At 38.6% G+C, this 127,915-nt stretch overlaps 6 protein-coding genes across 6 annotated transcripts; all 6 read left to right on the top strand.

Annotated features, from left to right (window-relative positions):
• The first annotated feature begins 56,737 nt into the window (after positions 1-56,737).
• Positions 56,738-74,214, top strand: LOC140171077 (protein neuralized-like). The gene is made up of 6 exons (XM_072194249.1): positions 56,738-57,072; positions 58,789-59,292; positions 60,517-60,574; positions 72,212-72,696; positions 73,951-74,012; positions 74,173-74,214. The coding sequence occupies exons 2-6, from the start codon at positions 58,812-58,814 to the stop codon at positions 74,212-74,214; spliced, it is 1,128 nt and encodes a 375-aa protein (XP_072050350.1). The 5' UTR covers positions 56,738-57,072; positions 58,789-58,811.
• On the top strand, positions 60,795-64,633 carry LOC140171913 (uncharacterized). Its single transcript, XM_072195256.1, has 5 exons — positions 60,795-61,746; positions 61,911-62,183; positions 62,343-62,444; positions 63,150-63,353; positions 63,868-64,633. The coding sequence occupies exons 1-5, from the start codon at positions 60,804-60,806 to the stop codon at positions 64,185-64,187; spliced, it is 1,842 nt and encodes a 613-aa protein (XP_072051357.1). The 5' UTR covers positions 60,795-60,803; the 3' UTR covers positions 64,188-64,633.
• Positions 74,177-79,464, top strand: LOC140171912 (uncharacterized). Its single transcript, XM_072195255.1, has 5 exons — positions 74,177-75,131; positions 75,991-76,287; positions 77,100-77,201; positions 77,973-78,170; positions 78,757-79,464. The coding sequence occupies exons 1-5, from the start codon at positions 74,243-74,245 to the stop codon at positions 79,062-79,064; spliced, it is 1,794 nt and encodes a 597-aa protein (XP_072051356.1). The 5' UTR covers positions 74,177-74,242; the 3' UTR covers positions 79,065-79,464.
• Positions 79,465-83,038: 3,574 nt separating this feature from the next.
• LOC140170684 (uncharacterized) lies at positions 83,039-90,269 on the top strand. Its single transcript, XM_072193928.1, has 5 exons — positions 83,039-83,960; positions 84,374-84,661; positions 85,044-85,145; positions 86,328-86,531; positions 89,895-90,269. Exons 1-5 carry the CDS (start codon positions 83,174-83,176, stop codon positions 90,206-90,208), a joined length of 1,695 nt encoding a protein of 564 aa, XP_072050029.1. The 5' UTR covers positions 83,039-83,173; the 3' UTR covers positions 90,209-90,269.
• A 10,144-nt stretch (positions 90,270-100,413) lies between these two features.
• On the top strand, positions 100,414-101,998 carry LOC140171076 (craniofacial development protein 2-like). The gene is made up of 2 exons (XM_072194248.1): positions 100,414-101,335; positions 101,472-101,998. The coding sequence occupies exons 1-2, from the start codon at positions 100,414-100,416 to the stop codon at positions 101,996-101,998; spliced, it is 1,449 nt and encodes a 482-aa protein (XP_072050349.1).
• A 757-nt stretch (positions 101,999-102,755) lies between these two features.
• LOC140171075 (uncharacterized) lies at positions 102,756-103,463 on the top strand. The gene has a single exon (XM_072194247.1). The coding sequence runs from the start codon at positions 102,756-102,758 to the stop codon at positions 103,461-103,463; it is 708 nt and encodes a 235-aa protein (XP_072050348.1).
• The last annotated feature ends 24,452 nt before the right edge of the window (positions 103,464-127,915 follow it).

Genomic DNA, 127,915 nt, shown 5'->3' with positions numbered 1-127,915 from the left:
TTTCATAAGGATGGCTGAAAAGATGTCGGGGTTAACCAGAGAAGATAAAATACGACAGAGAGACAAGAATTCAGTAGACTGTTGTTGAACAGCATTGACAGAATCTATAATGAGAATATCAAGAAGCTTGCTGGATGTAGAAAGAAAAGCTTCATCAACCAGGTCAGAACAAAACCTACTTGTTGTATTGATGTGGCCTCTAATTGACAAACCTTTAGGGATGAGTTTGATGGATCTGAGGGTAGTAAGAAAATCATGATTAGAAGTGTGACGCAAGATTTTTTCTTGTGTTTTTCGAAGCTGATTGAAGACAAGACGGATTTGGGGATGTAGACGAGAGACAAACGAGAGGAGTCCTAGGTCCGGAACCATGACGGCTGCAGGGGATCACCAGCAAAATCAGAAAAAGTGGGTAATGGTGAATCCAACGGACGAGGACACAAAACACATCAAGGATCAATAAATGATACAAGAGGATACCGTGAATAAGAACAACAGGAAAGAAAAAAAGCAAGGTACACCAACTTGATGTGGGGAAACAAGTAAAATGTAGACTAGACAGTATGCAGGGGGACAAAAACAGCAAATGTACAATAGGCAGAAGAAGTAGGCAAAGTTCGATAGCCAAAAATTACCAGTTCCAAGGCCCACTAAGTAAGTGCTGAGCCTGCAAAAACAACAAGGATACAAAACTGCACTAGAATAAGTGATGAAAATCACTGTGCATATAAACAGACACGCTAAACCTCTATGGCCTGTCTTTTCATGGGCCGTCTTGAAGAACGTCTGCTCTCTTCAATCTCCAAGAAACCCCTCATGTGGATGAGATATATCGATGATATTTTCTTTCTGTGGACACATGGACCGGATGAACTTCAGCACTTTGTCAACTTTTGCAATTCATTCCATCCAACTATCAAGTTTACCTCTGAATCTTCAACCAAGGAAATACCCTTCCTAGATGTACTGGTATCCATCAGAGATGATACTCTCCACACGGACCTGTTCTCTAAACCCACTGATTCACATCAGTTTCTTCACTGGACTTCCTGTCATCCCAAGCATACCAAGTCAAGTCTTCCGTACAGCTTGGCTTTCCGGTTGAACCGCATCTGCTCCTCCCCTGAGACGCTTCAGAAGAGAAAAGTTGAACTTGAATGCTTTCTAAAGGCCAGAGGCTATCCTGGTTCTGTTATCAACAGACATATCAACAAAGCTCTAGAGATTCCTAGATCTGATGCTCTCGAGCCTAAGACGCCAGACTCTGATAATCCAGAACGCATTCCACTGGTCATCACTTACCATCCTTCACTTCCTAAACTTTCTCAGATACTTCACAAACACTTGCGTATCTTGCATTCTTCAGATAGATGTAAGAAGGCTATTCCTAACCTACCTATGGTAGCTTATCGGAGAAGTGCTAACATCAAGGACATGATTGTACGTTCATCCCTACCTCCAGCCCAACCTCCTCCTAGAGGCTCGATTGCATGTGGCTCATGTACTTTATGTACATGAGCTCTCGAACCAGTGCTCTCGAACCAGTGACCACATTTTAGTTCTCAAAACACTTATTAATAAATATATTCATCGTGCTGGTAAATCTTATTTGTATGTATGTTTTATTGATTTTTCTGCCGCCTTTGATACCATCTGGCGAAATGCTCTTTTATATAAATTAAGCCAAACGGGTATTATGGCGGCAACTTTTTTCAAATAATTAAGAACATGTATACATCTGTTTCTTTCGCTGTAAAATGTGACAACAAACTTACTGATGCGTTTAACACCACAGTCGGCGTGAAACAAGGCTGTGTCCTTAGCCCAATTTTCTTCAATATTTTTCTTAGCGATCTTCCAAAAATATTTGATGCTAATTGCGCTCCAGTGAGTCTTAACAACTCATCTCTCAGTTGTCTCATGTATGCTGATGATCTAATCATTTTATCTGAAAGTGCAAATGGCCTTCAACATGCCCTTGATAAATTGCACAATTATTGCAGAAAGTGGAAACTGTTGGTTAACATTGACAAATCAAATGTCATGATATTCAATAAAGGTGGTCATGTTTTGAAAGCTTGTAAATTTAATTATGGTAATTGTAACATCAACATAACTAATGAATATTGCTATTTGGGTATCATTTTTGTACCATCTGGTTCATTTACAAAAGCAATGATTAGACTTTTAAGTCTAATCATTGCTAGTCCAAATTTGGAATATTCCTTAAGTTCATGGCAATACTACCCACATATATTAGGGTAATATTAGGATAATATAGTGCATTTGGAGTGATCAACACTACATCGGTCCTTAACTTAAGCATAGGTAGTGATGTAAATTGCATTAGCACTGATCTAAAACACATAGGTGCTGATCGACATCAAAGTTTGGTAATGTTTAAAATTACCGATGTAATGTTGATCATATTCAATGCCATGACGATCACACCCGATGAACCCTAACCCTAACCCTAACCCTAACCCTAACCCTAACCCTAACCCTAACCCTAACCCTAACCCTAACCCTAACCCTAACCCTAACCCTAACCTTAACCCTAACCCTAACCCTAACCCTAACCCTAACCCCTAACCCCTAACCCCTAACCTTAACCCTAACCCTAACCCTAACCCTAACCCTAAATGTTAAAGATTAACATGCCAGTGTATCTTTAGGCCTATGGATCTTGTTGGCATTCATTACTGGACCTACATGTAGGCCTATATGTTTGATGTGTCAATTCACATTTGGCTTAAGTTGTAAGCCTCCTTGCTTGCTAATATTTCTCCAGCTTTTAGCAGTCCCTGTATCACTACCTATTTTGGCATATTTCATGTCAATTTGCAACAGTATTTCACTGTGCTTTGGTTTTAGTGATTTTTGGCTTTATCACTTTCATCCGCAGGCCTATATATGGATGCACTGAAAATTAAATTTTATCATGCATGGACCACATGCTTTCTTACTTTCTCTGTTTTCCTACTTCCCCTTCTTTTCAGTATGCATATTACACTTTAATATTTGAGACCTTCATTTGACTTGTGTTTTATCCAGCAATTTTTGGCTTATTTTTCACTTTTCTAGATACATGTATTGTGTAGGTCTATAAACATTATTTGTTCTTTATTTTATATGCATTACTTTTCTCATAATATTGAAGTTTGAGTGACATCAGTCCACTTATCCTTTCTATTCATTCTCTACAACCTCTATTGATTGCGACCCCACTTGACATGTACTTCCTGTCAATTAGGACAATACCCTATTGTCCTGTGGTGGTGCTTATTTACATATTGTTTCCCAGTCTAACTTTGTAGTGAATTTGCTCTCAATGAGAGAAGACACAACTTATTTTGCTCTGAGTTTGCTGTCTTGTTTGCTACTTATTTCAATTTGAACTTGCCTTCAATTTTTGACTTGAATTTGTTTTAAAACTACAGCATGTAGTTCTTGTTGTTTGCTTTGGTTGTTTTTTTTTTTTTTTTTTTTTGTTTTTTTTGTCTGTTTAGTGTTTGATTTTCATCACTTCCAGTGTACTGTTTTCCTGACACTTTTATGGGCTCTGGAATTGGCAATTTTTGGCCATCGAACTTTGTCTGTTTTGTGCCTACTCTGGATGTTTGGTTTAGCGTGTCTGTTTATATGCACAGTGATTTTCATCACTTATTCTAGTGCAGTTTTGTATCCTTGTTGTTTTTGCAGGCTCAGCACTTACTTAGTGGGCCTTGGAACTGGTAATTTTTGGCTATCGAACTTTGCCTACTTCTTCTGCGTACATGTACATTTGCTGTTTTTGTCCCCCTGCATACTGTCTAGTCTACATTTTACTTGTTTCCCCACATCAAGTTGGTGTACCTTGCTTTTTTTCTTTCCTACTCTTTATTTGTTATCAGTAGCCTTTTTTTACCCGCTATCTTACTAAGTTAACACTGTAGATGTGCAACACTATTCCTTTTTCTGATTCCTGTCAGCTCAGCAAACAATTTCCACCATTTCCCCCAAAATCAGAGCAATTTTGACAACGAAAAATGTGCAATTTGACCAAAAATTCAGTTTTGGAGATCGGACAAATACTTTGATGTATCAGTCAACAAAATTTTAAACATTTTATTTTTTAATTTGTTTGTGACCTCTAGCGGTCACTAGGGGTCAAATTCGCCACATCTTAAAATAAAACTTTGGACCTTGTACTTCATGTGTGCAAATTATGATGCTTATATCAAAAAGTGCACAATTATTTGGTTTAACAGCTTTACTAGGGGTTCAATTTGTGATCGTCTTGTATAATTCCGTAATTTTAGCATAATTCTAGAATATCCTTCAAACCCGAATAAATTTGTTACGGGCCAAATGCATGAACTAAATTTTAAAGTAATGCTTGTAATTTTTCCGAATACATATAGGCTAGGGGTCATAATTCCAAAGCTCACGTTGGTGTTGATAACGCTATATGATAACGCGATATGCTATTTATTAGGGATTTGCTTTATTATGGGTCATATCTGCATATCCATAGATTGTATTATTATCATCAGAGTTCGCTGTGCGCTCGGTATGTTACTGCGTCATCATTTGCACACAGAACCGCCATTTTGAATCAAAGTCTACCCAATTATCGAAGTCTCTTAATTATCGAATTTGTTTCACTAAAGCGTTGTGGTAAGTGTTTTAGAACAAAGTGTCTTTCTTTCATTAAAAGATATGTTTTAGCGAATAGTTTCAAAATGGTATGAGTTGATTACAAGCAATTGGCTAATAATTACATGATACCCGGGACGCTTAATTTTTTCTGCAACCATAAACGGGATGCAATATTATATCACTAACCGCATAGTCCGAGGCAAGGTTCATTATTGTTAGGGTCTTAGGGTTAGGGAGATTATTTATATACGTATATATTAGTACTATAATATACTAGTAATAGTATATTGTGTGTATGCAGTTTATTCCGCAATCAATAAGTATGATAAACAAACACTCTTCTGGCACAACGACTCATAGCAGAGTGTTGTAGGCAGTAAACTATGAATCCATAGATTGTGGGTTCGAACCCCAGCTAAACCGTTTAATTCCAGTAAAGTAATAATGGTAATAAATTCGTGTTATATTTAGCCGCATACTTACATCTTTGTAGACCAACTATGTGTTATCGTATTGCGTCCCGTTATGGTTGCAGAAAAAAATTATGCACCCGAAACATGAGGTCTTTCCAGATTGCAAGCAATATTGCAAGGCCATTCTTTCCGATATAAATACGCAGTTGGTACTTATTTTCTTCAAAGTGTTTGGGTCTAATTCGTAGTGAGTATCGATCCCAGCACCATGTTAGGCTATAAAACTTGTTGTGTTTTTTAAAGATTTTTTTAAAACAAAATTTTGAATTAAAATGTCATATTCGAGTGCACAGCATAAAATTGTGTTACACAATTGAAGTACAAATGTCAATTGGTTTATACCTAAACAATGCGAATATCGAATCAAGTAACTTTTCTTCTAAATTTGTCACCGAATTTCATGATTTAACGGCAAAACTAATAAAAAAAACCTTTAAAAGGGAGTGCTCAGGCATGATTGGAAAACATGGTTGTACAATGTAGGTCGGTGGTAATTCATGTAGGCCTACTAATAAACTTTTTGTTATAAAAAAGTATAGCTTTAATGTTATTCTATATATTTTATACTATGATCAGCTCTTAATAGGCGGGAATTATTCGTTTTTTGTTACTGCGCAAGTCAATAAAGTTCCAAATTACGCCGCGCGTAAATTCACAAAAGCATGTGTCATTCACGCAATATGCAAAGCGCAGTTCGCGTATGTGCTGCGCCCAGCTGTGTGTGTATGCCATTCTACATGTATATCAATCCACAATGTTATGAGTCCTGCCTATTATGAGCTGATCAGAGTATAACACAACATACATGAAGTAAGAAACAGGTTTCGATGGTGTACGTAGGCCTATTTTGTGTATAGGCCCACCCCATATTGGATTTTTTTAAACACTTCAACATGTACATGTAAGTAATATATACAAATGGTAATGAAAAGTAAACCCAAAGTTATACTAAAGTAATTTACAAACATGTATGTAATTTCAATGATGTGCACTAATTTGGATATCAATTCAACACAATTTGAAAGGGGCATTCCGTGATCCACACTTTGTACAGAAATATTCAGATTTTTATCATTTTTATACCACTGGAAAACTCTGGCAGAACTGTTTCTGTATAAAATAATTCTTGCCGATTAATTCGTTTAGCAAGCATATCGTCAAACTTGTTCGCCAAATTACAACACAGCAAGTGGCATATGGGGCATATAAATACACATAGAGGCTGTATCAAAATGATCAATTTTGATGTTGATTGATAAGCGTACATGCTTATTTTATTCTTGCAAACAAACAATCTGATCAACTGAAGTTGTGAGATTTAAGCTTTTGCTCCTGAATATCTACTGGCAAATGTCATAAAAAGTGGATGCTATAGGATTGTGAAATACTCCTTTAACATATTATGTCACATTTAGTGATGTAGGCCTATGCACTTGAATGTTACCCATGAAAATAAAAAGTAAAGTTTAAGTTGTACATGTTAACGATCTAAATAATACAATTTAAATATTACACACTTTATCACCAATGCATAATTTTTTTCAAAAAAAAAAAAACTTAAGCCCTTAGCTCCAATGTGCTCTGTTCTATCTCAGATGCCATTTTACCCAAAATGGTTTGAACTTGATAAATTTGTGTTTGTGGGATATTTCAATCTGTTGGCGTTGAAGATGCTGCTGGATATAAATTTGTATCTGCGGAATATTCCAATTTCTGTTGGTCTTGATTCTTGAAGATGGTGCTGTGGCAGGCTGTTGTGTAGAGTGTGAATGAGATGACTACTGTGTATATAGTGTGGATGAGATGACCACATGCACTGTGAACTTCTGGCAAATCCAGAACAATCAGAACACCTTACTTATCTCTCATTGCAAATTTAAGAAGTTCATGGACATTTGGTAACTTGGTATAATTGACCATGCAGGCTGACCTAGCTAGCTGACTTTGTCCATAAAACAAAATCTGTTCATGGACAGTTTGTAACTTGTTATTAAACTTCAACTTCAACTTCCAGACCACTACACTATCAATCTGTCAACACTCCTAATATTGAAACTGATTATCATTCCCAGGTAACAAAACCCTCCACTATGGGCTACAGAACACAGTCTTATAAATAATTTCATGTGGAATGAGGCTAATATCCTATCCCCACCTCAAACTAGAAATCTCACTGCTGCATATATTTATGAACTATGTCATGATGAGTGAGGTTATTTTAGGAGCTGGCAGTAGTCTGCATTTAGTGCATTTCTATTACTGAGATACCATGCATTATTCTACAAAATATTTTTAGTGATTACAAAGCAAGAGCATTTGCAAAAGAAGCTCGACTTAGAGCTACTTAGGTTCAAGGGTCAAATTTTATTTCAAGGTCTAAACTGAATGTATATATTCACTCAGGTGTACCTGAGCGAAAAAAAGGAAAATGAAAAATGAATTTGCCGTTTCAGCTGACATGAACGCGCTAAGAGAAACGAACGCGCTCACTAATGATTATAGTGGCAACATTTCAGGACATCCGTCGGACGAGCTGGTTAGGAAAATAGCACGCCAGAAGAGAAAATTAGTCCGTCTCGGACGTTCGGAAGGGCTCTATTTTAAACAATTATTTACTAATTTGTGTTTCGCATTGTCTTACGCCCTGCTAGAGTGAAGCATATAGGCCGCCTCCTTCTTCATTATTTAATATATAATTGGCCGCTGAGACACAATGAGAGAGTTATCATGGGGACTTAAGTTGAGATTGCCCGAGTACCGACTGTGAACTCAGGTAGTACAGTGGTAAAGCTCTGGACCAGTAATCCAGCGACCGGGGTTCAATCCCCGCTGAGTCCTGATTTTTTCTCTCTCAATATTTTCATATGCCAGTTTGCTCGAGCCCCAATCACGCCATTTAAATTATAATTTATCGGGCTTGCATCGTTTATTTCCGATCCTCGCATATACTAATTAATTTTGTGCTTCGCATTGTCTTACGCCCTGCTAGGGTGAAGCATATAGGCCGCCTCTTTCCAGTTAGGACCCGGGACTACGGATTGTTATTGTTCTGCAAGGCTCACTCAGTCATTTAATAAGGCAATACAAACGATCGAATTTGGTATTCAAATGAACAAAATTTTGAGTTACACCTTTTCAGTGTAAAAATTTTTTTCTCGGCCAAATGAAAAGCAATAATTTTCATTTTTTCAGTAAATGTCAGGAAAAACTGTATTTTTTTCAAATCTTAGTGTTAAACTTAGTCGTGAAATTCAGTCATTTAGTGTAAGATTTTCGATTTTGATAGGCTTCAACTCTGCCCGCGAGCCTTTTTTTTGGATCAATCTTTTAGCTTTTCAAAGTAATATAGTTCGCTAAAGAAAGATTTTTCCCAACTTTCTAACGCACATCACCATGATCACCGTGAGCGATATATCATAGTTTTGTCAGAATTTCCGTTTTGATTCCATAATTTTTGACTACCAGCTGGAAAATTTTCAAATCCACACGTGAAATCTTAGGCTAATACTAGCATTGTGGATCGATATCTCTGGGTGCCCGGCCTGGATACAGTGTTGCCAGAACTTCAATATAGCAAAGAAATTACCTAGTGTTTCAATTGTCATGAAGGTGACTGGGTATAGTGCCTTTTGTTTGTGTTTGTTTGAAATTGCTTAAACCCACCGAAAGTCATAATGAAGCAGCCAAAACAATACAAGGTTAAACATGGAAGTTTATAACAACCTATTATAATGACCTAAAGGAAAAATCATTTATGGCAACAATGAGCCTTGCATTGTAAGTAATGGTTAAAATGTGTTGAGTACCCACCCCACCCCCATAGGCCTACATAATATTACATACCGGTACCTTATAATATTTATATAGCACGGCTATAGCTATAGCCTACATTTAGAAAGTAGGTCCTATAGCGCTAAATTATGACAAATAGGCCTACACAAACCCGAACGCAAGTCTGAAGGGTGTAATGAAAATGCCAACCCGGAGATAGGAGGGAGAGAAAATTAAAATCCCCTCTAATAACACGCGAATTTTTCTAGGTTTGGACAGTGGATTTCCCCAAGGACCTCATCCTACTATAAACAAACAAACAGACAAAATGGTTTTCATTATCATGGAATCCATAGCCCCTATAAATTGAAATTGCAGGCTATCACGGGAGCAAATTTATTCACCTCATTTACCAGAATTGGGGATTTGGGCTAACAAATCGCTGGTCAGGCAATCCTGGTTTTCAATGGAAAAGGGACCTGGTTGACAACAATTGAAATATCGATTATTTCTGCTGGTTGTTCTCGAGATAAAGTACTGAGTTTGACATTTTCGTAGCATGAAGGGAAAAAGGGTAAAATAAAAACGGAAATTCTGACAAAACTATAATATATAGACCCACACGATGTGCTTTACAGAGGTGGGAAATATCTTTCTTTAGCAAACTATATTAGTTTGAGACGCTAAAAATGAATTCCGTAAAAAGCTCACGGGCGAACTAAAGGCCTATAAAAATCAAAAATATCACACTAAAAGACAAAATATGATGCTTGAATTTTAACACCAGGATTTAAAAAAAAATGTATATCCAAGCATTATGTCTTTAACTGACATTACTGAAGAAAAAAAAATATTGCTTTATATTTGACCGAGAAAATAAATTTCATAGCAAAAAGGTGTATCTCTGAATTCTCGCTATTCACAATAAGGGCGCCGCCAGCGGTTTGCGATGTAATCGTGATGTATCATGGGAAAAGGTCGACATCAAGTCCGCGCAATACGAATATTACCATGCTATTACATAGGAACACGTGACAATATTTTTTAGTTTGTCAAAATAAAGGTGTTACACGCGAATCGATACTCAATAATACTTAATAATGTGATTTGAAATGTGCACAATTAATTTTTTCTCTATCGATTTGCGTGTAATACCGTTATATTGACAAACTAAAAATATTGTCACGTGTTCCTATGTAATAGCATGGTAATATTCGTATTGCGCGGACTTGATGTCGACCTTTTCCCATGATACATCACGATTATGCTGGTTTCATACTACCCTGCCGCTTGCCGCTGAGCGGCGTGGCGCACGCGCATTGCAGACAAACGGACACAATAAAGGCAAGTCATTGGTTGAAACGCCCTGCCGCTTGCCGCAGCGGCAAGCGGCAGGAAAGTATGCTGGAGGCTTTACATCGCAAACCGCTAGCGGCGCCCTTATTGCGAATAGCGAGAATTGTGCTGATTTTAACATGTATCGATCGACTTTTAGCGCGACTATGCATTTCTAAAGAATTGGTAGTCCCGGGTCCTGACTGTTTCTTCATTATTCAATTATTAAAGGCATAGAACACGAAAACACCTCGACATGTGGTTTCTTTGCTTTCTGTGTTATAACATGAACCACAAACAAAATCATTTAATCAAATACATTGTATCCTTCTTTCAGTTTTCCATATCAGTCTGTCAATGGTAGAACACAATGAAGTTGAAAGTGCCTTCAGTTTACATGCCGATTGGATTGAAGTGTCTGGTGTTTTGCATATTTTGGGTTGTTTTGATTGTCGGCTACTCTTTGTTATTCTCTACCAATCTGATCTGGCAACCTGTTGACCGTAGTTCGGTAAGAGAGATTCAGCATCAACAACGCAATCCGCTACCAACCATCGCCAACAGACCCCTTCTAGTACTAGGCATATTGTCAGCAGAACATCACAGTGACTATAGGGACGCCCAACGATCCTCATGGCTATCTACTATACAGATTTTGGAAGATAAGCTTCCTTTCAGAATAATCTACAAATTCCTTCTCGATCAACCAACAAATGATACAATCGTAGAAAATGATAAATATAACGATATTTTATTCCTAAATGACACACACCATGGACGAGCCGTAAAATTTGGATATAAATTATACGTTTGGTGGAAGTACGTTTATGAAAAATATCCAGATACGTTACTTGCGGCTAAACTAGATGATGATGTTTTTCTATGTGTCCCACAGTTATTACAACGACTTAATGAACTCAAATCAACGAAATTATACTACGGTTGGGCACATGAAAAACACAAAGCAACACCTACACGTATCGATGAAATGTTTGTGGTTGTAGGTAAAGACTTGTTAGAAAGAATCGCAATACGTAAATATTGCGCGGAACGATGCAACACCACAATAGATTTGATTGATACTAATTATGGCGGTACATCTTTGGGATCTTGGCTGTCAATATACGATGACGTCGACTTTCAACCAGATAACAATAGGATTATTCATATTAATATAGGTAGTAGTTTGAATATCGAAAGAAGAGTCCTGAAAAATATAAAGCCAGATTTTTGTTCGAAATATGTCATTAACCATAAATCGTCTGTACATGTAATGAAACAACTTCATGAATATAGCAAACCTGTATCTGATGCCGTGACTGGGTCCATGTTTTCTGGTGATATCGTAAGGCAATTGCTCCCAATGCCATCATTAACAACACGTCACAAAGCTTTTGCAATCATGGACAAGATGCCAGGGTGCGATAATTGGGCTGTTGTAACGACGATTAACTATCTTTCAAACGCTGTAAAAAGCATGGCATCCCTTCCTAACTGGTGCTTAGTAATAGTAGCTGACTCCAAAACACCAGTAGAAAGTATATACCTTTCTGCAATTGGAATGACAAATAACTCTTCAAAAACAATAAAGTATCTTTCAGTGAAGGAACAAAATATCTTATACCCTTTAATATCGGACATTATACCTTTAAACAGCTTTGGAAGAAAAAATATAGGATACATGTATGCTATACATCACAAAGCTAAATTGATTTGGGATTTCGATGATGATAATGCTGGAACAGTAAATTTAAATGATTTCAGAGGACCATTCCCGTACGTCACTGTCTGCAACGTATCACATAATATACTTCTGAACCCTTACCCCTATTTCGGAGTTACAGAAACCCATACATGGCCAAGAGGTTTTCCTCTACAATACATTAAAAACAAAGGGACACTGCCAAAGCTATGCAACTCGACTGATGATGTTCAGCTTGGCATTGTGCAATCATTAGCTAATCATGAACCTGACGTAGATGCTGTTTATAGAATGACACGAGACGCACCTTTTAACTTTCGCGCAACACGAACATCTCATCGGCCACTCGTTTTGCCAAGAGATACATATGCACCATTCAATGCCCAGGCAACATTATGGTTTGCCCCGGCGTTTGCTTACATGGCATTACCAATGAGTGTAAATGGGCGTGTAAGTGATATTTGGAGAAGTTATATAGCGCAATATTTTCTAAACAGAAAAACATTCGCTTAGCCTTTGCGACGCCATATGTGATTCAAGACAGAAACGCTCATACTCTTTTAAGAGATTTCAATGCAGAATTAGATTTGTACCAAAAAAGTCAACAATTAGTTGATTTTCTTTCATCTGCAGAATATGTTAATTTAGATATTGTAGAGCTGTACAAACATTTATATACAAGACAATATATAGAACAATTAGATATTCAATTCGCTAAAGCATGGACAAAGACTTTGGCAAGCATCACCGAATCTCTCTAGTACTGTTATCCATTTAATTGACCTTGGCGAACCAGGGTAAAGTTTCGAACGTTCCAGTAGGGTTAAATTAATGGATTAATCACTTTAAAACGTTACCATGGTTACAGAGGAGTTCATAATTATTTCCAAATATATAAAATTTTAAAGTGGCAATTGGTAGTATAAAGTGCATTGGAGCGTGTGAGGAAAACCAGAGGATGATTTAAGCACTTCCCACCACGCCACTGTGCTGACTTGCGGTTAGCACAGCTGTGTGAGTGAACATGACACCACTGCTCGCACATTGCATTGACCGGCATGGCTAAATTTGAAAAGATGTTTTCGTGTTCTATGCCTTTAATAATTGAATAATGAAGAAAGATTCGTTTTTCTTAGCGCGTTCATGTCAGCTGAAACGGCAAATTCATTTTTCATTTTCCTTTTTTTTAGTTTTGCCGTTAAATCATGAAATTCGGTGACAAATTTGGAAGAAAAGTTACTTGATTCGATATTCGCATTGTTTAGGTATAAACCAATTGATATTTGTACTTCAATTGTGTAAATCAACCACGATTTTATGCTGTGCACTCGAAAATGACATCTTAATTCAAATTTAATTATAATTTTTTTTAAACATAACAAGTTTTATAGCCTAACATGGTGCTGGGATCGGTACTCACTACGAATTTTACCCAAAATAAGAAAGAAAATAAGTACCAACTGCGTATTTATATCGGGTGCGTAATTTTTTTCTGCAACCATAACGGGACGCAATACGATAACACATAGTTGGTCTAGATAGATGTAAGTATGAGGCTAAATATAACACGAATTTATTACCATTATTACTTTACTGGAATGAAACGGTTTAGCTGGGGTTCGAACCCACAATCTATGGACTCATAGTTTACAGCCTACAACACTGTGCTATGAGTCGTTGTGCCAGAAGAGTTTATCATACTTATTGATTGCGGAATAAAGTGCATACACACAATATACTATTACTAGTATATTATAGTACTAATATATACGTATATAAATAATCTCCTAATCCTAACCCTAAACCCTAACCCTTTCCAGTGTACTTCGGTTATATTTATAAATGCGCTTATAAATACGCACGTGACCACCTCCGCGCTGCCATAACAGCTTGTAAACAAAAGTCGCATTGAGAGTATTTTTGTGGGACATGACAGCACATCAGACATGTCGAATTCTGAATACGAAGAATGTTCTTCTGATATCAAATAATTTTGATTTTTTGAAATTTGCGATATAATACACATTTTATGGCAAATGATTAAAAATTGATATTTTGATATTTAACAATCCTGAAGTAAAACTTTATAAATCTAATGATATGTACTTACAGTGTATGTAGCTGGGATGAAAAGCCAATGATCAATTGAAAATTTTGACCTTTCGTATTGAAGATGCAGATTCCCCCCACCCCAAAAAAACACCCCCCCCCAGGTCTTTTTGGGAAAAAATGTACATCTTCAATATGAAAGGTCATTGTTTTCAATTGATCGTCGGCTTTTCATCCCAGCTATGTACATACATATCATTAGATTTATAAAGTTTATTTCGAGGACTTTTAAATATCAAACATTTGTAAAAATATCAAATTTTAATAATTTGTCATAAAATTTGTATTATATCGCGAATTAAAAAAAAGAAAGAAAATTATTTGATATCAGAAGGACATCCCTCGTATTCATATGATAATGTCTGGTGTACTCTCAGCTTCCACAAAAGTACTGTGCAAACGTTATTATCCGATTCCTTAACTTGGAAATGTAAAGACCAAGAGATGTTTCATAAATACCGAGGGCCACTGAAATAAAAATTCCTTGAAAGAAGGAATGGGGCGCCCAATGTGAGCTTGGATGTGATGTGAGGAAATGCAAGGGGTTTGATTTGTTTAAAGAATTTCATCAGCAACAAAGGGAAGAATATTAAATTTTAAAGGATATGTATTGGAGTAGGCGAGGTGTGAGGGAACGCATGAGATTCAACAAGATTGTACTGAAAAGTTTCATTTGTAGGATTGTTCGTAACAATTATTTTATTTTTGATAGACAAATCCAGAGAATAAAACTCACGTTTCTTAGCTTTCGATAGCAGGGTATGTCATCTTGATCACAGGTGCTTTTCAGGCTCACTGCATCTCCCGCGGGAACTGGTAGTCTTGTTCCTATGATGTGATGTATGCTTAATCAGTGAGTCATATACGTGGTCAAGAGAATACATTCAAATGTCTCTGTTCACGGTTTTGTTGTGGCGATATATTTTATATCCCGTGCCCTTCTATTTTCATTTATTATTTTATCAAAATTATGGCGTCGTTCACCCCGAGTGAGAAATCACTTTCCCGTATCATTTCGATTAGACCATCGGAAAAAGGCCACATGTCACAGGGGAAGTTGCCCAAAGTTGTCAAAATTCTCCAAAAATGCCTGAAATTTTGCAACATTTTTTTAATCAAAAGTGCGTAAGGTTGTCATGACCTATTTGTGCTGCATTGGAAAATTTTGGACAATTTGATGACATCCGCACTAACTTTACGCAGCTTGCGCGGAGGCTGAAGCAATTTTGAGTAATTTTGAAAACTTTTGAGCATCTTTTCAGCCACTTTAAGCAATTTTGAGAAAATGTTAAGCAATTTTGAATAACTTTACGCGATTTTGAGAAACCGCAATTTCGAGGAAGTTTTAAGCAAGTTTGTGAAACTTTGAATACCTTTATACTATTTTGACAATTCCTGACCACTTTGGGCAACTTCCCCTGTGACATAGGGCCTGGAAAACGTCACAATGGTCTTTTCTTAACAGAGGTTTTGTGGAAAACACGAAATATGAATTAGTTGTAGCTTGTAGCAGTCACTCAGAGAGATAACACATCTCTATAAAATCTCCGTGTTCGTCCAGATTTCGAAACAACCTCATAGTCTATAGCGAGAATAATTCTCGCTAATTATCTCTTTGATAATGGAGTTTGCTATACTCCCAGTTCACTTGTTAGTTTTATTTTAAAGTTACGAACGGAATGAAGAAGATGTAGTAAGGTAATAAATAACTTAAATATCAGTAATTGTGGTTTTGATTGTCTTGTTGTTTGAGTGCTTGGCTGAGTCTGAAAGCCTAAATAAGACCCTGGTCGAACCTCTAGTTCTCTGGAGAGCTTCTTATTAGCGCAAATACCAATGCCAAATCTATGATAAAGAGCCGGTGAACCGAGACGAGCGGGCCAAGACGCTTCTACCAAGCCATCTGATTTATCCTGGTACATACCTCGCCGCCTAAAATATTTAGCGAGTCCTATTCCCCAAAGCTCTTTATTAGAAATTTGTCACCCCCTCTGCGAATCTATATTGCTTGTATATGATGACGCTTTGAAGGTTAGGATCGAATTGACCAAAATGTAGAAAATGATCGGACCTTTTGCTTTCGGAATTCGTTAAGCAAGTTGATGCATTATGTTTATACCCACTGACGCATTTCGATACGCCCTTTACGCAAATTCGTTACGCAATGTAACGCACCTACGCGATTTTATGCATTTTCGTTACGCAATGATGCGCTTTTAGCTTATCGTTACACCAGAGGATGATTTAAGGAAGCCCCATCATGCACTGTAAAAGTGTTATCACTAGAGTTTCAACTGCCACTTTACTTTCCAAATCCCATTGAACTCTGTGCAAAAGATGTTGTTTTAGAATTGCCCGTGTGTCATTATTACTTGGTCGATTTCAGATCTAAAGTGATGTATGCAAGAAGGATAATTCACACCTTCTGTAGATAACATAAAATGTGAAATCGACCAACTTTTTGAAGGTGTTTTTATTGTAAATATATCTGTCCAAATTCAAATTTAACCATGCACGTGTGTATGCAGTGGGCGGGCAGACGTGTCATGTTCACTCACACAGCTGTGCTAACCGCAAGACTTGCTGGGAAGTGCTTAAATCATCCTCTGTCGTTACACAATCGATACAGTTTGACGCAATTCACGTTGTTGATGTATCGGATGGGGTGATGGTACAATATAACCGTTCTTATCCAGTTCTGTATTGCGTGTCTCAAAAAAGAAGACAGAGCATTCCCAGAACCTGTACTCAAACTGAGTTACGCGTGGATACTAAACTTTTCGTTTATTATTCATTGCGGAAAATATTAATAAAACTTTCCCAACATTTTCTATTAAAAGTAAAATTACTCACGTTTTCCGTTTTTTCCTCTCGATCTGAAACCTACTTTTTGGCAATGCATCGTGGGAAGGTATTAAATAATTGACCTTTTCGGTAAACACAAGCTGTTATCTATATGGTAAACACAGATTTGGATTTCAAGGTTATGTAGGGGTCAAATAGGGGTGATTACTGAAAATTTTGCTGCATATAAAGTGCTGTGATCATCAGAATAACGCCATATAGGGTCATAATCAGATTTGGCTTAAACATGAGGAGGGCTCTCTTTTGGGAGGAGAATGAATGTTATTAGGTGTACGTGACCTTTGACCCAGAAGTAAAATTTGACCCGCCCTGCATGACATTTGACCATTATGTGACCCTTACATGACCCGTGACCCCCACGTAACTTTTGACCGGGAAATGACTTTCATCCCTACATGGCCTCTGACCCGGCAGTGATCTTCGACTATGTGATCCTATGTGATCTTTGACCTTTAAGTGAGCTTTGACCAGGAAGTGAGCTTTGACCAGGAAGTGAGCTTCCTGATAAGAAGGTCACTTACGGGTCAGAGGTCATTTCCGGTTAAAAGGTCACTTCTGGGTCATTTAGTGGTCAAATGACATGTCATTAGAGAGTCAAAGTCACTTCCGGGTCAGAGGAAATGAAGCGGTCGGAGGTCATATAATGTCACTGTTACATATGGGCCAAATATCACAACCGGGTCAGCGGTTATATAGGGGTTAAAGGTCGCATCCAGATCAAAGGTCACGTAAGGGTCAACGGTCATGTAGGGGTCACACAGGGGTGAAATACCATATAGGAGGGTCAAAGGTCACTTCCGGATGAGAGGTCATTTCCGGTTCAAAGGTCACTTCTGGGTCAAAGGTCACGTAGTGTTCAAATGTCATGTATGGAGTAAAAATTCACTTCCGGGTCAGAGATCATATAGTGTCACTACCATAAAGGGGTCAAAGGTCACATAGGTTTCAATGATTACTTCTGGATTAGAGATCATATAGGGGTCAAAGAGCGCATCCAAATCTAAGGTCATATGGGGTCAAAAGTCATGTGCGGTCAAATAGGGGTCAAAGACCACGTGGGTCACGGTCAAATTAATGGCATATGGGGACGGCAAATATATCGTTAAAATGACTGAAAGTGGAACAAAAATTTAGCTTTTCCCCGCACACCAAAATTCTGGCCTCGCCTCTGGGTCAAAGGTCACTTCCGAATTAGCGGTCACGCCTATCTTATTAATATTCGCCTCGTGAATATTCAGGTGAGCCATGCTCACCTTATTAATATTCATGGGGAGCTCATGAATAATTCATAACTCGATTAAAGTCTCTCTCTCTCTAGGTGCCATATCCTAAGACGTTGGCGATCATGTCATGCCACAATTCTCTGTTATAAGCCATCTCCAGAAGCTCTGTCGCTTTATGTTCAGCTCCCCTTTCTTTTAGCCAGTCTTTCAGATTTGATAACCACATCACTCTCTTCCTGCCTCTGCTCCTTGTTCCTTCTATTCTTCCTGTCAATACTAGGTTCTCGAAACCATCCTTTCTGAGGATATGACTAAAACTCTGATTTCACGTAACAGCTTCCTGTTCACATTTGCTTTACTTAGGACATCGTCGTTAGACACTTTATCAGTCCACTTTATTAAAGTCTACTACTCGTATTAAAGCATTTGTTAATTAATTGAAACACCGGCATGTTTCTTTTTGCGGTCTACCTGGCTCAAGGGAACAAACCTGTGGGAACAAACTAAAAGGTTGACGAAGCCTTACGGAGGGAGGGAGAGAGGGTCTTATAATGCATCGCTATTACGACTAAGCTTTACTGAGGGGGGTCTTAAAATGCATCGTTATTACGGAGGGCTTAAATGGATCTCTATGCCTTACGGAGGGAAGGAGTGTCTTAAAATGCATCGCAATGCGCTATGACACTTCTCAAAACCTTACGAAACTCAAAACTCGTACAAAAGTGTTCTTTTGACCACATCTGCATGGCTCCGTTACATGGGTGGGGTGAAGCTTCGTAACTAGTTTTACGTTTGCATTGCTTAATTGGGCCTTTAGTTAACTTCACATGTAAGGGAACAAATCAAAAAGTACGATGAAGCCGAATTACCAAACTAGTTTCGTAGCTGACCCTTCCTCCGCCGCATCAGTGGGTCAAAATAACATTGTTGTTTGAGAAAGCGAATTATCAATAGAGGCCTACGAGAAATGTATGATCGACATCGGATTATTTTGATTAACCCCCTATTCGCAGTTGAAGTGACGTAACAATGGCAATAGATTAATACGAATTTTGAATATATCGCCCTGCACTACAAGAAGGTTGCACTCATTACATGTGTATAGCTGCAATCATATATTGAATACAATACCGCTCTTTTCAAAGATACTAATCTTGCAGGTGCGAGTGATTAGCATGATATGAATATTCTATATAATTACGATCCAGGTCTTTATCCCTGTTCTTTGACATCTATGGTTCAATGCAGAGGTCCCGCATGTACGTACTAGAGTGCAGTGCGATCTATTCAAAAATTGTTTGAACCTATTGCTATGGTAGTTAATCCTGTTACATCATCACTTCTACGGCGGCGAATAATCCAGCATCGGGGGCTTAACGTGCATCTCCGGAACTCTACCAAACCAACTTCTTTATAGGCTCCTTTTAAGCCACATCCAATTTAAATAAACAGACCCAACACATAATGGTTTCATTTTCATAGCTTTAATTCTGCGAAAATCTTAAATCTTTATTCATGGTTATTATAATTCGGGTATTATATAACCTTTTCCCCATCACCAGGGTGTATCTCAAAAATGTTACAATTTTAAGTTATTTTTGTCGACCATATAGAAGAAAAGGATTATCGAAAATATTTTTTTCACTGGTGGTGTGCAGCATGATGTGGGCACTAGTGGTGTGCAACATGAAGTCGGTCAAGTCAGGTGTTTTTCTGTGTGATTTAGAGTTTTTGTTTTAAAGTGACGGTCAATTGAACTGGACATGCCAAGTTCCTCTGGTACTTAATATAGGTCTACATTGAGATGGGCGTAAATGCTTTAAAATGTTAAATGAGATGGAACTAAAGCCGTTGAGTAATTATTTTGTTTTCTACTGATGACATATGAGTAAAGAGAGCCTTGTATTTTTACCATTTTTTCGTTGGATTAATATAACATTTTTGAGATACACGATTTACATCCCATACACACTGTCCGCAATACTAATATCACCAAAATAGAGGTTTCCTGATGAGGCTTTAACTGCACTATGGACCACAATGGCCTCATCCCAATGGCATAATTCAATAACCTCAATTAAACACTCATAGTGCAAAATTTGACCCGACGTTGCTGAGTAAGAGTTTTTGTACCCAAATTGTCAAAGGTCATTCAATGAGTGTACAAATGTATTGGTGTTGAGGAACTGTGCCCTGATAGATGAACATGTTGTGGATCCTAGTGCTGTCCACGACATGGTTAGTGTCGTTCCCCGGAAGTCTTTCGCGATAATCACATGACCTGAACATGGCAGTTTTAGATTTTCAGTTTTTTCAAATCTCGTAATCTTTGGAAATCCTTCATGGCTTTCTCCCCAGTGGTTTTCTTCCGGCCATCACTTCTAACTGAAAAGCTCTATTTTGAGGATGTTGCAATATTTACGGTAAGTCTGTGTTGAAGAATAATTATAATAATTGTACTACTTTAAGATTTAATATTTAAACGCTAGTGCGTTGTCGTTCCAGCTTAAGCTGTCCGTGGTTCCACCATGTCACTTCACCATGACCCTAAAATATAAATATAAATATAAATAATAATAATAATAATATAATAATAATAATAATAATAATAATAATAATAATAATAATACTAATAATAATAATAATGCTGAAAATTCCAGTTGATTCTGACATTTCACTTTGCTCCCAAATCCACCTCAATCCGGATTTTAAAAAAGTTGAAGTTGGAAAGTTAACTACATCCATGCACTCTAGCTCTATAATAGGTCTAATATTCAACCTTTTCGCATACGGCTACGATATATTATGCTGCTTTATGCATTTAAAATTATTCCGAGACAAAGACTCTCCTTTATGGATTTTACACCACTGACCCTCAATATGCAATACCGTAGAATTCCGTCTAGAAGCATATATGCCTCTAAACGAGGTTTTTTTTAACGAAAGATATGAAAGGCCAATACCCTTCTCAAAAACATTGCAATAGATTGGTCTTACAAATATACATGTTTGTACAGCAGCCTCTATCAGTAATATAGTTGTTCAAACTCCAAATAACGTTTTTGTTGAGAGTGTCTGCCTCTTGTCTCTTGTGTCAAAAAAAACCTCGTTTAGAGGCATATGCTTGTAGACGGAATTTTACGGTAGCTCCCAATGTTGAAAAGAAATCTACGCCACTTACAACCATGGTGTGGTGAGGGGTGGGGCGTCTGTCGTAGGGGTGGTATATTGCTCAGTCGTGGTGGTTTCTGACTGCTGCTGCTCAATGTCAATGTTGCTGCCGCTGCTGCTGCCGCTGCTGCCGCTGCTGCCGCTGCTGCCGCTGCTGCCGCTGCTGCCGCCGCTGCCCTTTCCCCTCCATCTGCTGCCGCTGACCTCGCATATGAAGACAAGCACAAGGCAAAGCAACACTGCATTGCGCACTTTGAAAGTATCCATCTATAAATGTAAAGAAATATAAATGGAAAATTATTCACACACTGATCACAGAAATTGCGAAATTTATGGGCTATAATGACAGAAATTTTTGTCTCGAAAAGATGGCATGAGGACGGGGGGGGGGAGCAAAATAATACTCGATAAAAATACAGTATATACCTGTTATGTTTGACGTCTTTGCCCAAAATGGTGGAATTGTTTTTTGTTGATCTGGAGGACCTCCCAAATTTAGGGGTGGGTTGAGGTGGAATAAATTAATACACTGCATGATTCTGATAAACTCTTGTCAACGGATAATTTTACAAACTAAGTATATATATGAAGTAATTCTTGTGGAAAATATTACCGTTTAGGCATAACAAAATATTGTTTAATCAGTGCCGGGAATCAGTGGCGTTACATGTGAACAGAATCAAGGGTGGCCGGCTTTTGTATTTGTTGTTGTTATTGTAAAACGGTCGCATTTCTAACGGAATTAATGTTTTGGTTGCGGTCTAACGGATTTATCACAAAATGCGCACAATTAGTAATAGGCCTATGTAATGACTACACAATTATAAAAATGCAAAGAAATACAAATAATAGCATAATCAGGATGATCAGTACTGAATTTTCAAAATAATACTGATTATAAATATCATGTTCCTGTTACGTCTGAAAAAACTTTCGGATTGAGGACACAATATATTATTTTTTGCTTTCTGGAAAAATAATAGAAAGGTGTGCGGGTTGGCGATTTTGGTTTGTTTTGTTTGTAAAGTAAGCCGGGTTTCGCCATTCAAACAATTTGTTTACCCCAAGCACTGAATCTTGATATGCCTAATCTACAAAGTACCTTACTAAACACTTTCGGATCTGCGCGTTCATTTGATTTGTGCGGGTGCCGACCAAGCCGATGCGATTATACTTGACGGCTCGGACAACTCAAATATTGAAGTTATTTTGTATATATTTAACACCGCACACTCACCCCACCCACACAAACCGAAAAGATACTAGTTTTTATTGTGATAAATAAAAGCAATATTGGATCACGAAATACGCATATAATATAATATAATATAATATAATATAATATAATATAATATAATATAATATAATATAATATAATAGAATAGAATAGAATAGAATTTTATCATATTACACTAATGCCATTTACAATCTTGATAATCAACGAAATGATCTTTCTAATAACATAACCAAAGAAGATAATAATTTACACCTTCTCTACTGCGGGTTTTAGTGCCACCCGCGCCGCTACAGTGGTGTTCGTGTATAACCCGAAGCTTTGTACAACTCAAATATGGCTACAAAGTTATTTTGTATGTAATACAACACCGCACAATAAACGGGACAAAAAAGAACCACAACAAAACAAAACAAAAACACAATAAAGAAACCACCACCAACAAGAAAGTCCACAATGCTTGGGTGAATAGTATCTTTCTTTGCAATAAAATAAATAAATAAATAAATAAATAAATAAATAAATAAATAAATAAATAAATAAATAAATAAATAAATAAATAAATAAATAAATAAATAAATAAATAAAATATGAACACGATATGAATGTATGGACAATTTTAATAGCTGCAGTTTAATACGTTACTTGTGCAAAACTAAATATGAAGTTTATATAAAATAATATAAACTGCGATTTGAAAAGTTGCAAAAGATAAAGCTACAATGTACGATTTCAGTCAAATTTGAATTTTGGTTATTCTTTACCTAAAATGCTGAAATATTATTAGTAATAATTGTCAGGAATTCTGTCCGTATTAAGCCGAAACAACAAGGTAAGGTGAAAGAAACCCCACTGGCTAATTTGGCCGTTTAAAATTGAGTTATGTTTGAAATTTAATGTCCAAATTGCTCTGTTGACTATATACAAACACAATGAACGTGACCGATTCTATTTAGTGTAAGTTTGGACACAATATAACAAAAAAATCAGATTAAAAAATAACAAAATTCATATTATAAGATCGTACATTATGACTGAAATAATTATAATACTTGTATCGTTAACGAGTTAAGGGGTTGTTTGGAATGACAGGTGAGTCAGGGGTCAAAAACAAAATTTTTACCTTTTTGACCTCAGCACATGTGTATGTATGATCTGCCATAAAAAAAAAAAAAAACAATACCTCAAAGTATCATTTTTAATGTTTTTGTCATAATCACGCTTTTCTACAAATTTCATCTGTTTGTACCGGGGGCGTGTCTGTTGCCAGGTAGGCCTACATGACAGCATAGACACACGTTACAACCTTGAATAATAATACAGAATTGTGACGTTATATTCTTCTTAACCTATCTTAGAACTGCCTATTATTTCAATTGTTATACTGTTCTGGTTGGTTTATTGCATATACTGTATAGAAATTATGCAATATGACGTCGAGCATGACAGAGTCATCTTCATTCAAATAAAATTCAGGTACCCGTAAGGTACCACGGAGCAATTCGCACGATAATACAATAAAACAGATGAAAGGTATGAATGGTTGTGGAATCGAATTGCAGACCTGTCCCTCTGTCACCTTAGAACTGCATCTCGTAGGCAATGGTAGGTAATAAACCAGCCGGAACGGTATAACAATTGAAATAACAGCATGTCTTGGTCTCAATTCAAGATGTGCAATTTGGACACACCTACTCGTTGGCTGATTTATACTTCAACAGTTCCTCAAAGCAATATCAGAAAAGCCACTATCTCATTGTTCATTGGCCCGCAGTATGCGCTCGCCCCGGGGCACTCAACTTTAGAATTGATGGGTATATGTGCCTACAAGCGTCGCGAAGTAGGCGCATATCAGTACAAAACGTTGGGTTTTTTAATAAAAAAAGGGTCATTATGTACAATCAAAATGAAAAAGGGGTCATTGGGTATAATATTTTGAAAACTGAAGGTGCCTGGTCATCGGGTATAGTCGGCTTCAAAAGAGAGGCATATATTGACAGGCACATACCGTCACCTCTAAAGTTGATGCCCCCGGGTGCTCGCATTATATTTTGTTCATGGCTCGGCTTTTAAAACTCCCACACATCACAATAAGGCTATTGAAAAGTGTATAGAATAGCTAATGATAGACCGGTCCCTGCGATTAGTCGCGGACCCGAGCGACAATATAGTAAACACATCGAGTTTATAACACAAGTGACAGTAGTCGTGAATTATGGAGGGTTTCATTGAACTTCTACCAGCAAAATATGGAATAATACTAACACAAGACACCAATCGAGATGATGATACCAGCCATAATGGAAGGCTTGTATTTGACCTTCTTATGAATCCAATTTCGTGGCGAGAAGTTAAAAAAGGTAATGTATATTTCAAGAAATTTGGGTTCAAAAATTCCGTATCAGCTCGTATCATCAATTCCGTAAATATGGCGTATAGAGGCACAACTTGACAATAAACTGAACTATTTAAACGTAAAGGACGCACTGGATACACATAAATTTGTGTTTCCTTGCTGGCGGAATAGTTGCAAAACTCTTTTTGTCAAAAAGTTGGACAATTTATGAATTATGATTGGCAAAATAGCGAAAGGAAATAGACTTTTCCAACCATGTAAAACTACACTGGGTTGTTGACATGGTCGACATACATTAAGGCATACGCATGTTCCTAAAGTAGGAGGTAAGTACTATAATTAATTGTTTAAAGTGCTCAACATACCAGCAAAAATTCATAGGGTCATCAGAGTACAGGGACTTTGTGAAATACTGGGTTCAAAATAAAAGTGCGTCAGCCGATATGCAACATCAAATATAAAAGCCGATTTACATAATTTCCCATGACCTTACAGAAGTGATCGTGCTCAAATATAAAACTATAGAGTTTGGTCCTTGATATGCACCATCAATTGTGTACTTGTGATCAATATTGCTAGGCAAACAATCACAGCAAACATGCCAAAATCCTCCCATTTCTCCTCCATTAACACACATATAAACCCATCCCTTAACAGTCGAGTAAAGGATCAAGAACCCGAATTAGAAGTAGGCATAAAAATTATAATACATGATACAATCCCGGAGTTCAATTTTCTTTTTTGCTTTTCTTGACCCACTGATATGCCCTAACAACGAATTGAGCTGATTGCACTTCGTCATTGACCAATTCAAAATACGACAAAACTGGTGAAAATTGTTATAAAATTGAGAAATGGTATAACGGGATTCTTGAACTGAGAGTCACACATCGTCTAAATGATAGATCAAAAGAGCCCTCAAATGTACAAATGTTAATATACTGATCAAATGTGATATCGCATATAGTTATACATGTAATATAGTAAGCCAATAAATTAAGGTACCAGTTGTGTTCACCCCTGTTTATCATAAATAAAGAAAATTGTGTCAAAATTAAAACAAACAGCTAATACCTGTACTCTTTAGCTCTGATTTAAGACCTCATTTGTTGAAATTGGTTAAAGAATTAAAGAAACGGTGGTCTGAAACCTAATAAAGAAACGAAATCAAAAGTTGCCCTTTTGTGCTCTAATCAATGAAAGCACGACGCTAATTTTAACGTGTTAATCAATGGAAGCACGGCGCTGGTTCTCTTGTTCGTGAACGCATTGTGTGCAAATCAATGGGGCACACAATGGAGCAAACTGCAACTTTTAAATTGGCATCTTCCTTGGGTTTTTGGATCTTATCTTTATTTCTTGAACAATTTCAACAATTATGACATATCTGTCTTTGTTTAGGATATACAAGGGGTGAACATAACTGGTACCTTAATTTTTTGGCTTACTGTATATAATATTGTATATTTTAATTGAAATTTATAGCAAGCTATGCGGGTGATAAAATACAGCATCAAACTTACTTACGATTTATCTATAAGATACAGTCTTCTATACAGAGGTAATGATACGATACGTCTGGCAAAGATTTCAAATTCAACTAAAGTCGCAATTATAAAACAAAAAAATCAAATAAATTGTAACACTTACCATCATGCTAATTACGTTCTAACTTGAACGTTGACTATAATGCGAAAAGTTCCGATTTACCGTTCTGTAGGCGAATACTTCAGAGCAGAGCTGCTTGCTAACGTGTTGTTTCTTGGACCGCAGATCAGGATTTGTAAAACATCGAGGGAACAAGTCCAGTTTATAACAGGGTTTGGCAGTATCCAGGGTCCAGAGCCCGGGAGGAGGCGGTACTTATCACTATACCAATGTTCCAAAGGAATATTTGATCATCTATAACTGGCGTTTAACCAAATTTGCATAATTACATACCCTGCAAAAATCTGCGATTTTAAACAAAAATTCCCGGGATGGAATTGATCAACAATCATATTATCTGACACGTGGCGATCTAGGGAGAGAGGAAAACCACCAGACCACCAATGGGTGCTTTGGTGAAAACCTCGAACTTTATGAACACAATAATAAGCTGGACACTTTGAAAAAATAAATGGCATGAAGGCTTTTAACCTTTTTTCAGTACAGTCCTTATATTAGGCATAAAAGTCTATCTCGAGTTAGGTCGTTTTACCAAATTAGAGCCGCAGGGGTGAGCATAGTCCGGGTAATCAGTCCCAGTACAAAATATTAATTTACTGACATGATCGAGTTCTGGGTCTGAACTGTTTGCATTCAAAATCATTCTTGAAGTATAGTGAATCCAGCCCTTTTGGCGACCTAATAAGTTCATGGTACAAATGCGCGCGAAGCGCGCGAAAAATTTTGCTATTTTGAAGCTAAACTGATGAAATATGGTGCAAAAGTGGAATAAATGAGCGCGAAACGCGCAAAAATTAGCACTTTTGGGGCTAAAATGGGCAAATATGAGGTTAATTTGGTCAGAAACCCATATTCAGGCGTCAACATTGGGGGATGATTGCATGGACCATCCCCCTGGCAAAATATTGTGGGGGGCTTATCCCCCCCCCCCCATCTCCCCGGGATCTACGCCTATGATGGCAAACTGGACAATAGAAGCACATGGTGCCATTTTCAAGCTTTTTGTTTGATCCCTGTTGCATGAATCACTCTACTGTGGACCTTCCTTCTGATACTTGAATGTTTGGACAACCGTAACAGTTTTGACAGGTCCTTTGTCGGTTCTCCAAGGCAAAAAAGTAGAAAGACACTGAAATGCTAATTGCACAAAAAGTGCATATATGAGCAGTAAATTGTAAATTGTGATGCGATCAAGCAAAATCAGTCGGAACTCGGAAATATTAAATTTTCAGTTTCTTATAGAATAGTAAAAAGCATTTACGAAGCTGGATTTTGCAGAAAACTCGATTGAAATTGAACAACCAGTTCCAACGATATGAGCAATTAAAGAGTTTACAAAACAATAGGGAACAAAAAGAAATAATTCCCTAATTTGGCTATATCTCAAAATCAATATTTCCGAGTTCCGACTGATTTTGCTTGATCGCATCACAAGTATAAAACAACAATAAAATGGCAAAACGTAAAGTCTAAAAATGAATAGGACTGAAGCTGTGTGCGACACGTTACTGGCATTGCGTGGCTAATAAAAACAATAAAATACAACAGCAATTGTACCCTTCTTTTACCAAAATCTCATTATCATTACTTCAAATGACAATTAATGAATTATCAATCAACCAAGTCGATGTGTTTTTGTCATCATTAGTACCACGAGTACGATCAGCACACGCAAATGCAAGCCTAATGAGACAGATGTCTATAACTAATAAGCGAGATTTGACTAAAATAATAGTGCAATTGCTTTTGTATTCTATTGTTTTCAGCAAAATGAAAACTATCATAAATTTTTGGGAACCATATGTCCAAATTTGATGGGTATTTCAGCATATTATCATCAAACCAAGAAAAGTAAATACTTGATAATATAACAAATAATCACCGTTTGCAAGATAGAAAATAAGTGTATGAAATATTTAGAATGAAATGCATTATTTTTGTAATTTAGGTCCATTTTTGATCAAACAAGTTAATTTCACATATTAATTGTTTAGAAATTTGAAATAAAAGTATAGCAAGGTATTGCAACCAAAAATTGTCGGTATCACCATGAAATAAAGTCATTAATTAAATAAAATTAAATAATTAAATAAAATTAGTCATTAATTTACCGTGCTGTTTCCAACGTGCAGTATCAAACCTGTTTTGGGATAATTATTAGTCCTACTCCTATCAAAGTGAAGTAGCACTCTTTCTTTACTTAAAAATATTAAATGATGTTCGCATTTTCACCATAAAAATTATTCATATAAATAATACGCCAAGTCTATCGCGGTGTCTGTCTGTCTGTGTGTGTGTCTGGGAGATTATTCGCATGTTCCTCAAACTTGGTGGGTAGGAGCGACTTGGTCCGAGCCAGACCAAGGTTGCATTTGTTAGTGGATTACTACCCCGGGGACCCCGTTCTGGGGTTTTCTTTTTACTCCCCATAGGTTGCTAAAGCCAGTCTCTCTTATTAACACAATTGACCAGGTAACTAACACATGAAATTTGGTGGGAACGACCAACGATGCAAGACCAAAAATGTCAGGGTCATTTTGGGGCTATTAGGGGTCATCGGGGTCAAATCGCCACAGATTGTCGCAGGTTCATGAAATTTGGTGTGATGGACCGCCGATGCGAGACCAAAAATGCCAATGTCATTTTGGGGTCATTCGAGTTTATCCGAAGTCAAATCGCTATATATTAAGGCAGGTTCATGAAATTTGGTGAGAACGATCAACGATGCAAGACCAAAAATATCAAGGTCATTTTGGGGTCATCCGAGGTCAAATCGCCATAGATTGTCGCAGGTTCATGTAATTCGGTGGCATTGACCACTGATGCGAGACCAAAAATGCCAAGGTCATTTTGGGGTCATTCGGGGTCAAATCGCCATAGATTATTGCAGGTTCGTTAAATTTAGTGGCATTGACCACTAATGTGAGACTAAAAATGCCAAGGTCATATTGGGGTCATCCGGGGTCAAATTGCCATAGATTGTCGCAAGTTCATGAAATTTGGTGCGATCGACCACAGATACAAGACCAAAAATGCCAAGGTCATTTTCAGGTCATTCGGGGTCATAGTGCCATAGATTGTCGCAGGTTCATGAAATGCGAGACCAAAGTGCCAAGGTCATTTAGGGGTAATTCGGGGTCATATCGCCATGGATTGTCGCAGGTTCATGAAATTTCGTGAAAACGACCAACGATGCAAGAAAACAATGTCAAGGTCATTTTGGGGTCATTCGGGGTCATAGCGCCATAGATTGTCACAGGTTCATGAAAATTTCTTGAGAACGACCAATAATGCAAGATAAAAAAAATGTCAAGGTCATTTTGGGGTCATTAGGGGTCATATCGCCATAGATTGTGGCAGGTTTATGAAATTTGGTGGCATTGACCACTTTTACGAGACCAAAAATGCCAATGTCATTTTGGGGGCAATTCGGGGTCAAATCGCCATAGATTATTGCAGGTTCATTACATTTAGTGGCATTGACCACTAATGCGAGACCAAAAATGCCAAGGTCATATTGAATCATCCGGGGTCAAATTGCAATAGATTGTCGCAGGTTCATGAAATTTAGAGCGATCGACCACAAATACAAGACATAAAATATCAAGGTCATTTTGGGGCCATTCGGGGTCATCCGGGATCAAATCGCCAGATTGTCGCTGGCTCATGAAATTTGGTGGGATGTATCGCACATGCGGGACCAAAATGCCAAGGTTATTTAGGGGTGATTCGAGGTTATATCGCCATAGATTGTCGCAGGTAAATGAAATTTATTGAGAACGACCAACGATGCAAGACAAAAAGTCGAAGTCATTTTGAGGTCATTGGGTTTATCCGAAGTCAAATCGCCATTATTGTCGCAGGTTCATGAAATTTGGTGAGAACGACCAACGATGTAAGACAAAAATGTCAAGGTCATTTCGGAGTCATCCGGGGTCAAATCGCCATAGGTTGTTTTAGGTTCATGAAATTTGGGGTCATTTGGATGTATCCGAGGTCAAATCGCCATATATTGTCGCAGGTTCATGAAATTGAGTGAGAACGACCAACGATGCAAGTCAAACAATATCAAGGTCATTTTGGGGCCATTCGGGGTCATCCGGGATTGACCACTAATGCGAGACTAAAAATGCCAAGGTCATATTGGGGTCAGCCAGGTTCAAATTGCCATAGATTGTCGCAGGTTCATGAAATTTGGAGCAATAGACCACAAATACAAGACCAAAAATGTTAAGGTCATTTTGGGGTCATTCGGGGTCATCGCGCCATAGATTGTCGCAGATCATGCAATTTAGTAATAACGACAAACGATGCAAGTCAAAAAATATCAAGGTCATTTTGGGGCCATTCGGGGTCGTCCAGGATCAAATCGCCAGATTGTCGCTGGCTCATGAAATTTGGTGGGATGGATCGCACATGCGGGACCAAAATGCCAAGGGTATTTAGGGGTGATTCGAGATTATATCGCCATAGATTGTCGCAGGTAAATGAAATTTATTGAGAACGACCAACGATGCAAGACAAAAATGTCGAAGTCATTTTGAGGCCATTCGGGGTAATCCGAGGTCAAATCACCATAAATTGTTGCAGGTTCATGTAATTTGGTAAGATGGACCGCCGTTGCAAGACCAAAAATGCCAAGGTTATTTTGAGGTCATTTGGGTTTATCTTAAGTCAAATCGCCATTATTGTCGCAGGTTCATGAAATTTGGTGAGAACGACCAACGATGTAAGACAAAAATGTCAAGGTCATTTCGGAGTCATCCGGGGTGAAATCGCCATAGGTTGTTTTAGGTTCATGAAATTTGGGGTCATTTGGATGTGTCCGAGGTCAAATCGCCATATATCGTCGCAGGTTCATGAAATTGAGTGAGAACGACCAACGATGCAAGTCAAAAAATATCAAGGTCATTTTGGGGCCATTCGGGGTCATCCGGGATTGACCACTAATGCGAGACTAAAAATGCCAAGGTCATATTGGGGTCAGCCGGGTTCAAATTGCCATAGATTGTCGCAGGTTCATGAAATTTGGAGCAATAGACCACAAATACAAGACCAAAAATGTTAAGGTCATTTTGGGGTCATTCGGGGACATCGCGCCAGAGATTGTCGCAGGTTCATGCAATTTAGTAATAACGACCAACGATGCGAGTCAAAAAATATTAAGGTCATTTTGGGGCCATTCGGGGTCGTCCAGGATCAAATTGCCAGATTGTCGCTGGATCATGAAATTTGGTGGGATGGATCGCACATGCGGGACCAAAATGCCAAGGTTATTTAGGGATGATTCGAGGTTATATCGCCATAGATTGTCGCAGGTAAATGAAATTTATTGAGAACGACCAACGATGCAAGACAACAATGTCACGGTCGTTTTGTGGTCATTCGGGGTAATATCGCCATAGGTTGTCGCAGGTTCATGAACATTTGTGAGAACGACCAACGATACAAGATTAAAAAAAATGTCAAGGTCATTTTAGGGTCATTAGGGGTCATATCGCCATAGATTGTGGCAGGTTCATGAAATTTGGTGGCATTGACCACTTATGCGAGACCAAAAATGCCAATGTCATTTTGGGGGCAATTCGGGGTCAAATCGCCATAGATTATTGCAGGTTCGATAAATTTAGCGGCATTGACCACTAATGTGAGACTAAAAATGCCAAGGTCATTTCGGAGTCATCCGGGGTCAAATCGCCATATGTTGTTTTAGGTTCATGAAATTTGGGGTCATTTGGATGTATCCGAGGTCAAATCGCCATATATTGTCGCAGGTTCATGAAATTGAGTGAGAACGACCAACGATGCAAGTCAAAAAATATCAAGGTCATTTTGGGGCCATTCGGGGTCATCCGGGATTGACCACTAATGCGAGACTAAAGATGCCAAGGTCATATTGGGGTCAGCCAGGTTCAAATTGCCATAGATTGTCGCAGGTTCATGAAATTTGGAGCAATAGACCACAAATACAAGACCAAAAATGTTAAGGTCATTTTGGGGTCATTCGGGGTCATCGCGCCATAGATTGTCGCAGGTTCATGCAATTTAGTAATAACGACCAACGATGCAAGTAAAAAAATATCAAGGTCATTTTGGGGCCATTCGGGGTCGTCCAGGATCAAATCGCCAGATTGTCGCTGGCTCATGAAATTTGGTGGGATGGATCGCACATGCGGGACCAAAATGCCAAGGGTATTTAGGGGTGATTCGAGATTATATCGCCATAGATTGTCGCAGGTAAATGAAATTTATTGAGAACGACCAACGATGCAAGACAAAAATGTCGAAGTCATTTTGAGGCCATTCGGGGTAATCCGAGGTCAAATCACCATAAATTGTTGCAGGTTCATGTAATTTGGTAAGATGGACCGCCGTTGCAAGACCAAAAATGCCAAGGTTATTTTGAGGTCATTTGGGTTTATCTGAAGTCAAATCGCCATTATTGTCGCAGGTTCATGAAATTTGGTGAGAACGACCAACGATGTAAGACAAAAATGTCAAGGTCATTTCGGAGTCATCCGGGGTCAAATCGCCATAGGTTGTTTTAGGTTCATGAAATTTGGGGTCATTTGGATGTATCCGAGGTCAAATCGCCATATATTGTCGCAGGTTCATGAAATTGAGTGAGAACGACCAACGATACAAGTCAAAAAATATCAAGGTCATTTTGGGGCCATTCGGGGTCATCCGGGATTGACCACTAATGCGAGACTAAAAATGCCAAGGTCATATTGGGGTCAGCCGGGTTCAAATTGCCATAGATTGTCGCAGGTTCATGAAATTTGGAGCAATAGACCACAAATACAAGACCAAAAATGTTAAGGTCATTTTGGGGTCATTCGGGGTCATCGCGCCATAGATTGTCGCAGGTTCATGCAATTTAGTAATAACGACCAACGATGCGAGTCAAAAAATATTAAGGTCATTTTGGGGCCATTCGGGGTCGTCCAGGATCAAATTGCCAGATTGTCGCTGGATCATGAAATTTGGTGGGATGGATCGCACATGCGGGACCAAAATGCCAAGGTTATTTAGGGGTGATTCGAGGTTATATCGCCATAGATTGTCGCAGGTAAATGAAATTTATTGAGAACGACCAACGATGCAAGACAACAATGTCACGGTCGTTTTGTGGTCATTCGGGGTAATATCGCCATAGGTTGTCGCAGGTTCATGAAATTTCGTGAAAACGACCAACGATGCAAGACAACAATGTCAAGGTCATTTTGGGGTCATTAGGGGTCATAGCGCCATAGATTGTCGCAGATTCATGAAAATTTCGTGAGAACGACCAATAATGCAAGTCAAAAAATATCAAGGTCATTTTGCGGCCATTTGGGGTCATCCGGGATCAGATCGCCATAGATTTATTTATTTTATTTATTTATTTATTCTTTCTTTATTGAGGGTAATACTGCTTCAGTGACAAACACTGCTTTTCAAGCAGGCCCTCATTGTATACATGTTATAGCAACAAAATATATTACGATACACACTATTTACAAAAATAGCATACAGTATTAACAATGTATTTACAATATACTAGTATTACAAATAAGTATAATGGTATCATCAACTACAAGATAATTATAAAAACCATGATTCAAAATACAGAAATACAATAATTATATTTATACAAAAATCAAGCAAGCAAATGAACAAAATGTAGATAAAGACAGGCCTAAATTGCTTTAATTTTTGACTGAAATTGGCCTAAAGTCATATTTTCCATCTGAGCTCTTACTGTCGGTGGCAAAGAATTCCATGCATAGGCTGCCCTGACGTGAAAAGTACGTTGACCAGAATTTGATTTAAATTTTGGTACAATCAATGTATTAGAAGTATGATTTCTAGTTATATGATTATGGTTATCATGAACAAAATCAAATTGAGAAGATAAGTATGATGGATATTCATTCTTTAAACATTTGAAAACAGTCATTAATAGAGTATTATGCCATCTTTGATCAAGTTTAACCCACTGCAATGTATTCATTAAATCATTCGTTGGTGTCCTTATATCTGCTGAGAGAATTATTCTAGCTAAGAATTATTATGAAGTACCTGAAGCCTATTATGGTACTCTACACCAAAATTTGACCAGACCATGCTTCCATAATCAAAGTGGGGAATAACAAGAGCATTGGATAACATTACAGTGGTTTTGTATGGAAGGAAATACTTGATACGTTTTATTATTCCAGTTCTTTGGGAAATTGTTTTACTAACATTATCAACATGAGCTGACCGCAGGTTGTCGCAGGTTCATGAAATTTGGTGGGATGGATCGCCGATGCGAGACCAAAGTGCCAAGGTCATTTAGGGGTAATTCGGGGTCATTCGAGGTTATATCGCCATAGATTGTCGCAGGTAAATGAAATTTATTGAGAACGACCAACGATGCAAGACAAAAAGTCGAAGTCATTTTGAGGTCATTGGGTTTATCCGAAGTCAAATCGCCATTATTGTCGCAGGTTCATGAAATTTGGTGAGAACGACCAACGATGTAAGACAAAAATGTCAAGGTCATTTCGGAGTCATCCGGGGTCAAATCGCCATAGGTTGTTTTAGGTTCATGAAATTTGGGGTCATTTGGATGTATCCGAGGTCAAATCGCCATATATTGTCGCAGGTTCATGAAATTGAGTGAGAACGACCAACGATACAAGTCAAAAAATATCAAGGTCATTTTGGGGCCATTCGGGGTCATCCGGGATTGACCACTAATGCGAGACTAAAAATGCCAAGGTCATATTGGGGTCAGCCGGGTTCAAATTGCCATAGATTGTCGCAGGTTCATGAAATTTGGAGCAATAGACCACAAATACAAGACCAAAAATGTTAAGGTCATTTTGGGGTCATTCGGGGTCATCGCGCCATAGATTGTCGCAGGTTCATGCAATTTAGTAATAACGACCAACGATGCGAGTCAAAAAATATTAAGGTCATTTTGGGGCCATTCGGGGTCGTCCAGGATCAAATTGCCAGATTGTCGCTGGATCATGAAATTTGGTGGGATGGATCGCACATGCGGGACCAAAATGCCAAGGTTATTTAGGGGTGATTCGAGGTTATATCGCCATAGATTGTCGCAGGTAAATGAAATTTATTGAGAACGACCAACGATGCAAGACAACAATGTCACGGTCGTTTTGTGGTCATTCGGGGGTAATATCGCCATAGGTTGTCGCAGGTTCGTGAACTTTTGTGAGAACGACCAACGATACAAGATTAAAAAAATGTCAAGGTCATTTTAGGGTCATTAGGGGTAATATCGCCATAGATTGTGGCAGGTTCTTGAAATTTGGTGGCATTGACCACTTATGCGAGACCAAAAATGCCAATGTCATTTTGGGAGCAATTCGGGGTCAAATCACCATAGATTATTGCAGGTTCATTAAATTTAGTGGCATTGACCACTAATGCGAGACCAAAAATGCCAAGGTCATATTGAATCATCCGGGGTCAAATTGCAATAGATTGTCGCAGGTTCATGAAATTTAGAGCGATCGACCACAAATACAAGACATAAAATATCAAGGTAATTTTGGGGCCATTCGGGGTCATCCGGGATCAAATCGCCAGATTGTCGCTGGCTCATGAAATTTGGTGGGATGTATCGCACATGCGGGACTAAAATGCCAAGGTTATTTAGGGGTGATTCGAGGTTATATCGCCATAGATTGTCGCAGGTAAATGAAATTTATTGAGAACGACCAACGATGCAAGACAAAAAGTCGAAGTCATTTTGAGGTCATTGGGTTTATCCGAAGTCAAATCGCCATTATTGTCGCAGGTTCATGAAATTTGGTGAGAACGACCAACGATGTAAGACAAAAATGTCAAGGTCATTTCGGAGTCATCCGGGGTCAAATCGCCATAGGTTGTTTTAGGTTCATGAAATTTGGGGTCATTTGGATGTATCCGAGGTCAAATCGCCATATATCGTCGCAGGTTCATGAAATTGAGTGAGAACGACCAACGATGCAAGTCAAAAAATATCAAGGTCATTTTGGGGCCATTCGGGGTCATCCGGGATTGACCACTAATGCGAGACTAAAAATGCCAAGGTCATATTGGGGTCAGCCGGGTTCAAATTGCCATAGATTGTCGCAGGTTCATGAAATTTGGAGCAATAGACCACAAATACAAGACCAAAAATTTTAAGGTCATTTCGGGGTCATCCGGGGTCAAATCGCCATAGGTTGTTTTAAGTTCATGAAATTTGGGGTCATTTGGATGTATCCGAGGTCAAATCGCCATATGTTGTCGCAGGTTCATGAAATTTGGTGAGAACGACCAATGATGCAAGACAAAAATGTCACGGTCATTTTGGGGTCATTCGGGGTCATATCACTATAGGTTGTCGTAGGTTCGTGATTTTTTTTTGTGAACGACCAACGTTGCAAGATTAAAAAAATGTCAAGGTCATTTTGGGGTCATTCGGGGTCAAATCGCCATAGATTGTTGCAGGTAATTGACATTGGTGAGAACGACCAACGATGCAAGACAAAAATGTCGAAGTCATTTTGAGGCCATTCGGGGTAATCCGAGGTCAAATCACCATAAATTGTTGCAGGTTCATGTAATTTGGTAAGATGGTCCGCCGTTGCAAGACCAAAAATGCCAAGGTCATTTTGAGGTCATTTGGGTTTATCCGAAGTCAAATCGCCATTATTGTCGCAGGTTCATGAAATTTGGTGAGAACGACCAACGATGTAAGACAAAAATGTCAAGGTCATTTCGGGGTCATCCGGGGTCAAATCGCCATAGGTTATTTTAAGTTCATGAAATTTTGGGTCATTTGGATGTATCCGAGGTCAAATCGCCATATATTGTCGCAGGTTCATGAAATTTGGTGAGAACGACCAATGATGCAAGACAAAAAATGTCACGGTCATTTTGGGGTCATTCGGGGTCATATCGCTATAGGTTGTCGTAGGTTCATGATTTTTTTGTGAACGACCAACGTTGCAAGATAAAAAAAAATGTCAAGGTCATTTTGGGGTCATTCGGGGTCAAATCGCCATAGATTGTTGCAGGTAATTGACATTGGTGAGAACGACCAACGATGCAAGACAAAAATGTCGAAGTCATTTTGAGGCCATTCAGGGTAATCCGAGGTCAAATCACCATAAATTGTTGCAGGTTCATGTAATTTGGTAAGATGGTCCGCCGTTGCAAGACCAAAAATGCCAAGGTCATTTTGAGGTCATTTGGGTTTATCCGAAGTCAAATCGTCATTATTGTCGAAGGTTCATAAAATTTGGTGAGAACGACCAACGATGCAAGACAAAAAATGTCAAGGTCATTTTGGGGTCATCCGGGGTCAAATCGCCATAGTTTGTTCCAGGTTCATGGAATTTGGTGACATTGACCAACGATGCAAGACAAAAATGTCAAGGTCATTTTTGGGCCATTCAGGGTCATCAGGGGTCAAATCGCCATAGATCGCCCAGGTTCATGAAATTTGTTGGGATGGACCGCCGAAATTTGGTGAGAACAACCAATGATGCAAGACAAAAAATGTCAAGGTCATTTTGGGGTCATGCGGGGGCAAATCGCCATAGATTGTTGAAGGTATATGAACATTGGTGGGAAGGACCACTGCAGCAAGAATCTAATTTAAACTGACTGAAAACTTCCACAAACACCCAAACCAAGAATTCTTCTGTTTTTACAAATAGTGAAAGACGGGTGACCGCCTAGTTTTCATTAATTGCAAAAATTAATTCAAATTTTTTTTGCGCCCTTCACGCGCTTTTCAAATGAAATTATGGGAACCAATTTAGCAACAAAAAAAGTAAGAAAAGTGCAAATCTTTCTCTCGGAACACACAATTTCTTTGAAAGTCAAGTCAAGTCTAATCAAGTCAAGTCAAAAATAAGAGTAAGAAGTATTGAAAGAGTAATAAGTATTATAAGGAGAGGTCGGTTGGATGACTCATTTTGCCATTTCCACTCTTGGGCCACTGTGTTGCTAGCATGGGTTTAACAAAATGGCAACCAAACATGCCAAATGACTCCTTCACCCCTGGAGTATCAGAGTTGAAATTTAGACAAAGAGGTCCGTAGGCAGGATTTTTGTTGAGTTGACAGTGAGAAATTCCCCAAATGTGGACCTTGTTTACCATAACTTTTGGAGGCATTTTGATGAACAGTTTAACACGTTTTAACACATAAAGTGGCCGTGATTATAATAATTATTATCATTTATATTTTTACACTGAAAAGCAATTTTTGTCAATGGGGTGCGTCGCGCCACCCACAACCACCTGGTTTTGGTGGATTTAGGCTCCCGTCCTATAGACGAATCCAACGAGCCAAGTCATGGTCAGGATTTGGTCGGCCATGACGGGTCCCCGCATGCACCAAACTGGTGTAGTGACTGCCCAATTGGGTGGATTAAAGCCGCTTAAAATTCGATGTTCGATTCTTTTGTGTTGTACACTATCATTATTCTTTTGTCTACGTATAACACAGGTGATAGAATGCAGTTTAAAATACCCTCCAAGGCCGAATCATTTCACATTTTAGGTGAGATGGAGCCGACGGGGACCCAACTTTGCCAGCCATTAAGGTGTAGGAATGCGTGAAATTGGATTCGTCTATACATGGCTTGCCGGCATAACTTCCGGCTACGTCACTGCGTCTCTGATATTTCTTCTATTGTCTCATCAAGTTGCATTTGGCTCAATCTGTATTTTAACTTTTTCTGTGAAACAATGTTGTTAATTCTTGCTTTCAGTTTCACTGTGGACCACAATGGCCTCATCCCAATGGGATAGTTCAATAAACAGTCATAATGCAAAATTTGAACACAAGTTGCAGGGTATGAGTTGTTGTACCCAAATATTCAGAGCTCATTGAATGAATATACAAATATATTGGGGTTGAAGAACTGTGCCCTGATTAGATGAGCATGTTGTGGATTCTAGTGTTTGGTTTAGACAGTTTTGCTCTCATCTTTGTAACCATCAAAATTGTCGCGATTAATTGATTCAATTGAATTATTGCAAATAATAAAAATCAAAAGAATAGGATGGTCCATATGGTTCATCGTAAATTGAAATATAAGTTATCACGCGCTAGCATTTTATGTGTCTGTTTTGTGCTTACGCTCGTGTATATATTTTTAGTGTTTTTACGCCAGTATCTAAATTTTCCCTCCAAATTGCAATTATTTAATTGCTTCTACTAATTTGTTTTTTATTCAACTTAATTGTTAAAAGATAATACAGAATCTAGGCAAAATTTATACAGAAATTTATATGCACAATTAATACAAACTTTTATACACAAGTTATTTTGTAATAACATTGTAAAATTGCACAATTGAGAGGTCTCAAAACATTTCTTGATGTACAAAGCTCTTATTCAGCATGTTCAGTCACAATTTGACTAATAAAGGGGTGAGACAATTTTGAATAATGAGGAAAAATGCAAGGAATCTGCCAAGTATATTACTTTTGTTGTTGTTAAGGTTTTGCCTAGAAATATTTATCACAGGTGCAAAATTTATGGTGGAAATTAAAGATTGAAGTCTTTAGATTAATATTTTAGCATGCTCGATTTTGTTAGCAGATAGGATATTCTTTAAATAGGCTTGTACACGTATAGCGATGCGTTTTAACAGAGGTATTAACAGAACCTTAAAATAAGAATAAAGTTCTGCTAGATATTTGCGACTTCAGAATGCCACGAAGGCATGTTCGAATATCGTTAATACAGACAATTCTACCTAATTTCACAGCCTCGTAGACTACTTTTTCTCATATGTTATTTTGTCACTCTAAATTAAACAAAGTTTCATTTTTTTAGCCGAAAATACTTCTAGAGATACTATCCTACATGTCCATATTCGATTTATGGTAATAAACCAATTTTAAAATATCTATATTTTTAGATTCATGGAAGCCATATTTTGTACATTTTCCACAGTAACGAATTAATGCCACTTGAAATTTGGTCCATATCAGTGGCGTAACTAGGGTTGGTAGCGCCCGTGACAAGAAACAGAATTGACGCCCCCCCCCCCCGGATATCTTAGACGCGGGGGTGTGGGAATGGCATCGGCATTATGATATTATAAAATAAATTGCAATCATGCACATTGGCGTAGATTCTTTTTGGCATGGGGTGGGGTGGGGGTTGTAAAAATTTCTTGAAGTTTATTGAATCCAGCATCTTTTGGTACCATCATAAGTTTATGTTAGAAATGCGAGCGAAGCGCGCGAAAAAAATACCATATTGAACATGTTGAAGCTAAACTGATGAAATATGGTGCAAAAGTAGAATAAAACTGGACAAAAACTGCATGTGTGTAATTTACAGCGCAAAGGCTTCATAAGACATTGCCGCTTATTGCCCAGCCGTACTTTGCAATATATAGGCCTATAGTGTAGAAATCATATATTTGTCATACGAAATACACTAAATTTGGCACAGATGTAGAGCTTAAAACACTGAATTTTGATATTGGATTAAGTGACATTTTGCTGAAAACATACATTTTTACCACAACTTTTTTTTTATCCCAAAAATGTAATTCTTATAGAAGATATAACTTGCTCAAGAAAACCTTGCTGCAAATTTAATCTTCACATTTCCTTAGCTGTGGGTTTGCCAATATAGACATAATTTTATTATAACAAGTCAATCTCTGCCTGCATTTCATTGAATATTATAATAATATTATTGTTTTTAAAACGGCCGCTAATGCAGGAATAGTATTAGATGACATGCAAGGATTGCTTCGTAACATCATCGATAGATAACAAAAATTCTGCAAAACTTTTCTAAATTACTTTGTGCTGAACGGTTATTAATTTTACATATTTTCAAAATAGGTTGTTCTGTCAAAACGTGGAAATACCACTTTTACGCAATATTCTGTAACTTCTTTTAAAAACATTCGATTTTTAAAATCTTAAATTTCCAAGAAAGCTAAATATATTAAATATTTAAAAATAAAAGCAATACGACTGATAACAATGCTATTCATACCTAACAAATTTCAATTTTCCCGGTATGGATCATTCTGGGACACCCTGCAGCTAGTGGCGTACATGCGTAGCCAGGATTTTTATATTGGGGGGGGGCAAGTTTTTGACACAAACCGACAAGTAATATTGACAATTCGAGCGTAGCGAGCGAGCGAGAGGAGCGAGCAACGGGTGGGGTCCAGGGGCAAAGCCCCTGGTAGTTTTAGTGTTGTAGAGGGCCATTTTTGATGCATGTTTTTACCTTTCTATATAGTATTTTGTTCAGTTAAAATTGAGTGAAAATCACTAGAGAAGGTAAGGAAATAATGTTTTAACCCCGGTTTTAACACGTTTTAAAGAGAAAGGTTGCTATTTAATATAGTGTTTGAAAGTTTGAAATAATTTTCGTAGGTTACACAGTGCGCCGGTGTGCCTAAATACCATACAAATAAGTAATGTTGAATCAAATTTTCACATTACTGACACTTTTAGTCGGACCCAAGTTCACATGACCGACGATGCAGTTGCATGATTTGCCGACCGGCCCTCCGGGCCGGCACTTAGTAGACCATTCAAAATGAACCGACGGTCCCGTCTGAACCGACGGAATGGCATATGGGGGGGGGCAATTGCCCCCCTTGCCCCCCTCTAGCTACGCCACTGACACCCTGTAGCTTAAGTTTCCACGGCCATTCATACTTATCTCTTGTTTTATTGTTACCTTATGGAGGCCAGACTTTTATCCCGGGGGGGGGGGCACTTCAATATGAAATGGATATAGGTGTAGGGCTGGCACTTTCGCACTAAGGGGCATTCGGTGAGAGCAAAATGTAAGAAATATGGGGTCATTGGGTGAGTGCACGATTTTTGGCATTCGGTGAGGGCAAAATTGAACAAATATGGGGTCATTGGGTGAGAACATGATCTTTTTTTTAAATGGAATCTTTGGGTGAGAGCCGAAAAAGCGCCACAGAAACCTCGAAAATCAAATTTCAAATTCTAAATGGCTTCAAATTTCCTTGTTTTTTCAAAATAAGTAACAAAATCAGCGATAAATGAAAGTTGCTGTTCAAATTGAACTTGTAAGGGTCTTTGGGTGACAGATCAAATGGAAAATAGGGGTCTTCGGGTGACAGAGCATGTGTTCGTAAAAAATATGGGGTCTTTGGGTGACAGCAATGCTGAAAAAGGGGGTCTTAACAGCCCTACATACGCGTCACCTCCAAAGTTGGAGTGCCCCCCACCCTTTTATTTGAATGATGATGGCTCTATCATGAGAGACGCCACGTCGTATAGATGAGTTGACCTCAATATTTATCAACAAAGGCAAGGGACTGGTATATCAATATGCTTGACTGAACCCAATGCAACCACTACACTATTCAATAGCCTTATTGTGAAGTGGCGGGAGTTTTAAAAACACGAGCCCTGACGTCAGAAGTCAACTCGTCTATTGAATACCCTCTGTACGGAATATTACGTCACAATTCTGTATAATTATTCAAGGTTGGTACGCGTGTCTGTCATCGACATGACAACAGGCACACCACGGTACAAACAATAATGTAACTTGTGGAAAATCGTGCTTATGACAAAATGATAAAAAAATTATACTTTTATTTTGTTAGTTTCTGTTTGGCAAATCATAAATACACATGTGTTTTGCTCAAAATGACAATAATTTTTTTACCCCTACCCACCTGAAGTAGTCTGACGAGTAGGACCTGTTTACCAACTATAATCTGACTCTGATCGCTCAAGAATGATTTTGAAACCACAAAAATCCACTAATCTGGCGGCGCCGTCACTGGACTTTGGCGATTCGTCTTTCTTCCGCCATGTGAGATAGTGATCATAGTCTGAACTGAGTATAGTCTGATAACTTATGTAATAGATAAAGGGTAAGCAACAGAAAATTACTATAGATAATCGGTGTCTTGTTGAGGTATGGTCTGTTTTGAACCGTTTATCTTACATATACGGCGAGCCAAAATAAACGAATTTGTTGTAATATAGTTTCCAAAAGACAAAATGGAAAAGCTGATGTATTATCTTGTAAAGTTTAGGTTTTTTCTCAAAATAAAAACACACCGAGACAGTGTAATATTCTTCCCATGTGTCCTGCGTTCGAGTCTATGAGTCTTATCTAGTAACAAATGCAAGTGATTTAATCAAATCAATACAGAATTGATTCAAATGATTTTACGGGAGATTCTATTCAATTCACTTGTGGTCATACATGATGCAGTCATGTCTACAGTAGAATTCATCTCGACCTTTGCAGGACTTAAACCCCATTAAAAGCTATTAAACCAAGATAACACTCATTGAAACAGCTCAACTGATTAAGTCGGATCTTCTCTGGTTGTGCACATGTGTCTGTTTTTGCATGTGCGATATCGCAATAAAGCTGGTATTATAGCTTCAGTTGGGTAACTGATTATAAAGGAAACGCAAGGACACAATGGTATGTGGACCTTTGTTTACGAAATGAGACAATGGCCTGCTTTTTGTTAACCAGCATTCTTGAAAATGAGCAACATAATGATTGTTGACTTAACACAGTTTGGAAATAATTTCTTCATATTTTTGGTGTTATTTGTCGTTTACATATCCTTCCTAAAACACAAAAGTGCGACCCTCTCCAACACCTATTAAAATTAGCTAAAAATTTAGGACATGTAACAAAACTATATTTTCTAGAATTTCATAGAATAATTTAAATGTAGCTTGTACCGTTTTTTTTGTGGCATCCTTCAGAAGTGAGCGGTCCGATACCAATATTTTCGGTCAAATCTCCATTCAATTAACACGGGGAGTTGGCTAGCTATGCCTTGCCCTCACTCATATTTTACAAAAGTGCGACCATTTCTGAACACATCTAACCTAGCTGTAATTTTAGGTCATGTTAGAGAAATATATTTGCTAGAAGTTTGGAGAATAAATTAAATATTGGCTGGTTATTTTTCACACAGTGATGTTAACTAGGCAAGTGTCCATTCTTCCAACATATATCTTTTGTAGAGGTCACGCGTCAATGGTGAGAGCACTGTGTATTGTGTATAGGAAAACGGACAGTAACTGCAGTATGATCCCAATCAAGAGCGTTATCAATTCATTATTAATTCATAATATTAATAATGAATATGTAAATAGTTCAAAGGTCAAATTACCAAAGTGTTTTACCTAGACATAAAGGTAACTCTTTTAAAGTTTTTAACACCATAGAATCTTTAATATACTTATAGAATAAATGTCCTGAACCAAATCAACCATATTCCTGGGTACCCTCCTCGACCTATTTTGGATGGGGTTCATATGGAAAGGTATCTATACAAAAACGATTCTCTTATATACCACCATGCACACAGGTTTCCACTTCGATACTCCTGAACACGCATTTTCGTCCCAAGAGCATTCAAGCTGAGAACAACAAGCAGCGAATGTCTCCACCACAGTCTTTGATTATACTATACGGTTGAGTGCATAGCAATGTAGGATCTGTGAAGCTTCTAGCTAAAAAATGGGCTTCTTTGATTGGTTTTGTCGAAACTTCAAGTGTTCCCTTCATCCAATCAGAATTTTTTTTAATATCAAACGAAAGCTAACACTTCCCCCTAAAAGCACTTTTAGTCACTAGGTCAACAGATAAGAATGTGGAAAATCTGTTAAACACTACCTTTCCAAGCACATTTTTTGACCAAAATGTAGGTTTAACAGTCAAAACCTCAACTTCCTCAAGTGTTCCTTACAATATTTTTCATATTTTATGTCATTAAATGAAAAAGCACACTTATATTGTCCATATATATACTAGAGTCACTAGAATGAGCAATGGTTAATTCTCTTTAAATTGCAAATCTTGTGTAAAAAGCTGTTTTGTCATACGGTTGTAAATTCAATGAACTATGAATTTTAAAAAAGAGCGCTTACAAATTGATACGAGGCCGCAGATTGTTGTAGGTTTCCTGCATCTAGTCTTGTGGCCTGTAATGTACATATACAGCATTTTAGGTGCTCAAAATATCCTTGGTTAACTGATGTAAGACCGCGTGGCTCTTGTTTTGTAACCTAATTTGTCGGAATCTGCGTTTTGTTGGGAGAGGGGACAAAGGTAGATTGACACCCTCGTCCTAATTATACAGGCTTAAGACATAATACAAACTAATTTACATTATTCAATAGAGGTGTTCTTGGTGTCATTCAATATACACATGTTGTTTACCATCTTCATTTAAAAATGATATGCATAAACTTCGTGTAAAATATATATATAAATTCAAAATTAGAGCCCTCTATAGTTTGATCACATCATAATGTACTTTGATGCAATTTAAGTTTGTTGAAATGTCCAAAAAGTCAAATAATGTGGCCAATGTTTCTAAATGTACTTCTCTTGTTCAAAATTTATTGATCTGACCAAGATTATCTTGACCTGACCAAGATTATCTTGACCTGACCACGATTATCTTGACCTGACCAAGATTATCTTGACCTGTCCACATTACTTGATATAATCAAGAGTTGACCAGGCTTTTAACAAAAGAAATACAATAGATAATGGAACCATAGAAGAGGGCTAGACGTATACGGTATATGAAGATATTAGAGACTTTGCGGAATGAAGTTACTTTAACTGGAACGGCAACTTCAGAAATATCGATTGGATTTCTTGCTCAAATTTATTCCAACGCGAACGTATGGTTGGTTACTGCAACAACAGCGTCTTGTCGCTTAAACTCGGGACATGTGTATCAATGTGCGTTCAAAAGAAGGACATGTGTAAGAGCTTGTTACCGACTACACCCAAATGTCTCTCTTTTGTTTAGTCAAGTGGTTATTAGTCCCACTTCAAGACAAAAGACTCTAACCTATTACTATTCTTACGATAGTTATAGGTCTATATATATATATATAATATTATTTAATAAAGGCTCGTCAGCTTTGTCAATTTCATATTCCAATTTACCATGTTTACTTCGCAAAGCCTAATGAAATACATATTCTTTATTTCTTTCCCCTCCTTCTGAATCTCTTTCCCCCTTCCCCTCCTGTTTCCCCTTCCCTACATTCTCCTTATTTTCCCCTCCTTCTCCCCTCTATCTGTACTCGCTCTCTCAAACTTGACCCTCCTATAATTACCCACTCGCACTCCTGTTTCCCCCTCCCCCGTGATTTTGTAAGGGTTTTTCTGTTAGGAGGGCGTGGGCCGATTCTCAAAGGGAAACGTTTTTACAAAAATGGGCTTAAAATGGCAGAAAAAGGCCTAAAAGCGTAAAATATCACGGCGGCCAAGGGGAGGGTCAAGAAGGAAGACAAGATGTCCCACGGGGGAGCCCCCCCCCCCCTTGGCTACCAGCAAAGCACCTCCCTGTCCACTTCCAATGCCCCCCTCCTCCTCCTACCTACCCCTCTCTTACCAGGCACAACCTATGACATGTTATATATAAAATGTTATGCACCTGCTTTACTCTTCCAGAAGTATCGTATACTGCTGGCTCAAGTAAAACCAGACCATTTTACGGGAACTTAATCCCCTTGGCGTTGAAGTCAAGCTAAAAACTTGGTTCCGCAAACTGATTTGGTGTACGCCATGAGCACACACAAAAGTATATAACAAGTGTGACGTTTGGAACAACAATTATTTTGATCTAATTCAATCAATAATTTTCAGCAACATGTAGCATGTTTTTACCCAACCAAATTAGATTTGAGTGGTTTTGAATACATAATCCTCTTGGTCTATTAACTGGATAATACATAAGTGATAATTATGTAGTCTATGAGGAATTGGCAAACTATTGTTCTAAATTATGACGTATTTCATCATAATTTACGGCACACTATAGATTCTCGCGTTAACTTTAACTTCAAGCGGCTTTAATGGCAGCGTGGTTTTGAATACATAATCCTCTATAATCCTCTAGACGTTAAAGTTTGTGGTTTCTAACTTCATTTCGCAAGGTCTCTAATATAGAGTCATGCGGTAGCTAAGATGTTCCGCGAGACTATATATTTACACGCAACATTAAGGGATCTTGAATGAGCGTTTATGGCGTTTCGACAGTATTTTTTTGTGGGACATGAGAGCACCTCAGACGTATCGAATTGCATTCTGAATACGAAGCATGTCTTTCTGATATCAAATAATTTTCATTGTTTGAAATTCACGATGTAATACAAATTTTATGACAAATTATTAAAATTTGATATTTTTCAAATTTTTGATATATAACAGTCCTCGAAATAAATTTTATAAATCTAATGATATATTCTTAAAGTGTATGTAGCTGGGAGGAAAAGCTGACGATCAATTGAAAATTTTGACCTTTTATATTGAAGATATGGATTTTTCCCCCAAAAGACCTATTTTTTTTGGTGTTTTGGGGAAAAAATCCATATCTTCAATACGAAAGGTCAAAATTTTCAATTGATCGTCGGCTTTTCATCCCACCTACATACACTTTAAGTATAAATCATCAGATTTATAAAGTTTACTTCAAGTACTGTTAAATATCAAAATATCAATTTTTAATGATTTGCCATAAAATGTGTATTACATTGCGAATTTCAAAAATCTAAATTATATGATATCAGAAGCACATTCTTCGTATTCAGAATGCAATTCGATATGTCTGATGTGCTCTAATGTCCCACAATAAATACTGTCCAAACGTTCATACCCCTTCCCTTAAAGAACTTCAGTTCTATTGTTCCATGATATTTTTTGCTGGGTACAAAACATATCTAAAACCATGATAAGTGTTATTTACTGTCCCAAATTTAATGAAAGAAATGGGGTTCTCCGAGCATGTGACTGACCTGATTTGCTCATTATATCACAACCAAGAAGCCACCGTTAGAACAGAGAGTGGAGACAGTGAGTGGTTCACTATTGGCCAAGGCGTTCGTCAAGGATGCATTCTTATCACCGTACCTTTTTAACATATATGCAGAGTACATCATGAGGAGAGCATTTGTTGGTGTTACAGGTCAGGTGTCAGTCGGAGGGACGAAAGATTAACAACCTCAGATACGCTGACGACACCACCCTTATTGCAAAGTCATCAGATGAGCTTCAGGACCTTATAGACAGAGTAAAAGCAAGTAGTGAGGAATTTGGGCTGCATCTCAATGTCAAGAAAACAAAGATAATGATCTGTGGAGGAGATACAAATCAGCAAGTGAAGGTGAATGGAGAAGATGTGGAACAAGTTGACACTTTCAACTTTCTGGGATCACTAATAGACAATGCAGGGGGCAGTTCACAGGAAATCAGGAGACGCCTAGCCATGGCAAGATCATCGGCAATAATTGCGTTGACAGATATATGGAAAGACAGAGGTATTTCTAAAGCTACCAAGATTCATATTATGGATGCTCTGGTTTTCCCGATTGCCTTGTATGGCTGTGAAACGTGGGCGGTTGGAATGACAGATAAGAAAAAGATCATGGCGTTTGAAATGTGGTGCTGGCGGAAGATGCTGAGAATATCATGGAAAGAACATAAGACCAACGAATTTGTAAGAAACCAAATTGGAGACCATGCTTCCGTGTCCCAAAAAATAGATCGTTTTAAACTGGCGTATTTTGGCCACATTTCTAGAAGAGATGGAGACAGCATTGAGAAGATAATTATGCAAGGTCACATAGAAGGCAGTCGTAGAAGAGGTAGACAGAAGCTTAGATGGACTGATGGAATTCAAACAGGCCTTTCTCTCGTCGCAGCCCACCGTCTGGCTCAAGACAGAAGCTGCTGGAATACCATCATCAACAGGGTCACAAAGGGTCAGTCATGACCCATAGGACCACGACGACGACGAATTTAATATTTTTTTAAATATTAAGTTTTTAAAAAAACTCATTAATTCCAAAAGTGACACCCAAATGCTACTGTCAATCAATCGTTTGTCAATAAACCAATCGTTCTCGTTTCACGACACCCCAAATTTCATTGCCAAAATTAGCGGAAAATAATACTATAGAACCAGAATGTTTGCAGACTGCTGCAGCTTTAGATTTGAATCGCACTATTTTTTAGTTCCCTTTCAAATATACCCCAACATATTCTAAGATACCCTGTATACAAATTCCGAACCCCATTTGCTCAAATATCAGGCTTTTCGTAATTCGTTTATTCTTTCTGGACTACACCACCCATTCATAGGCTATAGTAAATACAGTAAGCCAAAAAATGAAGGTACCAGTTACGTTCACCAGTGCATATCCTAACCAAAAGCAGATATGTCATAATTGGAACCAGCAGCCAATAGCCGCATCTTTTAGCTCGAGTTTAAGACCTCATTCGTTGAAATTGTTTAAGAAATAAAGACACGACGATCCAAAAAACCCAAAACCCAAGAAGATGCCAATTTAAAAGATGCAGTTTGCTCCATTGCATGCCCTATTGATTTGTACAGAGAGCGTTCACGAACAAGAGAACTGGCGTCGTGCTTCCATTGATTAGCACGCTAAAACTAGCGTCGTTCATTCATTGTTTAGAACACAAAAATGCAACTTTTTATTTCGTTTCTTAATTATGTTTTTGATCACCGTTTCTTTAATTCTTAACCAATTTCAACAAATAAAGTCTTAAATCAGAGCTGAGAGTACAGGCATTGTTTGTTTTAATTGGGACATATTTGTCTTTATTTAGGATATACAGGGGTGAACAAAACTGGTACTTTAATTCTTTGGCTTACTGTAATGTAGTTGGTTAGAGCGTCAGACTACTGATCCGCGCTTCTGATTTTGCCATAGTCGACTTTTGAGAAATTTAAAAATATGTTATTAATCTCGATATTATAATATAATAAATAGTCTCGATATTGTGTACTGTACAACAAATCTTCATGTAGGCATTTTAAGTGATTCGTGTCCTGCCCAACTTGCTTTAAACAGTTGTGTTTTTTCTTCTTTTTAGGAGGGCTCCCTTCATACCTCCCAGTGATTTACCAGGCAGTCTATTTTACCCGAGAGAAAGTTTACTATGAACATTGGATTGCGGTTTAAGTCATTTGACGCTATGATGAGAATAAAATTGGCTCCACCTCTTGACCAATCAGAAATAGCGAATAGTTTCAGTCTCGTTCATAATTGTACAGGGGTTCACGTACTTGGCAGAGGATAATATAATTTATTTAAAGAAAAAAACAATGGCGGTACAAATCGATCAAGATTATATTTAATATTTACTGTGATAAATATCGAATAACAACCCAACTAAATAAGAAATACCTTTATGGAAACATCAAATTATGCGATGCCAACTATTTGCCATCCCCGTGGGAAAGTGTAACATTTTATTCAGAGGCGTAGCAAGAGGGGACAGCAAATCATAAATACACATGTGTTTTGCTCAAAATGACAATAATTTTTTTACCCCTATCCACCTCAAGTAGTCCGACGAGTAGGACCTGTTTACCAACTATACTCTGACTCTGATCGCTCAAGAAAGATTAACCACAAAAATCCACTAATCGGGCGGCGCGGTCACTGGACTTTCGCGATTCGTCTTTCTTGTGCCATGTGAGATAGTGATCATAGTCTGGTAACTTAGAAAAAAGGTCCTACTCGTCGGACTAACCTGAAGTAGCTTTACACAGCCCTTATATGAAGCTATTATAGAATCACGCGGTAGCTGTGACCAGCACGTTTTAAAAATAAACGACTGATATTAAAAGAAGACTAAGATGTTCCGGGAGCCGCCTGGGGGCACTCAATTTGAAATGGATATAGGTGTAGGGCTGGCACTTTCGCACTAAGGGGCATTCGGTGAGAGCAAAATGTAAAAAATATGGGGTCATTGGGTGAGAGCATGATTTTTGGCATTCGGTGAGAGCAAAATGTAAAAAATATGGGGTCACTGGGTGAGAACATGACTTTTTTTTTAAAATGGAATCTTTGGGTGAGAGCCGAAACAGCGCAACAGAAACCTCGAAAATTGAATTTCTAGTTCTAAATGGATAAATGAAAGTTGCTGTTAAAATTGAACAAGTAAGGGTCTTTGGGTGACAGATCAAATGAAAGGGGGTCTTAACAGCCCTACATATGCGTCATCTCCAAAGTTGGAGTGCCCCCCCCTTGAGTTCTATTGTTCCATGATATTTTTCGCTGGGTACAAAATAACCATGATAAATGATATTTACTGTCCCAAATTTAATATTTTGAAAACTGATTAATTCCAAAAGTGACACCCAATGCTACTGTCAATCATGCTTTGTAAATAAACCAATCGTTTTCATTGCCAAAATTAGCGGAAAATAGTACTAGTATCCAGCATCTCAAGGCTGCAACAGCTTTAGCTTCGAATCGAACTATTTTTCGCAATTCGTTAATTCTTTCCGGACTACAGCACCCATTCATAGGCTATAGTAAATACAGTAAGCCAACAAATTAAGCTCCTGCTGAAACTAGCAGCTGATAGCCGCATCTTTTAGCTCGAGTTTAAGACCTCATTCGTTGAAATTTTTCAAGAAATAAAGACACGATGATCCAAAAACCCAAGAAGAAGCCAATTTAAAAGTTGCAGTTTGCTCCATTGCATGCCCTATTGATTTGTACAGAGAGCGTTCGCTGTAAAGAGTACAGGTATTGGTTGTTTGTTTTAATTTGGACATATTTGTCTTTATTTAGGATATACGGGGGGGGGGCACAACTAGTACCTTAATATTATGGGGCTTACTGTACTGTACTTTCACACATCGATCTATCGCAGTTTTTTGTGGTTAGAGCGTCAGACTACTGATCCGGGCTTTTGTAGACTATGCCATAGTCCGAGTATTTAATGGTATTATACCCTATAATATGGCTACTGCGGATGCACTTGCACATATCGTAATTCTCCACTGACGTAGAGAACATCATTCACAAACTTTCACACTTATCGGACCTAAAGATTACAAGGGATTATACACTTAAATGATGTTGTATTCATACTTGCATCTACCGGCATCCGCGGCATCTACCGCCGCGTCGCTCGGTGTTAGCCTTTCCAAAATGCTTCTAGCGTGGAGTGTTTAAATTAAATGTAAAGCGCTTTGGTACATGTTCACATGTGAAAGGCGCTGTATAAATACCAAAATTTAACATTCAACATTTTTTAGCATGCACGAAAGGTTATCATTGCTATACACTTCTGCAGATGCCCATAGGTGCTATAGTATGAACTTTCATTTGATATTCTAAATACCATTTTAAACCAAGCACATGCACCTCAAATCCAACCTCTTGGCAGGCAAACATAGTCCAAGGGTCCCTTAAACGTACTATAAGAAGAGAACAGGCTGTTTTGATTTTAAACCAGCACGTTAAAAGCAACTATTAGAACTCTGTTCTCAAAACTAATAATTAAAACTTAAACGACCTAAACGTACGTTGCTGCTAAATTTATCTGCCGCCCTCATATATCTAAAGATAATTATATTTGATACACAATAGAACTTTTGCCGTCAGTATAAACACAGTAGTTTTTATTTTGTTAATTTTTTTTCAACAATTTTTTTTATTCCCTGCACTTGGGTCTGGTGGGGGAGAAAAGTACATCGAGATGAACCACCATACCCCTGCTCTTAGATTACTTCACTTCAATACAATAGCAGTATCAATTTATTGTTCAATATTATCAACAATCTAACGCATGCTGTCAGTACTATGCATTTATATGTAGCTATAAAACATTAGAAACAATTGCCGGTGTTCATATAAAAGTTAAACAGATTTTATTTTAAAATGTTGTTTCATCACTTTGAATACCTCAAACACTAATTTTTTTTTTGTAGATTTGTATGGCGCTTTCAACTACTGTGGTTATTTGCGCCAGTACTCACTCCTTTGTCAAATTGCACCTGTATATCTTCATTCAGTCACAAAACGTTGTATGGTTCACTGCATCTTCATGATCTTAGTTATTTCCTTCTATATATATTCTTTGTGCCACGTTGTATGTCTCTTGCTGTATGTGTATACTCGTACGATGAATCCAAATTTGTTTCTTTGCAGACGTGGTAAAAAACCAAACGGTATCTCTTCAGAGCCACACCAGGCTGAGTCAGCCGAGGAAGGGCTAGAACGGGGTCAAAACTAAACATGATCCTCCGCACAGCGTCATCATCCCTATATCTTCGTGTCAAAAATTGCCGTGATAGTACGGCGAATCCTCTCGTTTTTCAACAGCTACGCATGGCGATTTTGTTCGAGATAGGTCGAGCGACTCAGGCTAAGCATACCATTTACACAATATGACTATCATATGAGATACCACAGAGTTTCTATTCTACACATTATTACGATTTGCGCATAGTACTCCATATGATTGATGTTGCTATTACAAGAAAATACGATTTGTTGTCAGGTAAAACCCAGGTTGTGTTTCCAATACACTAACTTGAAATGCAATACACTAATTAGCGGCGATTGCTGTTTGATGTGGATATATTTTACTGCATTTTATCCGTAACGATTTTTAAACCGTTCATCAAAATTGTGATATATTTAACTGTTTGAGAATTACAATTATATAAAGGAACACGTTTAGCTTATTCAGCTAAGATCCAGGTGCTTGTATAGAATATTCAATCACAAGTCTATAACACAATACATATGTAAACTTTCTTTATCTGGGTCAATAATAGAATATTGATTTCAATAGAATTGAATACATTTTGCGTTTGTACTTTACCACTGAGCGATCTAGCGATCGATTTCTAGCCAATCAGATAGGACTTCTTTTCTTGCGTTCGGTGAAATACCAATCGCCCGTCGCTCACCAACGGAGTATGGACAAATATTTATAAGACACTGTGCTCCGCTAGCTTGAATTCCTCGCATCCAAGCCTGTTCCCCAGAGCCCAAGTTTGCGTTACCCATCCGACACCACGTGGAGGTTTGGGTTGAGTTGCCCGCGAACAAATACTATGCCAGTTCTGCGGGCCTTGCCGGACAACACTAAATGTCCCATTTATAGTACCAATTATACAATCCTTGTTGCTTATAAAACTGTACACAAAAGGAGCTAGAGCTACTGTGGCTCAAGAGCCACGAATATCAGGTGGCTACATCTGACCTCATTTGACCTTTAGCATCATCTTGACGTGTTCATGTTTCCCTCACATCAAGGATGATTTTTACGAAGTTCAAGCACAACCAGGCCCATTTCAACATTTGACCTCGTATGACCTTTGACCTACAAACCGTGCATTTGCGTGGCAACTTTAATTGTTAAAACAGTTAAAGTTGCCACGCAAATGCACGGTTTGTCAGTACAGCGAAATCGATTGTTATTGCAGTACAATCGTTCCGTATACAGCTACTATAAACACGCTCATTTACTTATTGGTCGTTACATTAGTACAATTTGAAGACAGAGCTATTATAATACATTCCCTCATTTCAAATATATAGTTTTGGTTTCTCTTTTGTTCAGAAACCAAAAATCAAGGGATTAAAAAGTAGAGCTGATCTGATCTGCAATCATAACACTATTATGCTGGGAGGACACAGTATAGGGTATATAACCAGAAGTATACAATAGCCTATTGTGCTAACATAATTATTATCATGATTGATATCGGAAATCTATCCCGCGGACGACAGTTGATGCTCTCTGTCGAAGGTAGGTGATGGCATATTACTCTCACGAGTTCTAGGCCTAGAAATCATAATATACATGCGCGTATACTGAAGGATGGGGTGGGGTGGGGGGAATTTGTTTGTTTGTATGAAACATAAACGATGCATGGAGATGATTTGATTATGAATTAGTTTATTATCCCCGGGAAGCACAACCCATACCTCTTTAAGAGGGGCTCCCTCCTATATAACCACCTCTTTCCTAAATTACCCATTTCCCCTCCTCCTCCCCTACATTCGATATCTTCATCTCGAGCTCTCCTCCCCTTTCACTTCCAGTGCTCTCTCTCATATGTTTCTCTCTCTCCCGGCCCATATCCCCCCCCCAACACACACACCCCCACACACACCCCAATCTTCTCCCCTCTATCTTCTACTTTTTGCAGTAAAAATTGCTTCAGTAAAAGCCATTAGGTTATTAGAGGTCACATAATGGCCTTCCATCGATTCTGGTACATGGGATTAAGGACATGAATCGATTTTGTTTATAGCACCTATACAATTACAGTAGTGGCCCCTTTTGTAATGGCGAATGCAAATATTTCGATGGTCTATATATTTTCACAGTGAAATCAGCTTAGGCTATTTCGTAGTCTCAAGCCAATGCTTTCAAACTAAATCAATGCTTTCAAATGTAGACTGTTTTGTTCGACTTCTCTGCTCGTGAATATTGCACTGCGAAATTTAAACATTTCTTTTGTATACTTAGATCAGGTAACTCGAAAATCCTGTAATTTTATTCGTCACACCACTTTATATAAGAAACTGAAACCAAAACCGAAACTACCTGTCACAAATGTTTAGTTTTAAACAAAAGGTAGAAACAAAGAGTTCGATATCTTGTGATTCAAGTGGTTAGGCAGGACAATAGGAAACCACGTGACCAAAACCAAAACCAAAACTAAAACTATATATTTGAAATGAGGCAGTCTCTGTCGAACAGTTTCAGATAATAGCTTTCATGGCCACTGAAGCATAGTCAAGGACGATCGCGCGAATTGAAAGACTTGTTGCTCGCGACAAAAAAAATGTCAAAGGTCTTAGAACATAAATTTTGTGTACTTCTACTCTAAGGAATGTCGGTGTTTACCGCCGTGCCTAGTATATGTCATGGCGCAACACTCGCGACTGGAAAACAATCAAAAATTCAATTATCTGCTACATGTAATATAGTACGCTGATGCAACTTGACATCCTAAACATATGGAAATATTTGTGACCACAAAGGTCAAAGTTCAGGGGTCAAAGGTCAAATGTTAAAATTGGTCCAATCGGACTCAACTTCAACAGGAATTATCGTTATGACATTCTAAACATGTTAAAATATTTATGACCACAAAGGTCAAAGTTTAGGGGTCAAAGGTCAAATTTTAAGAATGGCATTTCCGGCCCCGGCACGCCCGGGTAGGTAGGTTCAGTTCTGCCTACAGATCTACTTCCAGTTTATAATGTTCAACTAATAAAGATTAGGTTGAGCTACTATATCTGGAATCGGAAGTGGTATAGGATATTTATAATATCCTATCATCAGAGTGCGGCCTTATACATGGATGTGTTGTTACTGCTGATACAACCGAATACATAACCTGCCATTTTGACGAATGGCATTAGCATTGGACGTGGCTTGGCAATATAGCCATTGTGTAGTGGTGGAAGACTGGTGTTTTGTCCTGTATTTGATCCAACTTTGACATAGCCATAATACCGTATACCTACAGCAGTAGGTTGGTTGTTAGTTATATTGTTTCATGTGGTTGTACTTATTAGCTATTTGATATTTTGGCTATGTCAGTGACTCCATAAAAACAGAGCCCATCAGACATATCCAAATGTGTTTGTAGTAAGCATGACTGTGGCTCCAACATTAAATGACAACATAAGAAGTTTTTCGCTTCAGTTCTGTCAACTTGTGGTAAGTGATGCGAATAAATTGACATTTCAGCGTAGATATAAGGTGTTTGTATGATGTATAAAATACTTATTCTATTTTAGTTATTTAATATATTAATAAATGAACATGAAACTGTCTCATATACTCTTTCCTTGGATTTAAGCAATTGCAAGTTCATTCTTCTCCTAGCTCCTACATGATGCAGTCATGTGTACAGTAGAATTCACCACGACCTTTGCAGGACTTAAACCCCATTAAAAGCTATTAAACCAAGATAACACTCATTGAAAACAGCTCAACTGATTAAATCAGATCTTCTCTGGTTGTGCACATGTGTCTGTTTTACCTGTGCGGTATCGCAATGAGCTGGTATTATAGTTTCAGTTGGGTAACCGATTATAAACAATGGTAACAATGGTATGTGAGCCTTTGTTCACGAAATGAGACAATGGTCTGCTTATTGTTAACCAGCATTCTTGAAAATGAGCAACATAATGATTGTTGACTTAACACTGTTTGGAAATAATTTCTTCATATTTTTTGGTGTTATCTGTCGTTTACATATACTTCCTAAAACACAAAAGTGCGAATACTTCCAAACACCTAAATTAGCTAAAAATTTAGAACATGTTACAAAACTATATTTTCTAGAATTTCAGAGAATACTTTAAATGTAGCTTGTACCGTTATTTTGTAGCATCCTTCAGAAGTGAGCGGTCCGTTACCAATATTTTCGGTCAAATCTCCATTCAATTAACACGGGGAGTTGGCTAGCTCATGCCTTGCCCTCACTCATATTTTACAAAAGTGCGACTATTTCTGAACATCTAACCTAGCTGTAATTTTAGGTCATGTTAGAGAAATATATTTGCTAGAAGTTTGGAGAATACTTTAAATATTGGCCGGTTATTTTTCACACAGTGATGTTAACTAAGCAGATGCCTATACTTCTAACATACACTATTTGTAAAGGTCGCGCGTCAATGGTGAGAGCATTGTGTATTGTGTATAGGAAAACGGACAGTAACTGCAGTATGATAAATACGCGCAGTTCAAATGAAACTTGTTTGTCGGTGTTTTGGTACCCCGAACGACTGTCGAACCCATTATGATAATGCTATATTGTCATACAAAGTAACTACCACCTGAATGAATGAATGATCGTTATTCCAAAACAGTCGCTCGAATGCCAAAATTGACACCGGTGATTTCTGGTTCTTGTTCTGGTTCTTGTTTGGTAATGCCTAACGCCCCTAAAAGGGATCAAACAAGCAGGTATGTTGCAATAGTCCCAATATCGATATCATTAGGGAGGCCATGCAGCCAAAAGTCCTCTATTTAACGATTCCGTATGAATATTTTATGCTATGTTGTCAAATTTGTAACCCACGCTTTCTCTTCCATTTCTATGGCAACGGTCACGCTTTTTTTATATTTTACCCAAAATGTCTCATTTCAACTAGCTATTTCTTTGACTCAACATGGAGTAGAAACTTCATATTTAGTGTGCAGAATACATGACACATGGATACTTTGATATCTATAATAATGCGAGATTTGCGAGCGTGAACATAGCAAATAGAAACTTTTGAACATTTTAATGTTTCCTTACTGTGTTTCTATGACGTCCCCCCCCCCCCCTTTATACTCCATTTTACCCTCCCCAGGGCTCATAATTATTGCACAGCCCACTATAAAAGCACATTGTTGGGCACTCTGTAATTTCCATTTTTACAGCTTGTACCGACCAACAAACAAAAATGAAGTTTCACAGCACATGTCACGGAAAAAATATAACCCTCTCAGAAGGGGGGACAGTTGCTACAAGAATTGCCAGCTTTGACCACGGGATCGTGTTTGGGAACCGTCCAGTAGCACCGGGAGAAAAAGTTACCATCGAAATCAAATCTACATCAGCGGATTGGTCCGGAGCTTTACGTTTTGGTTTCACCAATCACGATCCAGATACACTTAATCCACAAAAATTACCAAAGTATGCACGGGATCTCACAGGAAAACCAGGTTATTGGGCTGATGCTGTACCTAATGAAAACCTAATAAAAGGAGTAGTGATTTCTTACTTCTATACTGCCGACAATGCCATGAAATGTTCTACTGATGGCCAAGTTTGGGAAACATTTGAAAAGTCAGTGAAAAAGAAAAAGTACATGGATACTGACAAGCCAATGTGGCCTCTTCTTGACGTGTATGGAAATACAACTTCAGTGAAACTTGTGACAGGTAAGCCTATCATCTAAACTTCGCCCACTAGCGAGACGAATAAAAAGGCCAATATTTCTGGTGGGTGGGTTACTGAAGTTTGGTTTGGGTGGGGCTGTGCCGCTGAGAAGTTGAAAGTAGACTCATCAATATATCAATTTTGTAAGAAATTTGGACCCATCGAAATACCAAATGTCAACATCTTCGGCCAAATTTAACGCAAATTGTTGTAGTTTTTACAACAAATTATAGGATAATTTTAACACAACGGTGAGCCGAAAGTTTTCAGAAGTTCAATTTCCATTTAATATTATTACTATGTATTTTTTGGCGACACATTTAAAACTAGTTGTATCGGGTGGATGCTGAGCAGCGAGCATGAATGTGAACATTAACATTTAACTTTATACGTTTTAAAATATTTCCTAAGATATAAACCGACGATACCGAAACAAAATGCTGCAATTGTGACCTTTGCATGGTGACACACATAATTAAAACCAATATAGTTTGATAGTCTAGGGTAGCCAAAAAAGCCCCATCGAATTGAATCCACTTCGACTTTAATACAATAATACAAACATTCCAAAATCCAACTAAACATCTTTCGCATGTTCAATGAGCATGAACAAAATGAGTAAGTTCATATTTTTTTCTGATACCAACATTTTGACTACCTCCAAAATCTTATTTAAGGTTCGGATGAGATTATTGATCGGACCATGAGCGCTCATCGCTGACATGCTTACTCCAATCACGACCATCACGCGTAACGCGTCGACGTTCAATAAATCAGAGAATTTTTGTCTGCATCTGGCGGTTAAATATCATTTTTTCGAGAGTGTGGCAAGAACATTCACTTCCGCTTAGTGTTAGATATGGGAGAGGGCTAACTTATAATTGAAGACTGAATTAAAAACACTAGTTTGCGTATGATGCCCTGTCAATCAAACCAAAAATGCCGTACTGCGCAGGTCAGCAACCAATCAGGCCGCGCCTTTGCCCTGACGTCAGACGCAAACTGGTCTTTTTTAACTCGGTCTTCAATTATAGCTTAACTTATTGAATAGAGCTACTATGATGAGTATTAGCATGCAAAAAGATGGTTGATTCGGATTCAATCGTATCTCTTTACCATACATGCCATACCTTACAATAGAGCAGCAAGATACTCACAAAATAAGATAAAAAAATTCTACACAAATAGAATTATAATTTGCCTTCACGCGTTGTATTTTTACATAGGTTTAGATAACGTCGCTTCCAATTTTAAAGCTATGAAGGCTACCATTGACTCGCGAAGGTATGTATTTGCAGCACGTACATAATATACCTATTATATTCTAGACGGTTCATTGCGATTTTCTTTGCTTTATCTCAGACTCAGTTGTTTGGATCAAAATAAAAAGAGGATATATCTGAGAGTAAGAACTAACATTTTGTGGAAAAGAAATACAAATCTATTTTTATGGAAATGTTACAATATTAAACTTTCTGTCCCTGCCTACAGCGTAACAGAACCAACTTCAGTCATGTCACTGGGGATAAAAGGCTTTGGAGAATTGAAACCCGGTATTGATCGAGCAATGCAGTGGCTTAAAATATGCGAAGATTTCTCTACTGAAGCAGCTGCTAAAGCACTTTCGGTAATAGAGAGATCCGGTGAATTTAACGAATGCCCGTGCGAGAACCAACATCAACTTGGGTTGTATTTAAAGAAAGAAGGGTTTGCACAGGTTTTTGCTAAGATTTGGAAGGACCTGCTGCGTTTCTTGGAAAGAGACAACTGGCGACAAACTGGTTTTACCAATCTGAGGCTTCTGGTGGGAATTGGCATCAACTTAACGAACCATTGTCCTGCAGAACTTGGTGCAGATTTAGGAATACACGAGTGTATTCCTTTGTTGCTTGAGGGGTTACAGAAACTCAAGAAATACTTCAACACAGGGAGTGAGATGGTGTTGCTGCAAGGTGTAGTCGGAGATGTGTTTGGCATTCTTCACAATTCTATACACAAATGTAGCAGTAACCGCGAAATTTATCGCAAAGGTCGCGCAGTTGAAGATCTGACAGAATATTTAAAGTACGAAAACGCTTCAATAAAATTACAATCCCTCGTGATCTTGGCATACGTTGTGAATGAGCCTGAAAGTAGCATTCTTGCGACAGCGGAGGGAGGGATAGCTAAACTTGTTGAACTGTTGAAATTGGCCGTCAATTCTGAAGATCACAAGGCTCTTTTTGAATCTTCCAAGCTGTTCTCCGCATTTGAGTTACTGGATTGCTTGAATCACCTGGCTATTAGTGACGGCAACAAACGTGAGATAGAGAAGCAGGGTGGTGTCCCTGCTATAGTACGAATGCTGCAGGAGGATTTCTCTGAGGAAGAACACAGCGTCGCTGCTAGAGCCCTGTGGAATTTGTCGTTCGTTGAGTCAATCAGGAAGTCCGACATTCTTCAGGCAACAAATAAGCGTGAGTTATGTAATGATTATACTGTATTTTCATGTTCGGACGAACCTTGGCAGAAACCTGGTAAACGCAATCAGGTGCTTCAGAAGTTATTGATTCTTAACTTTTAAAACTAAATTATGAATGTTTAATTTGGTTATAATCTTCTTTTCTGTTTCACCATGCAGCGCTGGAAAAATTGCTCAAATCATCAAACAAAAAGCTTCAGGATGCGAGTGCATATGCTCTCTGGCAAATCAAAGGACCCAGTCACGGTAACATTCCCGTAAGATACGATTCGCCACAAGACTCTCCTCCGTCCCCGCCTCCGTCATACGAAGCATCAATCAAACAACCAATAATGATCAGCTATCAATGGGACTCCAAGTCAACAGCTACCAAGCTAAGAGATAGTCTAGTCAACAGCGGATATAGGGTGTGGATGGATGATACGCATATGAGTAAGATCTGGTTATTTATCCGTTGTTCTTAGCGGTAGAGTTTCTGAATTACCGATTAAACTATCAGTTTGTTTCTACTTGCTTACTTTAATTCGGTTATTAGTCAAGGTACCAAGTTACCCGGATCAATTTCCACATATATATTTTACATTAATCTAGGCGGTGACATACTTGCAGCAATGGCTGAGGCTGTAGAGGAGTCGCATGTTGTTCTCATTTGCATGTCTGAGAAATACAAGAACAGTCAAAGTTGCAGGTCAGGTAAGATCAGGGGACCGGAGAGTTGGCGAGAAGGGGAGGGCAAATATGTGCATTATCCCGTTGTGTATGGGAAAGAGAGACTGTATGTAAAGTCTTATCGGTTACCTGCTCAAAAATTATTAAGCTGGGAGTCGGGCTGGACAGTTACAATTTACACTAAGTTTTGGCCCATAAAATGGTGCATGTTGCTACACATGTGTGAAACGGGCAAAAAGAAGGTGCATACTGCACTCCCGGGACTGCACTCTTGGTATAATTTCAGCCAGGTTGATTGAGCTGCATGGCCTGCCCGGTAAGATATGTCCTGGGACACTCTGACCCACAACACACACCCCACACACAAACACACACCCGCTAATACGGTAGTGGGGGTAAGTTGTATTTAGAGAAATACACGACTGATCATATTCGACGGATTAAACGGCTTGTATAATTTTGAACGACCAATAATGAAGACATTCATTACGGCAAAGAGCCCTGCAGCTTGTAGTTTGAGGAGAAAACTTTAAAAAGTAAATAAATTAAGTAAATGAATGCAAAGGGTTGAATTTTGGCTTCGTTGTAAAAAATGTATCTTGATCACGTTGACAGCAAATGTTATCTCTCGTACCATTCGTCAATCATCGAAGTCCAAATTATCGCCGGCGCGGCCTTATCCTCGTCTACTATGTTCATTAAACATTTACGCAATATTTGTGTATACAGAGGCAGAGTATGCATATAAATTGAAAAGGTCAGTTATTCCACTCCTGATTGAGGATGGTTATCAACCGGATGGTTGGTTAGGACTTCTGCAAGGAACGAAGCTCTACTACAACTTCCATTCCGATGAATTAATCCAAACTGAATTGCCGAGGCTATTGACTGCCATCAAAGAATGCATTATATTGGTCAAAGATGAAACTGAAGGTAAGACACCATGGAAAGGGTACGCAGTGAAGTTTTAATTACTCACCTGTTGGGTAACATCACTTGTGTTGTTTTCAATGTAAAAGTTTTTTACCCAGCAGTTGATGACGGTTCCAATCTCGTTCTTTCTTGAACTTGTATTGCTGTTTTAGAGGGTGATATACTTATCAGAGTTCAATATAGGATCCTGATAGCTCCTGATGGAGTTGAACCCCATCCGTTGGATTGCTAACACAACCCCCAAAAGAAATTTACCCCTAACCGCATCCCCCTATAGTGTTAAATTGAGAATTGGCCCGATAAACTCAAAATGTTACCTTTGTGTAAAAATTTTGGGCTAATTACAAAACACAGGACAAAAATGATGCCCAACGGAAATTTCTTTAATTTTGCCCAATCAGACAACTGATCCTGCTACGGCATTGATCTTGTAAAAAGAATGTTTAATTAAGCTGATTGGTAATATAACAAGTAGAATCATTTTTTAATATGCTTATTATTCCTACTTTTATAGGTCCATCGGTTCCCCCCAAACAGCCTTCGGGTGTCCGTAGTCATGGTGGTACTGTTCCACCACCTACATCCAAATCACTTGCTTCCAACTGGGCTGAATCAGATGTCCAAGAATGGCTGAAGAAAAACAAACTGGATGATCTTTGCGAACTCATGGAATCATATGATGGCAAGCATCTGGAAGAGATGTATAACCAATATTGCGAAGACCGGAGAAATTTTGAGAAAGATATGAAATCTGATTATCAGATGAATTCCAGGGTATACCTTAAATTTACAGTTGCCCTCGGAAAGTTGTTCAATGATCACCCCGTCTATTAGGAATGGTAGGCTTCTGAAAAGGACAACAGAGATTTTATGTAAATAAGAATTCCTATAAGGGCTTCCTTTCCAAGATACTTCTCTGATACAGACGAATCCAAAGAGCCAAGTGATTGTCAGAATTCATTCGGCCATTACTGGGTCCCATCCGCACCAATCTGCTGTAGCTGCCAACGAAAATGCCACTTGAAAATCGATCTTACATTGTATTGTGTTGTAACCTTTCATCGGTCCTTTTTGTCTACGTGTAACACGGTTGATGGAATGCGGTTTAAAATTCCCGCTTAAGGCTGCATCATTTCACATTTTCTCGTGGAATGGGACGCTGCTATGGCTTAAGTACATCAAAATATTTAAAACAAAATTGAGTCTAATTCCAAGTCATTTTGATATAGTTTCTATTATATTATTTATATTTTATTATTTTCAAAATGACTGTAATCCTCTACAAGTCTACTACCATGATTTAATGGAATAATTATAGATTGCTGTCAAGAACAATTCTAATATTTGCAAGATCTGAATTTTGGAACATTTTGTGCTTATTTTTGGACTTCACTATGCAAGATTGAAAACAAAAATTAGGTCATACGCAGATTTTGGGTAAAATTGTGCAATTTTCCTTAAGGGGGTACTACACCCCTGGCCAATTTTGTGCCTATTTGTGCTTTTTTCTCAAAAATCATAGCACATTGGTGACAGGTAAGATATGTATATTATAGGGGCAATGACTATAACTACTGCACTGAAAATTCAGCAACTCAAAGCAAGTAGTTATTAATTTATTGATCAAATATTGGTTTTCCCTCATTTTTGACTGTAACTCCACAACTGTTGTCTGTGCTGAAATAAAATTTCCAGTGCAGTAGATCTAGTCCTTGCCCGTATAATATACATATCTTACTTGTCCCCAATGCACTATAATTTTTGAGAAAAATGCAAAAATAGGCACAAAATTGGGCAGGGGTGTAGTACCCCCTTAAAAGCACCAAATTTAGTGAGCTGAACTTTGTATGCTGGAGAGGTACACAAATACGCCTCTATCGGTACACAGCGCCCTCTATAGTTTTACTGAAAAGGGTATATATATTATCATAATGAAACAGGTGCAACTTGAGCCAGAGAACTTAGATCTCCGGGAATTGCGACTGAAAAAGGTCACGATTCACACAAGTCGGACCTCACCTCTACGATCTGAATTGACATAGGTCAATTTATTTCAGGGCATGCTTAGTAGGCACATCGGTCTTACCATATACCCTGGAAGATATTTAATAAATATTTGCTCCACAATTTATTAATACATGTATGATAAAATATTAAAACATCGTATAAGAACTATTCTATAGTAAATCAGTTATACCAAGTAACTGATGAGGCAATAAATATGCAGGATATTAATCATCTTCCTAATAGGCAAACTATGGTACATGTCATAGACGTGACTTTTGACTTCCGCAAATGGCCGTTGGTCGGACCTCATCTCTTCTCAAATTGTGACCTAGGTCCCGACATTTAACCATATGCAGTCTCCCCTGCTTGAGCATATATATATATCCCAATTTGGCACAATCATAGCACATAGTCACCGTAAGCTGGTGTAGGATTTGCGTTTCAAGAATGCAAGTTGTACAATGTTGTAATAGCATATCCACCCTCTCGAGTTTTTATCGACTTTGAATAGGGAATATAATCCTTTTAAAGGGGTGTTGCCAGGAAATATTGCCTATTCCCATATTGCCTACATGTCCTTAAAATTCTGTAAAATCTTACCCTCGAATGGCCAGTAAAAGGGGGTAATAAATTTTCTTTCCTTGGTCTTATTTTCTTATTATCAGCATATGTATTACGTAGGCTACATAAACGAAACAAAAAACAAGATGATTCACACTTAGGTTGGGGGACATGAAATTCAATTTTGCAGAAGAATGTGAGTGCAGTAACACATTTATGATGCGATCAAGCAAAATCAGTCGGAACTCGGAAATATAGGTTTTCTCAGTTAATTTAACACATTTGACGTTCTATTTAATATCTCGATAAGTTTGAATTCGTCAATAAAATTTTATCTGTTTGTAAACTTAAATTTCGTCTTTGATCAAATAAATTCATATTTTGATCCCATTTTCGACTCCCTGTATGGTTGAATTTCTTTCTTTGCTTATTTTCCTCCTTATTATTATTTATACTTTTTTGCCTCTAGCTCAGGCACCACTTCGACTCGTTTTAACGTGTAAAAAGACTACCTTAATGTGGCTTCTTACCTGCATGTAAAATATGTCATTACTTTTTTAGAGTGCAACCCGACAACAGGAAGTGAGCATTATTGGGGACAATATGGACATTACATGGATTATTCTTATTGCTATGTAAATTATGAAATAGAAAAGAAAATGTGTTGGCTAAAATAACAGATGCATAATACTGATATTATACTTTGTACAAGTCTTTAGGCTTAATTGTCACAACATACAAAAACAAATAAAAAACAAACAAACAAACACACTCTAAAACGCATGTTTCGGCTCTTGAAAAATCCAACATATTAAAATTAGACTTTTACCGGACACCTTTATTTTAAGTTTCAACTAATAAAGATTAGGTTGAGCTACTATTTTATTTGGCAAAGCATGATAATTCTTTAATCCAGCCAATTAGAGCTGTACAACTAGGATCGGAAGTGGTATAGGATATTATATCCTATCAACAGAATGCGGGGTTATTCATGGATAGCTTATTACTGCACTGATAATTTATAATATAGGTCTACAGAACGCCCATTTATAGCAGTAGCATTGAACTTCAAGTGTTTCCTTCTATGGCTTTATAGCAATACAGTCATTGTGCAGTGGTGGAAGTTGTTTTGTCCTGTATCACTATGGACCACAATGGCCTCATTCCATTGCATAGTTCAATAACCTCAATTAAACAATCAGAGTGCAAAATTTGACCACGGGTTGCAGGGTATGAGTTTTTGTACCCAAATTTTCAAAGTTCATTCAATGAATGTACAAATGTATTAGATAGATGAGCATGTTGTGAATCCTAGTGTATGTGATCAACTTTGAAATAGTCACTGAAAGTTGATATACACCTACAGCATATTGTTTAATTTGGTTGTACTTATTAGCTCCTTGGCTTACGTGTTAGTGACTACATAAAAACATAGACCATCAGATGTATCGAAATATGTTTGTAGTAAGCATGACTTTGGCTTCAACATTTCTGATAACATAAGTTTTTCGCTTCAGTTCTGTCAAATTGTGGTAAGTGCTACGAATAAACTATGAGCTGTTGTGGCGTGTGGTGGTGAGCTAAACGACATGTAATCGTTAGTGCACGCTGGTTCGAATCCGAACGGTTCTGATTTTTTCTCTCCTTTTATATTATAATGCCAGTTTGTCTTTAATTATAATAATATATCAACATAAAATGGTCTTATAATACTCTTTTCTTGGATTCAAGCCATTACAAGGCCATACATGTGCGTAGTTCGAATGAAACCTGTTTGTCGGTACCCGCGGTGTTTCGGTACCCCTGAACAACTGTCGAACCCATATGATAATGATACATGCGCGTAGTTCGAATGAAACCTGTTTGTCGGTACCCGCGGTGTTTCGGTACCCCTGAACAACTGTCGAACCCATATGATAATGATATAAACTCATCAACAAAAGTTTGGAAAGTTTTTTCAAGCATTTGTATCTCCAATTATTTGGGACATATTTATATCGTGTTGCATATCACTAGATAGCTACAATACTCCCCTTTACAATGACACCCCATTTGAAACAATAACATTTTTCACGGCTGAGCATACGCCTTGTGAATGTACATGTAGTGGGGTCTCAAACAGAATTTGCCAAATTGACCATTATTCTGTGCTCAAACAACGGTAGCCACTAACCTCAATAGCGGGTGGGAAAACCACAGGCAGCCACAATAGTCAGGCACCTTCTCCCCATGCTGCTCACCGACCTGGTTACACGTTACTGTGGAATGGAATTCCATTCTTCAACAAGGATTCGTCACAGGTCATTCAATGTGGTTGCATATGGGCTTCTTTGACACGCACAGCACGATCAAGCTGGTCCCACAAGTGTTCAAGCGTGTTGAGGTCTGGCCCCCGGGTCTGGCCTGATGGCAGGCCATTTTGACTCTACTCCCATATTCTGTAGGTAGTCTTGGAGGATTGCATTAGGTCCCAGATTGTGAAGTTATGGGATTGCGGAATTTGGCAAATTCTTTTTGACACCCCACTACATTCACAAGGCGTGTACTCTGCCGTGAAAACTGTTATTGCTTCAAATGGGGTGTCTTTGTAAAACTTTCCAAACTTTTGTTGAGGAGTTTATTTTCATATTGTCATACAAAGTAACCATCCCTAAATAAATGAACATTATTCCAAAATTGTTTTTCGAATGCCAAAGTTGAGATATGCATGTGAAGAGATTCATCAGGTTTGTAGATAATTATAATTTGGAGTTTTCATATTACAAAACCAAACTTTTGAACACTGACCTGACAGTTTCGTATGTCTTGGACGACATACTTCCTCAGAGTGATTGGTATCCCATCATCCTCTTAGCTGCTGGTAACACAGCTCCATCCCCAGGGGGCGTGGTCTTGAGGAGAGGGTCATACACGTGACTGAGATGATAGGCCCCTCGTCTCTGTTCATGACGGCAGGACCTCTTTTGCGAATCCATATTGATTCTCTGATGAAGCGAGTACTCGCATCACACTCCTTCTGTAACACTTTTGTATCGTCCCAGTTTATTATATGATTCTGTTGAATAGCATGACCTGCTATGGCTGACTTGCTTTGTTCTGTGACAGACTCTTTTCTGGTCTGGCGCGTAAAGTTCTTTTTGCTCCTTTCCAATTTTTCTGTTTCTTTCTGATGTTCCTTCAGCCGGGTGTTCAATTTTCGGCCGGTCTCTACCACGTAGGTGCTGTCACAGTCATGGCAAGGTATTTCATAGATACAGTCCGTTTTATCAAGCGAATCTATTTTGTCCTTCGGGTGCACCAAAAGCTTCCTCAATGAGGTGTTCGGCTTCATGGCGGTGGCAATGTTGTGCTTCCTAAACACCCGATTGGCTCTCTCAGCCACACCTTCCACGTATGGTATAACTACCAAACCCTTGGTTTGTTGCGACGGGTCTTTGGTTTTAGTTTTGGAGGATTTAGCAGGTTTGTCTCTGATCTTCTTTTTGACAGATTCAACAGTCCACTCTGGGTAGCCGCACATCTTCAATGCCTTCTTGATGTTGTCTTCCTCTTTCTGCCTGTCTTCTGGTTCTGTGACGATCTTGTCCATTCTATCAAGTAATGTGCGAACTACCCCCAGCTTGTGATATATGGGGTGGTGGGAGCTAAAGTTGAGAGTTTGAGATACTGGTCCGTGTGGGTGGCCTTTCGGTAAACCAGTAATTTGACTGAGCCATCCTCTTTTCTGACGATGAGAGTGTCTAAAAACGGGATGCGACCCTGTTCTTCCTTCTCGTAGGTGAACTTTATACTGTCTGTTGGATCAGTGTTATTGAGATGGTCGGTGAGGTTGTCAACTTCATTGTCTTTCACTATTTCAAGGATGTCGTCGACATACCTCTTCCACAGCCTGGGCTTACACTCTATGGGGGCGGTAGCGATGGCTTGCTCTTCTAAGAATTCCATATACAGATTGGCTGTGATTGGAGACACCGGGCTGCCCATGGCTGCACCAAATAATTGTCTGTATATCTTGCCCAAAACGAGAAGTATGTTGTGGTAAGCACAAAAGCAAGGAGTTCCATAACATCCTCAACTGAGAGCAGAGTTCTTTGTTTAAGAGTCTTGTCTTTCTGCAGTCGTTGTTTGATGACCTCGAGCGATTTATCCACCGGCGTATTGGTGAAGAGCGACACAACGTCGTGAGAATTAAAAATCTCCCCCTCCTCTATGTACACCTGAGCTAAATCTTCGGCAAGCTGTTTGGAGTTCTTAACATGGTGTTCCGTCTGTCCAACAAGAGGGGCTAAGATGTCTGCTAGCGCTCTGGATGTGTTGTAGCTGATCGAACCAGTGTAATACACTATAGGTCTCACTTTGTTGCCTTCCTTGTGGATCTTGGGTGTTCCGTAGATTCTTGGCACATTTTCTGCTGTCGGAAACAGATGGTCATACTGCGATTTGGTGATCTTCTCTTCCTTCTTTAACCTACTTAAAATGCCTACAAGTTGACGTTTGTAGCGAGGGGTGGGATCACGATCAAGCAGCTCGTAAGTCTTTTCATCGCTAAGCATGCCTTGTATGTATTTTTGATCATACTCGTCAGCCTGCATAACAACAGTTGCTTTACCTTTGTCAGCCGGGAGCACTATGATAGACTTCTCTTTACGTAGCTCATGAATCGCCTGTCTTTCCTCTTTAGTGATGTTCTGTTTGGGTATTTTTGCACTGCGTAGAACACCTGCCATCTCCGATCTCAGTACAGCTGCTTCGCTGCTGGGTAGTTTTCTACAAGCTAGCTCCGTCGCGACGATGTATTCCTCATGTGGTAACACAGACGGCGAGGGTGCAAAATTCAGCCCCTTGGCGAGTACGGACTTTTGCGGTTGAGTAAGCTTATATTTGGACAGATTGACGACCCATTTTTTTAGTTGTTCTCCTCCTAGCTCCGGGTTTTCTGCTGTATTCCTACGATTATTTATCGGGGAACGAGATTTCTCTATCAGCCGATCCAACTTTTGTGTATGACGCCATTTTGTTTTCTGAAATTCATTCTCAGTTTTCCGGGTCACATGATCAGTCACCTGATTTTTGATGTCGTCGGTAACCCGCGAAGAAATGTCATTTTCTAGACGCGATTTCTGCTGTTTAAAATCATTAATCCGGTTGTTGGTTACTCGGATTCGTTCCCGGAGAAGCTGATGTTGTGCTTTTTCTATTATTTCTCTGGCTCGGTTCGTCTTGATCGGACATTTTAATCTGAGGCTCCGTGGTGTGATACGCAATTCTTTACAGCGGAGTGTGAATACGAGGTGATTTCTGTGACGGGCGATCTTTTTCCCTACACCTTCTAAGTCACGCACGATTTTCACGGTGTTTTGTCCATAATTATTTCTTAAACTTGTGAAGAGATTCATCAGGTTTGTAGATAATTATAATTTGGAGTTTTCATATTACAAAACCAAACTTTTGAACACTGACCTGACAGTTTCGTATGTCTTGGACGACATACTTCCTCAGAGTGATTGGTATCCCATCATCCTCTTAGCTGCTGGTAACACAGCTCCAAACTGTCAGGTCAGTGTTCAAAAGTTTGGTTTTGTAATATGAAAACTCCAAATTATTGAGATATGCATTCCAAGCAGAATTTATTTCTGCGCATTATGACACCGAATTTGTTGCAATGGTCCCAATATATCAGTAGGGACTGGATGTCATGCAGCCAAAAGTCCTCTATAACGATTCCGTATGAATGTTACAAATGGACAAACCATATGTCAAAATGTTCAGAAGATTCTGGAAAATCTTTTCTGCAATGTTGTCAAATTTGTAACCCGTGTGTTCTATTCCGTTTCCATGGCAACGGTCACGCTACTGAAGGATTTTTCAATTTTTTTTATCCAAAATGTCACATTTTAACTAGCTATTTCTTAGACTTAACATGCCAAATGGAGTAGAAACTTCATATATCAGAAAATGGAACCTATGTATTTATAATACCAAAATAGAAAAGCATTTCTTATAACTATATTATGTAAATATGTCTGCTGGCTGTTTTTTTGTTTGTGAGTTTTGTTTATGTACAGTTTTGGATATTGTTGTTATTGTTGTTGTTGTTGTTGTTTGTTATTCTAATAAAGACCTTAAAAAAGAAAGAAACCTGCCAAAATTTCTTCCCCCGTTTGGCTTGCCAACAGATCCCTCCTCCCTCCATACTCCATTTTACCCTCTCAGGGCTCATAATTATTGTACAGCCTATTATAAAAATCTGTAATTTCTATTTTATCATCAGCTTGTACCGAGCAATAAAGCAAAATGAAGTTCCACAGCACATGTCACGGAAAAAATATAATTCTCTCCGAAGGGTCCACAGTTGCTACAAGAATTGGCAGCTTTGACCATGGGATCGTGTTTGGAGACCGTCCAGTAGCATTGGGGGAAAAAGTCACCATCGAAATCGAATCTACATCATCGGACTGGGGAGGCGCTTTACATTTTGGTTTCACTAATCACAATCCGGATACTATTGATCCGAAAGCATTGCCAAAGGATGCATTTCGGGAGCTAGCAAAGAAACCAGGTTACTGGGTTAGTGCTGTAACTAATGAAAGCCTGGTAAAAGCAGGAGTAAAATTTTCTTACTTCTACAATGCCGAAAATATAGTGCGATGTTCCCGAGTTGTTGCTGACCACGTTAAGCATCCAATAGCTTTTGCAAAATTAATAAAAAGTCGTGAGCCAATATGGCCCCTTATTGACGTGTATGGAAATACTACTTCAGTGAAACTTGCGGCAGGTAAGCCTATAATCTTTTGGCATTTTATAAGGGTACAAGGAATAACGCCTAGAGTTATTGTAGTGCGGTCAGACTACATCTAAAATATTTCAACTCTCGATAAGGGTCGAAACAATTTATTTCGATGGAGTGACAGGCCCCTAAAGTGCATAAGCGTAGATCCCGGGGATGGGGATAAATCCCCCAATATTTTGCCAGGGGATGGTTCATACAATCACCCCCCCAATGTTGACGCCTATGTATGGGTTTTAAATTAACCTCACATTTCCAATATGTCAACGCTCAAATCGGACACAATCACAGACGTAGAGAAGGAGAGCCGGGACTCCCTATACCGGCACGTACAATCGCGCCGTCAGCTATGGGGAGAAAATTGGGGGTATTCGGGTCCTTGCCGACGATGCGCGGAGACGAACGAAAACAATTATGCTTCTCATCTGAAGCGTCTTGGTACTCGCGTGCAGGTCACATTAAGTGCGTCTCTATAATGCGCCCTTCAATCATCCATGTCGCGCCTGCATGGCAACGAATGTCTCGAGTGCATTCCGAGGGAAACCGAATACCCCCAATTTTTGATCCATGCCTGTATCAAGATGGCGGTTGAGTCCCGATTCTCTGTATTTAATTCTGTGGACACAATAGAACAATAAACCCTGCAGTGCGTTTGTCATTGCAATCATCATCTTTCCAGTCACGTAAATTTAGCTTCATCATAAATGAAATGAAAATTCTTGATTTTCGGTGAATACTATGAGAAATCTAAACTTCTAATTCATTGCAAGGCCTTTTGATATTGTTGGATTAAGTATGTTCTTGAAATGGCTTGAATATTTTTTCTTACCGTTCACCCCCTTTAAGACATGTTTGTTTGATGGCATGTAAAACTGAGTCATTTTTAAGAAAAGTTGAACAATGAGGGCGCTATTTATCTTAAATCTTGTTTGCATCTTTACAAGGAGTAGACACTTGTATAATGGTATTAGAACATCAGCAAAAACACTAACAAATGACAAGGAAATTTTCAGAAAACTTTTTATCATGAAATGTAAGGTAAAACTCATATCATTTGGCTAATTTAAATTAAATACATGTAAATAGCGCCCTCAATTTGCACCCAAATGTACAGTTTATAGAATAAGAATTACCACAAAAAAACAGAAAAAGATGAATTTAACTTGATATAGAAACGAAAATCTCTTTTATTAGCATGAATTACGATCTACCTTTACGCATTGCATTCATTATTTTACATAGGTTTAGATAACGTCATTTCCAAGTCCAAAGTTATAAAGGCTACCATCGACTCTCAAAGGCACGTAAGCATAAAATCAAATATAGCACTCATAAATTCTAGAATGTTCATTAGTTTTAATTTTGTCATGTTGTTGTTATTATTGTTGTAACATATTGTCGTTGTTGCTGCATGTTTTGATTTGTTTTAGTTTATTCAAAATTGTTGTCCCTTTATAAATACAGCTCACCACAACCGACCTCAGTAGGGAGAACTTCAACATTTGAAGACTTGAAATCCGGTATTGATCGGGCAATGCAGTGGCTAAAAACTTGCGACGATTTCTCTACTGAAAAGGCGACTACAGTACTTTCGGCTATAGCTGACGCTGAAGGATATGGAAAATGCTCGTGCAATGACCAACATCAACTTGGGATGTATTTGAAGCGAGAAGGGTTTGCAGAGCTTTTTGCTAAGATTTGGAAAAGCCTCTATTGCTTCTTGGAAAGAGAAAACTGGAGACAAATTGGTTTCACAAATCTGGGGCTTCTGCTTAGAATTAGTATCAACTTTACGTTCCATTGTCCTGCCGAACTCGGCGAAGATTTAGGAGTACACGGTTGTATTCCTTTGTTACTTGAAGGGTTGCGGAAACTCAAGAAATACTTCAACAGTGAGATTGAAATGGCTTTACTTCGGGATATAGTCGGAAATGTGTTTGGCATTCTTTATAATTCCGTACGCAAATGCAGCACCAACCGCGAAAATTATCGCAAAGCTCGCGCAGTTGAAGATCTGACAGAATATTTGAAGTATGAAAACGCTGCAATAAAAGTACAATCCCTCTTGATCTTGGCATACGTTGTTAATGAGTCTGAAAGTAGCATTCTTGCGAAAGCAGAAGGAGGGATAGCGAAACTTGTTGACTTGTTGAAATCGGCCGTCAATTCAGAAGATCACATGGCTCTTTTTGAATCAACCAAGCTGTTCTCCGCATTTGAGTTAATTTATTGTCTGAATCACCTGGCTATAAATGACGATAACAAGCGTGAGATAGAGAAGGAAGGTGGTGTGCCTGCTATAGTACGGATGCTGGAGGATGACTTCTCTGAGGAAGAACAGAGTGTTGCTGCTAGAGCCCTGTGGAATATGTCGTTCGTTGAGTCAATCAGGAAGTCTGACCTTCTTCAAAAAACAAATGAGCGTAAGTGTAATTTGCTTTTAATTGATGGGGTGTTATAAAAGGACAAGGTCCACACATTAAAAAAAAATCAATGCTATTAGGTGTCAAGAATTGAACAATACCATATTGAATATTTATCTTTTAAACTTTTGTAAAATTGTTCCAGTGGCAGTCAGAGGGGGAAAATTGGAATGTAAACAATTGCAATTGCGCGAATTTTGCAGAGTATAGACCCAATTAACATGATTATAGAGACATTTGGTGGACCAATTTGGCAATATTATTGTGCATACAATTATATTTTGAAAAGGCCAGAAATTGGTGAAATGAAGGTTCAATTGAAACAAGCGGATGGGTTTGACACTATTATTGTGTAAAATTTTAGTTGGAAAAAGTTTGAAAATGTGTGAAAATGAAGGCCCAATTGAACAGTTTCACTATTCTGTAATTATTACTTTATAAAAAAAAACGTGTACGAGTGTCTAAAACAGGAGCGTAAACGATCACTTCTTTCAAAGCAAATTATATTTAAAAAAATGTTTCTATTTTTGGCTAATGCATGATTTAGGCTCCACACATGTTCATGGTTCAGTGTGAAATATAGCTATTAATGAAATTCATGCTTAAACAAAAGTTGCACTTTTCTACACTGGGCTTTTTGTATGCATTAACATGTGTAAATTTAACATGCGGGCATGAACATCACTCTTATGAGCAAGAAGCAAGGAATTCTGTTCGGCTGATACAGTAACAGACATGTCATGTATTCTTTTAACACCTAAATACTGCGCTGAGACATATGAACGTGTTTGTATTTTAAATTAAACATTGTCTTCATTCATGAATCCATTATAACTGTTTGCCCTCATCTCATTTGCAGCGCTTGAGAAATTGCTCAAATCAACTAACAAAAACCTTCAGGATGCGAGTGCATATGCTCTCTGGCAAATCAAAGGAACCAGTCACGATAATATCCCGATCAGAGAAGATCCTCCACAAGACTCTCCTCCGTCCTATGAAGAAACAATGAACATGATGAAACAACCAAAGCAGTTAAGACCCAAGACGGCGCAAATAATGATTAGCTATCAATGGGACTCCAAGCCAACAGCTACCAAGTTGAGAGATAGTCTAGTCAACAGCGGGTATAGGGTGTGGATGGATGATACTCATATGAGTAAGATTTATTAATGTATCCGTTGTTCATAGCGGTAGAGTTTCAATTTGTTATACCTAATTTAATTCGGTATATTAGTCAAGGTACACTGGTTTAATTTCCACATTCTTTTGGGTTGCACTATAAAGCGATGGTGCTGTATCAGAATCTGAACCATCTCATCGCCCTTTATACCAGGTGCCCGGAGCAGGTGATTTTTACTTATAGGCCAAAATCTGGCTTGTTGGCTAAATGTTAATCTATAAGCTATAATTCCACATGTGATTGAAGTATCAGAAGATGTCTAGATGTATCCGGTCAGTACCCCTACGGCATCAACCCGGGGCATCAAGAACATCGTGAAAACATCTCTCAGCTAATGGGGCTGTCATTTTCTTGGGAGTCATGGATATGGCGGTGACCGAGTTAATGTTTATGCCCCCCTATCACGGGCTAAAATGACCCTCCATCTCGGGTTGAAATTTTATGACCCCCCCCCTTCCACCCCAAAGACGCAAGACAAGAGTGGGCGCGTAACGCGCGGAAATATTTTGAGTCACCAGCCCTTAATAACTTTATAACCTCCTATTGTTGGTGTAAAAATATTATGAGCCCCATATTTTGGGTATAAAAATACCAAGATCCCCGTTACGAAGAAAATTACAGCCCCCCTAATGATTGACAGCATAATCTGTTTACGAGACAGTTTCGATGGTTGTTTTATCATCCAATAGTCGTACTTCAGTATTAGTCATATTTCAGTATATTGCAAAATATTTGTGCGATATAATTGATTCACACCCGGGATTCACATACCGTTTTCATTCATCTAGGCGGTGACATACTTGCTGCAATGGCTGAGGCAGTAGAGAAGTCGCAGGTGGTTCTCATTTGCATGTCTGAGAAATACAAGAACAGTCAAAGTTGCAGGACAGGTAAGTTCGGGCATAGATTTTAAATACATTAGCTATCACATAATTTTTGAATTTTGAAAATTAACCCATCCGTTTTTGAAATAAAGGAATTTTACGAAACTAGCTCATTTTCAACCTGTTCCACGGAGTGCAATATCTATCGATGGCAATAGATGGTATTTAAAATCTATGGTTCAGGGAACCGGAAAGGATGGGGAGGGCAAATATGAAAAATTTTCCGTTGTGTCTTCTCGCTTACCTGCTACAATATGATTAAGCTGGGAGTCGAACCGGACAGTTACAATCAAAAAGAAGGGCCACACTGAATTCTTGGCATAATTTCTGCCAGGTTGATTGAGCTACATGGTCTACCCAGTAAGAGCCGTACTGGGACACTCCAACCTACCACACATACCCCACACACAAACACACGCCCGCTAATAGTAAGTTGTATTAGTATTTTGAGAGACACTGTATTGCAGCTACTTGACGAATTCACGGGTGAAAAACATCAAAAACTACATCGGCTCGTATAATATTGAACGACAAACTAAAGACTTTCATTTGGGCAAATGGCCCTGCAGCTTGTATTTTTGAGGGAATAACTTTAAAAAGTAAATAAATTAGTTCGTTTGCAAAAGGGTTGAATTTTGGCTACGTTGTATCTTGACCACGTTCGCAGTAAATCTTATGTCTGCTACCATTTGTCAATCGTCGAAGTCCAATCGCCGGCGCGGACTCATCCTCGTCTAATATGTTTATTACGCATTAATGCAATGTTTGTCTATACAGAAGCAGAATATGCATATAAATTGAAAAAGACAGTTATTCCACTCCTGATTGAGGATGGTTATCAACCGGATGGTTGGTTAGGACTTCTGCAAGGAACGAAACTCTACTACAACTTCTATTCCGACGAGCTGATGAAAACTGAATTGCCGAGGCTCTTGACTGCCATCAAAGAATGCATTACATCGGATGAAACTGAAGGTAAGACGTACGCCATGGAAGAGTTACGCAGTGAAGTTTAAATCAATCACCTGTTGGGTAAGATCGCTTGTGTAGTTTTCAATTTGAAAGTTTTTTAAACAGCAGTTGATGACTTAAGACTTGAATTGCTGTTTTAAAAGGTGATATACTAATCAGAGTTCAATATAGGATCATGATGGCGATCGCTTTGAATCAGTGTGGTCTTTGAAGGAAGGGAGCTAGGGGGTTGAACCACCATGAAATGGTTCACCCCCCACTCAAAGAAAATGTCCCCCCTAATGCCAACCCCAAAAGAACAAAGGTAAAAATAGGTAAAATTAGAAATTGGTCTCGTAGTTGTAAACACAAACTTTCACCTTCATTTTTGGCTAAATTAGTGTACAATTAACTCGTACAATTTTTCGCGCTTCGCGCACAATTATTACAGGAACACAAGACTAAAATGATGCCCACCAGGAATTTCTTTGTTATTGCCCCCTTAGACAACTGATCCTGATACGGCACTGAGAGCGTCAAATTAAACTAATTGGTAAAATTTAGATAAACCATTTAGATTATTATATAGATTGTACCTCTTATTTTATAGGTTCACCAGTGCCCCCACAACAGCCCACGGGTGTCCGTAGTCATGGCGGTACTGCTCCGCCACCAACACCCAAATCATCTGCTTCCAACTGGACTGAATCAGATGTCCAAGAATGGCTGAAGAAAAACAAAATGGATGATCTATGTGAACTTTTGGAATCATATGATGGCGCGCATCTGGAAGAGATGTATAACCAATATTGCGAAGACCGGAAAAATTTTGAAAAAGATATGAAATCTGACTATCAGATGAATTCTAGGGTATACCTTAAATTTACGGTTGCCCTTGGAAAGTTGTTCAAGGAATGATTGCCTTGCCTCATAGGCACGGTAGATTTCTAACAGGAACAATAGAGATTTTATATAAATAAAAATTCCTTTAAAAAGCAAAAAGGCTTCCTTTTAAAGACGATATTATACTTACTTTTCTGATATAGACGAATCCAATGAGCCAAGTGATTCATTCGACCATTACTGGGTCCCATCCGCACCAAACTGTTGTTGTAACTGTCCAATTGGGCGCATCAAGCCGCTTAAAATCGATCTTACATTGTATTGTGTTGTAACCTTTCATCATTCTCTTTTGTTTACGTGTTCATGGGTGATGGAATGCGGTTTAAAATCCCCGCTATTAGGCGACGAAAAAAAGAAACACTGTTCTACGGACGGACGGACCTTTCAAGTAGGGTCGGTCGGTCGGCCTTTTTTTTTATATATTTTTATTTTATTTTTGGAAATGACACAAAAAAATCACCAAAATCTGTAAATAATTTGCAATTTGAGAAAATACAAAAAAAATTTTGTTCCTGAAATTTCCGAAATTTGGGTCGGCATTCATTTGTACAGGAATAATTTTTTTCCCAATTTGTTCAAAATCTGGGTCGGTCGGGCCCGTAGAAGAGGGTTTTTTTTTTCGTCGCCTAAGGCTGCATCATTTACACATTTCAGGTGGGATGGGATCCAGCTTTAGTACATCAAAATATTTAAACAATATTGAGTCTAATTCATTTTGATACAGTTTGTATTCTATTATTTTATATTATTATATTATATTATTATTTTCAAAATGACTGTAATCCTTTACAAGACTACTACCATACTTTATTAGAATAATTATAGATTGCTGTCAAGAGCAATTATAAAAATGCAAGGTCTGGATTTTGGAACATTCTGTATTTATTTTTGGACTTTACTACAATGTACGATTGAAAACAAACATGAGGTCATACGCCTTGTATAGCTTAGCAGAATTTTGGTAAAATTATGAAATTTCCTTAAAGGCTTTTTTTAGGCTGGGGAGGCATAAAAATACGCCCCTATCGGTGCACAGCGCCCTCTATAGTTTTCTTGAAAAGGGTATACATATTATCATAATAAAACAGATACATCTTGAGTAAATATGTCCCAATTTTGCACAATCATAGCACTTAGTCACCGTAAGCTGGTGTAGGATTTGCATTTCAAGAATGCAAGTTGCAATAGCATCTCCACTCTCCCGAGTTTTATCGATATTGAACAGGGAATGTATTATTCTGTTAAAGAGGTGTTGCCAGAAAAGATGGCATACATGTATATCAGCACGGAAATCTCATTAAATCTTACCACATCAAGTAAGTAAAACCTGATATTGTGTGATAATTCAATGAAAAAAATAACAAGGTTGCCATTTTACATAGGGAACAAATTGCACAAACTTGGCCACATTTTGCACAATTTACAATATTTAGTGTTACCAGAGTAGCGCTTTGGTATGATTTGGTACGATTATGCACTTATTTTTTGTTTAAATCATATATATGGTGCATACAAGTTCCAAAGCTTATTTTAAGACAAAAAATGCCTCAAACGCCCGCTTAATAAAATAGGCTAACCTTTACAAAAACTTTAGATGCACATATGGTTCATAATTCCAAAAGTCCCGTTAGTATTGATAACGCATCTATATAATGTATTATCAAACTTGAATTGTTTGCTTTGAGTCGTTACTCCAAGATCAGAGTTCATCATGCCCTGAATACGTTATTATTGTGTCATCATTGTATATACAGAACGGCCATTTTGCCTTAAAAAGTGGCTACATTGTTGTATCTTGAATAGGGATTTTTCACGGATTTCAGTAAGTGCTAAGAATAAATTGCCTTTCTTTTATTTTATAATGTTAAAAATATAATAGAAAATGTTTCAGCTAAATTAGTTAAAGTTGCAATAGCAAAAAAAAGCGCAGTGGTTTATAGTGCGCTACGCACATGCACAACGCCTAGACGTTGATCCACAAGCCTCAGCACACTTAACAGGTTGTCGCTGACAACTACGGCCCACATCATTCCATAAACCATTTAACAACTATTCAGGGACTTTGTTGCTTCAAGAGCGCACACCATAGACATTCCACAAATAATCATCACAACCAGGATCAGCTCCCCGAGTTTCGTACGGGTGACAACGAGAGTAGTAAGTTCCTTGTCCAAGGGAATTGCCAATAGGCATAGGCATCGCCAGGGTTCGAACCCGCAACCTCTCGCACCAAAGTCGAACGCCTTATCGATTGAGCTAACTGGACTGCTTAATAGCACCACCACAAGTTTTTGTCCACATTGACGATGCGGCGTTCTCAGGATTTTACCTTTTGGCCAGAAATGTGTTGGAACTAAATTGATTGTAACCTTAATTGATGTGACAAATATATGCTAAAAGAATAATTGAATTAAAGCTTGTTAAATTTGTTTAAACATGTTTAACACGTAAATCGAATCAGTCACTTTAAGTTTCTATTTTTTACAGCGGCGTAATTTGTATCGAACAACAACCCCGGGAACAAACCAATATGAAGTTTCACAGGACATGTCATGGGGACGATATAACCCTCTCGGAAGGGGCGACAGTTGCTACAAGAAGATCATGTTGGGACCATGGGATTGTTTTTGGCGACCAACCGGTAGCACCCGGCGAAAGAGTCATTCTCGAAATCAAATCTACGTCAACGCGTTGGCGCGGCGCTTTATGTTTTGGTTTCACTAATCACAATCCAGATACTATTGATCCACACTCATTGCCACGTACTGAAATTATCAACACACACGGTTACTGGGTTTATGCCGCAGATGCTAGCCTGGTAAAAACAGGAGTAATATTGTCTTACTTCTACACTGCCGAAAAAACCGTGAAATGCTTCATTGATGACCATCAAGCCAATGTTTGGAGACCAGTTGAGATAGAGAGCGACACATTGGCAAGCTCAGTGAACACTAGCAAGCCAATGTGGCCTCTTATTGACGTGTATGGAAATACCACTTCAGTGAAACTTGTGACAGGTAAGATCTGTTCAATAATGGCATTTTACAAGAGTACAGACTATAACAGATTCAATTATAAAAACATAATATAAAACATCCGAAATATTGTATCTCTCGACCAGAATCAGGGGCGCCGGATGAGCAAATTTTCCAAATCGTCCCACTGTCCAACTACTAAAATGTTTTACCGGGACAAATGCGCGCGACGCAAAAAAGTAACACTAAAATGGGTCCAAGTTAGGACAATTGCTACAACCGGGCCAAATAAAGATACACATTACAGCTTTACGTTGGACAATTTTGTCCCGGTATTTCAAACCAGAGGCCCCGATCGGTTATTCCTCTGATAAGAATATACCCGTAAATCATGTAAAAATTATGTCATTAAAATTGGGGCATGGACGTTGTTTATGCCCTTGGCTCCGCCTCAGTCAAAAACAATCGATCAAGGTCACATTCGATGGGCCTCAATTAAAATCACTCTCAAAAACTTGTAGTTGAAACTTAGATTATACGTCGACGATCAATAATTTATATCGAGATTAATTTACCTTTCTGCCAGCAGTTGGCAGCTCAGTATTTGGTACATTTTCTCATTAGTGCGGGAAGAGAACATTCACTTGTGGTGAGGATAGGGAGCTATAGGGAGCAACTTTAATTACATAGGGTTGCATGAGAAGGAAAGTTTGGTTTGGATTTAGTTTTCCAAGTTTTATCCTCTATAATAGAGCAGGATAATACTGCACAAAATAATTGAATTCCATTGGTTCTCTTTTATGTAGGTTTAGGTAATGTCGTTTCAACCATCGACTTTCAAAGGTAAGCAGTGACAAAATGCATTATATCACTTATTCTAGACAGTTCATTGGTTGCTTGTGATTGTCATAATGGTGTTTTATTATTGATGTTGTTGCATGTTCGTTTGCCTTGTATACTACTCAACCTTTCTACTCTATATTATACAGCCTACCAACTTCTATAGCGAAAACATCTGAAGACTTAAAACCGGGTTTTGATCGAGCAATACAGTCTCTTAAAAAGTGCGACGATTTCTCTACTGAGGCTACCACTTTAACACTTTCGGCTATAGCTGACGCCGACGAAGATTATCAATACCAACGTAGGATGTATCTGAAAGGAGAAGAGTTTGCACAACTTTTTGCTAGGATTTGGAAGCACCTCTGTTGTTTCTTGGAAAGAGAAAAGTGGAGACAAATTGGTTTCACAAATCTGGGGCTTCTGGTGAGAATTGGTAGCAAGTTTGCGAACCGTTATCCTGCCGAATTCGGCGCAGATTTAGGAGTATACGGTTGTATTCCTTTATTACTTGAAGGGTTACGGAAACTCAAGAAATACTTCAACAGTGAGACTGAGATGGTTTTGTTGCGAGATATAGTCACAGATTTGTTTGGCATTCTACATAATTCTATACTCAAATACAGCACCAACCGCGGAATATATCGCAAAACTCGAGCAGTTGAAGATCTGACAGAATATTTGAAATGCGGAGACACTTTGATAAATTTACAATCTCTCTTAATCTTGGCATACGTTGTTAATGAGTCTGAAAGTAGCATTCTTGCGACAGCGGAGGGAGGGATAGCTAAACTTGTTGAATTGTTGAAATTGGCCGTCAATTCAGAAGATCACAATCATGACTATGCTCGTTTCAAAACCGAATCTGCCACGCCGCGGTTCTCCGCATTTGTTTTGCTAGATTGCCTGAATCACCTGGGTATTAATGACAACAACAAGCGTGAGATAGAGAAGCAGGGTGGTGTCCCTGCTATTGTGCGAATGCTGGAGAATGACTTCTCTGAAGAAGAACACAGCGTCGCTGCTAGAGCCCTGTGGAATTTGTCGTTCGTTGAGTCAATCAGGAAGTCCGACCTTGTTCGAAAAACAAATAAGCGTAAGTGTTTTTTTATTTATTGCCGGGAGGATAGGTTCTATAAAAAATCTATTTCAATGAATCGATATGCTTAGCCTGAGTCGCTCGGCCTATCTCGAACAAAATCGCCATGCGTAGCTATTGAAAAACGAGAGGATTCGCCGTACTATCACGGCAATTTTTGATACGAAGATATAGGGATGATGACGCTGTGCGAGCCAGAATATCATTCGTATCAGCTTGAAGCCAGGTATTCTATTCGGCTGCAACATTGTCATGTTGACTTCACTGTGTCCAACAACTATCTTTGCAATCCTAAATTCACTTAATAGTGTAATGCTCTGAGGCATCTATTAAGATTTTAAGATTTATGAACATGCTTGTATATTAAATCTGTAATCGAATCTAGCTCTTTGTGGTCATCTCCTTTGCAGCGCTCGAGAAATTTCTGAAATCAACCAACAAAAACCTCCAGGATGCCAGTGCATATGCTCTCTGGCAAATCAAAGGAACCAGTCACGGTAACATTACTGTAAGAGACGATTCTCCAAAAGACTCTTCTCCGGCATACGAGGCATCAATCAAACAACCAAAGCAGCATAGACCCAAGACATCGCAAATAATGATCAGCTATCAATGGGACTCCAAGCCAACAGCTACGAAGTTGAGAGATAGTCTAGTCAACAGCGGGTATAGGGTGTGGATGGATGTTACCCATATGAGTAAGATTTGTTTATTTATCCGTTGTTCTTAGTGTTGTTGAACTATCAATTTGTGTTTACTTTCTTTAATTCGATTCATTATTGTCAAGTTCTCCTCTTCCTGGAGCTATACCAACATCTGAACCATCATCTCATTGCCTCCACAATACGTGCATTTCACTTTTACGCTAAACTCTGGCTCAAATGTGGAACTTGGTAGTATAACATGTCTAAATGTCTGGAATGGTTCTGGTCAGTAACCTACTACATTATAAGCCCAGTCTAGTCATAGCCAATGATTGATTGTATAATCTTGTAGTCAGTTATCTTTGAAGTCGTCCTCCCGATGTTGCAAACTATTAGTATGACTATATTTAATAATTCATCGTTTACATTGATCTAGGCGGTGACATACTTGCTGCAATGGCTAAGGCAGTAGAGAAATCGCATATTGTTCTCATATGCATGTCTGAGAAATACAAGAACAGTCAAAGTTGCAGGACAGGTAAGTTGTATTATTATGCAGAGTAATATTCAATTGTATTGCAACTAGCTGAATATTCAACCAGCCATTGCAGAAATACATCAACAAGCACGTCATCGTGGTTCGTGTAATGATGACAAACTGACGGCACTCATGCATCTGTTTGGGAAAACCAGAAAAGGGCCCTTGTATTATGGAGCGGAAACATCATTGAGGTTAATACATGGGTTTTTTTAGTGTTTGATTCATGTCCCTCTATACCTAGGCAGCCCCAGCTTGCGCACTCGGTTCAACCCCGCTGAGGAAGCCCCTCCCAGACACAGCCAAGTCCCTGGTAGACGCATGGCGGAAAAGAGGCGCCGCCCACCCGCCGTCCTGCGACACGATTGTTTGATAGCATGTAAAACAACGTCATTTCTAAGAAAAGATGAACACTCGTGGTGCTATTTATCTTAAACCGTGTTTTCATCTTTACAAGGGGTATACATGGTACGATGGCATTGAAACATCAGAAAAAGAATAACAGATAGCAACGAAATGTTCAAAAAAACCATTTTATTATGAAATGTTAGGAATAACTTTTATTATCGGGCTAAATTAAATTAAAAATGTAAATAGCGCCATACAAATGTGATGCGATCAAGCCAAATCAGTCGGAACTCGGAAATATTGATTTTGAGATATAGCCAAACAAAGAAAGTTTTTCCTTTTGTTTCCTCTTGTTTTGGAAACTCTTAAATTGCTCATATCTTTGGAACTGGTTGTTCAATTTCAATGGGGTTTTCTGCAAAATCCAGCTTTGTAAATGCTTTTTACTGTCCTGAAAATTTATTATGGCCGAGTTCCGACTGATTTTGCTTGATCGCATCACAAATACAGTTTATAGCATAAAAATACCGCAAAAAAAGCAAAAAAAGATGAATAAGTTGGAAAAGAAACGAAAATCTATGTTGAAAAGAGATGGAAATATATGTATAATATTAGTGTGATAGTTGTTGGTATTGTCCAAGTCTCAAATGAACATTGTATAATGTTTTGTTAGAAAATGTAATAAATGATCACATCAAACAACCATGGCGATGACGCCCTCCAAAATAGCTGCACCACGTCGGACCTCCGGCGGCGCCACACCACATAGCATGCATAGGCTGTCTGCTGCTCCAAGACAACCTGATAACATTATTATGAAATATTTATCTACAGAGGCAGAATATGCATATAAATTGAAAAAGCCAGTTATTCCACTCCTGATTGAGGATAGTTATCAACCGGATGGTTGGTTAGGACTTCTGCAAGGAACGAAACTCTACTACAACTTCTCTTCTGACGCGCTGATGAAAACTGAATTGCCGAGGCTCTTAACTGCCATCAAAGAATGCATTTCGTCGGCCAAAGATGAAACTGAAGGTAAAAGGACATAAACAAGTGGGCAATTTTCCCAACATTGGTTAAACTATTACTTAACTGTTGGGTAACTATGGCTGAATTGTTGGGTAACATCGTTTGAGTCGTTTCCAATTGAATGTTTTTACCCAACAATTGATAACGGTTCGAATCTCGTTCTTCCTTTGACGTGCATGTTGTTTTAGGGGCTGTACTAATTCTTCGTGATCGTGAATCAGAGCTTAATAGAGATCGCCATGGAAGTGGAAGAAGACTGCTTCGAATTACCGACAGTCTGGATACGCTCTGTCTCTAATTAATGCAAAGTGTCAACATTTAATGAAACTGTAAATTGAACTGAAACTCTGCCACTGATTTATAGCTTACTTGCTTACTTGCTTAATTCGAGTGGTGTCCTCGAACTGTGATGGCTTTCCACAACTTCCTGTCCTCCATTGCTGTCTTGAAGTCTGCTGCCTCCAGTCCAGTGTCATTTTTCAGAATGTCAATGTAGGTCAGAGCAGGTCTTCCAGGTTTCCGCCTCCCATGCTTGGGTGTCCAATGAACCATTTTTGATGCGGGCTCATCACTTCTAGAACAGTGGCCAGCAAACCGGGTTCTTCTTTCCCTGATCTTGTGGCTTAATTTGGGAAGATCTCCATATAGATCTGCATTTGACCTATGTTCTTTACAATGCACATTCAGTACAGTTCTTAGCATACGGGTGTAGCAGCCATCCAGACCCTTTGCAAGTTTAGGGGTGATGGCCCATGCTTCGCAACCATAAAGCAGCACCGACTCCACTGTTGCAGCAAAAATACGAAGTTTGAAACTCTTGGTAAGAGTTGACCTCCAGATTTTCTTTAGTTTACTGCACGCCCTCCATGCTGCTGCTTTACGTAACTTGACATCCCTTTCTGTGCTTTTCATCCAAGCGCCTAGGTATTTGAAGTCATCTACCTCCTCTAGTTCTACACCCTCATTTGTTGTGATGCTTTCTCTCCTGTTATTGTAGGACATATACTTTGTTTTACTTCCATTCATCTTCAGGCCCACTTTAGCAGCTGAAGTCTCCACTCTACGAAGCAGTTCTTGTGCTTGGTGTATTTCCTCAGACAACAGTGCAATGTCGTCAGCAAAATCAAAGTCTGTCACCACAACTGGACCAACTCTCCTACTACGCCTCTTTTCCAGATGGAATCCTAGCTCCTCTTCATTTCCTTCAATAGCTATTCTCAGTGCAAAGTCGAGGACAATCACAAACAGGTAAGGGCGAGGGTATCCCCTAAAGTACTCCTGCTAAGATTTCAAACAATTCTGTCTCGCCATCTGGTGATATTACTTTCGCTTTTGTGTTTTGGTACATTTTGCCAATAGCTCCGGAATACCGTAGGCATGGAGTATCTTCAACATCTTGCCTCTATGGATGGTGTCGAAAGCTTTCTTGAAGTCGATGAATGTTATTATCGCTGGCAGGTTATGCGCCTTTACCTCTTCAATCAGCCTACGTAGTGCAAGGATGTGTCCAACAGTCGTTCTACCAACTCTAAATCCATTCTGATTTGTTCTTAGATGCTGGTCAATTTCATATCATTCTGTTGTAGGTTTTGGCTACGATGGATCTTAGACTGATACCGCGATAGTTGTTTCCTGAACTAAGATCTCCTGTTTTGGGGATAGGAACAATATTAAGTATGGACCATTGATCCGGTTTCTTCCCATTGAGAAGTGCGTCATTGCAGAACCCCAACACAATGTCATCTAGGTTGCATCTCTTCAGCACTTCTGGAGGTATGTTGTCCTCTCCACAGCTCTTTCCCTCAACCAAAGATGCCTTAGCTTCTTGATATTCTTATTTGTCAAATGGCCCCACTTTAATATCAAGCTCGTCTAAAATTGGTGTAATTTCTTCTTCCTCATCATCAATGTCAGGAGGGCTTCCAAGAAGGCCTTTGAAGTGATTGTACCAATTGGTGACCCTTTCACTTTGAGTATTTCCCTTCAACTGACCTGTACTGCATGCCTTTCTACCAGTGATGTCGTTGATCAGTTTCCAACTTTCACCATGTTTGGAGTTGACATGTGCTCTTTCAACCTCTTGCAACTTGCCATTTAGATCTGCCTCAGTAACTTCGTTGTATGCATCATCAAGGTTTTTCTTCGCCTTCTTGTACTCCTCTCTTTTACAATCAGTAGTGTCCAGTTGATACACCTCATACGTCTCCCTGATATGGTCTCTTGCCTTTACGACTCTTGGATCATGAGAAAAGTTTGCCCTTCGAGATCGCTTCTTTGCAGGGATGATCTTCTCAGCTGCTTCTTTGTTGGCAGCGATAAATCGGCTGTACTTGTCCGTAGCTGTTTCCTCCATGTCTTCAAGGATTTCAAACCTGTTGTGCACTTCTATGGTGTACATCTTTTGGATATTTCTATCAGTGCTCAGGGATTTCCAATCGAACTGGTTCTTCCTTGGTAACGTCTTGCTCTTTCTGAGGCTTAGTCTTATTCTTGCAGACACTATTCTGTGATCGGAGCCCACACTAGCAAAGGTGTTGTATGCCTCAGCGTTCTGCAGACTGTTCCTCCATTTTCTTCGTATGAGTATGTAGTCTAGTTGGTATTTATTCCTCCTGGGCTTGTAAATGTCCATAATTTTCCAGCTTTCTTGCGAAACTGTGTGTTTGCAATGATGAGATTCTTCTCTGTTGCTAGTTCCACAAGGTACTTTCCATTTCTGTTAGTGGTGTCATGGTAAGTAAATTTAGTGTCCTCCAGTCCAACTCTAGCATTGAAATCACCCATTACTATCAAGAGGTTATGAGCCGGGATGGATTCAATGGCTCTCCTCATACTATCGTAGTGATTCTCTACTACGTCTTCATCAGCTACGTTGGTTGGGCAATATGTAACGATGACAGTTGTTGCTGGGTTACCCTGGAAGTTTGCAATAAGAATTCTGTTGTTGTGTGATCTTACGCTGGCTAGTGAATTTTTAGCATTTTTGTTCAGTAGGATTCCAACCCCTCCAACTGCAGCTCCCGCATCGTTCTTAGTTGCTGATGTTTTAATCAGTGTCCTGCCAAGTATGTTTTCGTATCTAATTTTCGTGAATCAGAGCTTAATAGAGATCGCCATGGAAGTGGAAGAAGACTGCTTCGAATTACCGACAGTCTGGATACGCTCTGTCTCTAATTAATGCAAAGTGTCAACATTTAATGAAACTGTAAATTGAACTGAAACTCTGCCACTGATTTATAGACTGCTTTCAAACACTTTGTCACACTTAATAAGTAATCATGGTAGTTATATTAGTTATATGCAAGTCTATAGATAGACGGCAAAATAATAAAATATAGAATGAGAATTTGTGCCTATTGTCTTTCATAGGTCCAGCAGTGACCATGACGCAGCACAAGGGTGCCCGTAGCAATGGAGGTGCAACTCCATCACCAGCATCCAAGTCACCTGCTTCCAACTGGACAGGATCAGATGTCCACGATTGGCTGAAGAAAAACAAACTGGATGATCTATGCGATCTCATGGTATCGTATGATGGCAAACATCTGGAAGAGATGTATAAGAAATATTGCGAAGACCGGAGAAATTTTGAAAAAGACATGAAATCTGATTACCAGATGAATTACAGGATGTACGTGGAATTTGCGGTTGCTCTTGGAAAATTGTTCAAAGATTCCTCGTAGGCATATTTAGTAGGGTTGAAAATAGTGATACCGTAGCAAAATCACGGGGGATAAAATTTTAAAGTGACGCTGTTTATGAAAACCATGAAAATCAGGTGGTAGTCGCCGTGCATTCTCTAAATTAAGTAAATTTTCATCGTCAACCGTGTAATTGAATGGGATTATTAAAAATGTTTAAACGCTTGAAATATCACAAACAAATACTGAGGCCTATGTTAATAAATAATATAAATACAATCTAAAACCGTTGGGGTTCGATAATGAACACCACAAAATTAACCGAGTATATGGAAAATGCCACACGGCCGAGCGGTTTTGCCGGCTCTCTCCGACCATCATGCCACCCGCCGCCTAATGAAAATAACTTACAAAAAAGCCACCTTTTCAACTACTTTTTGGAATATGAAAATTTTATGCAATTATTATTATTATTTTTACCTCTGGACATCTTATATTATAATCATTCAGTAAGTAGAAAAGATTTGAACCCATAACAGGATATGCAACCCGGCTAGAGGGCACTTCTTCAAATGAAAGACCTTAAAAGGAATAATACTTTTATCACAGACATTAAGGTGATAAATAGATGGCTCATTGTACAAATAGAGGGCGTTTTTTATTATGATTCTTCTGTCTCTCTATGTTGAGTAGTTTATCACTTAAAAGGTACAATTGAACGTCATTATGTGATACATTATACCGTAATGCCGGATGATAGTAGCGACATATTGGGAATAAGCAATAAATGCTTTAGGACCAATAATAATTTTCTTGATCCTTGTGGAACACCATAACACAGTCCAAACACGTCGGACATCGACCCATTACACTAACTTTAAATTTACGATCGGTCATATACGACCTAAACCATTGAAGAGCTGTGCCTTTGAGCTAGCTCCTTTGATACCAAAGTGAAGTTCAAACCTATAAAATAGAATGTCATGATCAATGGTACATGTATCAAAGGCAGCAGACAAATCCAACAGAATCAAGAAGGTAGCTTGATTATCATCCAGGGCACGTGCGATGTTATCTTTTACTTTAAGCAGTGCAGTCTCGGTACTATGTTTGTGTTTGTACCGGAAGATTTCATCAAGATCGTTCTGTTCAATGTGTTCAAGGTGATCACTGCCTTTTCGCCGGGCTTCTCGATTACCTTCCCAATAAAACCTATGCCTGTAATTTTGTAGGTCGTTACAATCAAGAGTAGTTTTTTTAATTATGGGAGTTACAATGGCTCTTTTCAGTTCACATGGGAAAAGTTCAAGAGACTTATTTACAATTACATTATAAGGTCAAGTATAAGTGGCCTGATCTATGGGTAGCCTCAATGTTGTTGTAAGCCAAAAGCTGTTATAATTGATGTAAAACGTGCAACATCTGCCTTAGAGGCGGTAGCTGTAAAAGACAGAAAACAGAAATGACAGAAATGACAGAAAAGACAGAAAAGTTTGGAGTTATGAATTAGAGAGTAGTTATTGAAGGCTTATTGATAGTAATGAATGCAAATGAGTGAGAGTGAGTCCAAATGAATCAGTTTGACCATACACTCTATGTGGTCCTAATGTAACACTGTCACAAAAGTCTGGACTGTGCCTCAAAGCATGTTTTAAATGGTCTATGCTCCAAGCCAGAAAGCCTTGACCAGCTGCAGGACTTGCTGATACACAGCAGGTTCGTTTTTGCATAACTGCATATTTTTAGAGTTTCTTAATAGTGGCCCAGTGAGTATAAGCTACTTTATTTGAAATGCATGTGATGTTGCCGAGAACTTTGTGGTGGTGGAGTACATGGAGAGGGGTGGATGCTGATCCCCACAAATCATCACAATTAGATTTTATTAGCTTTTACTATTTATATGGCACAACAAATTGTGATAAAGCAGGAGACACAATTGAAGACTCTATATCCATTCCAAAAATATGCAAAGTTCACAGGTTACACACAATTAGATGAAAACAATTTAATAAAAAAAGTCAAGGCCGGCTGAAAAGCTGACCCTTTTCACCTGACCCCCCCCCGTTGGCCATGCCACAGTTGATCTGAGTGCATGAAATGATGAAAGTAATCCGTGCACGGACATGGCAGGTAAGGAGGCATATTCATGAAGCTGAAAATAAGGGTGGCACTGTTAAGGTGCATGTAGCTCAAAAATTTGTTATAATTACAAAAACTAAATTTTGTCACATTCACCAAGTTTGATGGCAATCCAACAATCTATAGACCTTTTTCCCTCTTTCCCATCATGCACTATTCCAGGGGGATATGAGTGTCGCAAACTACATCATCTCCCCGGGGAGTACAGAGTTAAGTTCATTACATTCTGGAATACGGACATTTCGGCTGGTGCCTTCATCACAAAAAAGGAATCCCCGATAATCACGATAATGGCGCCGCGATCACTAATACCTTTCGGGGGCAAAAAACAACATTTTTATGCATTATGGACATGGTGCCATCAGCCAAAAAAGTTTCCTGCTATTGAAACCTAACTTTGTATACATTTTATAGACCTAATGGTGATAAACTAATGACGGGACACGCCGTGATATTTTGTCGGCGTCCGTTTCACTTTTTTTTTCGGAGATGAAAATAAAATGTAAACACAATCTCTTACACAGATGTTCTGCGTCGCTCCGTAACTGCATCACTCGTGTATTCAATAATTGCATAATTAGTAACATCGATGGCCTTTACGATAATCCGCATATGTGACCCCTCGGCACAACTGAGCCCTGAAGTCGCCAATCATCATTTTTGAGATATTCAACCAAACTATTTTGCTTGAAATTAGCTTTAAAATGATGTATATCATGTCTATAGTACTTGACATTTAAGTAGTGAAAAATCAATAAAACAGTCAATAAATCCTTTGTTTCCTATTGTTTATTGTTAAGTTCGATGGAGCATATATATCTCAATAGTGGCACTGGCGACATCCGGGCTTAGTTGTGCCGAGGGGTCACATAGGGCCTATATGGAATCAGTATGCCCATATTAAGACAAAATAATTGCAAAGGTATGGCAAAGACCATCGGATGCACACGATCTATGAGGTTGATGAACTACGTCATACCCCCCTGGAATAGTGCATTGTGGGATAGAGGGAAAAAGGTCTATACTGGGATGACCTTGATAGTCGCATTCTCGGGTAGTCGCATCCACCAAGTTTGATAGCAATAAAACTATCAATTAATGGGAACATGCACCTTTAAACATTAACTCCCAACATTTTAACTCCCACAGCTTCCTGACAACTCTCTAATTCATAACTCCAAACTTTTCTGTCTTTTCTGTCATTTCTGTCATTTCTGTTTTCTGTCTTTTACAGCTACCGGCCTTAGAGGATATCTTTGTGAGTTACGGCTTTAATTTATACCAGATGTATTTTACATTCTGCAATGAATTCCGGTGAAAGCTGTTATTGGCCTTGAGTCTTTCCGACAGACACATAAACTGATATTAGACCTTGTACAAGTCTTTAGGCTTTCAGTTGATCTTGAAATTATACTGATGTTTAACACAATTTAAAAGTATTCAATAAATGGTCATAAAAAGTTTTTACAATTAGTGACAATTAAAAAGTAATGTATAGACATATGCCATTGAATGCAACATATCTTGGCATAATTATAATGAGGGCTCACTTACTGAATAATGCTGATTTTGGGATCTGCCAGTTTATTGATCGCCAAACGGTGACTGAAAAGATCAGATGTGAAAATATATCAATTGTACACAAATTAATACAAATCAGAGTTTTATAAATACATGTAATAGCTTACAATGGGCAAGTGAACTACGGAGAAGTCTATATAAGAAGGAATCGGAAGTAGTGTATAGGATGCATGGATATGTTATTACTGCATTGCGTATACTAGTAACCATATTATAGGAATGGCAACTTAGCATTGAACTTCAAATGTTTCCTTTAATGTGTAATAACTATTAGCTGTGTGAGAACAGCAAAATGGGGGGTGGACAAGAATTTGTTGGCCAGCCGAGATGGGGAAAGCAATTTCTGGTAAGCCGAGAGGGTGGGGAAAGCGATTTTTGGCACACTCTCACTAATAAAACACACTCAAAAGACTAAGGACAATAGTATGGAAACGCTTAAACATGCAAATTTTCCTTCTTGCTGTTCTTGCAATATATATCTGGACAATTTAAGGTTTGCAAATTGGAATCCCAAAAATTTGGCATGTGCAGGGGAGGGGTGGAGCAAGGATGTTTTGGCAGGTCGATGGGGAGGGGGAAAGCGATTTTGGGCAGGCCAATAGGGGGCAAGCATTTTTTGGCAGGCCGTTTGGAAATTTACCCCCCCCCAGGTTCATAATTATTGAACAGCCCCTTTGGCAATACATTCATTATAATAGTGGTAGAAGACTGATGTTTTGTCCTTTATTTGATCTACTTTTGACATAGTCAAAGCGGACATACACCTACAGCAGCTTACAGCAGTAGGTTGATTGTTAGCTATATTGTTTTATTTGATTGTACTTACTGGCTTTGACTGTGTCAGCGACTCCATAGTACAGAGACCATCATATTGATACCAGACATAAATGAATTTGATCATAATAGGTCATGCTTTTAAAACGCTGAGCATGTTGAGTGTTAATTGTTTTCGCTCGCGTCGACTGCTCAGCTTCGTATTATAAATAAATGTTGACATTTATTTAGCGCATTTGACGTGTATCAAAGCGCTTTGCATTTTAATATTCCGTTGTCGTTAGAATATGTCAGCTGCCATGCAATGTCTAAGGCATGCTCATACGTTTGGGCAGCGCTCAATGGACAAAATTCTTATTCAGCTCCCCATTTCACGATTGGGTAGAGAGAGGCAAGTGAGATAATTCATCTTGTCCAAGTGCACAACATGATAGCACCGCCAAGGCTCGAACTCGGAACCCTTCGATTGCGAGGTAGAACCCGTACCGCTGCGTCAGCGTGCCCCACGATGCCGAAGGGATTCGAATCGATTTCGAAATATTGAGTAATTATGTGCATGCTAATATTATGTGTTCTGTATGGTATCGCATGTGCTTTACTCTTTGCAACACGGTTACAGACTTGCAGACTTAAGACTTAATCATTTGGAGATGAATTCCATGTTTTTTGTTTCGTTTATATATCCTACGTAGTAAAAGTATAATTATGTGTTTCAGTAGTGTATATCTTGCATAGCCTATTTGTACACTATATAGTTCACTGTGATGAAAATGTTAAATTTTGTTTAGCTCACTATGGTGTTCACTGCACATTTTGTCATGCTGATTGGGAAACATGAAATTCAATTTTGTAGTAAAATATGAGTACGGTGGGAGTAATTATAACTTTTTATGACTTTTGCGTCCAGTGTAGGATCGGAGGATTCACTTTACCATAATAAAAAACTATTTAAAGAAATAAATGACGTCTCGGAGTAAAAATTGTAGTGTAGCGAAAGAATTATGATCCATCAAAAACAAACCTTTTATTTCAATTTCAAATGTGTTCCCCCTAAAAAATTACGCCGAGGGATAACTTTCTCTTTTTATATCAGTAGACTTCGGTTGTATATATAAATGCGCTTTTATAAATGAGCACGTGACCAGATGGCCAGCGCCATATTTGCATTACATCACTGTCAATCACTGAAATGACGACCATTGAGGAGTGGCTACAGTTGTGACCTTGTTTCGTGGTTAGCACTGGCAAGGAACATTGGCTGGAGGTTCGATGCTATAAATTTGCAAGGATAAATCATGGATATCGAAGGATCATGATTATTGCACAGCACTCCCCCATGTACAAACATAACTAATTTTTTTTATTTATTTATTTATTTATTTATTTATTTATTTATTTATTTATTTATTTATTTATTTATTTATTTATTTATTTATTTATTTATTTATTTATTTATATATTTATTTATTTATTTATTTATTTATTTATTTATTTATTTATTTATTTATTTATTTATGTATTTTTTTTTTTTTTAAATTATTATTACTTATGTACTTAGGCGACGAAAAAAGAAAACCCTGTTCTACGGGCCCGACCGACCCAGATTTTGAACAAATTGAGAAATAGAAATATTTTTTTTCGATACAAATAAATGGGTTTTTTTAATTTTCTCAAATTGCAAATTATTTACAGATTTTGGTGATTTTTTTGGGTTATTTCAGCAACAAAAATCCGACCGACCGACCCTACTTGAAAGGTCCGTCCGCCCGTAGAACAGAGTTTCTTTTTTTCTTCGCCTTACTTATAATTTTATAAATATTAGTTGTTCCCCCTTTCGGCTAGGCAAAACCCACCCTCCCCCCTTTACACTCATAAATTAATTGTTTTTTTGCTAAGTTTCCCCTTCCGTGTAAAGTAAAACTTTATAAGCCGTTTGAACCAAACTGAACAAAATTGACGTATACAATTACAATATGTGACCCGGCGGCAGCACAAATGAGCCGTAAATTCCCTAAATTGTATTCTGAGTTACTGTGTAAAATGTGTACGAAGGTCGTATTCATCGGTTACTTAAGCTGGCCCGACATCTGTCTTATTTTGGTAGTCAAAAAACTAATCAATAATCCTATTGTTGAAGTGGATAGTAAGCTTCTACCTTAGATGGCTATAGAACTTTTAATAGCGCTGGTCTTTGTTTGCTTTTGCTAAATCGTGGTGGGTTACCAGGCATTGTATTTTGTACAGGTATGCATAACCAACAATTAACAATGAGAGAACTTTCTTAAACCTCGTTGACTCGGGGATGATTTGAAATGACCGCCAATTATGACTGTGTGATATTTATTGCCAGCAATGTGGGAAAAGAGACACATGTAAAAACGTAAAAAGCTATAATTTTGTTGAAGGAGCAAAGTTTAACAAACCATAACCCCGCTTCTGGATATCGTTTGAAGTCAAGTGATATACCATTTTTAAGTTTATGATGTTTATTTTTTAAACACGAAATAAAACAAAATTGACCGGGGGAGGAATTTACGGCTCATTCGCCGTGGACGGTCACATATATAATACCATGACAATAATGTACAGTCATCTACGTATTTATACTCTGAATTGTACGTCAAAGGGTGTACAGATTACCGATTTAGCATGGGGGACACAAAAAGGTGCTTAAAAACACGCTTTGAATTTGTTTGTTTTTTGTCCATTTTGATATATTTTGATATGTGAGCGAGCGAATGAGTAAGTTGGTGTTGAGGAGGTCGGGCGGGGATATCTAGCCTATTAAGTTCGAGAGGGTCATTATTCCGAAAAGGGCTAAAGTTATATAGTTTCGTCAATTTACGTTAAAATTAGAGTTAAAATTAGGGTCATGTTCAGTAGCGGCACTACGGGGGGTGGGGTGGGGGGGGGGGGGAAATACTTATCTTGACTGCCAAATAAATAAATCCATGACCCATTCCTCCCGAAGAAAATGACAGCCCCCTAAGTTCCCTATCATCACGTGCAAAAATTATCAAATAACATCATCGGCAGCTACTCAGTTCTGACCTTAATGCCAGTAAGAATCACATTTCGTCATCAATATGGCCAATTGCCACGCTCATTTAGCACGGAAATACTGAAATACAAGTTTTTAAATCAGCTATATCTAGCTTTTCCGTCATCAATTTTTTTTGTCCGTAATGGAAAATCTAAATAAAGAGTGTATGTTTCGCTCAAATTATTTTGCCCTTTGCAATCAATGCCACTATTTTGCAAAAACAATTTTCCTTGTAACCTGTCATTTTCGCCTATACTTTTGCGTGTGGAATTTGGGTACATCCGGGTACCTTACATCGTTGAACACGGTATGGCGACTTGTAGATGTCACGTGTGCATTTATAAAAGCGCATTTATATATATACCCGAAGTCCACTGTATATTGTGCTAAAACCCGATCAAAAACAATTATATCACAATTTATCAGAACCAAAATAAATCCAGTACCGATTAAATTTTAGAAGCCCGTTTTGGCGAATCTTGCATTACAAAATATATATTTTGCTATATTATCAATATCTTGATTATAGAAAGTTATTTTGGACATCTAAACTACATTATTTCTCAACCTTCTGTAACTCGCTATCACACTTCAATATCCAAATTGAAGCAACTATACTATTGCAAAAAAAAGTTTTTGGCGTTCAAGTCCTAATTGCGGACTTTGTTGATACCACTTTATTACATAAAATATCATCGCTTTGAAATATAGTTATTTCATAAGATCTTGCGTGACCTAATGGATAGAGCATCAGACTGTGAATCTTTTTTGAGATTCATCCCATAACCTGATGTGTCCGATTCCTGTGAGGTTTAATTTCTTTCTTTCATTCTTTTTCTCTCATTATTTGTTTTTGCTTATATTTAATACTAGCTGTCACCCGTCTTTCACTGTTCGTAAATAAATTCAATTTGGAAATGCATCACCACCCTCCGAGTTTTTATTGCGAACAATTTTACCAAGTGCTTAATTTACTAAAGATTGATCAGTCATTTCATTTCATTCATTTTAATCAACTTCTTCTTCGTTGTCCCGTAGCCTCGCCTTCTTTCCTCTGTTCCCCCTTTAGCTCACATCCCTCTTCTCATTCTTTACTCTTATCCTCTCTCCCTCTTTTATCTCCATCAACGACTGACAAATAAGTGAATGTGCAAATTTTTAGTCAGTATAGGGTCCTATATGCTAAACACAGTTATAATGCCTATAACTTTTATTTTATTTTTGCCATGTTCGCAAAGTTTGATTGTTACCCATGCTTCTCGGATTGTTAAATATAATTGCCAATCCATGGCACTCATGCACTCTCCTCATTCATATGCATATTCCCGTGTTTATTCTATCCGTTTTCTTTACACACTTAAAAATAAGCGGTAAGATTTACTCCATATGGTGTAATATTGAACACACCACTGGTGTACACGGCAATCATGGTCGTTAATGGAGTAAACTTTGCTCAGGTAGGGTTTTACCCTGTCAACTTTACTCAAGTTGGGTAAAGTTGACACCAGTGACGACCATTATTGCCCTGAACCACTAAATGGGGTAAACTTTACTCAAATCAGCACGGGTAGTAGTTTACACCTTAATGGTGTACCTTTTTTACTTTTACACCACATGCTTCGTGTGTTGATTTTTGGCACTCTTTTACACAAACTTGTGCAAGCTTGTCCCACCCGCAGGGACTAAAATTACACACACACCACGGTAATTAAATACATGAACAAACAGTCCTGTTAAATAAATATATCCCAGTTTGTGCAGGTATATAACTAAAAATAATCTGCAAAAGATGTAGTACGTATATTTTACGTTCCATATAGTGTATTTCAATAGCTAAACCACAACGTCAACACACAAAATGACAACATGTGCTTTGCATTACTTCCATAATGTGTCGTGCATGTCACCATGAATGATCAGCATGACACGACACCATGTCATGTGTGGGTAAGCTTAAGTAAAGAATTGTCATTATATGTACGACGTATTGACGTTGTGGTCCAGCTATTGAAATACACTATATTGAACGTAAAGTATACTTACTACATCTTGTTCAGGTATTTCAGATACATGCCTGCAAAAAACTGGGATAAGATGTGGCAACTTTCACAAGACCAGAAACGCGTGAACCTCAGGATCGGCCATCATGCTATGTACTGTTCACCCATTGGCGGAGGATTACCCGATTCCCGGGTTTCACTGATTTGCCCAATATCCGCGTATTATCGCCAAAGCCGATGTAAATAGTACCTGTTGCTGGTATTAGACTTTACCACATGACGTGTAATCGGCATATTTTACAGTTTACTAAATTTGGGGGAAAAAACGTGAAAACAATTTTTTACCCCAGTAAGTATACTTACCCCCCCCCCCCCTTGCTACAGTGTTCCGGCACTGTAGCTAACGATCTGTAGTCTCTTATCATACTTGTTATGATGGACCATACAAGGAGGAGACCGTCCCTGGTAGCATCTTGCATGTAGCATGTAGTGTAGATAATAACATAGTTGTAGCACTAGTGTAGCATGTAGTGTGAGGGGACGACCGACTTGTGAGATAACGGTAAGGCGCCCTGGTCTACCTTCAAGACTGGTGGGGTTGTGAGCCTGCTGACTTGTTCAGCAGGTGGCGGACAGACCAGGACGACGGTTTGAGAGGATAGGCTCCGCCAAACTGTAATATTGCCTAAGATTCACCAATTGATGACAGTATGACAATTAGTAAATTGAACATACCGGATCGGTCGCAGCCCGGACCAATGACCGCGCCTTCTGTTGGGCGTAGCCAGGACAGAGGTGTTAAGTATGCTACTGGTGCGACAAAGATCCGAGGTAGAGACAACATCACCATTGGAACATGGAATGTTAGAACTCTGAGACCTAATGGAAAATTAGAGGAATTATCCCATGAGCTTGATAGGTATCGCTGGAATATCATCGGGCTCAGTGAAGCACGCTGGAAATTCCATGGCGAGTTGTGCACAGATGAAGGTCATAAGCTCTACTACAGTGGAAGTGAAATGAAGCATGAGCATGGAGTGGGGTTTATCATCCACAAAGATACCGTAAATGCCGTCATGGGCTGCAAACCAGTTTCAGAAAGGCTCATCTCTCTTCGCATGAGAGCTTCCCCCTTTAATATCACCATCATTCAAGTCTATGCTCCGACTACAAGTCATGGAGATGATGAAATGGAGTCGTTCTACAGCCACGTTCAGACGCTTGTGGATGAAACACCAAAGAAGGACATCTTAGTAGTAATGGGAGACTGGAACTCCAAAGTAGGAGAGGACGCCCAGCCAGATTGGAAGGATGTATGTGGCCCTTATTGCAACCCAGAAACAAACGACAGAGGCCTCAGATTGTTGGATTTTGCCACCTATAATAACCTTGTGCTAGCCAACACCCTTGGACAACATAAGGCCTCTAGAAGATGGACATGGCACAGCCCTGATGGGAATCATCACAACCAGATCGACTACATCCTGGACAAAAAGCGCTTTCGCTCTGGTATTAATGTTGCAAGAACCCGCAGCTTTCCTGGTGCTGACGTAGGAAGCGACCATGATCTTCTGATGATGACCTTCAGAACGAGACTGAAAAATCCAAGAAACCCAAGCAAATCAGGGTCAAGTTTGACCTTGAGAAACTAAAGGATCCAGACGTGGCGAAAGAATTTGCAGCTAACGTCGGAGGAAATTTGCACCGCTGATCTGCCTGAATGATACAGACCTGGATTTGGACTCCTTAACTGAAACCTTTAACACAGCTCTCACTGAGACTGCCTCCGAGCTTCTGGGCAAACACCGCCATGTAAAGAAGCCATGGATCACAAAGGAAGTGCTGAAGCTCTGCGACAGGAGAAGAGAGTTAAAGTGTAAACGATACAATCCAGATGGTGCGAGAGAATACAGGGAGGCCAACAAGCTGGTTAAGAATGGCATTAAGAAAGCGAAGGAAAACTGGATTGGTCAGCAGTGTGAAGAGGTGGAGTCCAGCCTGAACAAGAACAACAGTAGAAAGGCATATCAACTGGTAAAAAACCTAACCACTGTAAAGAACAGTAGATCTGCCACTATCCAGGATAAGGACGGGAAGTGTTTAGTGGAAGAAAAAGAGATCCTTAACAGGTGGACACAGTATTGCTCCGAATTGTACAACTATGAATTACAAGGCGATCCGTCTATCCTAGACTGCCCACAGCATTACCCAGATAATGAGGAAAGTCAGCCTATCTTGCGAGAAGAGGTGGAAGTTGCTGTGAACGCACTGAAAAGGGCAAGGCACCAGGCGTAGACAACATTCCAGGTGAGCTTGTTCAAGCAGCAGGTGATGCAGCTGTTGATGTACTTACCAAGATATGCAACAACATTTGGAAGACAGGCAACTGGCCTACACCTTGGACACAGTCACTAGTGATCACGCTCCCCAAAAAAGGAAACCTCCAGCTTTGCCAAAACTACCGGACAATCAGCCTCATTAGCCACCCCAGCAAGATAATGTTAAGACTCATCTTGAACAGACTGAAACCTCTGGCAGAGAACATCATCGCTGAAGAACAGGCAGGTTTTAGAGCAGGTAGGAGCACAACTGAACAGATATTCAACCTTAGAATATTATGTGAAAAATATCTGCAACACCAGCAGGACCTATATCATGTCTTCATTGACTTCAAGAAGGCGTTCGATAGGGTGTGGCATGCTGCGCTCTGGGCCACTATGAAAACCTATAACATCAACCCAACACTTGTGCGTACCATCGAACAGCTGTACAGCAATGCCATGAGTGCAGTGTTGGCTAATGGAAGCATAGGCGACTGGTTTCGAACAACAGTGGGGGTTAGACAAGGATGCCTGCTATCACCAACGCTTTTCAACCTATTCCTTGAAAGAATCATGGCTGATGCGCTTGAGAACCATGAGGAACGGTCAGCATTGGAGGCAGAGCAATATCCAATCTTCGCTTCGCTGATGACATAGATGGCTTAGCTGGTAGTGAGCAAGAACTGAAGTCCCTGATTAACAATCTCCATCAAACATCACAGAGGTATGGAATGGAAATAAGCGCAGAAAAGACCAAGCTGGTGACCAACAATCCATCCGGTATCAGTGGAGCTGTGGAAATAAGCAAGCAAAGGTTAGGCACAGTAACCAGTTTCAAATATCTTGGTGCGATGATATCAGACGAAGGCTCCAAACCTGAAGTGCTCTCCAGGATCGCACAAACAACCGGTGCCATGGCGAAATTAAAGCCATTGTGGAATGACAAGAACATATCTTTGGGATCAAAAATCAAGTTAATGCGCACCCTCGCCATATCCATCTTCCTGTATGCTTGCGAATCGTGGACACTGACTGCTGACCTGGAAAGGAGGGTACAAGCTCTGGAGTTGCGGTGTTTCCGTAAGATACTAAATATCTCGTATAAAGACCATGTGACCAACGAGGAGGTACGGACCAGGGTAAAACAAGCTATCGGTCCCTATGACGACCTACTATCAACAGTCAGGCAACGTAAACTACGTTGGTACGGCCACACCTCCCGCTCCTCCGGGTTAGCAAAGACAATCCTGCAGGGTACAGTGAATGGTTCAAGAAAGAGAGGAAGACAGAAAAAGAGATGGGAAGACAACATAAAAGAATGGACTGGCCTGAACTTTGCCACCTCACAGAGGGCAGTGGAAGACAGGACCAGATGGAGAGAGATTGTTAAGATGTCATCAGTGGTGCCCCGACGACCAAGCCGGTTAAGGGAGCAGTAAGCAGTAAGCAGTAAGTATACACCTGAAAAAAGTACCGTTCTTTTTTGATGTGTACTCATATATGTACTGCCCATCTCTCTGCTTTGCATCATTAGCAAGGTCATGGAAGCTGTTGTACAGAACCAACTTCAGAAGTACCTCTTTGGAAACCAACTGATATCAGATAGACAGTTTTTTAGGCCACACCACAGCACAGCTGACATCCTCACCATTCTGACCTAAGAGTGGTCCAACTCCCTGGACAAAGGCAACGAAGTGCGCTTTATTGCCTTGGACATGAGCTTTGGGCAAGGTCTGGCAAAATGGCTTTTGCTCAAAACTCATGTGGCAAAAGGAATATCCGACAAGCTGCTCACCTGGATAAATTGCTACCTGACAGATCGTTCCAGCAAAGTTGCCTTATCTGGCCAGTCATCAAGTACTTCCTCCATCGATGCATCAGTTCCCCAGGGGTTTATATTTGGCCCACTTTTGTTCTTTGTCTTCATTGGTGACCTGGGTGATGAGTGTGAAAGCCAAGCAGATGATTCCACCTTGTGAGATGTACGGACAACACTGAAGCTGTTACTGCTAGCCTGAACAGAGACCTGAAATGATGATCTGGGCAGACAGATGGAAGGCGACCTGCGAACCATCGAAATGTAAGGCAATGACAATATCAAGAAAGAGCTAAGCTAGATCTTCTGTTTGGCACCACCAAGCTGGATGACAAGGATCCTGGGAGTCACAGTTGACAGCAAGCTGACCTGAACAAAGTTCACGTCTCATACAGAGCAGGAGCAGAGTTGCAAATAAACTTGATGTCAGAGGCAGAGCAACCATTTACAAGGTTCAAGTTCGCAGTGTGATGGAAAACGCCTCACTGTCTTGGATGAGTGCCAGCGCCACCACTCTACTTTATCCAGAGGAAGAACATTCGAATCATAGGTGTGAGCAAAGAGGAAGCAAGTACAGAGCTGAGCTGAACATCACTTCTCTCCATCAATCAAAGACGTCAAGTTGCTGTAGCAACGGTCCTCTATCATCTTGTGCCCACCAGATATGAAGGCACTGTTATCAAAGCCACTTGTAGTCACAAGAGCTACCCGCGTTAGGCTTGTACACGCCTTGCCATGCTCCACACTGCAGTTAATGATATAACTAATGCATCTAAAGTACTCGAATTCGTCCTTTTTGCAGACGATACCACCATTTTATACTCCCATAAAAACGTAGAACGCCAAACAAACCTTGTTAATGAAGAGTTAAAGGAAGTTGCTTACTTTGCTTATGTCGACTCTTGTAGTCGGACTCCCATAATGGCTCTCCAAACTGCTCTGTCAAGCATACAATTCTTGATGTCTGGGCCTGTTAATCCTGTATCATCTGCCAACATCTTGATATAATCCTTCTTGGGTGCACCTCTTGTTCGCTTTCCATGTTTGGGCTGCCACATAAGAACACTTGAAGCTGCTTCCTCTTCGCTTCTTGCACAGTGCCCTGCAAACTTTAACCTTCTAATCCAGAGCCTCTCAGAGATTGGTAACATATTCCCATATAGTTCTTTGTTGGTGGTGTGAGTTTGCCATGAGATATCTAGTGCCTTCCGCAAGAGACGGGTATAGCAGCCATCCATAGCTTTTCTCATTTTGGTTGTTATTGTCTATGTTTCAGCGCCATGTGTTAGTACAGATTCTACAGTGGTGGTAAACAACTTGATCTTTAGATCTCTTGGTAAATTACTTTTCCAGATCTTGTCTATGCTGTTGCATGCTTTCCAAGCAAGTGCCTTTCTGATGTTGAAGTCCTTCTCACTACTGGCAGTCCATGCCCCTAAGTCTTGTACTATCTCCAATTCGCTTCCGTCCAGTGTTTTTATTGAAGACGGAGTTTCCTTGTACCGCATTGCCTTGGTCTTCTTGGCATTCATTCCTAGTCCCACTTTCTGTGCAGCAGGTTCAATAAGATGTAACAGTTCTTGCGCGTCTTTGTGGTTGTCAGCTAGAAGAGCAATATCGTCTGCAAAATCCAGGTCTGTGATTGTGCGTGGGCCTATTCGCCTACTTTTCCTGGGCTCCAGAGTAAAGCCAAGTCGCTCTTCATTGCCTTCCATAGCCTTCCTTAAAACATAATCAAGGACTACGATAAAGAGGAATGGTGCCAGAGTGTCTCCCTGCAGAACTCCTGCTTGGATCTCAAAATCCTTAGTGACACCATCAGGTGATGTGACATGAGCTATAGTATGATGGTACATGCATCCTATGGTAGCCACTAGCCTCTCTGGGACTACATATGCTCTCATTATGTCAAGCATTTTCCCACGGTGGATGGTATCAAATGCCTTCTTGATATCGATAAATATTACTGCTGCATTGAGACTGTTGTTCTTGACTTCCTAAATTATCCTACTTAGAGCAAGTATTTGTGACACTGTAGATCTCTCAGGTCGAAAACCATTTTGGTTGAATCTCAGGACCGGGTCAAGGTAATGGCGAATCCTATTGAGTAGCAGCCTGTTGAATGTTTTTGCTACGATGGATGACAAACATATTCCCCCGTAGTTCTTCCCGTCTCTTAAATCTCCACTTTTGGGGATTGGTATGAGGTTGAGAATTGACCACTGGTCAGGTTTCTTTCCATTCACCAATGCCTCATTGCAGAAGTTGAGGACTATGTCATCAAGGTTGCAGCGTTTTAGGACTTCAGGTGGAATCCCATCCTGACCGGTGCTTTTCCCTTCTGAAATGTCTTTTTTGGCATTGTCATATTCAACCTGATCAAAAGCATCAGTTCGCATGTTGAACTCTTCGTATACTTGATCTATGGCTTCATACTCATCGGTTACATCTGGTGGGTCTCCAAGTAGTTGTTGGAAGTGTTGGAACCAAGCATTCAGTCTTTCGCCTTGCGTGTCCCCTTTTATTTGACCTTTTTTTAGCAGATTTACGCCCACTAACTTCATTGATGAGGTCCCAGGCTGCCTTATGCTGGCAGTTAATGTTACAATTCTCCACCTCCTTGATCTTTCTTTTAAGGATTTGTTCATTTGCCTCTTCATAAACCTTTCTCAGATGATTCTTCTTAGACTGCAGTTCTGATCTTGACATGCTTGAAACTTCTTGGCTGTCCACAAGTTGCGCTTGCTGTAGTTCTCTCCTCGCTTCTTCAATCTTGGGATCATGCCAGATTGCTTCCTTAGGGCGCTTCCTAGATTTTGGAATTAGCTCCTCCGCAATATCTTTGTTGGTCTGGATAAGGCATTCATACACTGCTGTAACATTATCATCACAGTTCTTCCCTAGTGCACTGAATTGGTTCTGCGCCTTAATAGTGTAGCGCTCCTGAAGCTCATCATCATGTACTTGTATCCAGTCATACTTAACTTTCCTTGGTGGAGTTTTACCACTAGCTCTTAGACTAAGGCGTATTTTGGCTGTCACTATGCGGTAGTCTGAACCTATGCTAGCAAAGGAGTTGTAGGCACATGAGTTGGTAACACTATTTCTCCACTTTCTGCGTACCAGGATGTAATCTATCTGTACCTTAAATCCAGATGGTAAGCTACACGTCCAGAGTCGTGGTTCCTTCTTCCTAAGACAAACATTTGTGATAACAATTAAGATCATTTTCCAGGGCTAGGTTGTGAAGCATTTCACCATTTCTGTTGGTGGTTTCATGATATGGAAAGTTATAGTATTCCTTGCCAACACGACCATTGAAGTCGCCCATAACAATCAGAAAGTTGTGGGCTGTAACTTGTCGTATCGTTCTGTCTAGTAGTTGGAAGTGTTGTTCTGCATCTCTTTCCTCAGACACATTTGTAGGACAGTAGGTGACAATAACTGTAGTCCTTGGATTGCCGGCAAAGTCATGCACAATATTCTAGGTGACATAGATTTACAAAATAGAAATGCTCTCTTAGCTTTTGGGCTTAACAGTAGTCCGACTCCTCCAATGGATACTCCGCCAGTATTTCTCCAAGAAGGAAGTAAGCAATTGGTTTAAAGCTAATAAATTGTCAATTAATGCTACCAAAACAAATTACATGATACTTGGCACACCCAAAATGACATCGATGAATCAAGAAATGCAAATCACACTAGATCACACGGCTTTAGAAAGAGTGCATCAAACTAAATTCCTTGGTGTACTAATAGACGAATGTCTTACTTGGAAATGTCACATAGATTGCGTATCTAGAACAATTTCAAGAAATGTCGGTGTCATGAATAAGTTGAAACATTTTGTTCCAAGTCGTATTTTATTTACACTTTATTGTACGTTAATGTTGCCTTATTTGAATTATGGAGTACTTTTATGGGGAAATACATGTAAAACTTACTTAAATAAAATTGAAAAAAAAAAAAAATGGGCTATTAGAACGGTGGCAAACGTTCACTATAGAGACCACACAACGCCATTGTTTGCTAATTATAACATATTAAAAGTTGAAGATATGTACACACTAGAATTAGGTACATTCATGTACAGGCACTCTATAAATGAGCTGCCCTGCTCATTTGATAATTATTTTACCAAACGTTCTGACATACATAACTACAAGACACGATATGTAAATGACCTAAATCTAACCAAAAATAAGGAAGTCGTTTCTGATCATGCCATACGTACAAGAGGTCCCATTCTTTGGAATTCTTTAGATAAAAATCTGAAAGCTTCAAAATCTGTTAAACATTTACGTAATCAATTCAAAACAAAACTGATCTCTAAATTTAATTAATCTTTTCCATGAGCACCCCCTCCCCGTACCTTGTCTTTTGGCTATGTTATGTGATGTTGATTTATTTTGTTAATTTCATTTGATTTCAAGGAAAGGCTAACTTTCAGACCTTTTTGGTCTTCCAGCCTTTTCCTCCACATGTACCGTGTTTATATATTTTTTATGTAATGTCTTTGATTTTTATGGAAATAAAATATGAATGAATATGAATATGAATGAATAAGTCGGGGACATATCTGAAAACAACGCACCATCCTTCAAGAGCAGAGTGCATACGCATCTTATATCACATGTCTGATGCTTTACTGTACCCCCTTTACTCTTGTTGTTTCTAAGCTGCTGTGAACCACTGATTGGCACATGGGGTTGTCTTTTATAGTGCCTAGGTGCCTATATAAGTTCTTGACATGTGTCACTTCTCGTGGGCTAAAAGACTACCTTTATAGGCACATTTCCTGCGTGTAAAATATTTCATTCTTTTGAGTGAATCTGACAACAGGAAAGAGAACTTTATTTGATACAACATTGACACAAACACATGGACTATTCTTATTGCTATTTAATGTAAATTTTAAGAATAGTTATAAAAAAGAATAGAAAATGTGTGGGCATAAATACTGATATTAGTACAAGTCTTTAAGATTAATTTGTCACAGCATACAAAAAACACCTTAACACGCATGTTTTGGCTCTTTTTCCTAAAATAATACCAACATATTAAAAGGAGACTTTTATTTTCAGTTAGTTAAACTAATTAAGACTAGGGTTGAGCTATTGTTTTATTTGGCATATTATATTTTTAAATCATAATATTTAGTGATGTACCGTATTCACTCGATAGTTAGCACATGTGCTTCCTATCGAGGGCTTTTGAAAACGTGCAAAAACGAAAAAAAAATGAACAGCGCCATCCACAAAAGTGACAAAAGTGTAAAGGGTTTTGAGCAAATCATCGATACACATAGCTATATACGAACAATTAAACCTACGAATTTGTGTGTTAACTACATTAGCTCAGTTAGTAAAGCGACATACTTTGAATCATCTTAAGAAGAGCGAACTGAGCAGGAGTTCGAGGCTCGTTATAAACTTTTCCGTTGCTTTATTTTTTATTTTGGGGTTTGAGCTTTTCTTGATCAATTTAATCTTTGTTTTTCATTTTGTTTCTTTATTGTTTTTTATTTGCTTTATTTTGTTTTGTTTTGTTTTTTCTTTTCTTTTTCTCCTTTTTCTTTTTTGTTCTATTCATACTGGGGTCATGGGTTATTTATTCAAAACATACCTATATACGAACAATTCAACCTGCAAATGTATGTTTGAACCCCATTAGCTCAGTTTGGAAAACGCCGGACTTCGAGACTCGATGAAGTTCAAATCTGTTCACTATTTCACTATTTAGATTTTTTCTCTGCCATGTTTGTTTTACAGGTCTTTTTTTAACTACGAATATAGGCCTACATTTGACAATTCTTGAAGGTTTTTTGTGGGCTTTTTATTTATTTATTTATTTATTTTTACCAAAGGAACAATTAGAGATCAGTTGGATTAAAAGTGGAGTGGTTACATAACTCCTTGGTAACTGGATCACGCACCTTTTTGAAGGCAAATAAATACGCTCATTTCGTTCTAATAGACAAAGTGATAATCGGATTACACGTAACACTTCGCTGGCGAATAATTGGATCAACTTTAAAATTTCACCCCTACATGTACATCCAATTTCATGCATTTCTACACCCATGCATGCTACACCTCAATGGCAGACATAGCTGCTGGGACACAATAGAACAATAAATGGCGTTGAATACCATAGACTTTGTGTTGCGATCATATCGATCGTGGTGAAGAACTCAAAAGCGTGATCCAGCTGACAGTGATAATCGGATTACACGTAACATTTCCCTTGCGAATTGTTACGCATAGTCGTGCTAAAAGTCGGTCGATACATGTTGAACTCAGCACAATTCAGAAATACGCGTTTTTGCTTTGAAAATTCTCGGTCAAATAAAAACTTTTTTTTTTTCAGTAATGTTGAATAAAAAATGTTGAATAAAAACATAGTTCTTGGATATACATTTGAAAAAAATCCCGGTGTTAAAATTAGGCACGAAATTGTTTCCTGTTTGATTTTGATAGGACTCAGCTTCACCTAGACTGCGGAACTTAGTCCTCAATGATAGTCAGTCATTTATCTTTTGGTCGTTATTATGACTATCATGACATCTCCGAGGATCAATTTCAGACAATTGCTTGGGATTACTGGGGCAGAGGTTAATTGAATCCTTTCATGACCACTGATGCATAGTCAAGTCTGACAAGGACACTCGGCACGAATTGAAAGACCATGTCACTCTCGACAAAAGAATGCATGCATGTCAAAGGTCATACGACACCAATTGGTGTTTGTTATGCTCATCGAAATATCTGGTTCCCTTCATTGTAATGTCCTTCCATACTTCTCCAACCCACATGGTGATCAGAATTCGTCTTTGGCTTGCTTTTATGTCATTGTTGGCGTATTTTTGGCCATTTAATCAGATTATTGTCAAGCTATTGATCAGATTATCTTTTCGACCTTCGATTGTATGCGAGTTGCGCCGAGTGCGCTATGTTTGAATTTTATTATTTACTCATGTTGCCCTACTAAATATTAAAAAAACATCAAAATATTCCAATATCTTTTTTAAGTTATGTAAAATTGTGTAAAATGTCTATCCTTTGTCGAACACAATTTCTGTGTAGCATGGAAAATCATTTACATAGGATTTTGAAGACAAAATGTGATAATTTTGTGGAGATACAGAATGCTAGAACAAACAAAATTATATTTTTTCTGGAATGTGTACACCGTACGCTTGGTATTCCTACTGATTTCGATACTGAAATAATTCTTAAGATGATGTTCTTTGAAGATTTATGTTGGCATTTCTAGAGTCTGTCATTATAGGCAAACATGTAGGCTCATTTCGCAATGTACAAGACAAGCCACGCGCTGTGTTGTAACTGTGCTTGGATTCGTACCAGGGTCTATTGATCAACGTATTATTCATGCTTGCTCAACTGAGGATAATTTGTAAACCAGCAACTCGCATGGTACAATGGGTGGAAGCCGTTTACAGTCCCTCCATATAGAGGCCTTGCATGTGATGTATCATCCCGTAAATATGGCGGACTACTCAAATGCATTCAATAAAAGCATGATTGCAATCTACCGTGACAGTTCGTCTCACACACATAACCCTGCACTACGATCAAATAGGTTGATGACAACATTTGATTGAATGGACTGCACTCCGCTATAACTACGGTGAAGGACACCGGTTCAAATCCTTTGTCTGGAGCCAATCGATAATTTCATGCAGGGCCTCTATACAAGGTCCCTGATTCAATAAAGCACACAATGTAACAGGCACAATTGAATCGGAGCGGGATTTTACATGTTACACAATGAGCGTGTTTATAGTGAGACAATCTTTCCGTTATTTAGCTAAACTACCGCGCAGTCTAGATTTGCAATGGTTAGTAAAACATAAACAAATATAGACTGCGTGGCAGTCCAGCTAAATACCGCATAATCTGGCTCACTATAAACACGCTCTTTGTTTTTTTATTTTCGTATTGCACAAAATCATAAAAGTATAATGGATAAGGTTAAAATTATAAAATGCAAAAGATTTCTTTGCGGTTAAAAAGCATGTCCATATCACGTTTAAGTCGCAGTTATTGTGTCCTTCTTGATGTAAAACGAAGTCAGTATTTTGAAATAGACTGCGGAACTCAGTCTTCAATGATAGTCATTTGATAGAAGGAACCATCATCAGAGCCTTTGAAAAATATGGAATTTCTGTAGCGTGTAATGGCAAAGAGGACCATGACCACCTCATTTTAACATTGAGGGCATACCCAACTACATTGTTGAATAAACAGCCCATGACCCCAGTATGAATTATGAATAGAACAAAAAGAAAGAAGAAAAGAAAAGAAAAAACAAAACAAAATAAAGGAAATAAGAAACAATAAAGAAACAAAATGAAAAACAAAGCAAAAAAAGATTAAATTTATCAAGAAAAGCTCAAACCCCAAAATAAAAATTAATCAACGGAAAAGTTTATAACGAGCCTCGAACTCCTGCTCAGTTCGCTCTTCTTAAGATGATTCAAATTCTGTCGCTTTACCAACTGAGCTAATGTAGTTAACACACAAATTTGTAGGTTTAATTGTTCGTATATAGCTATGTGTATCGATGATTTGCTCAAAACCCTTTACACTTTTGTCGCTTTTGTGGATGGCGCTGTTCATTTTTTTTCGTTTTTGCACGTTTTCAAAAGCCCTCGATAGGAAGCACATGTGCTAACTATCGAGTGAATACGGTATATTTTTTGAAATTGGAACTAGTGTGTAGGATATTTTTGGACTTTGTCTATCAAACTTGCATGAATTGTTTGCTTTCAAAGTTCAATTATTCATAAAGATATGCAGCGTTATAACGGCTATACAGAACTGCCATTTTAACGAATGGCAATAGCATTGAACTTCAAGTGTATAATGTACGTTTATGTAAAGTAATGGTGCATGTTGTTTTGTCCTGAATTTGGTTCAACTTTGACATAACTTTGGACAGTACCTACAGCAGTATGTTGATTGTTAGCTATACTGTTTGAATCATTTGCTTTACTTATTGGCTTTGACTGTGTCAGTGACTATAATTATACAGAGACCATCGAAACATTATGTTGTAGTGCATGACTTTGGATCCAACTTATGATATACAATTAAGGAAGTGTTTCCACTTCATTTCTGTCAACCATTGTGGTAAGTGTTACGAATAAATTGACGTTTCAGCGTAGATACCGGCGTAGATATAAGGCGTAGCTTATTAGTATAATAATAAATTAACATGATACGGTCTTACTCTTTAAATGGACTATGATTTAAGCAATTACGGTCATTCTTACGCGCAGTTGAAACTTATTTGTCAGTGTTTGAGAACCCCTGAACGACTTCGACAGTCGACCAATGATTCGTGAGATATAATATTGTGATATTGTCATGTCGTATATAAGAATTAAGTGTTTGATATGTATACAGGGCCTGTCCAAATAAAGCAAGGAACGGAGTGCTATCTAAAAATATGTTTTAAAAGGAAGATCTGGCATTGGATTGGAAAGACTCCGAAAAGCACAGATGGAAAAGATGACCAAGTTAACTCAGCGGACTTGCATTCTTTCAGTGAGTGCCCAGTGGCGGCACTAGGGGGGGCATTTACCACGAAATAGTCCTACCCCCCCCCCCCCAATTTTGTGCAAAATTTGTTGGCGCCGCCACTGGCATTGCCATAGATTGGTGGTGGTGGTGGTGGCGGCGGTGTGGGTAAGGGAGGGTGTTGCACATGGTCTCAAATCCGTGTAGCAGAGTAAATGAAGTAGGCCCTACCTTCCGCTCCTCTGATAACTTTTGCCATTTTAAGTTTAAAATGTACATTGCGCCCTCAATTTTGGTCACGTTCAGTTGTTTTTACATGTAGACCTATGCAATGTATATCCAAATACTAATCAGCATCTGAAATAAAAGCCCCTTTATAAGGGAGTGCTCAGGCATGATTGGAACACATGGTTGTGCAATGTAGGTCGTTGGTGTTGAATAAGGTCGCGTTTCTTTAGGGCTAATGATACTGTTTTATATGTAGGTCTACATAAGATTAAGATATCAGATTGTTAAGATCCTTAAGCATTTTGATTAAAAGGGTAAATATAATGTTCCACTATAGGTGAGACTATTAGAGACTGCATATCTACTAATGTAGAGTCTGTTGGGATATGTATATATAGGATATGATGTATGATAGATAATGATAAGGTTTCTTATGATTTGGATGATTGATAAATAGTTTTTGGAAATACAGTAAAATTTTAACGTTCCAGAAGGCTGAATATAGCATTGTCCAAAATGATAAAAATATCCCATTTTGTCTGTTTTTGTTATTTTTGTTTTGTTTTTGGTAGGGAAGTGCTGTATTATGATGAAGCTAGAGGGGATCATGAAATAACCAAAAACTTGTATAATTTAATACAAAATCAGTTAAAATTGTATGAAAACAACAAGGCTTTACTTAAAAATGATTTCCTTCCAATTTTAAATTTTTTTATACTCAAAATGCTGAAATAATGCTAGTAATAATTATCGGGAAGGGTTTCTGTCCATTTTGAACTGAAATAACAAGGTAAAATGAAAGAAACCCTGCTGGTTAGTTATTTTGGCCATTTAACACGCAGTTCTATAGGAGGACATAATGTCACAATTCTTTGAATTATATAAATGACATTATGTCGAACTTTGTTCTGTTGACCTACAAACACAACCAATTTGGCTGATTCCATTTAGGTGCAAGTTGGGACATGTGTAAACATTACAAATATCATGAATATGCCAAAAAAATCAGGTTTGAAAAATATTAACCAATTTCATATTATAAGATCGTACATTGTGGCTTTAACATTTCAGAACTTACCATAGTCTTTAGAATAACTCAAAAGGCAACGAGTTATTTTAGAAAATATTGAATTAGAATACAGTTAATGTATGAATATAATATCTAGAAGAATAAACAGGGAAACAACATTTTGACGATATTCGTTATGCACTGGACTTCAACTTGAAAGAGGGTAAAAGCAGGGATATGAGGTAAAAGTTAAAGATTTAAAACTGGACCTAAATGCTGAGAACTTCATTAGTGCCAACTTACTTTCAACTAGAGAGTAAAAGTAAAAGTTGAAGGTAATATGAAACTAAACCTATTCAGGTAATGCATCAAAATACTGTGTTTAATGTAATGGAGAAAATATAATAAATTTGGCCTTAAAATTCAATGTTGTTAATAATGTTGTTAAATGCTGGGCTGATTATATCAAATCCATACCCTGGTCAGAACAAGCCTTCTTACCTCTCAATGCAAATTTAAGAAGTTCATGGGCATTTGGTATTGTCCCGGGGGTATTGTATTGGCCATGCACACTGACCTAGCTGGCTGGCAAACAAAATTTGATCTAAAGAAGTTCATGAGCAGTAGGTAATTTACTAACTTGAACTTCCAGACCACTATCAATCTGTCAACGCCTATGATTATTGAAACTAATATCATCCCCAGGTAAAAAAACCATCCACTATGGGCTACAGAACACAGTTTTATAAATGATTTCATGGGAAATGGGGCTAATATTCTATGCCCACCTCAAGTTAGATATCTCACTGCTGCATATAGGCTATATTATGAACTATGTCATGGGGAGTGAGGTTAATTTAGTAGCTAGCATTTATAGTCTGCATTTCCATTACCAGGCATTATCCTATCAAATATTATCCTATAAAATATTTCTAGTGAATACAAAGCAAAAGCATTTGCAGAAGAAGCCTGACTTGGAGCTATTTAGGTTCAAAGGTCTACTTTAATTCCAAGGTCTAAACTGGATGTATATATTCACTCAGGTGTACCTGAGCGAAAAAAAGCTAAGCTTGATTCGCGTCTTTCGTGTGAACATTCATGATTTTGTAATAATTCCACAACACAAAGCTAAAATATTCAAATATGAGATTTAATCAAAAAAAATACACGCATTGCGTAAAATTTGGAAGGACTCCCAGAGGGGGAATGATTGCATGGGCCACCCTCCTTCGTCGAATATTGGGGGATGTACTCCCTACTTCCCTGGGATTTACGCCTTCATATTTGGTGTGCAGAACACATGTCACAAGGATATGCGAAAAAAATCATCGCTTAATTCAATACATTTAATGGGTAAAAATGCCATTTTTTGATCATTTTGTTCAGTTTTGACCAAAAAATTTAATTCTTTACATGGGAAATTAAAAAAAAATTATTTATGCATCATGGAAAGTGTATCAACTTACTAAGAAGGATGTTGAAATAAAATAAAAAGTCAATCATAACATTTTTCTGTGACCTATGGTTCTTAACCTATGAACTCTTGGAATTCAAAGATAGGCCTAAAATGCACGTTTTTAGTGATTTTGGTCATTTTGGAAGGATCTGTCAGTGAAAGTGTGATCTGTCAGTGAAAGTGTGATACCAAACAAGGCACCCAATTGGCTCCCCATGAAAACATCGCGTGACCTCACGAGGGCGATCCCATTTCAGCTGCAGGGATAATTTTGTGTTTCATTTGATGTACAAATTAAACTGCATTATCCCCAGGCACTGAAATGACGAAAACACTTACGCCAAAATTTGGGCCTCTGGTCAGCCATTCAGAAAGAACGCATAATTAATTCAAGCAATGTTTTTAGAAAATTCCCTGGAATCAGCCAAATAATAATGATTTCTGGACAACTTTTTCGCCCGAAGTAAATACCCGACCGAGCATCCCAACAATTACTGGGAAGCTAGTTGCGCCTATAAACCAAGAGTTCCCCTTAACACACTGGGAACTATTTCACTAGGCACTCATCTAGCGATCAACTTATCGAGGAGGAAAAGCTCCATATACCAATGGACAAATATTTCGCTGGGCAATCCTCTACACGATCATCTCCTCGGAGGAGGAAATAACAAGCTCCATAATACCAATGGAGAGAATATAAAATGCCGCGGACTTACATGAATTCGCTAGGCAGTCATCTAGCGCTTCAAAAGAAATTAAATGGTTGATACCTTTCTCATTTTCCTATTATATTCATATTTGGATTACATAGTGGACATCGGTAAATACCAACGCCAAATACCCAGTAGGTAGATGCCTACGGATATTGGAACTACTAAATAGAATTTATTAATGTAGTACATGTATAATTCGGTACATTAAATCGATCATTTTAGAAAATGATCCAAAAACTACCATCCAAGTTCCTTGTCATAACATGCAAGGAAATTGCCAAACCACCCCCCCCCCTTTCGAGATTTTTATGTTTTACAAATAAGGCGAGCTCTTGGCTGTCTTTCCCTTCCTTGTTTATAATCTCCCTCATAGTGTTCTTAAAATAGTTTGTCCCAACTTATAAACCTGCCATTGTTGTTGGTGACGAATGTTGGTGCTAAAAAGTTTAGGATTTAACTTGACTGATTAGATCAACAGTCCTACCTAGTGAGCATTCTTATGCAGTACTAGTCATGCTAGTGGAAAAGAATGCCTGCCAATGCTTTGTTTTGGCCATTTGGTACATTCACGTACGAGAAAACCCCGAAAAGAAAACAACAAAACCCACTGACTATTATAACTTCACAAGGAATGTTTTGAATTATTTCCTTTTGAACATGTGAGATGAGATAATTATACTACTGTCGAGTGAGTACTTCTTCTCATCTTTTGATCACTGTCAATTATTATGAATGAGTGTTTTAGAAACTTAATAGGCCTACTATTACTTATTAACGAGTTACCATTGTAAAAATTGTGAATTTCCTTCTGCTTCAAGAGTAACAACTAGGTGATAACCTATTTAAAACAATGACATACCGTAATAAAAAAAACCTTTAAAAGGGAGTGCTCAGGCATGATTGGAAAACATGGTTGTACAATGTAGGTCGGTGGTAATTCATGTAGGCCTACTAATAAACTTCTTGTTATAAAAAAGTGTACCATAGCTTTAATGTTATTCTATATATTTATACTATGATCAGCTCTTAATAGGCGGGAATTATTGGTTTTTGTTACTGCGCAAGTCAATAAAGTTCCAAATTACGCCGCGCGTAAATTCACAAAAGCATGTGTCATTCACGCAATATGCAAAGCGCAGTTCGCGTAGGTGCTGCGCCCAGCTGTGTGTGTATGCCATTCTACATGTATATCAATCCACAATGTTATGAGTCCCGCCTATTCAGTATCGAAGTTACGTAATGTTACTATGTCAACGGGATCACGCGCTAGAGTAATGAACCACGATCGAAATGATCACCACATAAAGTATATGGCACTCGAAGGCATACCAAAGTAGCGTGATCCGGTAACCAAGAGAATTACGTAACCACTTCGATGCTGAATTATGAGCTGATCAGAGTATAACACAACATATATGAAGTAAGAAACAGGTTTCGATGGTGTACGTAGGTCTATTTTGTGTATTATGTAGGCCCCACCCCATATTTTTTTAAACACTCCAACATGTACATGTAATACCGTAAACGTTCGCCTATAATGGCGCTATAGAGTTCATGGAAATGAGAGAGCGCCATCCCTGTAAAAGCCGACTATTATCACTGATCATTAAGGGTACGTGTAGTTAAATGGTGAAACCTATCGACACATACAATTATGAAAAAGATCGAACAAACTTGTTCAGTCTGCCGCCTGGACAACCAATTCTTTAGAAATGCTTAGTCGCGCTAAAAGTCGATCGATACATGTAAAAATCAGCACAATTCAGAGATACACCTTTTTGCTATGAAATTAATTTTCTCGGTCAAATATAAAGCAATATTTTTTTTTCTTCAGTAATGTCAGTTAAAAACTTGGTGCTTGGATATACATTTTTTTTTAAATCCTGGTGTTAAAATTAAGCATCAAATTGTGTCTTTTAGTGTGATATTTTTGATTTTTATAGGCCTTGAATTCGCCTGCGAGCTTTTTACGGAATTCATGTTTTAGCGTCTCAAACTAACATAGTTTGCTAAAGAAAGATATTTCCCACCTCTGTAAAGCACATCGTGTGGGTCTATATGTTATAGTTTTGTCAGAATTTCCGTTTTGTTTTACCCTATTTCCATTGATGCTCGAAAATGTCAAACTAAGTAAAAGTAGGCAATGGTGAGTACTTTTATCTCGAGAGCAACCAGCAGAAATAGTCGATATTTCCTTTGTTGTTATCCAGGTCAATTTTTCATTGAAAGCAAATTGCCCGACCAGCGATTAAATCCCCAATTGGGTGTTCTGGTTAAACATGATCAGTAGGAGCGCTATAGGTCTGGGAATTTCTTTGCTATATTGAAGTTCTGGCAACACTATAGCCATGCCGGTATTCCTATTAAACCCAGGGATATCGATCCACAATGCTAGTACTAGCCTTTAGATTTCACGTGTTGATTTAGAAATTTTTCAGCCGACAGTGAAAGATGGTGAAATCAAAACGGAAATTCTGACAAAACTATGATATATAGCTCACGGTGATGTGCTTTAGAAAGTTGGGGAAAATCCTTCATTAGCGAACTATATTACTTTGAAAAGCTAAAAGGTTGATCAAGAAAAAGCTCGCGGGCCGAGCTGAAGCCTATAAAAATCGAATATCTTACACTAAATGACTGAATTTCAGGCCTAAGTTTAACACCAGGATTTAAAAAAAAATCAGTACCAAGCATTGTAGTTTTTCCAGCCATTTACTGAAAAAATGAAAATTATTGCTTTTCATTTGGCTGAGAAAAAAATTTTTACACTGAAAAGGTGTAACTCAAAATTTTGCTCATTTCAACACCAATTTCGATCGTTTGTATTGCCTCATTAAATGACTGAGTGAGCCTTGCAGAACAAAAGAATCGGTTGTGCAGGTAGCTGACTGTGTTCATGATAATGCGGTAATCATTCACCTGATACGTTGTGGCTCAGTGAGCAGAGCATTTACCCAGGGAGCAAACCCCCATATTTTGATGCAAACTGACTTGGCAAGATATAAAAACGTGTCCTATATAGATGGATTCTATGGACTATAGGCTACATCTCTAGGGTGGACACGTTTTGAAATCAGCTGCACAGGGGGTGTTATAGGGGGTCAAAGTTTGCCCCCCGGAAACCCCATTTTTGCAGCATAATACATAATATAGTGCACTATAATGTGACAAAATCACCTTTTATTTGCACAAAGATTGGTAAATTAATGATTAAAATTATGCCATACATTTGATTGGACTGGGCCACCATGTAGGGGGGTGTGTGTGGTGGGGGTGGGCGGTGCTTCTGGATAATGGGTTGAGGTATCAGATGAAGTAGAGCTATGCATATATGGCATGTGTGGTATCATATTTCGTTAAATTTTGCAATCAATACACTGATCTGATGTGCTGTTTCACATTCTTTCCATGTTTTTGGATAGATAACAAGTAGCTAGATCCTCTTCACGATTCACGTTCTTGTAGACCCACTCCTACTTTAGAATTGACACCTTTTTCTATCCTGAGTACCCTCTGCCTAGTAACAGACACCCGACGCCATTGACCTTACCCAACCCAGTCCTTGACCCAGCTAGCCATCATCAGTGGCGTGTCTGGGGGTGCTTCGTGTGTTGAAGCCCCCCCCGCACTTTGTTAAAAATCATGTAAAATCAGCCGTTTTATGTCGATTTTAGCCATTAAAAGGGCATTTCGTGATCCACAGCATCATCCCCCCACTTTTCTCCAAAAAAGTTAAGATTTTTATATCACTGGAAACCTCTGGCTACATAATGTATATGTACAAAATATTTCCTGCAGAATAATTTGCTTAGCAAAGATATCGTGAAATTTTGAATTTCGTTCTGGTATACCAGAACGAAATTATAACGTATTGTCTATGGAGCAGTGTAATACACATAATCATGCATAACTCGCAAACGAAAAATCGGAATCAACTGAAATTTTGGAAATAAGCTTTTTTCGTGGATATCTACTGAAAAATGTCATAAAATGTCATAAAAAGAGGATGCTAGGATCACGAAATACTCCTTTAAACCCCCCCCCGCATAACCCTGAAAGCCCCTCTGAGCCACCCGCAGGAACAGATCCTGGACATGCCGGTGATCATATCGCCTAACGTAGCAATGCAGCATCATATCTGCGTCTCTAAGTATTGGTCACCTCTCTCTTTCTCTCTCTGACCACAAGCAAGCATGGACCCTGAGTTTGAGTCTGGGTTTGAGAGCTTGGGTCAATACTGAAAATCCTGCCTTGTGAAAGCCCTGAAGGAAGAGACTGGAGTGCAACCTGCTGAAGATATCTGGGTCACAGATTCCATTGTTAGCACCAGTGTGTGATTGTTGATGCATTGTCTGTCATTCGCAAGTGGTCATTGAACAGAGATGTTCCTTTTCCAGATATTGCTGACCAATACAGACGATCACTAATGTCCAATCTATCCCAACGTACAGAGAGCATACACTTCTGTTGCGACAGATATTATGCCAACAACCTGAAGTCTGCAGAGCGTATACCAGATGGGCTGAAACAGGTGGAAAAGTGTATGAAGTGTGCAGCTAATTTTTTGCGCCTGATCCCAAAGCTTTTTCAGTGTATCTAACAACAAATCATCATTGCCTGTGTACCTCTGTGAGAAGTGGGTCAGTGATGAGATGGTCAACCCATGTCTAGGATCGATGAAGTTGTGTCTTGCGGGAGGTTTCCGTGATGAACAAAAATGCACCCTGTTGACCAATGGAAGTGAGATTGCAGTTGAGCTGAGAAGTTGTAATTATTTCCTTACATCTTCTCTGAGTTATGCAACTCATGAAGAAGCGGATACACGGATGTTGCTACACGCTGTCTATGCTACTCAAGTGGGAGGTGTGAAGCGGATAGTAATCTACACCAATAACACTGATGTTGTTGGGTTATGCATCTACTACTATAAGACCATGCTTCAGGAAATGGGGTTAAAGTTGTGGATGAAAACTGATCAGGAGAGCTATCTCCCTATCCATGAAATAGCACAAGCAGGCAAACTAGATACAGATCTGTGTCAGGCAAGGGTAGCGTTAGGTCTTCAAACAAGGGATCAAAAATTGCACATTTTTTAAAACTATGGAGCCAAAACAAAAGATATAAGGGGTTAAATTGACCTTTAGCAACCTCTAAGTAGTAGTTCTGTACGCCAAAAGCTAAGAGAAGCGCCTATGACCCCATGGCGCAAGTTAGCGCTACCCCTGGTGTCAGGCCCTTCCACTGATCCACAGTCTCAGTGGATGAGATATTACGGCCAGTTACCGTTTCTTCATAGGAAAACCTACATGGTTAGAGAAAAGCAAGACTGTTCCACTGGACCATCTTGCTAGTTTTGCTGAGGCTGACCACAACCTGACAGATAACGTCATTGACCAGGCGCGGCAGTTGTTCATTTCAGTCTACTCTTCCAGCAATGACATCGCCCGGTGTAATAGTTTTACAGAGCCCAGGGCTCACACATTTCTGAAGAATGATACTACTAACTTAAAGAGATTACCACCAACCGAGGATGCATTTCACCTGGAGAGAGCAGCATATGCATGCATCATAGACAAAACAGCATACATCGCAAAGGAATGCGGATGGACTTTAGAGGGGGAGATCGTAGTTTCACTAGCAATGTGAAATCCACCATGGCCACCAAATGTGTCAAAAGGAACCAACTGCTCCTGTAGGAAAGGGTGCCAGAGAAACTGCAAGTGTTCAAAAGCATCCAGACGCTGCAATACCGGCTGAATCTGCAGAGGACATCCTGACGGTAGTCGAGCAAAGCTGCAAGAAGACCGGCTGGAAATGGAACTGGCAGGTGAACTGGAGTCAAGTGATGAAGAAGAAAGTGGATCTGAAGAAGACATCTAATAGGATATTGTTGTATGACTTCAACATTTGTCATGATAACACAATGTAGCTAAGCTTAGTACGTTTAATGGACTCTAAGACAAGAGGTACAAAGTTGGCTTTGATGTGCATGTGAATGTAAATTTATATGTAGTATCAGCCATATATTATAGATGATGGTCATATTGACAAAGGATTTACAGAAAATAGTTCATATTAGAATGAAACATTCCACTGAAATAGCTGTAAGTCTTAAGGCACCTTTAGCATTTTCTAGTATTCAAGATAGGGACAGTAAAATACACGATGTATAACCTCATTAACCATGTTAGCGTTTCAATCATCCGTTAATATATAGTGTAGGCTTACATGTACAGTGTACATTGTACACCTTAAATCAAGTTTAACTATTTGCAGGATGATAATTGGACAAAACAAACACCACTTACTGTGTTTGAAATTAAATTTCCTTTCATTTGACACCAAACACGATATACTTTGAGCAAAAATTACTAAAATGGACCCCCCACATGTGACCCCCCTGTTGTAGGCCCCGCACAGTGTCATCGACCCTATATCTTCATGGCAGAAATCGCCATGGTAGGTTGAATCCACAGCCACGATTGGCCATTTGGTTCAGACCTTTGAAGCTCTTTGAGACGAATAATTAGTCGAGGGACATGACTGAAGGCTACTCACAATAGCCGGGTATTGATCTTGGTTGTGCGTGAATAAGCTTGTATACCCCATTGAGGTCAATGGTCATCGACTTTTATACTGCCTAGTTGTGAGTGCAGCTGTACTACACGCTGTAGCCATACTGGACCAACGCAATATAAAATTGTTTTGGTTAGATTTTGAGTTCAAAGCGCACGGCCAATTTTCAAAGCGCATTCTAGCGACTATCATATCTGTCCAACACGTATTTTCAAGTGTATGAGACCAAATCTGGTTTCTTGAGAAAAAAATCATTTACGGGAGATATTCATCATTTTCTAACCCGGTATCCGAAGATTCTCGTCTGATATCAAAATCGTGCATAGCAATTCACGTGTATCGATCCCGTGTATTCATTTTAGTGTCCCTTCTGCACCAAATAATTATTAGCCAGGCGGTGTCGGTGTGCCCCGTGCAGAAGATTTTTTTTTACGTGTCCACCCTAGGGGTGTTTATTTGACCCCACTGGACTGTTTGACACCCATGAGGTTTTTATATCTTCCCGATGCAGGTGGACCATCCCTGTTCCCTGGGTAATTAGACTATAGTGCGCGGACAAAGAGAACTTGTGGAGAAGATTGATGTTTCGAATCTCATGCAGTAATTTCTGACAGATTATGATGTCTGTCAATGTTTTTTTTTTTTTTCTGATTTGAGGAAATTTTATTCTCTATTTTCTTGATTTTATCTTTAACATTGTTTATATAATTTTTATTATTTTATCTTGTATGTGTCTTTTTTCATGATTCTTTGTTTTTATCATTTCATTTTAGAGTAACTCAATCCATTCAATCAAATGTTGTAATGAACCTATTTGATTGTAGGCATTTGCAGGGGGGTGACACTAAATTCACGGCTTTTGTTTAGCCACGCAAACCTATGGCAAATTTTGTTGGCTTGCTCTCAACAAAGTGAGGCAAGGTATCGATCGGTTATGAATAATTCACATCAACTCTTACTCAGCCCAAGTGATTGAGGTCACCACATAAAGGTGTCGTAAGTTTAGCGAATCGAACCTGTTGAAGATAGTAAAAAGCGCCCCCAAGCAAGGTTAGACCGGGCGGAAGTGGGTCAACTACTATGATCCCATCAGGCCACAGTGATTTGTTTCTGCAAGAAAGTCTTTTAATTTGATAAGGGAATGTCTTGTTGATATAGTAATGTCGAAATTGAGACTAACTATCGATAATACAAAGGAAATATACGACAAGCATAAGATATGAAATACAGTGAGTATTTGAAGTCAAAATATCATTTGACACTTCACGTGACCTTCCAAAATGGCACCCGCGGCAATAGTTTTTGCCATGTGCTTCCTCCCTGTGGAAAAGTATCCCGAAAAATATAAATCTGCACTAATACACTTATTGGTGTAGCCTGCCAGCATGAATTATTGTTGAAAAGTAGAATAGCACCGTAATTTTGACATTTAATTGTATACCGCCACTAATAATCCAAAAATCCGATCTTTATTCATCACGTCTATTGGCTCATTTTCTTGCATTGAACTATTATAGGCACTTCAACATCGATGATAACCAGCGTGCACCACAAGACCCCAGAAAAAAAATCATAGGCTCACGTCAAGCCGTCTGTACACCTGTCTTCAATCATATAATAGATTGAATACAATACCGTTCTTTTCAAAGAGACTAATCTTACAGGTGCAAGTGATTAGCATTTCTTTGACATCTATGGTTCAATGCATCAGTAGGTCCTACTGCATGAACGTGAGTGCGGGCGATATAGTCAAAATTGTATTCATCTATTGTTATGGTAGTTAATCCGATTTAAGTACGTCACTTCGCCAGCGTGCCTATAAACGTATTCTGTTAGGGAGTAGCCTACATTAAACAATTACAATTTCAAACTTTGTGATTGGCAATAGGCCCCTACCGGTAGGCCTACATTAAAAAGTATGCATGGGTGACACCCAGGAGCGATTATAGTATTTGTTTCCTACCTACATCATATTTTGATTGTTTCCGTTTGCCATAATTTAACACAGAATAAAAGAAAAACTCACTGAAAAATAGCATTTGCTGAAAAATCAACTAAATTTAGGGAGTGTTCAGAAATACTTTGGTGGGGGGACAATATATTTTTTCGTGTTTTAACCCCCCTATCCCCTCTTCGTGAACCCAAAACTTTGTTGACCCCGGTCTCACAAGTTAATGGACCTAAAACTGTTATGACCCCACCCTCATATTAAGTACAAAACTATTTTGCCACCCCCTCCCCAACACGATAGAGGAAATAATATGATTAAATAATAGGCCTACTAAAACTTGTATTCATGTCAGTGTTGTGAGTCGTTAAATTACCGGTTAATTTACATGGTAATTTACCGCCATCTTAATTTACCGTAGTAAAATAGGTTTTTTTTTTTAATTAAAACTTCAAATAATATTGTTTTTGTTTGTTTGTTTTAGATGATAATTACAGTTTCATGCAAAAGAGTTATGCAAATACTTCAAAATGTACGTTCGGCACATAGGCCTACGCGTCATGGCCTACTCTGCCTGGCAAAGCTAGTCTGGTCGGAATGTGCATAATAATTATGTTTCGTTCGGTAGCCGATACAAACGGAAACTACTCTGTCCCTTGATCAAACGTCTATTATATTAACGCCCTCTGGCCAGGTCAGACCATCATTTTAATAACAATATGCTATTAACATATGAATTGGACACATGCAAATTACGAAGTGTCACATCCTGATTTAATAATCCTTGGCATTTGTTATGTGTGTGAGACGAACTGTCCTTGCCTATGCATCAGTGGTCATAAGAGGTATATCATTTTATTCGAAAGGGGGGGGTCCCAAATATACGGTGGTCATAAAGTCTTGGAAAGAATAATAGGAGGGGGTCATCAAATGTGACGTGTCATGTCAAAAGGAGACACTTTTGGGCAGGATCATAAATGGAGAAATAGCCACAAATCTGCCAGGGGTGATTTTTTTCACAATTTGGGTTTGTTGCAAATTTGTGATGTTATTAATGTTAAAAATATTGTCTGATAGTTTCAGACCGGAATATAACTGGCATTGTGTATTTTTTGAGACATTTTTCAAGGTAATTCCTACTCTCAACATTGTCAATAATATTTTTAAAGGCAGATATCTCAATTTCCAATTTTATAATACCGGTCCCATAACTTACAAACTCCATATCTTCGCTTAGGAATGTCCGATTTCATTGGGGAAAACGGCGTTGTGGAGCAAAATATCTCTTTATTTAAGATATGTAAAAACCTCAAAATTGATAACCTGCCCAAAAGTGTCTCCTTTTGACATGACACGTCACAAATGTTTTATGACCAAAATGTAGGGAGTCACACGATGACCACAGAAAGTGTGTTATTTTATTCAAAAGACTGATTTCAATACAATTTTGGGGTTTGGGATCATAAAATTTTTGTTGCCGAAATAGGGGGTGCGCAATTTTATTGACGCAGACTTTTTGTAAATTTGGGAAAAAAAAAAAAAAAAAATGATAGCCCTCTAAGAGGATTCAAAAGATAACCTCTGCCCCAATAATCCCTAGCTATATTTGTTTGAAACTGTTCCACGGAGGATGTATCATAGGCCTAATAGGCTCAGTCTTCAAATGATATAAATAAAATTTGAATGAGTGAACGAACAAAATCATACAACGACCAACTGAATAGAGGCTGTGCATATGACGTATCAACCCGTAAATATGGCGGACTACTCAAATGCATTCAACAAAAGCATGATTGCATCTACCGCGACAGTTCGTCTCACACACATAACAAAATGCACTACGATGAAATAGGTTGATGACAACATTTGATTGAATGGACTGCACTGTGCCATGATTATGGGGAAGAAACCGGTTCAAATCCTTTGTTTGGAGCCAATCGATAAACGCAAGGCCTCTATAGCTATCATTGAATACTGGCTAGGATTCCACAACACAATGAGCGTGTTTATAGTGAGCCAGATTATGCGGTATTTAGCTGGACTGCCACGCAGTCTATATTTGTTTATGTTTTACTAACCATTGCAAATCTAGACTACGCGGTAGTTTAGCTAAATAACGGAAAGATTGTCTCACTATAAACACGCTCTATGAGAACATGTATCTCCCTGGCCTTGGATCTGCCTGGCCTTGTGCCAAATGTTATAAATAAATAAATAAATAAATAAAATAAATGTTATAAGGCGCTTTGGAAAGCACACAATACCCCAATGGTTTTCCATATTATGTGCACTCAACAACTATTCAGTATCGAAGCCCGGTATCGAAGTTACGTAATGTTACTATATATGTCAACGGGATCACGCGATACCAAAATAGCGTGATCGTAATGATCGCCATACAAACAGTGCTTGGTTCCGATCACGGAGTTACGTAACTACTTCGTGGTCTGATAGTTATATGATCAATGGTCTGATCTACTTGGGTTCGATCCTTTTAAGAAAAAATAGCTGATCATTTATAATGCATAAATGAATAAAGTAATCAGTAATGTAGTTACACAATTTGAAACATTGAGGCCGTTCTATTTTTCAAAGGTCAT

The sequence above is a fragment of the Amphiura filiformis genome, chromosome 15 (genome assembly GCF_039555335.1).
Source record: "Amphiura filiformis chromosome 15, Afil_fr2py, whole genome shotgun sequence".
In the NCBI taxonomy this organism is placed as follows: Eukaryota; Metazoa; Echinodermata; class Ophiuroidea; order Amphilepidida; family Amphiuridae; genus Amphiura; species Amphiura filiformis.
Note: the sequence above shows the minus strand (reverse complement) of the source record. Positions and strands in the feature narration are given on the sequence as shown.

Excerpts from the sequence above, each read along its gene's own strand:
- LOC140171077 (XM_072194249.1), top strand. The coding sequence starts at position 58,812 with ATGAAGTTTCACAGCACATGTCACGGAAAAAATATAACCCTCTCAGAA. Across the intron at positions 59,293-60,516 it reads TTCAGTGAAACTTGTGACAG|GTTTAGATAACGTCGCTTCC; the intron begins GTAAGCCTATCA and ends ATTTTTACATAG. Across the intron at positions 72,697-73,950 it reads TTCAGTGAAACTTGCGGCAG|GTTTAGATAACGTCATTTCC; the intron begins GTAAGCCTATAA and ends TATTTTACATAG.
- LOC140171913 (XM_072195256.1), top strand. The coding sequence starts at position 60,804 with ATGTCACTGGGGATAAAAGGCTTTGGAGAATTGAAACCCGGTATTGAT. Across the intron at positions 62,184-62,342 it reads GATGGATGATACGCATATGA|GCGGTGACATACTTGCAGCA; the intron begins GTAAGATCTGGT and ends ACATTAATCTAG. Across the intron at positions 63,354-63,867 it reads GGTCAAAGATGAAACTGAAG|GTCCATCGGTTCCCCCCAAA; the intron begins GTAAGACACCAT and ends CTACTTTTATAG.
- LOC140171912 (XM_072195255.1), top strand. The coding sequence starts at position 74,243 with ATGCAGTGGCTAAAAACTTGCGACGATTTCTCTACTGAAAAGGCGACT. Across the intron at positions 75,132-75,990 it reads TCTTCAAAAAACAAATGAGC|CGCTTGAGAAATTGCTCAAA; the intron begins GTAAGTGTAATT and ends TCTCATTTGCAG. Across the intron at positions 76,288-77,099 it reads GATGGATGATACTCATATGA|GCGGTGACATACTTGCTGCA; the intron begins GTAAGATTTATT and ends TCATTCATCTAG.
- LOC140170684 (XM_072193928.1), top strand. The coding sequence starts at position 83,174 with ATGTATCTGAAAGGAGAAGAGTTTGCACAACTTTTTGCTAGGATTTGG. Across the intron at positions 85,146-86,327 it reads CAGTCAAAGTTGCAGGACAG|AGGCAGAATATGCATATAAA; the intron begins GTAAGTTGTATT and ends ATTTATCTACAG. Across the intron at positions 86,532-89,894 it reads GGCCAAAGATGAAACTGAAG|GTCCAGCAGTGACCATGACG; the intron begins GTAAAAGGACAT and ends TGTCTTTCATAG.
- LOC140171076 (XM_072194248.1), top strand. The coding sequence starts at position 100,414 with ATGACAATTAGTAAATTGAACATACCGGATCGGTCGCAGCCCGGACCA. Across the intron at positions 101,336-101,471 it reads CCCAAGCAAATCAGGGTCAA|CTCTCACTGAGACTGCCTCC; the intron begins GTTTGACCTTGA and ends CCTTTAACACAG.
- LOC140171075 (XM_072194247.1), top strand. The coding sequence starts at position 102,756 with ATGGAAATAAGCGCAGAAAAGACCAAGCTGGTGACCAACAATCCATCC.